Genomic DNA, 144179 nt, shown 5'->3' on the forward strand with positions numbered 1-144179 from the left:
AGTGGCGGAATTGCTTCTGCCCCAGCGGGCGAACTCCGTAGAGATTTGATACAGCATCTCTCTCACTCATATCAGCATTTTGGGATGTAAGAGCGAGATGAATAGTTATAATATAGCTTATAAAGCAGATGAGTATTTAAATGGCAGAGTGCATTGGACTTTACCTGCCTAATTCGCACTTAAACTAGCTTTTGCCTATAGCATCCCCCGCGTGTTTTTAGTCTGGCACCGAATGTCTCACGCATAATTATGCCTTTAAACTATTTTTACTTGGATTGAAAGTGTGGTTTTATTCCCCAGTCGAAGAAGCACATGATGTTGTGCCCTGCGTGCCCAAACAACTGCACGCTGGAAGATTTAATGAAGGTTACTAACAACGCCATTCTTGTGACGGAGTTTTGGGCTGACGCTGTATAAGTTTGTTGTCGACGACAAGAAAAAGAAAAAGATCCCTTCAAAAACCCGGGATAGAAACTATCCTACGTTTTTCCCTGGGTCCCAAACTATCTCTACAAAGTTAAGACTTCATTTGACAGAGCGTAGGATTCTCTTGACGAGGAGATGCTGGGTTCGATTCCTAGGAATAAATGTGTTTGTGTGATTGAGCCCAGTTTTGGTTAGGAAATTACTAGGCCGCGGGCAAAGGCTAGCCTACGTAAACAAATCTATGTATTAGGCCGCAGTGTTTACATAAATTATAGGAGAGATAGTAAGCCTATATTTTTAATTATATTCAATCTATTACCGTAGCTAAAAGCATTTCAAATCTCACAGAGCTTACATTATTCTGAACCGACGTTTCAACTTTAATGCAATTATTTATTGCAAAATTATAGCTTCACCTGCCACACTAAAATCAGGTCTATCATCATTGGAATAGAGTTGATTGGATCGCAATATCAATTTGGTGGAATATTTAAAGATGACCCAGACTATTCGACCCCATTCTCTCAATCGAGAACTGATATAGAAAACTCGATAATACAGAAATATTTGCGGATGCTGTAAATTAATGAATTGGAAAAGGGATGAGATTTCAGCATTCCTCAAAAGTTCGTTTGTTCGTTTCAGCCAAATGACGTCCACTGCTGGACAAAGGCCTCCCCCAAGGATTTCACAACGACAGGTCCTGCGCTGCCCGCATTCAGATGCTTCCCGCGACCTCCACCAGATCATCAGTCCATCGAATGGGAAGCCTAACGTCATTAGGTCCGCGATCGCCAGGCCTCGGCCATCAGTAATAAAACTCAGTAAAAAAGTCAGTCACTGACTGACTCACTTATCACGAAATCTCAGAAATTATAACACCTACAAATTTGACATTTGGCAGGTAGGTTTCTTAGGTGTAGACATCCGCTAAGAACGGATTTTACGAAATCCCCTAAGGGAGTTAAACGGGGTCCACGCGTACGCGTACATTTTAAAAATATTTGAAATACAAAAAGGCACCACAATAATCGATTGATTCTGATTTAGAAATTGATTTTCTGAGAAACATGTTTCGCAAAAATGGTGGCCTTTCTAAAAAATTTAATAAGCTTTATATTTCTTACTGGCCCCTGTATATTGAAATAAGAAACTGATATAGATTTAATACACCAAAATGGTTCCACGAAGTATCGAGTTTCTTCGTTTCTAAGAAGTAAAAGAAATCAAGTAGGTATTTCTTCATCCAAAGCAGCTAATTTGATTTTATGTGTTTTCCTGGAACATTTTCAAATAAAATAAAATAAAATAAATAAAGGTTACGTCCGTTTTCACCATCAATCCCTAATTTTTAACTGTTATGTGATTGTGTTACCATGGCGGTCACTTAAAAATTAGGGATTGCTGGTGAACCCGGGCTATCTACATGTAATAAACGCGAAAGTTGGAACTTCATTCTATATCTTATTAAACTCTACAATTCATGGAAACCCATACGTACGACGCCGTGGGCAGAAACTAGATCGTAATATGACCAACTTAAACCGTATTATGTTAAATCATAACTATAGCTATTTATAGGTAGGTACATAATATTATGTACAACATCAGACTACGTATCGTCACCGTCGTGGCAGAATTAAATAACTGACAAAACCAAAGTTGCGAGATATTCACGTTTTTGTATTTTTTTTCGTTAAAAATGGCGATAACTTTTAAGGGTAAAAATATTTTACTATCGGTCTTTTGATATTTTATACAGCAAATTTACCTTTATTAATTCAATATTCTTAGATGATGTTACTTTGTATTATTTTAAATAAAAAAATAAAAATGTAATTATTTAGTTTTGCCACAACCGTATTTTACAAAAAAGTTGCAGTTATTTAGTTTTTGTATGTCACTTATTTAGTTTTACCACAACCAAGGTATTACAAAAACGAATATTTCCATTGAATAAGTACACTTGTTTAATTTTGCCACACTTTTATTGACCTAAATGTTGATTTATTCATTTTATTTTATTTATTTTGCCAATGCAATTTTAGTCAAAATCTGTAAAATTGTTAAATAATACTAGAATATACCTACTTATTTAATACTTATAAATGTTTAACAAATTGGTATGGTAACCATAAACATCAGATTCTTATAACATTGAAATACAATTGAAAGAACCAACATCAAAATTAATATCAAAATTAAAATAATCCAAAAACAATAAAACTGTAATAGGGATCTCTCCCAAGGGATCCATAGGGATCCCTTACCCTCAACGTCATGGCAGAACGACGTTCAATGTCTCTGCAGATCTCCGTTGACGCTAAGGCACATCGGCAGCTTAATAGACAGATATGGAAGTCTTCCGACATGATGTTCGCAACTTTAATACAAATAGTATTAAAGAGACGATAGAGCGGAACCAAGGCTCCAAAGTGTTTGCAAGAGACTACTCTATTGGGCGAAGCTAGCTGACAAAGCTGAAGACTGCGGAAGGTAGTGTAACGTAAACAAAAGCCGAGGTTCTGGGTGAGATTGAAAAGTTTTATGGACAGCTATATACCTCGACGAAGATATTGTGGATATCAGCATTATCAGCCTATACGAGATTAGGATGGCTCTCAAACACCTAAAGAACAACAAGGCAACGGGGGATGACGGAATAACCTCGGAGCTTCTAAACGCGGGTGGAACATCGATATTAAAGTCAAGTCCTTCAGAGACTATTCAACTTCATCTTACTCCAGGGAACAACGCCAGAGGCATGGAACAGAAGCGTGGTGGTACTCTTTTTCAAGAAAGGGGATAAAACCTTGCTGAAGAATTACTGACCAATCTCGCTTCTGAGTCATGTTTACAAGCTGTTTTCGAAAGTTATCACGAATGATCTCGCGCGTAGGGTCGATGACTTCCAGCCTCCCGAACAAGCCGGTTTCTGAAAAGTATCGGTACATATCGAGGTGCTGAAGTGCTTGTACACGCCACCATATTGGTCCGAGTACAGGAGTGGAGTACGAGGGCGATTCCTCTGCAGCGAGGCATGAGGGAGATGTTATATCTCCGGATCTCCGAAACTATTCACCGCTGCATTGGAAGACGCTTTCCAACTCCTTGAATAGAAAGGATTCGGCATAAACATCAACGACGAGTACATCACTCACCTTCGGTTTGCAGACGATATTGTGTGGTCATGGCAAAGTCATTGGAAGACCTCGGCATAATGCTCGAAGACCTTAATCTCCCAAAAGGTAGGCCTTCGGGTGAACAACATGGAAAAACGAAGCTTTTGTCGAATGTCTGTTGCGTCCTACCCAGTTTCGGTTAGGAGCTCGAATCTCGAGATTGTTGACAAGTATGTCTACCTCGGACAAACGTTTCAGCTAGGTAGAGAAAGAGGTCGAATCCAACTCGGCTGGGCAGCGTTCGGGAAACTACACAACATCCTTTCATCCAAAATATCTCAGTGCCTAAAGACGAAAATCTACAATCTGTATGTGTTACTACTGATGATATACGGCTCGGGAACGCGGCCTCTTACTTAAAGGCCTTATAAATAAGCTCAAAGTTGCACAGCGTGCGCAAGAAGAGGGCTATGCTCGGTTTTTCTGTACAAGAGACAAGGCACATAGTACGCAGAACTGACAGACGATGGGGCAGCAAGGTTCTGTAGTGGAGGGCACGTACCGGAAAGCATAACGTGGACTTCATAAAGGTAGCAAGAAAGCACTGGATGCAGACCGCTACCAGCCGGTCATATTGGAAATCATTGGGGGAGACCTATGTTCGACAGCGGACATCCTATATGGCTCAAATGATGATGATGATGAAGGTAACTATCCAGATTCAACATCTGAGTAATGAACATTGAAATTAAAAGTAACATTTAAAGTAATGTTACAAAAATGACATAAATCAAAAACACAATTGTACGAATATTTTGAAGCAATGTTTCGGATCGAGTTGTGGCAGAATTAAATAAAGTCACTTATTGACTTTCTTAGTACAAGTATTTTGAAGCAATGTTTCGCAGTGAGTTGTGGCAGAAATAAATAAAGTCACTTATTCAGTTTTGCCACGTTAATTCTACAACAAACAGAGTTGTAATTTATGGTCAATAGTTTCACTAAACTGAAGATATCTTTGGAAATATCATAGATATTGCCACGAGAGTGAGACCAAAATATAGGTAACACTTTCTACTATACAAAAAGTGGAAAAAGTGGTTTTTGCCAAAAGTGTCAGTTATTTAATTCTGCCACGACGGTGACGGTATATTTCAATGTAAAATAGTACCTATTATAAACCACATAAGACCCTACCACAATACTTACATAACACTTGACTAAACTAATTACCAAAGTATAAATTATGCGTGTTTATCACGCACTTGACTGAATTCCTTATGTTGCTAAGGTCAAACAGCGTCACTTTAACCTTGAACCTTCGAGGGTAGGCCATAAAGTTAATAATCCAATGGAAATTACTCCGGATTACCCCGGAACTGTTGTTAGGTATCACATGTCATATACTTCGATTGTAATGATACCGTAAATAAAGATCCTATTCTGATGTACAATTTCGATTTTAATCCTCATCTTCTGTCTCGCTTTATTTGGTACAAAAGATAGAGACAGATAGAGTCGATATATCGAAATTGATTATCGTAGTGGACCTTTTGGAGCATCGACGTATTGATCAATTGGTTTTAGTATTTACACATTCAAATTGCTCACATAATTGTTGAGGAAACTCATTTTATGTCCAGCATTTATTTTGAGCTATAATTATATTACTAGCTTTGGCTTTGTCTACATATAGCCATTCTGGGAGTGGGTAGTCAATGCGAAAAAACGCTCAACGGTTGGAATGTGCAGGTGTCAAAATGTCCATACGCACCGGCTGTTAGTGTGGCAAAAAGTATGAACGTCAAAAAGTCCCAGTGTCAAAATGTACATTATTACCATGGTTACAATGGTTTAGTGACAAATGGTACACATCACAAAATACAAGTACAACAAAAGGTGTGATAGATAAAATTATCAACTGATATATTGTGCTCATGATTAAATTAATAAAATTAAATGTCAAATTGTTCAATGTTCTTGTAGTCCAGTCATAAAGAGTTTTTTTTGACATTTTTACCTTGATGCATTTAAGCACGTGTTCACTGCTATTATACAATAAGACGCTTGTTCGAATAAACCCGAAGTCATTTAACTTCAGATCATTTTAACCATTGCTCATTTCGACGTTCATACTTTTTGCCACACTAACAGCCGGTCCGTATGGACATTTTGACACCCGCACATTCCAACCGTTGAGCGATTTTTCGCATTGACTACCCACTCCCAGAATGCTTATAGCTGACATAACAAGTGTACAGTGTGGTTTTGGCAGAGTAAAATAACACCTACTCTTCTTGTGGATGTCGTAAAAGGCGACTTGGGGGCAAAATAATATAATATACGAACATCAGGCCTCCACAACCCATTTGGCCATCGTGAGGAGTGTAGACTAAATACTCCTATACCTCTTATAAATCTAGATAACTTATGAATTATAACTACAGATTATTATATCAAACAGTTTCATAAGTTCTCAAAGACTCTTGGTTTGTTGTTTTTTTTATTAGAGTTATGCTATGAAATAAATATACAATGTACCGTTCAATATAATTATAATAAAACTCTATATTTTTTACGAAAATCACAACTGCAGCGTTTTGCATACCGGCGTTATGCTCTAGGTCCTAACCTAGAGCATAACACATGCTGAGTGGCTGCCATTTTGGTTCAAATCAAACTATGTAAGTAACTATGTTGTAAGTAGTCTAAGGATATTTGGACTAAATAAAAAAAATATTTCTTTCTTTCTGTCTTTTAATTTCAAAAATATTGGCAACCAAATAATAATGTTCGTCTGAACGTCCCAATTAATTTCGCAGAACAATATTAGTGATTACTGAACATCATTAGTGTAAATCATTTCATATTTTGGGCAGGTACAATTATTGAAAATAACCTAGTGGTTTGCGTACCTTACTACTTTACTAGAGGTCATGGGCTCGATGCCCTAACAGTGCAAACATTAAATAACATTGAAATATCAGTTTATTTATTGGTCTAAGGTTTTTAAAAGAAATAATATGTAAGTATTTACGGAATGAAATGAAATGACCTAAGTATGTAGAGGTATTTGGTTAGCCATACCTAGTAGATACAAGCTTTGTTAAGTTAGGATTTTATGGCGCATTTTCATCAAAATCCGTTCAATTGCTTTTGCATAAAAGAGTGACAAACACACATCCATATCCTCACAAGTTTTCGCATTTGTAATATTATTATGATACGTTATTGGAGCAACCAAAAACATGGCATTCATCGCAAATCAAAAGCCGACTAAAATATTATATCTTCGGCTAACCCCACAATCTTCAATGCCACGTCACACCCACAACGAAAAGCTTTAACCAACTTAAATGACCAATAGTCGGTCCGTATTATTACTTTTAACTGACACGCGAGAACCTGCACGCACGAGAGTCGCTAGTTCTACAAAAACTGTTTACTGGGACCGTTTTAGCGAAGTCCATTTTGACTGCGGTTAAATGCACGAGTCAATAGGCTTTTACTAGTATTCTACCACCCTACTGCATCTTATTAACATCAGTGGTAGCAAAAGTGGTACTTTTTTATCAAATCGAAACTCGAATCCGTTGTAACTGCATACAAAATAAGGTTTTTCGACATCTTTCGACATAAAAACTGTCCAATTTTGCAACTTGTCTAAGGTGTGATTGCGGTCAAATATCTGCCTAGTTCTGCATAAAATAATCTATGTAGGTATATTGGTATGTCTAATCATTTACAGAAAATATCCAGTATGTAGTTTAAAAATAACAGGTCACTTTGTGCAGTTAGCCACAGAAGAATCACACATACTCGTATTATAAAACAAAGTCTTCTTTTGACCCATAAACGATGTAATATTATCACCCTTTAACCCCATCACTAAGAAGCTTCGAAGCTTTTTCCTATCTATAAGAATCGTACGCCTTTAGCTGCTTCTATCTTAAAAACTCCAATGTTATAAACACATAACATTAACATGAAAATAAAATAAAAGCACTTATATATTTGTAAAGCGTACATTAACTTCTTTAACGCATAGGAAATAGTCTTCCAACAATAAAAACCCACAATCACAGGTTCAAAACAAAGGAAAATCCCCTCGGGTTGAAACCAAAGCAACAAAGGTGATAGTGTTGTCAATGAACTATCGATATATCGACATATTTTTATTTCATTTATTTGTCCCAATACCATACAAATTTTAACTGTGACTGATTCTTATTTCTAAAAATTGGAACTCCGGTTCCAAAGAATGCTATTCCGAATAACTCAAGGCGAGAGTGAATAGGCACTTACAGGGCAGATATGTACCATCCTAGACCGCATCCCACTTAAAACCAGGTGCCTTGTTATGCATAAAAAAAAACTTACCCGAATGCATGGAATATACGAATAACTCTCACAGCTGGAACTTAATAATTAAAAGTATTCAATTTGAGCCCCAATGACGCTACTCGTAAATGAAATGTTTTTTTATAACTATCACATATTTTATCGATATCAATATAAAAATATCGATAGTTTCACGTCCCTTTAACAACGTGGTTAGCGAGGTGGCGTGTCACAAAAGAAAACGGCCTTATTATAAGCTGTACTTGTTCTCAAAAGTATTATATTTACTAAGAAAGGAAAATTTCACGGTGGATAATGACTGAATTTCAGATTTTACTTTGTTTAGGTTTTAACCATTTAGTGAAATAGCTAGACTGTTTATTATCAGCCTTATAGACTGAGCTAACTAAATTAGCCTTTAGTCCATTGCTGGGTTGCCTCCACCATTGTTCGTTCGTTCGTTTCAGCCAAATGACGTCCACTGCTGGACAAAGGCCTCCTCCAAGGATTTACATAACGACCGATCCTACGCTGCCCGCATCCAGGCTCTTCCCGCGACCTTCACCAGATCGTCGGTCCACCTAGTGGGAGGCCTGCCCATGCTACGACTTCTTGTCCGTGGTCGCCACTCGAGAACTTTTCTGCCCCAACGGCCATCGTCTCTACGAGCTATGTGCCCCGCCCACTGCCACTTGAATCTGCTATTTATTCAGCTAGTTTTCGTCCACAGGTGAAAAGTTCTGTAGGTGAATAGTTCGTAGTGGAAAACGCCTGTCGTCGAAAAACACAAAACTGTCGGAAAACGCTTGCAGAATTTGATTTTAGCACCACTATAGAACGATACAACGATCGGCTGGGTTTAGACTATTTGCATCCAGCACCTTCCTTAACCTTAACCAGATCATCAGTGCACCAATTGGTAAAATCGGAAATTAGGAAAACTGCAAAAAACCAAACTCACCGATATCAGTAGCTTTCACCATCAATCGCAAAATATTCAACGATTGGAGAAGAAAAGTCCTCATGTGTACCGTAAATGACAATGTGGGTAGGTACAACTGGAAACATCGAATTTTTGGATAGATACAGTTTATTCTGTAACCTATTATTGCTATCGTTTGAAAGAGCTTGTGAAGCACTTTCAGGATCAGTAACCAGATTTTCGATATCTTGTGTAATTTAGAAATAATCGAATGAGATCACTTAACGATTCCACCCTGTATGTCTGGGGGCACGGCAGTGCCCCCGCCAAGTCGAGCGCGAAGCAAACACTGCCGTACCATCCTTTACTGGAACCATTTCGCCGCATTTTCAGGCCCCTATTTGAGAACCTCTGGATAATACCAGAACGCAGAAATTTTCGTCATCTATTAAGCTATAATCACATAGTTAAAATCCAAAATTTCAAGTCTGTAGGTCATTTAGTTCCGAAGTTAAGCGAAAGCAAAGTTTCGTATTTATGACACTTGAGTGAGTGACTCACTGATGATCATCAAAATAGAACTAGTACTTCCCATAAACTCAGAGAGTTGAAATTTGGTACAGAGTTAGGGTTTAATGGCCACTTAAAGGGAAAACTATAAAAACTAGGAAAATCGAAGGTCTGGAGTAACACCACATTCATAATCAATACTACTAGCGCCACACCGGCACCGTGGTGTTCGCCTGTACCACTCACCGCTAGATGGCGCTAGCACTTTGAGTGTTGATTTTCTGCACCGCGGTGTCCAGATTTTTTTTCCTTTCTAGACCCCCCCGTCGATTAACCAATCTGTCGCCAGAACCGCTACCCATTGACGATGGAAAATTGCCACTTGGAAAACGTTGATTCAATAACCAGTCAATTGTAGGCTTAATAAAGCTGCGTATTTCAATTTTCAATAATACTTGTGTATGATTATCATAATAAAGATTGTTCAACGGCCAAGTCACACAACATTAACTATAATAATAAAGAAATCGCAGTAAGGAACCATCATAGACTTGGCACGACTTTGTCTAGATTTCATTACTTTTTAGATATAAACAAGCAGCTCTAACGAGACTTGGCTAGTTTTTTACAGAATGTTTTTGGTGGGATACTTACTTACCTCAATAGAGAGATATCCCGTCGGAAAGGCTGTGACAGAACCCCGTTGCTGACTTCCTGATATCACGGGTGTTTCAGATTTATTGCTGATTCATTCAAGAAGGTTTGAAAAAGCAAGACAATCCCAGTTACACTTTCGAATTTCAATTGTTTTTATGTCTTTATCACTTCAGTGTGCTTACCATGAGTTTACGTTAGGTGTGCTCGCTAGCGACTGCGTAAAAAAATGACATTACTTGTATGAAATATTGTTCAGCGCCCCTAGCGGCTACTTTCAAGAAACAAAATCTTCATAGAGATTTTTGACGTACTCGCTAGCGAGTACACTTATCGTAAACTCATGGTAGGTACCCAGAGCATAATTTATTACTTAGGCTGGGTTGCACCATCTTACTTTAACTTTGACAAACGTCAAAAATCTGTCAAACTCCATACAAAAACACCGGTTAACGTTAAAGTTACGGTCAAAGTTAGGTGGTAGAACTCAGCCTTATAAATGTATAGTTACTAAAAGTATGCGCTTCGTTGGACTACCTTTCACATATTTTCATCAACTGACTCATGAAATACCACAGATTTTCTGACTATGACCAGCGTCCAATTGAGACAGTTAACAATGATTGTACCCACAACACTACAACTTATTCGAAGTTATGAAGTTCAGAACAAAGGTCATAACACACTTATAAACCTGGAAAGGGATCAGCACTGTACGCCTTTCACCATGCGCCGGCCGCGCTTCAACCGCAAGGCGAGGCGTTTACGTTATGGTGCGGATAAGTGTGCGTTGCAGTACGAAGTTTCATACAAAGAATTACAATACAAAGAGTTGATACGGACGATCCGTTTCCAGGTGGATAAGTGTGTTTCATCCTTTAAGGCTTTGTAGAACAATATCCTCGATTGAAGCCTGTTGAATCTCCAAGGGCATAGACAACAAACAACTGAATTATAACCGTCAAATTAAGGTACCAATCATGGCCGCCCTCGATTTCTACGGAACCACGTTTTAATAGTTAATTCACCACGAACGGTTCAAATTGAGCATAACTCGCTTTTGGATTGCCTACAGATTGGGGTGCGTTATAACTGCCTAAGTTAATTATCCCATCTACGGAACCCTTCGGTGGACGCTCGTTTTTCGGAATTGCACCAGTAAAATGTACCCTCAAGATTGAAGTTAGGAAATGTCGCTGGATTAAGGCAGAGCGTTTAATTTTATAGTAAGCGAAGGTTTATACTTTATTTAAAATAAATTATATTGCATAACGTTATTTGTTATTAAATAACGATACGTTTTAAAAGCGTAACCAAGTTTTATAAAGTTTGGTAGATGATTAAATTTATTAGATCAGGGATAAGCACGTCTTTGTCCAATTATTTGTATTTTTTTATATTTATTTATTATTGTTAATATCACTTGAAAGGAGATTAGCAAATTTTATTCATTTATTAAATCGCATTTTTATAAGAAGACCGGCACGTCTGTAATGGACTTTTTTTTGTAAAAAAAAATAAGCACTTACTTACATGAAGACATTCTGTGACATATAAAAGGAAAGGTATTGAAAGCGACACATGCAGACACCATTGGGCTAATATAACTAAATACTGCTTTCGAACGCTTTATTTTTCATACATCCAGTCAATAAATGCAGTCTATGAAGTCATAAATCTTTTAACTGTTATGTAAGAAGTATTAAGAACTTCCAAGAACTTCAAGGTAAACGTGCAAATCACTGGCCTATCGCACCCTCGATCACACTGCAGTCTCTTATAAATAGATCGCTGCTCTGTAATCAGCCTAACGCATCCAATCGAAGGCATAAGGCCATGCATACACTATAGGTTACTCAACTCAGTCAATGCCTGAGGTTTACAGCACGGGAGGTGTGATATTGACTTATTATAACGTGAGCATATCAATCTGAAGGAAATCTGAAGTGTCACTGACTTTTGACGTTACAAAAACGAGTCCGTGGCCGAGTCCCCCAGTGTTCGACGCACCCGTGGTCGACGCCCGGTCAGTGAAATTTGATTTGAAGCAATTTTTAATTAAATGTACAGTACGGCACAAAAATGGGCGTGGGCTTAAAATGACCCTATCTATATATCCACGAAGTTTGTCTAACCTTCAGCCAAACACCCTTTATCAGTCTAAAATAACTCTACTCTCTCTACATTTAACTAACTACAAATAAAAGTTTAAATTATATAAGTTTTAAGTATTTATAACAAAAAATTAACTACAACATTTTAATTTTTGTAATAATAACAAAAATAACAATTAATAGGAATTAAATCACATCTTTTACTTTTTAGTATAACAACAGTAAACATGCAAAATCATTGTTTTTTTTATTAGTTTTCGTTGACTGTACTTAGTGCAAAAGCCGAAAAAAATATGATATTAAATTAATTTAAATCGGGGGCGTCGACCACGGGTGCGTCAAACACTGGGGGACTCGACCACGGACCCACAAAAACACCCTCCCGTGTCGCTCCGACTGAGTTAATCGCTAGACTAGACCTATACCATGATAGTAGGATAGGACCCTAAATACACTACTTCATTGAGGGTTTTATTAATTACGCTCACTAGTTGTCACCACTGGCACGTACGGTCCTGTCACTTTACATAATGTCATATGTCCCCTAGATGCTTTTGTTTTTCTTTACAGTCGCAATGATTCCATAAAATGTAGAAACTGGGGTAATTCACCCTGCAATACTAATTTGTTTAAGTGCCTTAAAATCCGAAGCAATATTTTTAATCTGCATCACTTTAAAACTTATCTTTGAAGTAGGTACCTATTTTATTATTTGAGAGTGAAGTAGGTAGTTAAATTACATCTTTCACTATATTTGTAAAACATGACACCGTTTATTTATTTCGTTAGTTTAATCAAAAATTGTTCATAACAATTAAATAAGCTTAAAACTAAATATTATCAATAGTTATTGCACGTATCAATCTATAGTCCACCACTGAGCGTAGGATAAATAGGCCTTCCCCAAAGACCATATCTCATGTTTTTTACCCGACTGAGCCAGAAGGAGGGTTATGTTTTTTCTCTGTCCTTTATCTTCTTGAGGGCTTCAGTCCGCTGGGGTTCGTTCTTCACTACGTTTGGCGTTTGCTAAGAGTTATGATATTATGGTAAATGAGATCATCATTCAAATGACCCCCTAACCTGTTTATAAATCCATTATCTAGTCGTCATAGCACAAGCTCTGCTTGCTATGGGGGTAATAGTTGTACCTAATTAAAATACTAAAATATGATTGTTAGTTATACAATTTAAAGACTGCTGTCAAAATTTGGCATGCTAACATTAGCATCTGTGTCTAAAAGATTACACTCCTCAAATTCATTCCGTTTCTCCTCCTCAACTTTATCAAAACTATTTTTGCACAAAAAATCACTATCACAAACAAATTCGTTCCTCCCATCTTCTATCATGCCTTCATCAAAAGTTTCTCTAAATCTCTTCTCAGTTTCACTATGATAATTCTGATACCTTTCTATCCCAAAGTCTGGTGAAATGGTCTGTCCTTCATTAACTTCTTTGTCCAAAATATCATCAGCTTCTATTGTAGCAGCTTGGACTGTACTTCCAGATATATCGCTGAAGCTGACTCTGCCTTCGTTCTTTACGTCATATTTCAGTTCAGTAAGGTCTATATTCTCTCGGTTTTCTAGTAAGGGTTTAAGGTTCATAAGATTGAAGTTTGGTATCATTCTGGTGTCCCATTGCTGCTGAACATTTTCTGCTGATGGCTCCAAATCCAGCTGCACATCTTCTCCGATCTTCTTGAACGTTCCAAGGTTGTATTGGAGAGGAATGGAGAAGGAAGGCAGATCCATCTGAGGGTTTTGCCTTGTGGGAAGAGCAGATATATGGATGGCTGGACCTGGTTGTTTCTTGGAAGTATAGCTTTGTGTATCTGCTATGTTGACCATTTGTGTTGAGGATACTGTAAAAAAAAATATTTTGATAAATTATCTTCTATGTAATTATGTAGGTTGTAAATACCATGTGACTGTAGCAAACTGTAATTGAAAGAACACAAAACCTTTGGTGCTCTAATACATCAAATTTCTATGGAGCCAACCACAGAAACCAAACAAAATTACTTCCTATACTAATTACCTGGTCAGTGTTTGAATTAGGTACATTTCTTTAGAAAAAAACTATGTAGTATCATCATCTCAGCCATAGGACGTCCACTACTGAATATAGGCCTCCCCCAATGCTTTCCTTGTTGGCCGGTTGGTAGCGGCCTGCGTCCAGCGCCTTCCTGCTACCTTTACGATGTCGTCGGTTCACCTTGTGGACGACCTCCACTCCAGTACCTTGCTGCTTCATTGGCCGTCAGTTCTGCGTATTATGTGCCCTGCCAATTGCCACTTCAGCTGGCTAATCCGTCGGGCAGTAATGTTTGTAGTTTTAGAATATTTGGAACTTACCAGGTATAGTAATAAAGTCTCTCATCTCAAGGGCTAAAGCAGACGGAGACCTTTCTTCAGGTGACCTGGCCCCTCTGCCAGGGTAGGGCTCGCAGCCAGCCTTCTGCTGCTTGCGCCATTTGGCTCGCCTGTTCTGGAACCAGACCTGGAAAATAAAGGATTAAGGTTAAAATTCTTCTTCAGCGGTGTAATTTAAATTTCGATTTTGAGCTCTATGTCAATGCATTATTAGCTAACACTCAAAATTAATTAATCTTGTATTGCTAAACTTAATTAACAGAATTAAGTATAGCAATACAAGATTAATTAATTTTGAGTGTCTTATAAATGCTTCTACTCGTAATTAAAGAACAGCAAGGATTTGATCCTCTCTTATGCATTAGTGTGTGTATTTTTTATATTAATGGAATTTAGATGGTGTGAAGTGGTGAAGAGCTGAATGCCAGAAGGGTCAAACAAGATACTAACGAAGACTTAATTTTAAGTTATCGAAATCCTGTTTCATTTTTCTATAGTTCAACCACTTAGTTTAACCTAAAGATTATTAAGCGAAATTTTGATTACAATTTAAAAAAACCCTACTTTCTTTCTTAAAGAACCGGACAAAACAATTTGCAATATGAAGGAAAGCGTTGTATTCTTCAATCGTTAAATTTTAACCCAGTTCTCGGAATCCATGGGGAATCGATGGAATTTTACCATTTCAAAATGGAAAGAGGGAAAAGATTATACGCCGGTCTCGGTGGGCGTGCGAAGGGACCTCGATTCCCAGCCGTGTAATTTTAAAATGAACTTAAAATTGACTTTATTCTGTAGGTTTATACTTTTTTGATCCATTGCTTCCGGATATTTTTATTTTTGAGCATCAAATTCTTTGACTGGCCCTTTTTACGCGTTTTAGAATAATCCCAAATATAGCTCTCTATCAAACTCGGGCACCTCTTCAGTTTTTTCAGCAAAAATATAGAGTTAGCACACGATTATATCACTACAAAAGTTATGTAATTGTCCGGTTAAAGCTTTTTATATACGTTTAAAGTACCTGGACTCTAGCTTCTGTCAAATCGATCCTCATGGCGAGTTCTTCTCTGAAGAAAACGTCGGGATAGTGTGTTTTGTGGAATGCAGCCTCTAACTGCTCTAGCTGGACGTTTGAGAATGTAGTTCTGAAATTGTAATAGAAAAATTTAAGAGAATATAACAATAACATAGCTAGGTACACACGGCCACACTGTTAACTATCGATTTCCGTTTTTGCTCTCGCTCTAATCAAATGGTGATTCTTTGCGATAGAACGAGACGACATGACAGGCAATGGATAGTTAACACTGTTGCCGATGGTACATGGTAAATCGAAGGTATGTCATAACGCAATTTTGTAATCTTAAAACATAATATTGATGGTCATCTGCAATTCCTCCTCTCTTAGTATAATCTATCTTGGGTAGGATACTCGAATGTTTCATTTTACATTATGTACGTACCGATAGCGTCTTTGTTTCCGCTTTGGTATGTCTCCTTTATTATCTGAAAACGAAATGTATCAATTTGTATAAAGACTGAAATAACCTGAACAGTAATTACTTAGATAGTTCTATAGTTAAAATTAGCATATGAACAGTGAAACTGAAGTTATTTTACTAAGGTTGGACTTTATAAAGCTTTTTACGCTCTTTACGTGATTTTTTTTAACATTAGGCAATAAAAAGAAGTAGCGCAAAAAACTTGGATCTTTTAAAAAACTTAAATCTCATTTATTTATGCAAGTAGGCTTTTAAAAAGCACTTACACGTCCCACTATTAACCCTACCACTGCTTCGGGACAAGGGGCAGTGCTGAGAAGAAGCAGCGCAAGAAACTCAGTCACTATTGTCAACCTTTCTTTTGTTTATCAAATAAGGTAGGTTCTTCTGCCTAAGTGTACAAAGGCTGTAAAAACTTTTTCAATTATTACTTGACTTCGGCGAGTACTCCTCATCATCGTCGTACTGATGCTGCTCCGCTTCCTCGGCAGGCTCACTGGTGGCTGTAAAGGTCTCCGCTGCTTCAGTGTCTGGTCTCTCACACAGAACTGAGCCGGGACCCAAGCTGAAAGAAGAGTAAAAGAAGATAAAAATAGTAAAATCTTAAACACTGAAATAATTCTTCAGCTTGTGTACCTCTCATGCGGTTATCTGTGTTGGTTGGTGTAAAAAGAGAAATACGAATCACGCCCAATGGCCCAATTGGAGGGCTAAACAAGTGTGGTTAAAGACCATACCTAAATTAAACTAAAAACTTTAAAAAATAAAATCAGCTAAGTGTAAGATAGACACAAACTGAAAGTCACATCACAAATAGGTAAGTCGATTATTTGATTCACGAGAAGTCGTTGAAGAAGAATTACTTAATGAATGGCAAAAAAGATGGGATACGTCAGTCAAAGGACGTCACTTATATAAATTCTTCCCGAATGTACGCGAACGTCTAACTAGGCGATGGTTAGAAATCGACCATTGCTCGTCGCAGTTCCTCACGGGACATGGCAACTTTAAACATAAACTTCACGAATTCAAACTAGTTCCGTCTCCTTTTTGCGAGTGTTCCACTGATGATGTCAGTCATGAGCAGTCTGTCCCATCATATCTTGTGGGAGTGTGATCTTTGGAAACATGAACGTGATAATAATGCTTAATTCAATACAACATAGGTACATCTGTTTCCGCAATTTATTACACCGATCTTGTCGCGACAAGGAAAAATTTCCGTACTTTTAAGCGATTTTGTGAAAAATATTATTGGCAGGTAGTTGCTAATTGCTCATAAGATAGGCCCCCTTAATTTAATTTATTGTCCGTGGTGCATAATCTTTTCTTAAAGGTTTTAAACCTTTACCTTTGTCACCTGTCTCCGCTTTGCAATGGAGGGAAGTCGAACCTTAATTTCGAACTCCTCCTGTTCTTCTGATTAATTTCGTTGCGGGTCCAATGACAGTTTAACTTTCCCCCGGGAGAAACTTGACCTTCATTGGTTGGGTTTTTGTGGCGGTCAAGCTGTAGATCCTGGCTACACAGGAGTTGCAATGGTGGGAACGAGAGGTGGGAATAGTCCCATAAACTGAAAGTCAATCCAAAAAAACCCTTTATTAAGGGCACTTCTAAAGATTCCGTAAAATCGTGAAAGATTAGGTAGAAATAATTATAAACAAACACTTTTGTAATTAAGTCAGATGGCATTCTTTGTTTCTGTACATTGCAAAACTTAATCATACAAATTGTTTAGGTATTCACTTTATATAATAGGTTAAGGAAACTGTTAAAACTTTACTAAATATATCTGTTAATGTAGTTTTTTCGAGGAAAGAGTGTACTTTTTGGAGGCAGGTAGGCAGCCGAAATTTATTAACCGCCTGTAGACAAAACGACTTCCGGGACACCTGTTACACTTTAAGCCTGACCAGGGTATTTACGAACAGGGTTATAAATAAATAACGATTTAACAATATAATTAGGATGGTAATTGAGTTCGAAAAAGTTGGTGAAGGTTAGTAAGTTCAAGGGTAATAACGGTAAAATTTTATGAATTAATTTCGGTTATTTTAATGTTTTAGGTGCATTATCTTATTAGGTATTTATTTCTACATACTTGTTTCAAAACCTACCACTTGAGAATTGAAAACAAAGCCTTTGATTCATTTCTTAAACAACTGGATCACGAAGGCATTACTCAAACTCACTGCCAAAAGACATTCTAAGATATTCCAAAGCAATAAAAGCTCGTAGTCTTGTAGCGCCGTAGACCGTAGCTCACTGCGAGGTCGTCTATATTTACCCCAAGTCGCGTTCCGATTTCGTAGTCGTAGCGTTCAAATAATAAACCAACCGAATTGACCTCCTCCTTTTGCTTAATGCCCGGTTTCTCTCCCTAATTTTTAAGTGACCCCTTTGAAAACAAAATGCCTCTTATGTGTTACCATAGGGGTCACTAAAAAATTAGAGATTGATGGTGATAACGGGCATAAGTCGGTTAAAAAAGAAGTGGTAGTGGGGCAGAAAAATCTCTAGCAGAACATATACATCGGTCTTCTATGGCCTAAAATACTCATGGATCACGTAGCATTCTAATAGTGAAAGAATTTTTAAAATCGCTCCAATAATTTTTGAGTTATTCAATGTTTATTATTGTTAATTAGTATGATTAACTCACCCATTGAAGAGATTCGGTATGCTGTAACAAAAGCTGGTGGTGGGTGACACGTCATCATTCAAGATGGCCGCCGAGTCGAAGCCTGCGGCGGTGGCGCCGCCCTCGCGGCCGTCGAGCGACTCTTCCATGCCGAGCTATGAAATTCAATAGAAAATATTAAACTACAAGGTACTAAAAAGTCATACATAGTACATATTTATCATTCTATTCATGCACAGGTAAGCTGTTTTTCAAAATCATAAAAACATATTATAGGAATCGAATCCCACACCCCATAGGCTTGGAGTGACTCACCCACCATCATAGCGCATAATATGTATTCATATTGTCATAGCGCAGCTTAAATTCAAACAACAAAACATTCATTCGATAACACAATATAATCACTAAACTTACCTTTTTATAAAACTATCCATTTTATTTTTAAATTAGATTAAAAAAAACTCCATGGAATTCAAATGTATTGAAAATCGAATTAATCGAATCGAACAAATTAATTTAAATGAACATTTCCATTGAACTCGTCATTATTAACTGTATTGAACTTGTAGCGGTCCCAAAATAAACCCTTAACTTCTGGAACAGCCATTATCCCTTTTCCGTTATTTAAAAACTCAGTTATAAATTCCCTGAAACGCTACACCATTGGGGGTGATTGACCGGCATAACTTACAACAGCGGAGCCTACGGGGGCTTAAATTGAATTAAATGCCTATAATTTAGTTAAGTTTATTAAATTACCACTAAATGAGGATAATTTGTGCCGTTATTTCCATTTACGAGCATGGGACAGTTGGCGTGTCGGTTTTGTTGAGGCGCCATGTTTTGGCGCCAATTTTTGACAGCTCGGGAATTCGGGAAAATGGCGTTCGGAAGTTTGTGATTGGGTTTGAGTTGCGTGAAAAGTTTTAAATGATGAAAATAGTGCGGTGTGGTTGTGAAAAGTGAAATAAACCAATTCAGTTAGATGTTTGGAAATGTTTTGATTTTTGGAACATGATTATTAATTGGTGGAAAAATGATTTTTAAATAACTTTAGAGCGATAAAATATAAAAAGTTATCACTTTGCTTAGATGTCATTGGTTTAAAGTTTTAACGACTGATACGACAAATTAAAATTACATTTTTATGATAAAAATTTCAAAATGTCCATTTTTTATCAATTTTAACAGTCAAATGTGAATAACAAAGTTTACAAGGGTATAAAGACGAAAATGAAAAACTACCTATGTTGGTGGAATTACTTTTCAAAAATTGCAAATATACCTAGGTTTTCTAAAAAGTGTGAGGTTTTGTGGCTAAGGATTTTGGCATTTCGCCTATTCTGTGAGCTTATTGCTACGCAGTTTAATCTTAATAAATTAAATTCGAGGTTCTGAGGTTGGGGAGCTAATTTATTAACTTTAATATTGAAATATAGTTTTACCAAAAAAGTAAGAGGGTATATTTTTGTCCTGAAGTGTGTGAAACGTTATCTTATCGCCAATAACTTATTGATATTTGTCGCTGTATGAAAATATAATTGAGATTTAATTATGTTAAGATTTTTACTACAAGTTTTCTAAGGGTTCGAGTATAAATAGTGCAGGTTATAATAATTATTAATTTAGTTCCACAACAAAAAATCTCAAAAAATAGTTGAGATTTGTAATTAACCATTTTTTTACTAAGTCACTAAACAAATCTGTGAAAGTTTTCCCTAAATAAATAAATAAAACACAACTAAAAATATAAATAAACACCTACCTTCTGTCTCCTCGGACGTGTTCCAGTCCTTGCTAAATTTATTGGAATAAAATAAAAAATATTGTAAGCTGAAGGCTGTAGCTATTGTCACGTGGTCAGTGGTACTGAACCGCGTACCTGACGGTCCGCTGTCGGTCGACGAACAGAGAAAGGAATGGAGTAGAACTGTAACTTTGTTGGTTCTTCCGATTTTTTTTGCCAAAGGAATGTTTATTTTAAAATGAGATATATTATTTCTTTGCTGACAATTTTAAAAGTTATTCTTAAGCCATCATTTCAGCCCTAGGATGTCCACTTGCCCACTGCTGAACGAAGGCAAAGTAAGATAAAAATAAGAGGGTATAAGACTAAAATTAGTCTCTACCAAAGTTTTTGTAAGTACCACTTTCTTCGGCATAGTATCATAGCTCTGCTGAGTTTGTGCCTAGATTGAAATTTCTTGATTGTGTCTCAATTCCTCATATCCATGACTTTAAATAGATAATTATCATGTTAACTAGCATATAACAAATGGTAAGAAACAAAAATAAATTATTTTATTTTTGCACACCGCAAAATAATAAGCGTGCCCAAATAACTGCACGCACTAAGATTTATTGAATGCTATTGACAACGCCACTCTTGTAGCGGAGTTTTGGGCTGACACTGTATTCTTAGGTTTTTTGTCGACACGACAAGATGAGGAAGAAGAATAATAGAGTAGATAAAATTAAAGAAATTATGCGTCGACTCCACCCCACTCCTATTCCGCCCGCCTAGAAAACTCATGACGTTCTATTACGACACACATAGCAGTGTGTAGCGCTTAGCGCGGCTTACGGAGGCCGTACGAGTGCCCAAGTGCTGGCTTAGTTCTGTGGCTTTAGGAACTGAAATCGGACTGTTTTTAGAGGGAGAACTTGTTTATGTTTGTCTCTGTCTGGAATCTGAGACGTGTTTTGAGTTTGATAGTACCTATTGTGTTTTTTATTTTTTGAAGAGGTAAGCCCGCAATAAATACTATTTTAATACGACTTTGTTAGTCACATGGCTATGATTATCTAATTAAAATAAACTGGATGAGATTTAAAACGTAACGTTCTAAATCTAATCCTTAATAATTAACCCTTCGAACATAGATGATCCATCAGCGATTTCAAGAACGCGTATCTCTGTTCGTTCGTTTCAGCCAAATGACGTCCACTGCTGGACAAAGGCCTCCCCCAAGGTTTTCCATAATGAACGGTCCTGCGCTGCCCGCATCCAGGCTCTTCCCGCGACCTTTACCAGATCGTCGGTCCACCTAGTAGGAGGCCTGCCCACGCTACGTCTTCCAGCCTGTGGTCGCCACTCGAGAACTTTCCCCGGCCCCAACGGGCTGTTAGTTCTCCCAGTTTTTTATGTTGATTGTGAAAACTAAGTGAATATTATCATGAAATAAGACTTTTTACAGTATCAATATTTTTAAAATATACTCGCTCGACGGATACTATTGTAAACAAAGACATTTAAGTGGTTGAATTACCCCCATATATGCTAGCTAAGGTAAACTAACATAATTTCGTTCTTGGTATACACCATCAGTTACTAGGTTGCCTAAGTGTGCCTAGGTATAATGGCTAGATCTATTTTTTTTTCGTCTTCCTGTTTCTCTTTTTACTATGATAAAGGACAATGACCAAAAATGTATGGAGTGTGGTCCAAATGTCCACCACTAACGAGACCTATGTAGTAAAATAGTCTACTAAATACTGATTAATTATAACCAAACCGCAATCAAAAATATGCTGTCAGAAAAAAGTTATGACTGAATGAAAAGTCATTAGGTTCTCGCTAAAAGAAAAAAAAAATAGCTCAGAAGAAAGACAATAATATTGGAATACTTGGAATAATGCGAAAGGGCTAAAAATAGTCTTATTTCCAACTGGTGCGGGGTTATAGATGTATTATATTATACTAGCTGTGCCTATGACTTTGTACGCGTGAAAATAGTTTGAATAATATTTTCCATTTTAACAACATTTGTCTTTACTGCTCCGCCCCTATTGGTTGTAGGGTGATGTTATATAACCTAAAACCATCCTTGATAAATGGGCTATCCATAACAAAAAGATTTTTTCAAATCGGACCAGTAGTTCCTGAGATTAGAGCGTAAACTACTACAATTTTACATACAGTCATAACTTTTTACTGACAGCTTATTTTTTTTCGTCCCATACTGAAAGTTAATCTCTATTTAATGGACTATAAGCCAATATAGGTCTCATTAGTGGTGGACATTTGGACCACTTTTGGTCATTGTCCTTTATTTTATTGAAGTAGTTTGAAATGCATTAAAATTAAACGGGGTAAAAACTTAAGACAAATAAAACAACAAAAGTATCATGAATGTTAATTCATATTTAATAAATAAATACATTTTCATTGTTTTTTATTTAAATAAAACTATTGTAAGTGACTTAGGTGTATCAACTCTCAACAATATTATCATAATTTTATACAACATGTAAGGTGACGCGTACGCGTTTATTGCTTAAACACTAATTTATATAACAATTATAACTAAAGGATATATATTAGAAATGTACTCTTTAATATACATACACAAAGTATAATAAGTTAGTAAGGTTTATGTTACAGAAAACTAAATAGTCCCTCAACTTAAAATAACTAAAAATAATTAACATAACTTCTCTGGAGAGAGTTGTGGAAGTCGATTCAAATAGAGGCATGCATTTGACTTTTGAACCGTGCTGTAGAATCAACTTTTGACATCAGGAATCCGACATACCTATTTAAAGATTTTTTACACTCTGCGACTCAATACAGCGCTTCCGTAGCGCTTCTGTCGCGATAGTCTTCAATCCTCACCAGATCATTTAGTCTTCATTGCAGGAACATGACCTTCAATTTACCAGAGGCAAGTGAAGGATTGTTTACACTGCCCGCGTTATCCAGACTGGTTGGAGAGACCTGAAGTGGAATTGTGTAAAGCAATCGTTATCATTTGACAGTTCATAACGTACGATTTTTGTGTCAAATGCTTTGTTTAACTGACTCTATCGTACGTTATAAACAGTCAAATTTTAATGATTACGATTGCTTTACACAATTCCATCTCTGATGTTAGCATATTAAAGTCGTGTATTCAAAATGTACACGAACCTAATTTTCACTTGCTTTGGTTGCAATATAATTTCTGTCGTTTATAGATGGTTTCTGCAGCAGATGTATTTCTCGAGTGTATTAAAAATAAATGTGTCGGATTACTGATCTAGCAAAAAACACAAAATGACAGTTCCATCGTAAGGTGTGAACACAAATTATACATCTTTGGCTTCAAGCGAAATTTACAAAAGCAATTTAATGATTATAATCATCTCACACAAAACTATTGGCGTATTCCAATTTTTATATTTATTTGCAATGCTGTTTATTCGCCGTTCAGCCAATTTTAACTTCTAATGCATTATAATTAAAATATGTTTCCGTACACAAGTTATTGGAATACACCACTATCACAAAATTACATCATATTGAATCATATTCCTAAGAAAAGAAAGACGCATTCCGCTTGAAATACGCACAAGAATTTCACATTTAAAATAAAATTGGATCGGCACTTTTGTACTTGAATTCGAATCAAAAATTTTATAATTTAGCATCGTAATGTTAATAATTATTATGGAAAATTTATTATTTATTATTATATTCAAATTTAATTAAGACTGCAGATATAATTCAATACTTTATCATATTAAAATTGAAAAAATAAAATTCGAAATAAGTACTACCGATCGTCACAAGTTTAGAATTATTACACAATCGACACAACATTATTACAATACGCACAAGGTTCATAATCCAACGAAGAATCAATTCCTTTAGTTTTGTCATGCATTACAATATTTTAGAACTAGCGTTAACTCGAAAGAATGTACAGTCGACTGCATAAACATGTCAATGACATTTTTAATGACAGTTCAATTCAAACTGACAGATATTTATGAATGATTTATACAGTCAACTGCACATTTAATACAAATTATTAAAAACGATGAGACTTATCAAGTATGAAGTATACAAAATGGAGATTCAATGGATTGAATTAATAGAGAATTAACTCATGAGTTAAATTTAATGAGTCAACTCTAATAGGTACAGAAAACTTGTGGAAGCACATGAAATTGACAAATATTTTAGTAAATAAAATTAATAACGGATTAACGGTAAATAATTAAATATAGATATTTTCCTTCAAGCCATGTGCCATTATTTATTTAATTATTCAATTTCATGTACCCACCACAATTTGAAGAAACTAAAGATTTTGCCAAGGCTTAATTAAAATGCTATTAAAATAGCTTTATTTTTTTGTATTTTAATAGTGAATAGCTAGTTTTAGATCTTATTAATATTGTCATAAAAACTCCTATAGGATTGAAATAACAGAGAAAATTATCTTTTGTTTTTGGGAAACGTAAAATATTTTAGAAATTAGTTTCTAATAGAGGGGAATAGAGAAATGAGGGAAAGAATTGTTTTTACGACAATATTAACCTGCAAATGTAAAACTAAGGGAATACAAAAGCACGACGATCGAAACCTCATCGCTGATCATGCCGAAGAGATCTCAACAAGTTTAATTTCTATCTACCCCCGTATCAAACAGTAGAAACAACAAGCTTACGTAATCGGTACAAAGTCAACAGTAGTTAGCTACTGCCATTGATTTATATTATAGATAAATAAATACTTTAATCCCGTCTTGATTTTTGAGAATATTTATAAACGAGTTTTAAAAGTGGATCTTCGTTTGCCTTAATGAATTTTGAATTTTATGTCTTCAATGTCAAATTTAAAATACATTGATTATTATTTATTTGAAGCCGTACATACGACCAAAGTATATCGAAACACCTATAATATACACCAATGGCTATCATTTAAATTAGTCAACATTTTATTACTGGCCGGTCTTATGAAAGTAGAGCATATTATTGTGTTTTATTGAAATTACTATAGTTTGAAAACACAACATAAAATCCATATTCTACATATCATTTTGAATGAAGTAAGTATGTATGTGATGCATGCATGGTTGCGCTCACAACGATGAATGAAGGAAGTGTCAAATGTCAATAACAATTTGACATTTCATATGCATAATTTTATTACAATCTTATTACATTTCAACACTACTTCAGAACACCATGTTAAAGATTATTTATACTTCATAAAAATGCAAATCTATGAGAAGACCGGCCAAAAGTCATTGTTTACTTAACACTAGTTAGGTATACGTTTGGTAAATCCAGGGAGTGTCAAAATCGGTAACATAGTAAAGTAAATACAGTTCAACATTACGTTCAAAGTGAACTAACGCAGTCGAGTTTATGCATACCTTTACAAAAATTCTGACATTGTCATTTTTTTAATGACTTTTAACTGTCAAAATTTTTGTAAACGTATTTCTAAGCACGACTGTACAAGTCAAAAAGCAGCCTTCTGGATACAGTCAAACACGAAATAATAGGATACGTTTTTGGAAGAGTTCCTTACCCTACTTTAAAACATGGACATTCGACAGAAATGCACCAAAATCTGACGACTAGACTAATACGTTATATTTTTTGTATATTTCGAAACGTTAAATGGGTTAGGAATTAGCCTATTTTAAAAATTTCCTCAAATCGCCTATAAAGCTAATAAAATTCATCAACAATAGTGAATAAATTCGTATTTTTTAAATATTATTTAGATAAATGTAATATGTGACGTATTCATTTAAGTATGTTCAAAATGAGCTGGCATGAATTTTATAGTCTATCCAATATAGCTTGATTAGAATGACGGCTGTCAAACGAATGTGACTAGTGCTGGGTATGTTTCGTACGGTTCACATAGATGTATCGATAAGTTTTCGAAAAAATGATATAAAAAATGCACCCAATTTTTCTTCATATCTTTATTCATAAAAATGACAATTATGATTTAAATTTAAAGACAGTAAAATTTAAAATTCATGTCAAGGGTGTACAACCTAAGTCGTAGTCATTATCATCAGTGTTCTTCAGTGGTTTTTTCCTCTCGCTAGAGGGCGGTGGGCATCTCTTCTAGAGCAAAGGTGCTATGAATACCCAAAAAATTACCGGTGATTGATTTCCGATGTTTGATTATTTAAGAATGAAATGTTTTTTGGTTTTTAATAGTGAACATTTAGAAAAACGTATAACTTGACTTAAATATGTTAAAAAATTAGTTAGTAAAAAATTTGTTAAATATGTTAAAAAATTAGTTTTAATTTAATATGACATTTGTCGATATGTCCCAACACTAACATTTTTGTAACTCGAGATAACCTTGTAGAGACGTCGTTAATACTCTAGCTTGATTTTTATAATTTCGAATTACTACTTATTGGTGTAATTTAACGCTGCATTTACACGAAATTAACATTTTTATTGGAAGCACTGTCGTCGAAAATATTGTTTGTAGGTCAGACGTGAATTATTTCTTGTCCGCCAATATTTAGCTCTCATTGATCGCTACTACAAAGTTATGTCGTTACTTTTGATGGCAGCTGTCATTCTAATCAAGCTATATTGGATAGACTATAGTAAGATGTTTCTTTCAATTATCATACGTCATTTGGCATCCGCCTTGAACTGAACAGTGTGCTTACCATGAGTTTACGGTTACGTGTGCTCGTTAGCGACTGCGTAAAAAAATTTCATTAAATGTATGACATATTATGCAGCGCCCCTAGCGGCTACTTTCGAGAAATAAAATCTTCATAGATTTTTTTGACATACTCGCTAGCGAGCACACCTAACGTGAACTCATGGTAAGCACACAATCACTGAACTTTCCCCTAGAACAAACTTTGCCTCACTGCTTGAATTTCAGTGGGTAGTCAAGCTGTAGATCCTGGCTACACAGGAGTTGCAGCGGTGGGAACAAGAGGTGGATATAGTCCCTTTATTAACGTTTACCAGTAATTGATCATAATTATTAATAATTTAGCCAAAACATGCCAACTCTCTTGTAACATTATTGCTTGACTGTGCATGTAGAAAATCGTGATGCTAAATATCCTATTGCAATCTATTCTGAACGTATGTACAATTATTCTAAAAAAATATCATGAAATCTAAGTTAAAAATCTTTAATAACCATTTAAATATAAAGTAATATTAATACTTTGTGGCTTCTGGTAACATGCAATTATTATTTTAAATCCGGCAAGTAGTAGTTTTATTAATTGTGTTCTGTACTTTATGATTCAAAACCCTTATCAATATAACATTCTCTCCCAATAACCAGCATTTCCTACACGGTTTTTAACTTTGATTCTGACAATGTGTAAAATAAAAGCACAATATTTTTAACTCAAATCTCTCTTATTTTTCTGTGATGGACTGTAGTTCATAGCTGTCAACATCAAAATGACAAAATATCAATTCTGTATACGCTCTTAAAAAGACGTGCACATCAAGTCGCTTCCATTCATAAATTAACTGCAATATCAGCAATATAAGACCTATATCCACTAAGATAGAATAAAATTTCTTTTACAAACGATCAGAATCATTGTTAACCCGTTCTTCTCCACCTAATCCTACTTCCAAAATCATGGACCCACTGTTTTCGATACCGCGAACACGACTAGTCATCTAATTTCGTGATACATTAGTATAATCCGAGTAATATATCGTACTAGTCAAAAATAGCTCAAAATTTAAACAACAACTAGTTAATATTCAAAAACAACAGTTGCAGTTTTCGTTCGAAGGTGTTTAGAATTCGAAATTCACTAGATACGTACCTGAATTCTATAATTTATTCATAAAATGTATAATTATGTTTTTCTGATGAATAAATCCTAATCCTGTTAATGAAAGTTTCTTGCCAAGTGAAATTAATAAATACAATAACTTCCTATGTCATTGGAAAATATTCAAAATATGACATAACCTGTCAAATATCATTGTTAAGTACTTCCCCAGTTATCCCAAACTATACAAGCTGTAACACATCAAGTGTAAAATTACCTTTACATTTTCATATTCGTTGATTATTCGACGTACAGAAGTATCAAAAGTGTATCATACCTAACTTTGGTATAAGCCCATAAAACCCGAATCGTTCGATTCCTACATTTCATACCTACGCGATGCCCTAGACCCTGATATTATACGATTTTACGTCAAGAAATATACGAAAATGTTAAAATTAATTCGGTACCAGCAAATATTGGCACTTAATAACAATCGTATTTGATATTAGTTATGACAGCCGAAATAATGACACATACAAGAAACTGAATTCGTTACCATCTGTCAAAAATTTAGTAATGTCAATGCTTGAAAATTGCAATTATACTAAAAATAGTGTCATCATTTTCAGTTGTCCTATAGGATATATTTACAGAGTATGTGTGCTGTAAAATATACCCTAATTTGTATTGTTTTAAAGTGTTAAATTTCCATAAAATGTGATGTTAAACTACTGAATATACTCGTACATACTCAATATTGTCAAACTCCTGTTTCTTCACGCTACCTTACCACAATTCGTAAGTCTGCATGTTCGTTCCATTTTTATTATTAAATAAAGTTTTACGTAAACACATACGTAGTGTTTCATACAATTAAGATCATAATACACAAACAAAGATGGCACTCTAGATAATAATACACTGTAAAAATATATTCAAAAGGATTTAGGCATAAATCCCATTTTTTGAAATGAAGCATGTAGACATTCTGTCACCTTAACCCTTAAGCATATTCCATTTTATTTTTCTTAAAATCAAAACAATTTAAGAACATTGTAAGGTTAAGTTTTGGAAATCAAATTCAATTATGCAAAACCCTTATCATACTATAGCCATCTTATTTTGTTTTGTAACCTTTGGGCTACAGTTTCAGAACAATCATGTTTTTCACGAAGAATAAAACATAAAACTTGACTGACCCAATCTTCCAAAGCGGGTGTGTTCCAAGCCCTGAAATGTGGAGTTCCTGGAATCCTCAAATTGAAACCGTGCTGGTTTATTATCCATTTACACCTCTGTGCTCTTGCCGACCCCTCCGTGCTTCGAATCCGGGACACCAGACGCGCTCAGCTTGCGTTGTCGACTGGGGAATATGCCGCCGAAAAGACGTCCTGCGCGGAAGAAAAATAAAGTTATAGTTTGATAATAAAAACAATGATATTAAAAATGGCTAATTTCTGGCTCCCCAGGATGGAAATCTTTAAGCTAGAGCCACTGTTAAGATTCGATTCTATGGACGAAGCTGACTGCTACTCACCAGGCGACCGCTCCAGGGTGACCCAGCGCTCTCCAGGGAATCCGTAGATACTTGCATCGGTAGTTTTTGTGATGCTAGAGCCACTGCCAAGATCCTATTCTATGGATAAGCCTGACTGAAACTCACCAGAGCATTTCAGCTCCCTCTTTCTTTCTCTCTCCTAATTTACAATGGATGAAGCTGACAGCAACTCACCAGGTGTCTCTTTTGTCCTGGACGGCAATCTTTCAGCCACCAGAGCTACTGTTAAGATTCTATTCTATGTATGGAACTCCAAACTTACCAGGTGATCTCTGCTCCCCAGGATGACGTGGTGACGTGGCGTGCAGCGCGTTGCGGCTGCCTTGCTGGAACGACACCGACATGCCGCTGTCCAGGGATCCCACGGAGCCCCGCCTTTGCAGCCTTTCAGCTGCTAGAGCCACTGTTGAAATGGAAAATAGTTTCAAAAGTTAGTTTCAACTTGCTGTAAAACAATATACATCTATATCTATAAAAGCAAGTGCTAGGAGTCTCAAAGTTTGCATGGGGGTTGCTTTTAGAATGTAGGTGCTCATTAAGACGGGATTTGGCAAAATTCAACCCCTAAGGGGGTAAAACGGGATCCACGCGTACGAAGTCGCGGGCGGCCGCTAGTAATAGTAGTATAATAAGTAGTTAGACAATTAAGTTCGCGTAGTGCTGGCGTCATAGTCCCCTTTGCTAAACAAAATGTACCCTAATGTGTGAGCCATTTTGCAGCGTATCTAGTTACAATAATAAACCTGTTTCAGGGTGGTTGAGGATTATGGGTAATGCTCGTTTCCACCTTTGACCTGATTATCGCCATTTCTCAAGTGAGATGTAGGCCAAGAGCTTCTCATTGTGGGTAAAAAACAATCATTTCCGCCAAGCACACTTACCTGGGTCGTTGATATCCACGAGCGAGTTAGAGAGCACGTTCCGTTTGATGATGGTGGTGGGCGGCGGATTGTGTGGGAGCCGTGACGGCGCCGCCGGAGCCGGCCCGGACGGCGGTGGTGGTACTACCACTCTATGGAAATAAAAGAAGCATGATAAAAATCTTATCTTATCTTATTTAGGGCCACGCATGGGCGCAGTGCACGTCGACCCATTGGGATCTTTTGTGCTTCCCTATACCTTTATCCCCCCTCATCCGCAAAGATCCTATCCATATAGTGAATCAAGTGCTTGGGTAAAAAGGACCTATATTCTTCTGGTGTCGGATAAGCCGACTCCAGGAAATCCATTCTAGTTCTAGCTAGCGCGTCGCATTCGCACAGTATATACTGTGCGAATGCGACGCGCTAGCTAGAACTAGAACAAATTAGTTTTTGTATAGCATGATAAAAATCTAATTTTTGTATAGACTGGAGCATCTTAAGTAGTTGTTTAGGTTACGCAGCGAAAGTTGAAGTCATCAACACAAGCATCGCCGCGCTGACGTCTCGCGTAACTGACAAGTGATTCCTGTCTCGCTTGCACACTTCTAGCAAGAGCGAGGTAGCTAGTCTATTTGATATTTGAACCTGAATGAGTGTGTTTGTCTGTTCTGTATTCAAATATTACATTAGTGATGTGATGTCGAGTCGACAGCATTAAGGTTAGAAATTCTAGTTTCCAATCGTGATATTTATACGTTGATACGAGTTTTACGTTGAGAATGAATTTATAATTTCTTACCCATGAACATGGACGTGGTCCATGCACTGCTGGTGGTCGATCTCAACGTCCGCCACTCCGCTGTCACGATTTTCCATTACTGTTGGCAAGAGAAAATACTTTGAAGTCGAGAAATCGCATCAGAAATTAAACATTTTAACAGACGATGAATGATAATATTATTCAGTTTTCTGGTACCGTACCCGTAGTGAAAGTTTGGATCTAGATGGCACTGTCTACTTCAACAATTCACTGGTCCTTCAAGCCAGATCACTTGTTAAGCAACTCAGTGAACTAGTCCTCCGAGCCGAATCACTAATAAAGTAACTCCGCGAACTGTTATTTTTGAGCCGGATCATGTATGAAAGACTGGAGACCTTAGAAGATCACTTTGAAGTAACTTGGTCCTTCGAGCCGGATAATTTTTGGCAGATAGAGCCAGTCACCGTTCCTGTTGTTGTCCGTGCCTCTTCCCTTCCCTCTGTTGAGTTCGCCCTCAATCCTCATGGCCTCCATCTCGTCCATTTCCGCAATACTCTCACGCAGTTCTTTAAAGACCTGGTCCTTCGAGCCGGATCATTTATGAAGCAACTCCGCGAAATGATCGTTTAAGTCTCGAATCACTAAAGAAACTGGTATTTTGACCCGGATCACTTTGACTCACCATTCCTATTGTTTCCCGTGCCCCTTCCCTTGCCTCTGTTGAGTTCGCCCTCGATCCTCATGGACTCCATTTCGTCCATCTCAGCGATGCTCTCGCGCAGGTCTTTAGCGACCTGGTCCTTCGAGCCGGATCATTTATGAAGAAACTCAGCGAAATAATCGTTCATGTCGAATCTCTAAAGAAACTGGTATTTTGACCCGGATCACTTTGACTCACCGTTCCTATTGTTTCCTGTGCCCCTTCCCTTGCCTCTGTTGAGTTCGCCCTCAATCCTCATGGCTTCCATTTCGTCCATCTCGGCGATACTCTCGCGCAGGTCTTTAGCGACCTGGTCCTTCGAGCCGGATCATTTATGAAGAAACTAAGCGAAATTATCGTTCATGTCGAATCTCTAAAGAAACTGGTATTTTGACCCGGATCACTTTGACTCACCGTTCCTATTGTTTCCTGTGCCTCTTCCCTTCCCTCTGTTGAGTTCGCCCTCGATCCTCATGGCTTCCATTTCGTCCATCTCGGCAATACTCTCGCGCAGGTCCTCGGCGAACTTGCAGCGGTCGTGTTCGTTGCGCGCGTTGAAGGTTGCTAGGCGACGGCCGTCCACGCGGCGGGATAGGCGGATGCCGAATGGATAGTCTGAAATGACGTCATTATTGTATTTGTTAATACTAGGTCAACAAGTAATGGATGTAGACCGAACATGAAGCAAGTCAAAGTGGCAGTGGACCTGCTATAATTTATGTCGCAAAAGTGATTAAATATGGAGTAGACAGGGCTCGGAAAATGTAGTATAGGAGGCTGTTCTACTCAATGAACGGACGACTGACCCGCTCAGTCGAACAAGATAATAAAATAAAGGACAGGTGAGCACACTATACAATAAGTTCCAGCTGACAAAATGCAAATCGTTTATGATTAAGATTCTCTGCAATAGATAAATAAGTTTCAACCGTGATAGGCACATTTACATGTAAGTGAGAAGTATTGAAAGTTGATCAATTGATTAAATCGAGTTTAGATTGACCCCGGCCTCGTTTTAGTATAAAAACTAAATAAATCGTTAGTTATGTCATACTCACGCGGCACTGAGAACAAATTAACAAGCATTCCGCAGAGAGGGAACGACTGGCGGAACGTGTACGTCACAGAAGACTTCTTCTTGCTGAATATCTTCGTTATCACCAGCAGATCGTTGAATAGGAACACCTGAAAATAATTTGCGTACAGTTAATATTTTGAACTGATAGATGACAACACAGTTTATCATTTTTACAAGACACTACAAAGGTTTTTTAAAATTTTATATACGCCTGTGAACCTCACTTGCCAGGGAACTGCACTGAAAACCAGCGTCATGACTCATGCTGAGTTGGGCACTTTTAATTTGGGCAGTATTGTTAACTTTTGAACTGTTGTAGTGGATATACACATTGTGATTATTGTGTTCTATACCTTTGTCACGGTCATGTCCAAAATTAAAAAAAGTTCTCGCTTTCTTTCTTCTGAGTAGGGTCTTGTCACTTTCCAGTGGCGCCAAATGTAGATCACCAACGATAGCCCTAATATTTTTTATGCTTTTACCAATTGGCACCACTATCATTGTCACTAAATGGTGAGTTTACGGGACTATTCCCACCTCTCGTTCCCACCAGGCGTAGCTAGGATATACAGCATGACCGCTATTAAAAAGCAACCAGTGAAGGCCAAGTTTGTCTCGGGGATAAGTTATTTTATATTATAAAGTCATTGGACCCGCAATAAAATTTATCAGAAGAACACAGGAAAAGTTCGAAATTATAACAGTGAGTTTGTACTCACCAGTTTACGATCTTGAGAACCCTTATTAAAATCACATACTCGTAAGTAAATGCCTTTATAAGCCCTGACATGACAATACCTCTCTCTGGTGCACGCCAGGCCGCTCCTTCTTGTGTATATCCGGTATCTCGTATAGACGGCAGTAGCAGACCAGGCGTCGGTGCGGAAGCGCCAGGTGCGGTTTCTTGCCCACAATCGTAGCTTGCACTTTCATCACCTTGAAATAAATGGTAAAGTTCATTAGAACTGTGTAAGAAGTATAAATATTTTTAGCTGGATTAGTCAATTTATATTATGCTAAACTGTTACCCCCCTTATTAATAAAAGTTACACCATAGTTGAACTCTGGCTTAAATTGTCATTTAATATAGGAATGTCATTTTAATCTAGGGTTCATCGTAGCTACATGTAATTTTTTATTAATAAGGGGGTTAGTTTTTAGTTGGATTAGTCAATTTATATTTATGCTACGTCATCTTTAGTTTGCCACTTTAGGAGCATAATCCTCTCTAATTTACCAAAGGCAAATGAAGGATTCAACTTACACTTCCGAAGCTGGCCAGACAGGGAAGCGTTGCCTATGCAAGCTAAAGAATGCCACGCATCCCTATCTACAGTTGCTTGCTTCCTCTCTGATCCATTTGCCATTCAGCATATGTTTGACTCTATAGTATATGCCGGCCAGCATGACTATATCCACAGTTGTCAATGCGAGACTTTGTTAGGAGTCATAAGTCACAGACTTTGTTTGGAGTCATAAGTCACATACTATGTTTGGAGTCTTAAGTCACATAATAGACTGGATTATCAAATAGCCAAGTTAAAATAGCTCTTATTACATGCGTGACATGGTCGCTTCCCAGCCTGAATTCGCTAGACTTGACCCTATCGTATATTCCAGCCAACATGTCTCTGTCAATGTCTCCCGTCGATGCAAGACTTTATATTTGGAGTCAAGTCACATAATTGATTGGTACAAAAATAGGGCACATAGCTCGTAGAGCTGACGGCCGCTGGGGCAGGAAAGTTCTTGAGTGGCGACCACGAGCTGGAAGACGTAGCGTGGGCAGGCCTCCCACTAGGTGGACCGACGATCTGGTGAAGGTCGCGGGAGGCGCCTGGATGCGAGCGGCGCAGGACCGGTCTTTATGGAAAACCTTGAGGGAGGCCTTTGCACAGAGTGGACGTCTTTCGGCTGAAACGAACGAAATAAAAAAAAATACTAATTTAAAATAATTCTTATTACCTGCGTGACATGGTCGCTTCCCGGCCTAAACTCGCTCGACTTGACCCTATCGTATATTCCAGCCAGCATGTCTCTGTCAATGTCCCCACAGTCATCGATCCCTCGGAGGTTCCGTACGAAGTCGTCCAGCGACATTCGTGCTTCGGGCTTCAAGTTGGGTGTGTGGAGGTCTGTGTTCAGCATTATTATCGCGAAGGCTAGCACGAAGATCTGGAAAGAAATAAGTAGAACATAAGTCAAAATGCGTGTTGGTAATTTTAGTTTTAGATTTTGATACTAGGCGGCATAAGAGTGGCTGTTGTATATGATTTGAAGAATCTCGATATTTGACCTCTCTCACACCGCTAAAGTACCGCAAATAGCTACTCAATTATTGGCTATACCTGAAGATACTCTTTAATGAACACCATACAGAACTGACAAATAAAATAGAAACAGCATAACTCAACCAATCTTATGCTAGGAAGCAATATCTTCTGGACAATCCAGGAAGAGTAGAAAAAGGGAAGTTAGACTAATTAATTTTCTTCATAAGCTGATTATCGTCGTGAGAAGAAAATTTGTAAATCATAGTTTTTTTCAAAGATTTATTAGTAATTTGTTATTTCACAATTTACTAACAGTCCCGTTAGCCCCTCGTACTAAGCTAAATATGCATGTATCATGAGTGAGCTCACCACAATAGTCGAGCGGCGGCGGGGACGGAACCCGCGTTTCCCGGATCACGAGTCAGCCAGTCCGACCCCTTCACCGTTCGGCTATCGTGGCTTCATAGTGACTTACTTCAATGTATCCACTCACCGTATCCTGAGTCCTCAGCCGCTGCACAAAGTCAGTATTGCAAATACAGTAGCGGCGGGCAAAGGCTTCCACCAGCCGCTCGATCTTCTGAGCTTCACCAGGCAGTCGGAAGTGGGCCTGGTATCTTCGAAGAGCCACGTCGACCGCCATGCCGGAGAGATCTAGCTCGTTGACGAAGCATCTGTGAGGAAATAATAGTTATTATCATCAGGTCGTTTAGTAAAGGAAGGTTCATATCTCCATATTTTATAAGCCGCGCGTGATTCGCAGGGAGATCGCAACGCGATACGCAATGACCGTGGTCGAGCCGTACTCACTTGAAGGTTGGATACGTTAGATGCTACGTTACGTGCTACATGGCAGGTGAGTACCTTGCTAAGGAGTTTGTAGTGTAAAGATTACTACTACCGTTAACCCCTCCAGTTAAGCTAAATGTGCTTGTGTGACTCCTAGGCTCACCACAATAGTCCAGCGGTCAGCGAGGATCAAACTAGCGTTCCATAGTCCTCTAGGAACCCCCTAGCGATGAGAGGTAATAAGCCACGCTACTGTATTTTACGCATTTACCCACAACAGAGAAGCTTTCAGCCTGCATCTTACTTGATGGTACCTAAGTGATGATCAGGCCGAAGGTCTTCAACTTCACCCAACTACGAAAGAACTGGCTATCTTACCTCCAGCTGCCAAATCACAAAAAATGCTCTAAACATAGTTTTTCTAGCCAGGCTGACTTGGCCCTACCACCAACCTATGCTATACGCTCCAGTTTTCACGGAACAGGTTTGTTATATTCAGTTATTATACCAACTCACTCTAGCACAGCCATATTGAACGGGTTCTGCAGGTTGCCCAAGTATTCCCCGATCATCTGCTTGCTTAACCCCTTGCGCGTGATGAGAAAGCGGGCGACTCCCCGAGGGGAGTTCTCTAGGAACCCCCTAGCTATGAGGTAAGCCACGCCACGCTCAGGCTTCTTGTTGAAGAGATTGAGCCCCACGCGGTATTGACGTTTGCGGACTGTTTCGGAGACCTGTAAGAGATTTGTATACTTTTAACAATTGATTTTATTTATATCCTGACTTAGCTGGTGATTCATAAAGGAAAACAAAAGAGGTGGTTGCTTGAATTAATAAAATATGATCGATGTTACATTTGTACGTTCCAGCCGCTGCAACTCCTGTGTAACCAAGGTACTCTGGACCCTCGTATAATAAATAAGTAACAAATACAAATTCTTAAGGAAGTATCTTATAGGAAGGTCATAAAAGTGAAACGAAAATCATTCACGCGATACAAGAGAACAAATTAAAAGACGATCAGCATGCGAATGCACCCTGTACCAAGAAACCAAAGTTAGTGGTGTGCGGGCGAGTATTTATCATGCGGGCGACAGCATACCGCCGGCGGGAGCGGCTCGTAGTACGAGGGCCCTAGTATCACAACGACACAAGTCGATTGAGTGTCCCCTGTACCACGCAATTATGCATACCTTGGACCGGCGGGAGCGCCTCGTAGTACGGGGGCCTTAGTATCATAACGACACTAGCCGATCGAGTGTCCTCAGTACCACGAAACCATGCATACCTTGGGCTGTTGGTGGTGGGCGGGCGGGTGTCTATCATGCGGGCGACAGCATACCGCCGGCGGAGGCGCATCGTAGTACGAGGGCCCTAGTATCACAGCGACACAAGTCGATTGAGTGTCCCCTGTACCACGCAACCATGCATACCTTGGACCGGCGGGAGCGCCTCGTAGTACGGGGGCTTTAGTATCATAACGACACTAGCCGATCGAGTGTCCCCTGTACCACGAAACCATGCATACCTTGGACCGGCGGGAGCGCCTCGTAGTACGGGGGCCTTATGCACGTTTTCACCATCGATCCCTAATTTTTAAGTGACCCCTATGTAAACAAAATTCCTGTTATTTGTTACCATTAGGGGTCACTTAAAATTAGGGATTGGTGGTGAAAACGGGCATAAGTATCATAACGACACTAGCCGATCGAGTGTCCCCTGTACCACGAAACCATGCATACCTTGGGCTGTTGGTGGTGGGCGGGCGGGTGTCTATCATGCGGGCGACAGCATACCGCCGGCGGAGGCGCATCGTAGTACGAGGGCCCTAGTATCACAGCGACACAAGTCGATTGAGTGTCCCCTGTACCACGCAACCATGCATACCTTGGACCGGCGGGAGCGCCTCGTAGTACGGGGGCTTTAGTATCATAACGACGCTAGCCGATCGAGTGTCCCCTGTACCAAGCGACATGCGTACCTTGGGCTGTTGGTGGTGGGCGGGCGGGTGTCTATCATGCGGGCGACAGCATACCGCTGGCGGTGGCGCCTCGTAGTACGGGGGCGCGTCCTGTCGCTTCCACACGGGGAATCCGGGGGCGGGGACTGGCGCGGCCACGCCTTCGTAGGCGGAGCCTGATGCCGTGCGCTGGTGGCCTTGGTAGTGCTGCTCTTGGATGTGGATGTGAGGCTCCTGGGAGGTAGAGGATAAGGTTAACCCTGTATAAGGCTCTATGACCCTTATTCATTTATCATAAGGTCGAAAATGAATGAAAATGGCAATGCCAGATTTTGTATGGAAGGTGGCGTCTTTTTTTTTCGCGCGGCCATCGACCAAACTTTGTTTTTTGACTACAAAATCCCAACTAATATTATAAATGCGAAAGTAACTCTGTCTGTCTGTCTGTCTGTTACGCTTTCCCGCTTAAACCTCGCAACCGATTTTGATGAAATTTGGCATAGAGATAGTTTGAGTCCCGGGAAAGAACATAGGATAGTTTTTATCCCGGTTTTTGAAACAGGGACGCGCGCGATAAAGTTTTTCTGTGACAGACAAAATTCCACGCGGGCGAAGCCGCGGGCGGAAAGCTAGTAGTGTAATAAACCAAACTTACTATGATATGTATACCTCTGAACTCAGTCTGAACTGAGTTACGAGCATTAGAAGTTTGATGATTTTCATACTAGATTTGCTTTTTGCGCGCAAGTTTTGTATGAAATTGCAACAAAATGTTGCGCTATTTTTTTATTGCGCTGATTCTGCTGCATACTGATTACTGATGTCTGGGGCCTTTAATGGATGGTATTGTTTGTTTACACATACAATGTCACTATTTTGTTTTTTTTTCAATTTCTTACAAAACTTGCGCGCAAAAAGCAAATCTAGTATGAAAATCATCAAACTTATAATGCTCGTAACTCAGTTCAGACTGAGTTTAGAGGTACACATGTCATAGTAAGTTTGGTTTATTAGACTATTTTGTAATCAAAAAACAAGGATTGGTCGATGGCCGCGCGAAAAAGAAGACGCCAATTTCCGTCATTGTCTTTTTCAACATGTCATGCCCTATAGAGGGTTAAAGCCTAGGTAGGATTTAAATGTACACCTGACAAGTTTTTGTCATATCTTAATGTAGTGGGAACACTGTGCTTAACAATCATGACAGACAAAATATAAAGTAAAACGAAACCTCATGCAATCTTCTTTTTTGCCCTCACCCATTCCTGTAACTTAAATCTCTTTTCCGACGTGTGGATAAAACCCCATGCCATGATTTGATATTATTAAGTGCGTTATAAACTTGTAAAAGTTTTATACGCATGTCACTAAGTTTAACTTTAAGGGTTATTTTGGCATGTAACCATTTCCAAACCAGAACGTTCCTGGCGGTCAACTTTTGAGACAAACATTTAATTCTTGAAATAAACAAATGCAATGTCAGAATGACACACATTAATAAGACAGTGCAGGAACGTTGAGGTTTAGCATGACGTCTTGAATTTCTTAAATTAAGGACGTCAGGTCTAAACGGGTAAAACCATACTTAATACAAATGTTACTTAATCGAATACTAAATTGCGCGCCTCTGCTGACAACAGATGGCCCCCGCTGAAAATCAGTTTCGAGACAAGCCCTGACGCCCAGCCTTCTTGTCAGAGGGGCACAAGCAGCTATCTGTCCATTAATTTGTTCAAAAAAAGTCAAAAGTCAAAATTTCTTTATTTGTTTAGGACTAATAAATAGTTCTTACAAATCGTCATTTTGCTCTTAAGGAGCCTCTATATGTCTCATAATCTTTTTACCCTACCAGCGCGCAGCGCTTCGAGACCAACATTTGGCAAGTGCTGAGAAGAAGCGCCGCAACAGACCAGTCACCACTGTCTGCCGGTTATGCATTCTTATATGGTGTATCTTATAAGAATGTGTATACAAAATTGCGTGGTATATTAAACAAGGTAGTGACTTACATTATGTACAGTCACGGAATGAAAAGGTTCGTCAGTTTTCAAATTGATTCCTTCAACGAATCGCGACCACATATTACCTTTTGAAACTATGTTACAGAATAATCTCGAGTTAGAGAAAATAATCTTTAACTGTTCGTCAGTAAAGTTCAAAATTATTCAGCTCAAAGTTGTTTGACGATTTATCTTGTCAAGGAGATTATTATGATTGATAAACTAAAACCTTCTTGTTGGTTCAACTTGTCATTATTATTTTTTATAAAATAAAAAAAACTATTGTCAATTGGTCAATGTCATCATTGCATTGCACTGATGGGATAGAAAAATAAACAAGCAAAACCTTATTCGTTAGCAAACGTCATATTTATTTAAATGTTAGCAGCACTGTTTCTTGCACTGTTATGTTGGCAGGTTTGACTCTTACAGTACCTAGTGCAAGCGAAAACCGACACTAAGGTGACGAACCTTTTCATTCCGCGACTGTACCTATGTCTTGCCTGCTTGTATACCTCTATTTCAAATAAAAACTATTCCATTCTATTCTAATACTAACCGGAGCCCTCTGCTGGTACGGCTGGTGGTAATGATGGCGGTGCTCCTGCGAAGATGACGATGACGAGGACTGGACCGAGGACATCGATCCTCCTCGTACTACTGCTCCTCCACACTCGGCGCGGCGGAGCGATACTGGACTTTCAGCACTGGAGACAAGTATTGGAATTTAGACCTTAATGCTTATGATACAGTGGCTATTTTTAACTATAGTGTCGCCAAAGACATGGAGCCCTACACTGGACTCTGTGTTGAAATGTAGACCATAATGTCTGTGATACAATGACTATTTTTAACTGTGTCTCTGAAGACATCGAACCTCGTCGAAAACTGCTCCTCCTCAATCGGTGCGGCGGAGCGATACTGGACTTTTAGCACTGCGGGATTTTTTTGGGATTTAGACCTTAATGCTTAGGGATTAAGCACATTATAGGGACGGCACGGCAAGGGACTTTTAGGTGACGAATAATAATGTACTTTGTAGTTTAAACGTTATGGTTGAAATTGCAATTACAATGGTTTTAGCATGCCAAGGCATGCTTAGGAATACCGAGCCAACAGCCTTAGGGATGCATTGGCAGCCTTCGGTTTGCTTCGGCAGCCTTCGGGATGCGTCAAAAGCCTTCGGGATGCGTTGGCGCCTTTGAGATGCGTCGGCAGTCAGTTGTCGATACGCACGAGCGAATTCTTGACACATTTCGGCATGCATAAGGATTCCGCGAGATGTCTAGTCATGCTGAGGGATGCCGCGTCATAATTGACGTAGTAATTTCTATCCATCATTTCATTCATTTACAATTATGTGAGCAATAAGATTTACTTACTTGAGGGTAATACTGCTGGTCCTCTTTGGCACTTCTGGCGGCATCCGCCTGGCATTGGCAGCCTGTATCGCCGCCAGCTGTTGTTGCTGACGCGCGGTAGGGGACGACAGGGGCTTGCCCCCTGACGATAGCAGGTTACCGTATATTGGACCTAAAAGAGATACAGATACGGTTGAGTTTACATTGGCAGCCTGTATTGTTGCTGACGTACGGTAGGGTAAAAAAGGAGCTTGCTTGGCCCTTGACGATAGCAGGTTACCGTATATTGGACCTAAAATGGATACAGATAAGGTTGAGTTAACATTGGCAGACTGTTGTTGCTGACAGACGGTAGGGGACGACAGGGGCTTGCCCCCAGATGAGAGCAGGTTACCGTAAATCGGACCTAAAATAGATACAGATAAGGTTGAGTTTACAGTGAAAGCGTACGTAAGCTGCAACATTAAAACTAGAATCGAACAAATTAAAACCTGAATGCGACGGGAATACGGTATGGGTAGGTGTCATCAAAACCGAAGTGTCATTTTTTACAAGCACTTTATTGTAGCGCATTTATGACTATGTACTTAATATTTATGTATGTCCCAATTGTATCTTTGTCTTAATAAGTAAAAAAAGATCTTTAACCCTCAGTTTGCATGGTGACTAAAACTTACGTTAAGTGTAAGGTGGAGACCCAGGGACTCCATATTTCAAATGAAGAAAAAATATACTAATACTTATAAAAGTAATATATTTTTTATTTGGTAACATAATATGGTTAATATACTATTAATTAGAAACAACAGAAATGGAAACATTAATTAAAATTCATTTAAAAAATAAAATTTTCATGAAGTCGTAAAAATCACATAAAAATCGACATAGGCATTTTGTACCTCTTAAACATAGAAAAAAAATTAACCCAATTTTTTTTTCTCTCTAAATTATGTGGACATAACAGTCTTCTTGATAAATAATATGTAAAATGTTAGAAAAAAATTAACACGAAAAAACGTGCAATGGCTTAGTAACTACTACGAGCAGCACATTGCCTGCCAAACTTTTTCGAACAATACAAGCATATTTTTGTGAAATGAATTTCAAAATAAGCAGTCTTTCTTTTAATTCATCAAAACACATCATCAAAATACAAAATCATCAAAACAAATCTTTCGGGATGTAAGATGTAAAATCCTCTTCTTTTTCTTCATCGTCTGCATTTTCTTCTAGACTTTCTTGCCAGTCCCTCATATCTGAGGCCTCATTTTCATCTAACGTATTGATAAATCATGTATTGTGACTGTTTGATGCTTTTTGATCCACTCAAACCGTAAATAAATCATAATTAAAAAAATAATAATAATATCATAATAAAAATTTTTGTTACGCAAAGTGTATGGTGGAGTCCACGGGACTCCGCAAGTGTCAATTACTCAACTTTCTGTGATGCGCACGCAGACGACCTCTCGCCCCCGAGTTGGCCACGACACCAAAGGAAGCTACTCAAGCGCACAGCACTTTATTTGCGTATTGAAAAAAATTATGAACCAAAACAGTTTCACATGGAGTCCCTGGGACCTACCATGCAAATTGAGGGTTAAATCGACCTGAACCATTTTCATCTTTTCTCGCCTCGGGTTTTTTAAAATATACAATACAAAGATATGGGGAAAATATTTATGTAACAATAACAGGAAAATCATATGATCCGGACTATTATTTGATAAAAACTGTTTGATGTTTGCAAAGCAAACTTTATACGATGTTGTGTTGACGTAAGAGTTGGCTATTTGACAGTTGGACAAACAATATTACAAATGAGTAGATATTTTACCTATTTTTCTACTTATTCGCCTAAAGCTTCAGCCAAACCAACGCGTGCAGATCGCGTCGGCGATGGCGATCACTGCGCGTGCAAATACCAATGACAGGACGCGCGTCCAAAACATATGTGCCCATTTGTACACACAGCAATAAAAGGTAGGCTCAAAATTTAGAAATTTAAAAAAAAGATAAAATAAATTGTATCTCTAAAATAGTGATACTTTTACTAAAGGTTTTTTTTGTAGTAGATGGTCATCCATTAATCTAAGTTTGGGGCGCTCTTTTTGGGACATCCTGTATTGGGTTTGTTTATAATTTAGTTTTTTACCTGTATTATTCAACAACTGATGATTATGGAGAGATTCATTGTGCGACGATGACGTCGATATGTTGGTAACTGAGCCGCTCACGGAACAACTGCACACCTGTAATACAAATGACATAAGGTTTAAATTCGATCAGCAAACATCTAGGGGTAAAAGAAGATTCTTCGTGTAAAGTTGAGTAATGTGTTCAATCAATTTTAAGACGTATGATGGAAAACTTAAGGTTTATATTCAATTAATCATAATACATGAACGCTGCAAATGTAACACTCATGGACAATATTTTAAGGTGAGAATAGATAACCTTTCTATGTACGTAATTATTAATGTTCTTTGCGAATGGTACAATACAGTGAAAATTAATGACGTTTAATTCCGAGGGTTAGACACTTCATAGAGCCGCTCGTTGTTCTGTTACAAGTAAATGCACTAGTCTATGCTCACCTTTACACAAATTATGAAACCATCAACGTTTACGATATTCATCTTTATTGTTTGGAGATCTAATTAAGCAAAATTAAAATTCATAGCTTAGACAATAAAAGGTTTAAACCTTGAATTTAGTGAGAGTACATAAGGCATAAATTAACATGTCAAGACATTATCTGAAGAGGTAAATGCCTTTAGATTGCGCCTGAGCTGTTTGCTTAATAAATTCTAGTGTATGATGCGATCTTTTAGTTTTATTTCTAAAAATAATAATGCTGTAATATTTACTTTTCAAATGAATAACATTGCATCATATTATTTGCATTTTTTGAAAACTAAGCTTCTTAAAAATAATGATACATGCGGTAGTGTCTCTGTTAGTTTGCTAAAATTTATGACTGAACCGCTGAATCTTCGGTTACCTTGAACTTTGAGCATTGAATTTCGACGAATTTAGATATTATACTAGTAGTGACATTGAACTAGGAGATAGGTACGTAGGCAAGCATTTGTGGCAAAATATATCTGAAAATTCTGAATAAGGGAAGATATCAATCAAGTACATAAATACAAAACTTTACGATCAATATTAGGAACATCATAACAGAAAAACTGTGACTCACTAAATTATTAAGGCCAATAAATTTTATCAATTAAAAACAAGGTTCACTTGTGATTAAGCCATCGCGCAATTCACCTGTCAATCACCGCTCCAATTGTTACTGGAGATACGTCTCTACCTGAACAGATTTAGGGTCTATTATTGATTGCCAATTTTCTCTACTAGACACTCCTCTGTTCGAGAAAGGTTCGAGAGGTTAACAAACAAAATAAAAACAAACATACTTCGTATTTAACCACTCTTCTCCCTAAATACGGCCACAGACTAATCCTTTTCACTTTCCTAAACGATGCACTTTTCGTCTTCAAAACAGTTTGTATTTTTATCTTACAGGTATCCATTATTAATAATTACTATTACAACAAAATCACCACACGTCGCGCCGCGGCAGCGTATGTGCGAACACTGATGGACTGATAACGCGATTTTGCACAAGATAATTGCTAATTGGTTTGAATTCCTCGCGTGACGTAGAGTTTGATAAGACGCTACTTTCGGTTTCGGTTTGCCGGATTAAAGACAGGTGGGTCTTAATTGTTTACTAGCTTTTGCCTGTGGTTTTGCTCGCGTTAAACTGTGGAAGCCCGTTTCAACCCCTTAGAGGATGAAATTGGAACAACACTTTCTTAGGGGATGGCAAGTGTTAACGTTGACGTCATAAAGTTATTATTAGTGTATTTCAGCACAAACTGTTTAGTGACTTGAGCTGTTGCTAGAAAGGTAACAGACAGACAGAAAAGAGTTACTTTCATATAATGTTCTTCTGGTATTTTATCAGAGCTTGCAATCGTTTGCGCATAAAAGTATTAATGTAATAATTGTGCAAATGATAAATTATTACGTTGTTATTTCATTCATTTCAAAAAACCAAGTAGGTATACTCATTATCATGTCATTTAGTCTCCATTGCAGGTACACAACTCTCTTCAGAGAAAAATTGGCCTACACTTTTAACATCAATTGGTCAGACGGTTTGGGGAGACTACATTCCTCACGCAAGCCAAATGGGTTAAGAACAGCATAGAATAGAATGGAATAGAATAAGCATAGTATACCCAGCAACCTGTGTTCTTCTGATTAATTTCGTTGCGGGTCCAATGACAGTTAAATCTCCCTCGGGACAAACTTGACCTTCACTGGTTAGGTTTTTATTGGCGGTCAAGCTGTAGATCCTGGCTGCACAGGAGTTGCAGCGGTGGTAACGAGAGGTGGGCATAATCCCGTAACCGTATCTTCACAACATATAGCGGGCCTTTAGTATAATAGGCACTTACAAGGCAGATAAAATTATGTACCATCCTAGACTGCATCTCACTTAACATCAGGTGCGACTGCGGTCAAATACCTGCCTTGTTATCCATGAAAAAAAGTTGTCTCTCTATGGCACAGTATGTCCAACACTGGGCCTCGTCAACTCACCCCGCTATCCGTGTCCCCACGGTGTAGATGTGGCATATCGGCCACCATGTGTATTTTCATATGCCCATCATGCCCAACAGTGGGCCTTGTCAACTTACCCCGCTATCTGTGTAGATGCGGCATATCGGCCACCATGTGTATACTCATATGCCCAACATGCCCAGCAGTGGACCTCGTCAACTTACCCCACTATCCGTGTAGATGCGGCATATCGGCCACCATGTGTATAACTATACTCATATGCCCATCATGCCCAACAGTGGGCCTCGTTAACTTACCCCGCTATCCGTGTAGATGCGGCATATCGGCCACCATGTGTATACTCATATGCCCATCATGCCCAACAGTGGGCCTCGTCAACTTACCCCGCTATCCGTGTAGATGCGGCATATCGGCCACCATGTGTATACTCATATGCCCATCATTCCCAACACTGGGCTATGTCAACTTACCCCGCTATCCGTGTAGATGCGGCATATCGGCCACCATGTGTATACTCATATGCCCATCATGCCCAACAGTGGGCCTTGTCAACTTACCCCGCTATCCGTGTAGATGCGGCATATCGGCCACCATGTGTATACTCATATGCCCATCATTCCCAACAGTGGGCCTCGTCAACTTACCCCGCTATCCGTGTCCCCACGGTGTAGATGCGGCATATCGGCCGCGATCATGTGAATCTGGTGGGCCGACTGCTGGACCCTCGCTACCATCGCTTCCACCTCGTTCTGGGTGTCGCATTGCAGGTGGTTGCTGTAATAGAGAATTGACCGATTAAAATATGAACATCTGAAAGGTTAGAACAGCGGTTCCCAAACTTATTTTGTCTACTGCCCACTTTGAGAATAAATTCTTTTTAGCGCCCCCATTTGTAGTCGAGTGTCGAGTGCTCAGTCGGTGTCTAAGAGTCCTCCTAATAAATGACGCCTCCCAAGCCTCTACACAACGTCCCGATTTTTTTTCTGGGTCTCTTACCGCCCCCTTTTAATCCTGCAGCGCCCACAAGGGGGCGTTATCGCCCACTTTGGGAAAGACTGGGTTAGAACATAAAAACAGGGGGCTTAGTCAACATCAAAAGTCGTCACTAGCGAGCGCGATAAAAAATGTATGAAAATTTTAGTTCTTGAAAGTTTCCGCTAGGGGCGCTGTGCAATCCGTCATACATTTAATGTCACTTTTTTACGCAGTCACTAGTGAAGTTTGCCCGCAGTCAATAGTCACTAGTGAAGGGTAGGTATGCAATTTCATGCAACTTTTTCCTCGAAAAAAAAAAGGTTCGCCTGGCGTTCCTATCATGAAGCCATAATTGCCAAATTATGGCGACAATCAAGCGGTCGCTTGGTTTTTAAATTAAGTGACCACTTGGAACGACATACTTCTTAATGCCTAGCCAATCCCTTGGGAATAAGCCTATGAGAACCAACACCAATATTACATTTTATCAAAATGTCTATAGAAATCAGAGAGAATAGAATAGAGCAATAATTGCTCACATCTATGATCAGCCCGACATTATAATAACAAGTAAGGGAAGATCAGTGTTTTTCTTTTTTTAAATCTGAAATTATAATAAAAAATCTTTTCCAAATTAAAATATAGGAAATTGAATCCTATACCAACGTAATAAAGCTCACCTCATATCCATGTCGTGCCGTTCTCTCAGCGACATGGACCTCATCGGCCTGGTGAGAGCCAACATCTTCTCCGCACCCGCTGGACTCTTCTGGAGCAGTGTATTCCCGTAGATATCTGTACCTGGAAGAAGATAGTACAAGGTTCGGTTACTTGGAGGATGCAACAAAACTTCTAGGTTGATAATAATAAGGTCTTGGCTGAAAGAAGTTATGGATATCAGCAAGAGATAAAGTACAAGTGGCCATGGCAGAAATCTATAATAGCTGCATTTCCGACAGCTGCAATATCTGGAGGATACCTCCCTCCGCTATTTACTGCACCCATCTCAACGAGAAGAAGATGCAAAACTCATTGGACCGAGTTCCTCCAGTCTCATTTTTCTGTAGCTATGCTATACACCAGAAGCTGTACCATTGATGATCATGATTAGGCCCATCTTGTAGACGCTTCGTTGTGGAATCTGTTTCCCTCGCCCCACTTTAATGGTGCTGGACTCCATAGCTTATCAGACCCTAAATTCCTTTTGTACTTATGCTAGTTTACCAGAAGCCTTACCATTGACTAGCTGGCCATGATCAGGCCCGTCCTGCATTCTCCTCGCGGTGGAGTCAGCAGCTTTTGCCATCGCCGTGATGGCGCTAAACTTCTTCAGCAGCTGTCGCCGTCTAAACGCCCTTTGGATGGTGACCGCTGCCCTTCGAGCTCTAAGACCTCCGTACCGCCTCTCTAGGATCTCGACCTGCTTGTCCAGGAGATCTTGGGACATCTCATAACGGCTGTGGAAGCGATAAAGAGGGAATTAATACCTGGCATTATTTATAGGGAGTTTGGAATGAAGGTGTGGGGAGGGTAGTCTACTCTGCAGAAGGTTGAGGAGAACAATATTTGTGAATGAGGGTCTACTTTGCAAGAGGATGATGTGGAATCTTTTCTCTCTGTCAGTCATATCAGCATCAGGTTAAGCGAATGAGACGGATTGAATGGCATTTTTATGAAGATCCGGTGGGTATTTTAACTTACTACTCACTTTCACGGGCATTAATGGATTCAAATCTTATCATAGTCAGATTAGTGGCAGATAACTACTGTAGTGAAATTTTTTAAAGGTATACAACGTGTTATTGCTTAAATTAATAAATTGATAAAAAAAGCTTATTAAAAATTAATGTGTTAAGTCGATTCACTAATCGATTACATGTACACGTTTCTAAACAAACAAAAAGGTATTGCGTCAGTTCAATTACACGTTGTACATACTCATTTTGGATAGAGGTGTAGGTAATGCCGATATTGGACAAAAACATATTATGCTATCAAGTTATTAACAAATTATAACAAGTATTTAACTGTTAATTAATCCTATTACAATTAATTGGTTCACATTTTCTGAATCATTAAATTGCATATTAGTTAAAATGTTTGTTTCATTAAATACACTCATTACATTAATTGATTATGTTAGGTATGTAAAGTCATCATTCATTATATTTTATTGATGAATGTCTCGAACTAATATTTAGCATGATTTACGTGAAAGTTTACTAACTACTAGAAATTATTTGACAATACTAACTAATAGTCAGATTTAACAGAATTTGAGATGATCTATATTGTAGAAAGCGAATCAATTTAAACTAACTGATACATTATAAAAACTTTGTAATTTAAATTAGTTGTGTTTTAGTACATGCAGCATGGAGTTCAAAATATTAATGAATTAGAAAATCAAATCGTTCATCAGCTCAAGATTATTTGTTAAGCTTCAACCACACCAACGCGTGCAGATCGCCATTGCCGGCGCGATCATAGGCTAATGACAGGTCGCGCGGACTGTCATGGGTCGCGCGACCTGTCATGGGTCGCGCGACCTGGCATTGGCCTATGATCGCGCCAGCGATGGCGATCTGCACGCATTGGTGTGGTTGAAGCTTTTTAAGTATAACATGCCTTATTTTACTGTCAGTACCTATGAGTCAAACTAATAGAGGAAGTATTAGGTAGGGCAACGTCAGTAGGGATCGATTCTATTGTATGTTATAAACAAATTCTTTTCAATCGTTAGCTTGCCATACAGGATTTCGGTAGAAAGTAATATCCCATCAAAAACAATACTTGTCAAAAAAACCAAGTCTCGCAACTCAGTTGTTCTACGGTAAAAAGTTGTGAGATCCATGTAATACCAAGTCCAGGCCAGGAAATCTTTAACGTTTTACAGAAATTATTGACTTGGCCATCGCACTAAATAATTTAATTTACACGTGTTTTCATGCGATGGCCAAGTCAATATATTTATGTAAAACGTTAAAGATTTCCTGGCCTGGACTTGGTATTACATGGATCTCACAACTTTTTACCGTAGAACAACTGAGTTGCGAGACTTGGTTTTTTTGACAAGTATTGTTTTTGATGGGATCTCATTTCTTTTTGTATTTTGTAGACAGCAGTTATGTATCTAGAAAACTGGACCGAAATTGAAAAATTTTACTCGACTTGGCGGTTGCACTACCGTGCCCCCAAATATTTTAGTTTTTCCTTGATTCATACACCAAACACTACTTGTTGAGAGGGGCTATGTGTGGTCAATTAAAGGCTGACTCCAAATTACAATGAACATTTATTTTGAAAACGGACGGTCTTATATAGGAAAATATTTACAATATTAGACAAGGACAAAACATATACCTATTTCACAGATAACATCTACAAACATTTTAGGGTGAGACAATAAAACGATTACCTACAAACATTATAATAAACGGTCAGAGCGAGACAGAAGGAGAAAAGTATATCTATTTCACACTACACAAATATAAATAAGATGGAGGGTACACAAATTATTGATACTGAATTTAGAATGAGATAGCCTGAACTTACAAATACATCTGTTTCATACGACATGGAAATAACACTTAAAAGACGGTACACGAATATTAATTAATAAGCAAGATAGATAAGGACAGCAAGAAGTTAGTATAGGTTTGTTTCACACAACATAAATATTACACAAAAACAAGGGTACTTCAATAAATAAATAAAAACAGATTACCGACATATTAAAATAAAAAGTCTAGTAGTAGTCTAGGGCAAAGCAGCTCTCATCGTCCAGTGCGGCGGTGCTGCCGGTATGATGCGGACGTATGTCATGTGGTGTCGCCACATAGCTCCCCCTCAAGCGAAGCGTACAACTGGTTTCACTATTCTTCCGGATCGTGTTCTCGTCGCGCTTGCAGTGATCTTCGGCCGGAGTCGATGCGCAGAAATACACTTTCGCAGGATTGGAGATCTTTGTGCACGAAAGTTTTAGTGTTGTGTCTTACTGGTTCAGCGGCTTTGAATTCGTTGATAGTGTGACGTAATCGTTCCACGTAGGTGTAGTCCATATTTTGTAGTGACGTCATCGGGGTGTTATTGAAGAAATCTCCCGGTAATCTTATGATAGTTCCGTAGGTCAGCTGTGCGGCGCTTACTCCGGTGTCTTGTCTTGTTGCAGCTCGTAGTCCCAGTAGAACGGTAGGTAAAGCGTCAAGCCATTTAGTGTTACGGCTGTTTAGGCTCGCAGTAAGGGCGGTCTTGAGAGTTCGGTGCCACCGTTCTACAATTCCATTGGACTGCGGATGATATGCGGTAGTTCTTGTCTTCTCTATGCCAAGTCGTTTAGTGAGTGATGTGAAAAGTTGGCTCTCGAACTGGCGTCCTTGGTCACTCGTCAGTGTAGAGGGACACCCAAATCGTGAGATCCATCCTTCGTAGACGTGTCTGGCTACTGTCTCGGCGGTTATCTCGTGCAGAGGTACGGCTTCTGGCCAACGGGTTGTGCGGTCTATCATTGTGAGTAGATATCTGTGGCCATGCTGTGAAGGCGGTAGTGGCCCGACGATATCGACGTGTAGGTGTTGAAATCTCTCAGTTGGTGGAAATGAGGTATAGTTGCTGCTGGTATGTCGATTTATCTTGGCCTTTTGACATGGTATGCACGCTTTGGTCCAGTTGCTGATGTCGGCGTTCATCGATGGCCAAAAGTATCTTTCAGTGAGCATTTTTCGGGTTGTGCGAATGCCAGGATGACTTAAGTTGTGTATTGCGTTGTATGCTATACGTCGAAAGTCTTGAGGTAGATACGGCCTTACGTTTGCGGTAGATGTCTCACAGTAGATACTTGCACTATTAGACATCGCAATTTTCTTGAAGTGTAGATTGTCTTGCTTCGTAAGTGTTGTTAAATTGCTGTCTTTTTGTTGTGCCAATGCAAGTTGATCGTAGTCAATAGTACTCGGGCATGTTATGTCTTCTATGCGAGAGAGCGAGTCGGCAACAATGTTCTCTTTCCCACTTATGTGACGAATATCACTTGTGAACTCACTGATAAATAGTAGCTGGCGGGTACGACGTGGAGTTTCAGTGTCAGATGTTTTCTTCAGCAGGGCGTAAGTGATTGGCTTGTGGTCGGTGAATATAGTGAGCTGCCTGCCTTCAAACATTTTGCGAAAATGTTTTACTGCCATGTAAATTGACAGTAGTTCTCGGTCGTACGTCGAGTATCGTTGTTGCGTATCGGAGAATTTCTTTGAAAAGTAGCCCAGTGGTTGCCACTTGTCATGCTGGTATTGTTGTAGCACAGCTCCGGCGCAGGTGTTAGATGCGTCACACATAAGTGCTATCGGTGCGTCGTATGCGGGATGCGCGAGTAAAGCTGCGGTTTGAAGGCTTACTTTACACGCTTCGAATGCTTGTGTAGCTTCATCAGTCCATACAATCTTTGTTTTATCGTTTTTCTTGCTATTATGTAGGTACGCGTTCAGTGGAGCTTGTATAGATGCGGCTTGTGGTATGGCGTCTCTGTAGAAGTTGACAGTGCCGAGGAATCTTCTCAGTTCTTCGATAGTATTAGGGCGAGGGAATGCACTGATTGCACTCACTTTCTCATCAGGTGGTTTAATGCCGTGCTGTGACACCATGTAGCCCAGAAACTTGACTTCTTCCTGGCCCAGTGTACATTTCGATGGATTGATAGTGATTCCGTATTCGTTCAGCTTACTCAACACGGTGCGCAGGTGGAGAATGTGGGCTTCTTCAGTTTCAGAACTGATCAAGACGTCATCAATGAATGGGAAAACGTAATCGAGCCCTTGTAGCACTTCATTTATGAACCGTTGAAAGGTTTGTCCGGCGTTCTTCAAACCTGGGCACATTCTCGGGAACTCAAACAGGCCGAAGGGAGTAATTATTGCTGTCTTCTCGATGTGTGCGCTGAATACTGGCAGTTGCTGGTAGGCTCTGTTGAGGTCTATGGTGGAGAATATCTTCTTTCCGTTGAGTTGATAGGTGAAGTCTTTAAGACGTGGCACAGGGTAGCGGTCAGGTTTAGTGGTAGCGTTGAGTCTTCTATAATCGCCGCATACCCTGATGTCACCGTTCTTCTTGGGCACTACGTGCAGTGCACTTGCCCACGGGCTTTTGCTCGGTCGGCATAGGCCCTGTTCCACCATGACCTCAAATTCTTTCTTCACAGCTGCGTAGCGATGAGGCGGAATGGGTCTTGCTTTGCAGTATAATGGTGGTCCGGTTGTTTCTATATAATGCTCGACGCAGTGTTTCGGTGTTTCTTTCATTGTTGATATCCGAGTTATTTCAGGAAATTCAGCGAATATATCGTGATATTTCTGACTGCTGTCGATGCTTCGAATTGTTGGTGTAGGGTAGTTTGAAATCTTTGTCTTCACTGATAAGTTTGTGACTTCATCTCTGAGGCTTCTACCCGCAATATCTACGAGTATCTTGTGATATTCTAAGAAATCAGCTCCAATTATCGGTTTGCTGACGGCGGCTATGATGAATTTCCATCTGAATGGACGACGTAGGCCAAGGTCCAACTCGAGCGTCTTCTCACCGTAGGTAGGTATTATAGTGTTGTTAGCTGCATACAAATTGAACGTTGTAGGCTTCATTTGCTGGCTACTTCTTTTAGGAATGACGGAGATGTTCGCACCGGTGTCGATCAAAAACATCAGTTTTGTTTTCTTGTCGGTAACGAAAAGACGGTGTGATTGAACTCTAGCGCTGGTGCCCGTCTCTGCCAACGCTAATGCTAGTTTTCCGGCACATTTTTCTTCATGAATGTACAATTGTCTGCACATTTTCTTGCGTTGTGGCCAAACTTGCGATGATAGTAGCAGTACGGCGAGTTGCTGGGCGTCTGGCTTCGGTTGCGGCTATTCGATCGAGATGCTTGCCGATTCTGTCTCCAGTTTCGATAGGGCGAACGTCCTCGTTGGTTATTGTGCGTCACTAGTTGCGTAATAGCTTCTGTAAGCTTGTCGATCTTGTCTTCTAACGCGTTGTATCTTGAAGATGATGAGTGTGGACGGTCGATGGCGAAAACTTCTTGTTGTTGCGCATCATGTAGATGTTGACGATGATTATGTGGCAGCCGTCCCTCAGGGTTTGTGTTCATTTTGATGTATGATGTGTTCGGTAGGGGTCACCACTGTTGAGAGGGGCTATGTGTGGTCAATTAAAGGCTGACTCCAAATTACAATGAACATTTATTTTGAAAACGGACGGTCTTATATAGGAAAATATTTACAATATTAGACAAGGACAAAACATATACCTATTTCACAGATAACATCTACAAACATTTTAGGGTGAGACAATAAAACGATTACCTACAAACATTATAATAAACGGTCAGAGCGAGACAGAAGGAGAAAAGTATATCTATTTCACACTACACAAATATAAATAAGATGGAGGGTACACAAATTATTGATACTGAATTTAGAATGAGATAGCCTGAACTTACAAATACATCTGTTTCATACGACATGGAAATAACACTTAAAAGACGGTACACGAATATTAATTAATAAGCAAGATAGATAAGGACAGCAAGAAGTTAGTATAGGTTTGTTTCACACAACATAAATATTACACAAAAACAAGGGTACTTCAATAAATAAATAAAAACAGATTACCGACATATTAAAATAAAAAGTCTAGTAGTAGTCTAGGGCAAAGCAGCTCTCATCGTCCAGTGCGGCGGTGCTGCCGGTATGATGCGGACGTATGTCATGTGGTGTCGCCACACTACTTATATTCCAAATTTGAAGCTTCTAGGTCTGCTAGAAGTGCCTTAGAATTTTGATGATCGGTGAGTCAGTGAGTCAGTCAGTGAGTGACAAAATGAAGTAACTTTGACCCGTTATAATTCTTAAACTACTGGTTCAAATTGAATGAAATTTTAAATATACCATGTCTTTACAATGCCTGCATAGCTAATGAAAATTCAGCCTTCTAGTTTTATCCACAACGAAGTTACAGGCGGTCGAAAATGGCCTGAATTGCTTCGAGAAAAGGATGGTACGGCCGTGCCACTTTTTTGCTCGACTTGGTGGGGGCACTGCCGTGCCCCCAGATTCGATTCAAACCCCGTTGTAGCTGGTCTGTTGTGGTGACGTGTGCCCCTTAACATAAGCATTCAGCTAGAGGAGTTAAAGGGACTTTTTTGAAAAAAAAAAAAGATACGGGAATTGCATGTAGTATCTACTTACCTCTGACTTTGTATTTATAAATAACGGTAAATTAATTTCAATGTACTACAGGCCACACTTCCAGCTACCCATTTCCGGTCATGTCGTCTCGTTATATCGCAAAGCATCGCCATTTGATGAGAGCGAGAGAAAAATCGGAAATGGGTAGCTGGAGTTGTGTCCTATTGTACATGTACATTCCCCAGCCCGTCCTTATTTTAATTTTAAAGGGTATAAAAAATAAAAAAGTCACAACAAGCAAGCTAACTTATGAAAAGAGAATATTAATAACATACATTTCATTCACTTTCATCAGCGAAAGAAGGATTTAGTGATATAGACAGTTACAATATTACTAGGGCCAAGGGTACACGAGACAGGCATTCCTGACATACCCTCTAGTCAATTTGCCCCTTTTTTGGGGCAAACTCGGGTCTTTTTGCGTCATCCCCGTTGTCCCCATGATGGAAACGTCTGTGCCACGCCTATGGAACAATTATTAACATAAACACACGCCGAAAAACATAACTGGACCCAAAATCTACTTAAAATTAATAACTTCATTGATACACCCTACTTTATGTTCAATTGGTAGGATACTCTTCTTACCAATACTGCTCGATTTGACGAAACTATGTAGGTAGGTAGGTACTTTTGTCTTTGTCACTCATACCAAAATTTCGGGTACAGTGAAAGAGACAGGTAGAGTGGGTTGAATACCTATCGAACTCTTTAGCAAAATTGTAGAGTGTATTAGTGTTTTTCAGTGCAGAATTTATGTACAGATAGTGGTAACCATAATAAACAATTAATATTAGAACATACAAAAAATATATTTACAAACATTATAAAATACAACATCCCGTCTACTTTCTGTAAATTAAAAAGAAAATTATGTTCGATAAAAAATAATATTTACAGTTATTGAAGCCGGCTTTCTACTTCATTTTATTATTATATATTTTTATTTCTACTAATTATAATACAATGCCAGTAATTACACAGTTCGATTTTATTTATTAACTAACGATTGTTATTTTAAATAAAAAAAATCATAAAACTGATTTTAATAACTTTTTTATATTGTCAATCAGTTAATGAAAATCCTTCACAACATAAATGAAGGTACTATGTTAAAATGAATAAGGTTTAGTATTGTACGGCAAACTAAATTTAGCAATACTATTTATAGCAATACCATATAATCAAATGTAATTGATGAAAGTGCCGCTTCTTCTTTGGAATAGTGAAAGTATTCGTTTATAGCAAACTTTATGGCATTCACAGTCATAGCAACTCACTTATATGCGTATGAAATGCCATTGACTTATAACGATTGATTGGATGTTGTCTAAAACATCATCATCATATTTATGTAATCAAATTAACCCACAACTATGTGTAGCATAGTGGTTAAAATTTTATCTACGAGTGTAACGGTTTTCCCTATGACTTTATTTTAATTACAGTTGGCGCCACTGTAGAATAAGATCCTGTCACTTGCTAGTGCAGGGGTTCCCTAACTTATTTGAGAAGCGCCCCCTTTCGACCTTACAAAAAAATCCGTGCAAGATTATTTATTGGTCGTATGGAGCAGTCTGGAATGCATTCTCTCAGCGGTCGCAGATTTTTTTATACTTAAGTACACAGATCGCCCGCGCCCCCCATTTAAATGTCTTTGCGCCCCCCACTTTGGGAACCAATGTCGTAGACCAAATCCTGAATGTCGACTTTGGTGGCGATGGAGTGCTATCTGCCCAAGGGCTATCGTTTTAGCGCTCACCAGTTGGCGCCACTGTAGTGTCACTTCTTAGTGGCTAAAGACAGAAGCGGTAGGAGGACTACCGCATTTGCACTTACTTGGATGGCGGACCTAGAGAAAGGACCTGTCATTCCAGTGGTGCCAACAGTTAAGTATAAACGCTAGCCATCATTAGGCGCACAATCTATGCGATTCGGCCAATATGTATAACGCCATCGCTGGTGGTGAAAGACCACACTCACATTTTTGTGTGCATCCTGAAGCCCTAACCCTGACTGACCCTGATAGTGACAAACTTTGTAACATATGAGAAAACAAGTCACCGGTAGGCGACTTTAAGGCACACCACTCTGACCTAGTGATATGCCATCCCTAAATCATGAACGACCTTATCGGTTGAAGAGCACCACACTGACCTGTTGGTATGAACGGCCATCCCGAATCCCTCCGGCGGCGCGGCGATGTACAGCGGCGGCGGCGGCTCCTGTGCGCCGGCGCACAGACCCGCGCCCGTCGACGCGTTCGAGGCGGACGAACATGACGAGTTCGAGTGGTTTAGAGCTGGAATTGAGGAAATGAAATAGGTAATATCTTTACTATGTGACTTAATAATGGATATGAATAGATATTGGGTAAGGCCTCCTTACGGGTTTTAACGAGCCTTTTGCAGAGCTACGAAATCGGAACAGATTCGTGAGCTCAATTTTTGCCTTTCGGGTCGCGAGAGATTCATATGTACGAGTATAAAAATAAGGCACATACTTGAACGATAAAGAATCACAATAAAATTTTCCAAACGACGATAACTGCATCGGTAGTCTGGTCCTCTGTTGACTGCATCCAGGTACATCCTGTGACTGTCGACAGATCGTCGGTCCACCTACGTCTTCCAGCCCGTGGTCGCCACTCGAAAACTTTTCTGCCAACTGCCATCAGCTTTAAGAGGCATGTGCCTTGCCTACTACCAATTACTACTTATGTAGGTTAAATTGAAGGTTTGTGGATTACCCGATAAAGACCGGTGAACCGCTATGACGTATCTGTTCCTCTCCATATACCCTGGCTAGTATAGATGTAATCATGGGACTCTTGTGTAAAGCATGCACGACGAACTACAGCTACTTAAGTAGGTTAAGATTTAAGGTAGTTGTTTGTGGCTTACCCGGTAAAGGCCGGTGGACCGCGGTGACGTATCTATTGCCCTCCATGTACCCGCGGTCCGGCTCGGCGGTGTGGCCATGGTGGCTGTGGATGGAGTGCTGGTGCGTGTAGAACCCGTCGGGAGGGTGGAGCGCCACGCCGCCGCCGGACTCCTCCTCATCCACTTTCTGGGAGAAGCTGTGGACAAGAGAGAAGATGTTTAGATGGTGATGCATAGGGTACACTTAGAGGAGGACAGTTAGCAAGTTTCCAAGGTGCCCAGATTTTCAAGAACAACTTTCTACTCGATCCCATGTTTATTCAAGGGAGTAACTTTCGAGAACGAACATAAATGCGTAAGAAAATTGATTAAAACGTAATATCCGTGGAGTTTCTGGTGATATGGTTAAGTAATATCAACAGCAAAAAACCGTTTATGAATACTATCATATTACCGTTATTAAAATTTCTTAGCGAATAGAGCCCGCCTTAGGCAGTTCGATTTTTTCAAGTTGTTTATTTAAAATTTACTATCATATTATTTTCATGACGTCATAAAATTCGGATTTTACTAAGCCCGTTCAAAGTGACATAGCCGAACCGCATGCAACCAAATCAGTTTTTAAGCAGGTTCTAGTGTGAAAATAAACTACTACCTACACAGGATCTTGCAAAAAACGTAATGCCGTGGGAACTGGCCTTTAGTATGCAAGAATTTTGACTTGATCACGATGAATTTTAAGAATTGTCGCCTCATCAGCAGGATAGCAAAATACCTTGTTTTTTTTTTTTTCAAGTAAAGAGATACCTACTTATTGACTGACATCACGAAACTTCAGAAACTACATGTGCTAGGAGTTTCAAATTTTGCATGGGGGTTCCTTTTAGAACGTAGGTGCTCACTAAGACGGGATTTTGCAAAATTCAACCCCTAAGGAGTAAAACGGGAACAACTAAATGTTGCAGACAAAGAAAGTCAGAACTATGTTGAATAAGATATTTTTAATGTAAATGCACATTTCAATGAAGGTTGCCTAATCGTTAATGGAATTGACGCATGATTAGCTTGTGATGCCCAAACGCAGCAATCTAATAAACATTAATGAATTAAAGATATCTTAGTTTTATCTAACACAGGAAAAGAGCAAATAGAATTCTTATAGCGCAATTACGTGGATACTTAAAATTTATTCGTAATTATGCATCAAATAAAACCAAACGAGGTACATGGATCGTGAGCATCATAAATTAACGTCCCACAGCTGTCTGCAGGGCTGCTAGGCTGAGTTTCAGTCGGATAGATTTGATAGAAAGAAATATTTTATTATGTGGGCCATCACGAACTTTTATGCTAACAGGTAGCCTCAATAACAGTTTAGTTTTCCTCTGGTGCTAATTTAGTCTTCACTGGGTGGGTTTTTATAGGCGGTCATACTGTAGATCCTGGCTATACAGGAGAGCAATTGTAATAGTTCCGTAGCAGGTAACTAAATTATTTAGAAAATCCGTAATTCTTCCGGATACTGTAGACATTGTAATCAGCGCCTAAATGCCAGAAATTCTAGATAGATCTAACGAGGCTACAAACCGTAAACGTATATCGAGACGGTTGAACTTATTACAGGAATACGAGACTATTCCCACTTCTCCTTCTCATTCCCACCACTACAACTCCTGTGTATGATCAGGATCTACAGCTTTAAAAACCCAACCATTGAAGGTCAAGTTTGTCTCGGGGGAAGTTAAACTGTCATTGGACCCGAAACGACATTAATCAGTATAACTTAGGAGGAGTTCGAAGTTAAGGATCGACTTCCCTCCAGTGCAAAGCGGATGACAGGAAGGATGATTATACCTACTTATCTCCCTAGATAGAATAATCCATCATCATCATAGCTATAGGACGTCCACTGCTGATGCGGAACATAGGCCTTCCCCAATGATTTCCATGTTGCCCGGTTGGTAGCGGCCTGCGTCCAGCGCCTTCCTACCTTTCTGTAATAATCCCTGTCAAATGTTCTTCCTTCTGGCAACCCTACTCGAGGCAGTATGCAAACAATATGCATGCCGAAGCAGCTGTAGTAACAAAGGCTTCGACGCGTCATATGGCGAAGTTTCAACCAGTTTGCATGGTCGATCCGCTTGTACCAGAAAATATACATTTTCATCGATAAAATTTCCCATAGATTACGCCCTTTTGATCACTACATGCCCGGACACACTGTACCTACTATATGTAATATAATTTAGATTACAAAACAACGCTTTATTGTCACTGTGATTGGGTCTAAATTTTGATATTCAACGAATCAAAAGCTTCAATCTTTACTTGTTCAAATGAGTTTAGTTTCGGTTTGTAATGTGCACCTACCTCTGTTACACAAAAAGAGTTAACCCTTACAAATGTTGATTAAGTACATTCATTAACAAACTTCATCTTGCCAATGTTTTGTTTACATTTATGAAAGGAGATGTCAGTTGCCTAAAATGTTTTCCCTTATCTGTACTCCCAGTCCCTACACAACCTTTTCTAGTGTTGCCATTTGTTACGGATATAAACTAAGTAGGCACTACATTTTCGGATACGTAATACGAAAATTACATTGCACCGGATAAGTGTTAGTTTTCAGATATTGTTCGTTTTTGTATGTAACGACACTAGGAATACTTGTAATATTGTATAATCCTAATATCTTCGTGCATTATTGTTTTTTAATATTTGCCATTAAGGGCAATCTAAGGTACATAAAGAATTAAACATTCTCTTTTTACATACATACATAACGCTTGAAATGCACGAAAATACCTATCTACAAGGCATCCTCTTCAAATCAAAACTGACTGAATATTTCTGACTTCCATTTTCAACCGACATCAAAAAAGGAGAAGGTTCTCAATTCGACCCGTATGTTTTTTTTTTCTATGTTTGTTACGCGATAACTCCGCCAATTATGAACCGATTTGAACAAATCTTTTTTTGGCGTATAGGTAATACCTCAAGGGTGGTCCCATTTAAATTTAATAATAGAAAATACAACCCTCAAGGGTGGAAAATTGGGGATGAACTTTTTTATACGCAATATCTCCGCCGATTATAAATCAATTTGAACGATTATTTTTTTGTTGAATAGGTATTATCAAAAGGATGGTTTCATGCGAATTTGAAGAAAATATTTCACCCCCAAGGGTGTAAAATTGGGGATGAACTTTTTTATATGCAATATTTTTAATTTTTAGTTTTTTTTTGTGTTCACGCATTTGAAGTCGGTTTTATTTTTTTTAAAAGTTAATTATCGGATAAGTAGTTCTATAAAATATACCGGGACTTCACTATCCGATACCAAACTCTTCTGCTATCTAAATCAAATATTTGTACAGTTTCAAATATGGGACAGTGTGCTCTCATGGTGCAATATGTAAGAAGCTTATGATTTAACCCTTTTCACGATTACTTAATACGTGTGCCAGTTCGAGAATAACTCGCAAACGGCTGAACGATTTCTAATGAGGTTATAATAACTGCGCTTGTAATCGAAACATAGCATTAGGTCAAATGTATGATTTATGATGTCTTGTGTCGCAATGAATAAAATGTATGTATGCCATACAAATAAATATTCAGATTTGAATTTGGCTTCTATGTACTACTCGTATATTAATTTGGCTCCAAAGACTTTTTTTACAAGGTAAAGAATGTAATTTTGAATAAGAAAAATGTATATCAATAAAAAATAATAAAGACGAAGATTACCAATAAACAGAATAAAGAGTAGATAAGCAATATTTGATGTATAACCTTTCGTTTATTACGAAAATAATAATAAAAACTTTCGATGCATTCCAAAACAAACGCTGTGTTACCTAAACGGTGCATTTTTATGAATGGAAACACAATCAAATTACGCTAATTTATTACAAAAATGTTTACTCAACTTTGGACCTTAATTTGACAGACTTAAAGATGATAATCATATTTATGTAAGTATATACAGTCGACAACAAAATGCCAACGACGGGCCATCACAGTAACAGTACCTGTTGCTAATATGATAATACTTGTTTAATTCAAGGAGCTCGGCAGAGCGTTGAAAAATTACTGTAATTTAGTACAGTGGGGTGCAAAAGTGGTTAATAACAATCGTATTTAACACTTTGATATACAGATTCGAGTTTTTTGTTTAAAAAAACTTCCGAAATATCTTCAACACCTTCTGATTGACGATAATTATGTAAAATAATTAGGAAAACAGAAAAAAAACTGAGGAAAATCTATGAAATAATAATAGGTTTTAGAAAAAAATACGGTTTTAGAAAAAAAATTGTAAACAGAATAATAAAATAAAAAAATTGTAAACAGAATAATAAAATAAAAAATTCAAGACCTACATTTCACTTGCCTTATTTGAAAAAAAAGCCCTTCTTTTTTATCAGCTTGTATTATCTACATAGTTCAATGGAAAAAATGTTCGCGAAAATTCTGAACATTCGAGGGAATGCTGTAATCTTGCGTGATACCCCAAATCTCTGTTGAAATATGGGTCAGCCAATATGGATGGTGCAGGAGATAAGATACTGCAATGTTTGCCTATCTACTTAGGAACTCCTGATATACATTATTTAGATCTTTAATTTTGGCTTATAATAATCCGGAGAGGCGTGGTCTGTATGTGTAGGCCATTGATCTTGTCTCGAAGCACTGGTGAAAAAGAATGATAAATGTATAGGCTCCTTAAGAGCATTGTAAGTACTAATTTAATTAGTCTACACAAATAAAGATAATTTTGATTTTGATCCCACAGCGTATTGAAAAAAGTTGTTTTTCGACTTAATGATAGTGGATTAAGTTCAAAATACAATGATGGTAATTAAGTCACCTGAGCCCTTTAATGGGTTAAGGGTAAGCTAGTTGGTAATTAGTATTGAAAGAAAAGATATTTTTTGTGCAGCATGTTATTGCAAGAGGTGTTAATTTGTAACAAAACTGATATCGACTGAACTTTACTACAGTAGTAGATATGTATTTTTACCCATTTGGTTCAAGTGCTCGTTATTACTGATTAACAAAAATAAATATTGTTTTAAATATCTTTATAAAGCAAATCAAACAGGTAAGATTGCCAATTCAAAGTGTACGCGCCAGCATTAAAACCTCATACATTTCGAACTCATGTCACACTATTCTATCACTCATTCTGACAGTCCTTTTTCCTATCCTCTCCCTCCCACCTTCAGTCTCGCTCTCGCATCGCAACGCGCCGCTTCGCCTACCTATCTGGGCGTTAATACTAAATAAGTATCCAAAATAAACCAATTCAAATAAACCCAAATCGCGCGCTAAACTCATCTCAATAAAAATTCAAGTGTTTGTGAAAGTGAAAGAAGAACCAAGCTTGGACCGTCCTGTGGAGTCTGCTCAATCGAAGGTATCCCATCCCGTTCCTATCCCAATCTCCTACAACTCCTTTCTGGTCCTACCGAGCCGCATGGTTCATTTCCTATCCTTTACACTTACATAAAATCACAACTACACATTTTCACGCATCCGTCATTTTGACAACTCTCTAGAAAATTCTAGAAAATTCGCTCGTTTGACACATCCTTTCTGGAAAGTTCGATTCGTTTGATATTTGACACATTCTAGAAATTACTATTCGCTCAAACGTCAACTCGTTGTTTGTAAACACGTATATTTTTTAAATTCAATCTTTAAAATTTTATTTCAATTCAATTTCAAATTCGCTTACATACGCTACGCATTTTATTTTCCTACTGGATTATAAATAAATACGCACAACTCAACTCATTTTTAACGCTAACTCTCGTGCGTGTGTTTGCTCACCTACCAATACAATGGAGGGAGTAAAACGCAAAATTAATTTGCTTGAAGCTAAAAAAGAAGCGCTTTTTCAGAGGGTTCAGGAACTATACGACCTCAGCCTAAAGGTCTCCGACCCTCAGATTGAACAAATTTTCATGTCTCGCATGCATTCGATTGAAAAAACGAGATCGGATTTTCTTGATACCATTGACGAACTTAATTTGTGTTATATGAAAAATGATGAGGAACTCAAACCTACATTTGCCGCACTCAACTCGTTTGACGATTTGTACTGTAACATCCTTTCGGTGCAAAGCTCCATCGCACAACTAAAGGCCAACACAGAGCGTCGCAAACAGGATTTCGTAAAAAAATTACCGCCTTTAGAACTAGTCTCTTTCGACGGAGCCCCTTCCAAGTGGCCCGTTTTCTACCAAAATTTTAAAACGCTTATTCATGAGAACACTGGTTTGTCTCCAGGTGAAAAGGCTCAATACCTTATAGGAAAACTTTCCGGAAAAGCACTTACAATTTGCTCGGGTATTCCACCGACTGGTGAGAACTATTACATAATTTGGAACAACCTATTAGAAAAATACCAAGACATAAGAGTACAAGCCTCTATGTATTTGGAACAATTAATAAACTTCAAATCGCAATCTTTAGATGAATTTTTGGAACAGTATTGCTCAGCTGAAGCTGCCTTACGACGTTTACAGATTGATGACCTTTCCGATTTCATTTTGACTCATATTGCTCTCAGTAAATTAGACAAAGACACTCTAAATTTATTTGAACAATCCATTAAGCACGTAAAAATGCCTACGTTTAATGATCTCAAGACTTTTATAAAAGAACAGAATAAGATCCATTCTTTACGCTCATCTTTTACGCAGAATAAGCTGTACGTTAATAATAAAACGAATTTCGCATCGCAGTCTAAAAACTCGAAACCGACACAGTCGTTTGTTTCTAATACAGCTTCTGGAGTAAAACCCAATCAACATTACTTCCAATCTCAACCGAATTCGCAAGGCTCATACACTCCATCCGCTGTACGCAAGAATTGTCAACTTTGTAAGACGGAACCTGAACATGCCCTGTTCAAATGCAGTTATTTTCTCTCGAAAAATGCGCCAACTCGCCACTCTTTAGTTACTAAATGTAACTTTTGTCTCAATTGTTTAGGCTTTCATAACATCAAAGATTGCAGATCTCAAAATCGTTGCTCAGTTTGCCAACGTAAACATCACACTCTTATTCATATAGATAATTTTAACGTGAATAGACCTATGACGTCACAACAGCTGACTGGCAGCGCGACGCTTTCGCCGACCGACGCGTCCATGTCCGCGCCCGGTCCGGTCACGCCGCCGTTGCAATCGATGCCAACCAACAATGTGTCTCTCTCTGCAGTCACGCTGTCGATCGCTGATGAATCTAGTACCACGGTCTTATTACCCACCGCGTCAGTGTATACTTATGACAATAATAAGACGTGTCAAAAATTACGCGTGTTTCTAGACACAGGTTCGATGAGCAACTTTATCACAAATAAATGTTGTGCGCGACTGAACTTAAAAGTCAATCCGCTACCTACCACTATTAAGGGCATAGGTCAGTCTGAAAGTGTGTCGCTAGGATATGTATCTTTCACAATTGCCTCACGCTTTGATCCCAGGTGTAAATACACTATTAACGCACGCGTCATTGATACAATAACCGATTATTTACCTAATGTAAAGGTTGACATAACCCAGTTATCGCATTTACAAGGTCTTCCTATGGCTGATGACAGCTTCGATATCCCTGCTGAAATCGATTGTTTGTTAGGCAATGAGATATTCCCGCTTCTTTTAGGTAGTAATAAAATAACTTCACCCCAATCCTCTGTCATCGCCATCGAAACCACGCTCGGATATCTCGCTATGGGACGCGCTCAGTGCTACTCAGCTCATTCACGCAATGATAATAAAGCATTCTTTTGCAATGTAGACTCGCACTCATTAGAATCACTCACGCAACGCTTTTGGGAGCTTGAAAGTGTACCTACTAAGAGACACATCAGCCCTGACGACGAAATATGTGAAAACATTTTCCAATCAACTCATTCTCGCGACGACTCTGGGACGTATACCGTTTCTTTGCCATTTAAACTCGACCCATCAGAACTCGGCGATTCTTACTTTACTGCTAGGCGTCGCTTTTATAACTTAGAGAAAAAGTTAGACTCAACTCCGGGCTTACGCACTAACTATAATGAAAATATTCAAGACTGTATCGATCGCGGTTTTCTGTCAAAAGTTGAAAACGCATCGAATTCAGAGGAAAATACTCCAAATTATTATATACCTCATCATGCAGTATACCGACCAGATAAACTCACTTCAAAAACTCGAGTCGTTTTAGATGCAAGTTGTAAAACAACCTCTGGAAAGTCGTTAAATGATGTTCTTTACACTGGCCCAAACTTACAAAGTAATATTTTTGATCTTTTAATTAACTTACGCACTTTCTCAGTCGCTTTATCTGCTGATATTGAAAAGATGTATTTCTGTGTGAAGCTTGATCAAAATCACCACCCGTTTCAACGCATATTATTTCGATTTGATCCTGAATCACCGATTGATACTTATCAATACAATAGGGTTTCTTTTGGCGTTTCTAGCTCGCCTTACCTCGCTATGCGTGTCGTTCGCCAACTCGCTGAGGACGAGCGCGCGAATTATCCTATCGCCGCGTCTGAAGCTCAATCCTGTATGTATATGGACGATTATGTCTCATCGATGGACGGGTTAGAAAAAGCTGAACAATCTTACCATCAAATGGTTAAGATGTTCATGGCCGGGGGGTTTAAAATGGTTAAGTGGATCTCGAACAACCCTGAGCTTATAAATAAGATTCCCGATTCGCATAAAAATCCACAGCTCGTCGATTTTGACACTGACTCAGAAATTACGACAAAAATCATAGGCATGCAGTGGCAACCTAATGATGACGTTTTTCTTTACAAAATTAACTCTACTAACTCTGACCAATGCACAAAACGCACGATTCTTTCCGCAACCGCTAGATTATTCGACCCTTTGGGTTTGCTAGGCCCTGTGACAGCGTTTCTCAAACTTTTAATTCAAGAATGCTGGCAGCGCGAACTTGAATGGGATCAGCCAGTTCCAGACTCAATAAAAAATAAATGGAATCGGTTTGATAGTGAGATTAACTATTTATCGCAATTAAAAATATCTCGTCATATAGGAATCACCGCGGGTTGTCACGTCACTATCATGGGCTTCGCGGACGCCAGCGAAGTATGCTACGGAGCTGTAGTTTATGTGCGCGTGAGCTCTGATGCAGATTCACCCGGTGAAGTCTTTCTTATCGCATCCAAATCGCGCGTCGCGCCTTTAAAGAAAATATCTCTTGCGCGGCTTGAACTGTGCGCAGCGCTGCTCTTAACAAATCTTTTGTTATCGGTTCGCGATAGTATAGAGAATCGTTATCCTGTTAACTCAATTTACGCATTTTCAGACTCGACTGTCACTCTCACGTGGATACATTCTCCCGCGTACAAATTTCACACATTTGTTGCGAATAGAATTACTGAAATTAATTCGAAACTCAACGCCAAAATTTGGTATCATGTTAATGGAAATGAAAATCCTGCAGATGTAATATCGCGACCGGTAACTCCTAAAGCATTATTAAATCAATTAAATTGGTTTCACTCTCCTCAATGGACAGCTCAGCCAATCTCGCAATGGCCTATCGAGCCATTTCAAGTTTCATCTAACAGTGTTCGACTGGAAGAGAAAACTATCGCTCTTGTTTCAGAGACAAGCTCTCAATCGAACTCTCACCCTTTCGATCGATTAATTGATCGCATTTCCACGTACCCAAAATTATTACGCGCTACTGTGTACGTGTTACGCTTCGCTAAAATACTACGTTCAAACAGAGTGGTAACATCCTCTGATTTAGAACTCGCTGAACTCTATTTAGTACGCCATATACAGGCACTATTTTTTACTCAAGATATGCACGCAATTAAAAATAATAAACCCTTTAACAAATCGCTTCTCAAACTTAACCCTTTCATTGACTCTGATAATATACTTCGTGTCGGAGGTCGACTCACTCACTCTCAACTCAACTATGGACAAAAGCATCCAATCATTCTATCGCCTAAACATCGCTTCACTCAACTTTTAGTTGATTACTTTCATGTATGTAATTTACATACTGGTCCTTCACTTCTACTCAGTCTGCTTAGACAGAAATTTTGGATACTTTCCGCACGTAACTTAGTACGTCAAAGAGTGCATCAATGCAATATTTGTTTTCGTTTAAACCCTAAATCTACAAACCCTCTTATGGGCGACTTGCCATCATTTCGCGTTTCAGAAGCTAAAGCCTTTGTTTATACATCGGTCGATTATGCAGGTCCCTTCTTTATTACTCACATTCGCCGCAGAGGTGTTAAAAGCCAGAAGGCTTATATTTGTTTATTTTGCTGTCTTACAACTAAGGCTCTACACATAGAGTTAGTTTCAGACTTAAGCTCTGATCTATTTCTCGCCGCTTTTCGTCGATTCATTTGTAGAAGAGGCCCCGTTTCCATGATATATAGCGACGGAGGTACTAACTTTATTGGCGCTAAACGCAAGCTTGACGAAATTTACGCTCTTTTAGAATCTGACTCTCACAAAAATTATTTAAGTTCACATTTGGCTGAACAACGCATTAAGTTTCTTCATAGTCCACCATATGGCCCGCACTTTAACGGCATCACAGAGATAAATGTTCGTTATGTAAAAACGCATCTTTATAAAGTTATTGGTCTTCAAGTGTTAACATACGAAGAGTTCAACACTGTACTTGTACAAATAGAAGGCTTATTGAATAGTAGACCATTGTGTGTTCTTAGCTCTGACCCATCTGATGTATCCGCTCTCACTCCCAATCACTTTCTCAATATAACTCCACTGAAATTCTTACCAGTAGAGGATGTCTCTGATATTTCTGACAATCGGTTAACGCGTTATCAGTTAGTCAATAAATTAGTGCAAAGCTTTTGGCGTCGCTGGAGTCAGGAGTATTTAACTTCTCTACAACGCCGTGAAAAGTGGAATACGGTGACCAAACCGATAGATGTGGGCTCTGTTGTTGTTATAAAAGATGACAATGCGCATCCTCTTTGTTGGCCATTGGGTGTGGTTGTGGAAGTATATCCCGGAAAGGACAAAATCATTCGCACCTTAAAGATTCGCACTGCAACCGGTACTTATGTTCGGCCTGTAGTTAGAGTTTGTCCTCTTCCTTTACAGTAACTCAAATAATGTTCTTAACTTTATTTTTTCTTAACTTTAATTTAACTCAACTTTAATTTGAATTTAACTCAACTTTAACGCTTATTTAACTCAAATTTAACTCGTTTAGTTCTCTCTAACGCATGCTTTTTTGCGTTTTTAACTTTATTTTTTTTACAAACGCTATTCAATCTAGAGGAAGACCTCTAGGCCGGGGGAGTTGTACGCGCCAGCATTAAAACCTCATACATTTCGAACTCATGTCACACTATTCTATCACTCATTCTGACAGTCCTTTTTCCTATCCTCTCCCTCCCACCTTCAGTCTCGCTCTCGCATCGCAACGCGCCGCTTCGCCTACCTATCTGGGCGTTAATACTAAATAAGTATCCAAAATAAACCAATTCAAATAAACCCAAATCGCGCGCTAAACTCATCTCAATAAAAATTCAAGTGTTTGTGAAAGTGAAAGAAGAACCAAGCTTGGACCGTCCTGTGGAGTCTGCTCAATCGAAGGTATCCCATCCCGTTCCTATCCCAATCTCCTACACAAAGTAAAAATGTGTCGCAGAGGTAACATTTCCGATAAGGTACAAGAAAAATATGTTTTCGCAAGGGATTGTTTATTAAATAATGATATACCTATCCTGTCTGTTTGCCTATCAATATTGATTCTGCTGTCTCTGTTAGCATTCTGTTTGTGTATCTTTCGATAAAAACCCATTTTTTCTTGCAATTACCTGTAACATCTACTCACACATTAGTACACTGTGAAGTACATGTGTGTTGTTTAGATTTTAGTGTGTTAGCCTACTCTGTGACTTCACTAAGGCTGAGTTGCACCACCTTTAACTGTAAGTATAACTGGTGTTTTTGTAAATAACTGTTGACGTTTGTTAGAGTTAAAGTAAAATGGTGCAACCCAGCCTAAATGAGTAATGGCTACAGCACGACAAGCTACACACTGGTATCTTCTGTACAGAGAATAAAAATGATTTCGCAACAAAAATGAATAGTCTGATGTGTTCAGTCCACCGTGGCGCCGTCTGCCGAAAAAATACGAACCTTCCCGAAACTTTCCCGCCAAAAGCAATAGTGTGACGCACGCACTATAATATAATACACTGCACACTAAATCGCCCCTTACTCGTTACAATGTAAAACGGCATTGGCCGCGTTGCGCCAAAGTTCCAAAGCTGGCACAACACCAAAACTGCAGTTGGAAAAATCGTTGCAGCTCCAAAGCTAATGGTGCGGGCCACTTTGGGCACAACCTCATTCTGAACTCTTTGTTGGGTAAGTACGGCAATTTGGAAGAGCAATTGAAAATAGGTCTTGTCGTGAATATAACATATTCATTCATTAATTGTCTCGGAGAAGTAACAAATTACTTGTCTAGTTAGCCCTTCGTTACGTCATGTGAAGGTTACATTATAAAACTAGTGTCAGTCTTAATTATAAGCTTTGATAAACGATGGCTTATGCGATGGTAGTAAATGTACGGAATCATACTTATTTTCGAAGAAACAGTTTTATTCAAGCCTCTGCATAAACCGTAACCAAAGTGGAAAAAACTAGACAGTGACTTTTCATACCAACACCAAGAAGCTCAGGAAGATCTCCGGATACAAAGAGTCCAACTATCTTGCTACTAGACCAGAACGGGACTATTCCCACCGCCTGCAACTCTTGTGTAGTCAGGATCTACAGCTTGACCGCCAATAAAAACCCAACCAGTGAAGGTCAAGTTTGTCCTGAGGAAAGTTAAATTGTCCAAAAAAGGAGTTGTTTCTCTTTACAAGTACCTCCTTGGTATTGTTAATAAGCAACTAAGTACTCTTAGAGTAGGCGCACACCGTTGATTTTTCGTCGGCCGATAGTTTAGTAGGGCAGTTGATCAGTATGGGCATGTATGGGAGTGCGCACACTACGCCGATTCGATTTTGCCGATTCTTCATACAATTTAAAATCGGGCACAACTATCGGCCAACTAAAAATCAACGGTGTGCGCCTACTCTTAGCAAACTCAAAATCTAGCGTCCATAAACAGGCAATAAAATCCGTAAGAAAGAGTAAAGCATTAATTTAATTACAATTAACACACTTGTACGCGACTGTACAAGTAAAGAACACGGCGCGTGCGCGTTCCTTGACAGTGATCACCGGCACTCATGCGCATCCCGCTGACCATTGCATGAACGAGTGGCTAACACGTTTATGAAATTGTATGAACTTGGTATCGATTTAAGTGTTAACTGATCCGGTTTACAAGTCAGGTTAGATTCGATTAGCGGATCATTTGTAATGTAGCAAAAGTATTTGGAACTGGCCGAAATAAGTAACTGCAGGGAAATTTATCTACGTTACTGGACCTTTCCTAACGCTATCAACTCCTGTTTTTACCAGTAAAACTTAATTCTTCGATGTGAAAACTATTCTAAATACTATAAAATGTTACAAAGTGTTTATTATTTTTGTGTAACCTAAACAACAGGAGACCAACCTTATGTTAAATTCTTGTAAAGTACTTGAAGTAAGTACTTCACAGTAAAGGTTCGGTAGGAATCAGTAGGGCCGCTATCTCCACTGCATCTCGCCATCGTGCACGCGGGCCGCACGCGTTGGTTTGGTCGAATCTTCACTTCTTTTATGAACCGTAGTATTAACTCTATAAACATTTTGATCCCATTTCTATTGAAAGAAAGAAAGAAAAATAGTTTATTTGTTTCAAACATTAATACGTTACATATCTAATCTACTAATCCTATGGTCCGAGCAAGCTTCCCACATAACTGGCCAAGATCGGTATTTTGATACACCGCACTATCTCAAACGGCTTTGTTTATGTGAAACTTTTGTCTTAAATAACTTTATTTTGACAAACACGACACTTGGACACGTTATCGGACGTTATGTCGAAACTTCGGCAACTTTTGTAGTAAGAGAGAAATTTTTCAGTTGTATTTTTACTCAAGAGAAAAGATACTGATGAAAAATATTTTTACTCTGCTACGTTGGATTCCAAAAATGAAAAAGTTTGATTGTCTATCATCAGTATTGTTAAAGCATTGAAGCCTGCAATCTGATTTGGTACTTGATATAACAACAAAAACTTATGACGTCACTTGTTTGATAACAGAATTGACTAACTTTTGTTGTTCATTCGGAGAAGATGGGTCTTGAAGTTATTGGTTGTACTTATGTCAAGCACATAATCTAAATATATGACTCAAAGGTGACTGACTGACTGACTGACTGACTGACATAGTGATCTATCAACGCACAGCCCAAACCACTGGACGGATCGGGCTGAAATTTGGCATGCAGTTAGGTGTTATGACGTAGGCATCCGCTAAGAAAGGATTTTACGAAACTTTACCCCTAAGGGGGTAAAACGGGATCCACGCGTACGAAGTCGCGGGCGGCCGCTAGTTGAAGATTTCTTTTTTCTGCTTCGAGGGCACGTTTATATCTGACACCTGTACTTAAACATACATGTCAACCACATAATTGAAGAAATATTTGTTTTCTGTGATTCGAGGCACGTATAATACATTTATTGCTCATGAAAGTCTGACAAAACTACCCTGAGTTGTTACCAGCCACATTATAGCTGAAATCTTTATTTGTATAATCATAGTAGATAAGAAGCTTCTTTCACTTCTGAAGAGAAATGTACTCATTAATATTTCTTAGCAGATCCTACAGAGAGGAATCGTGCCGTATGATTTAGCCTTACGCCATCTACCTTGCGGATAGGGTTGTCACATTAAAAACAACAAACTACTAAGAAGGATTTTTATAATGCTTACATATTTTAAATAAATTTTCTATAAAATAAATCACTGCCTTAGGTAGAATAGTTAGTATTTCCCCAGAAATAATGCTTTTAAATGGACTAGTTAGATAATAGTTCAAAGAAAGTAGTTGTATGTGGAGACTTTAATATTAATATAATAGAAGATTCCTCTCTTTCAATACTGTTTTTAAATTTATTCAAATCTTTTAACTTGTTAAATCTTTTCTCTGAACCAACTAGGGTGACTCCAACATCAGCTACTTGCTTAGATTATATTCTGTAACTGCTTAGTGCTAGAGAAATCAATAATAAATTTTGTTAATTCTGATCATTGCGGTCAAATAGCGTCATTTCAACACCATTTTGTGCCATCGAGCAAGGAAATAGAATATAGACCAGTCACTGCATCCCAGAAAGACAAATTTAAATCTCAAATATCTAATAAGGTCCCACTTTTGCATTATTTTAACTGTAGTATAAATATTTTATATGAGCAATTATTTGAATTAATTAAAAATGAGTTCAATAAAACTTTTCCTAAGAAAACAATTATTATTAAAAACAATAAAACTAAATTCAGTGACTGGGCTACAGTAGGTATTTATATTAGTAGGAAAAAAATATTTGAATTATATGGTAGAAAAGCCTATAGTAGCGACCCGGACTTTATAGAATATGTAAAAAAATACTCAAAAGTTTTTAAACAAGTTTGTACTATGGCAAAATCTATTTACATACGTGACAAAATTAAAAACTCTGGCAACAAAATTAAAGCTACTTGGAATTGTATTAATAAAGAAACTTGTAGAATTATATCTCGGGATGACACATTCGCATTAAAAATTGATAATAAGTATATTTTTTTTTTTTTTTTTTTTTTATCCACAACGAGGAAGCTCTTGACCTGTATCTCACCTGATGGTACATTAAATGCAATGATAAGGTAGCAAACGCATTCGAAGGTTACTTCTCAAATGTACCAATCATAACAACAAGCAATCTTAATTCATGTTCATATCAGGCAATGTCTCTTCTCGAAGGTTGTGTTGATGTTTGCAATAGCCCATTAAAATTTAGACAAATAGACCCCATAGTTATTATAAAAACTTTCAAAGAACTAAATATAAAAAAGACAGAGGATATATGGGGCATATCAACAGACATAATAAAACCCATCATTCCTCTTATAGCTCCCCATTTAGCTCATATCTTTAATGAATGTATTAACGAAGGTCAGTTCCCTACCCTGATGAAACATAGTAAAATCATACCATTATTTAAAGCAGGAGACAAAAGTGACCCATCCAACTTTAGACCTATATCGATACTACCTGCGCTCAGTAAAATATTTGAAAAAATTATTTTCAATCAACTACTTTCTCATTTTAACTTAAATAAACTGTTTCATGAAAAACAATATGGGTTCACAAAAGGGAAAAGTACGACCGATGCAGGGGTTGCTCTTATCAAACACATTTTCGATGCTTGGCAGGAGAAAAAAGATGCTATTGGTGTATTTTGTGACTTATCGAAGGCGTTTGACTGTGTTGATCATCAAACTCTGTTATTTAAGCTAGAACATTATGGCGTATCAGGCAAGGCCTTAAGCCTATTACACTCTTACCTCTCAGACAGATTACAAAAAGTAAATATTCACGGAACTAACTCTTCGGGCGCCCCCCTAAAAATGGGAGTGCCCCAAGGCTCAATACTGGGACCATTGCTCTTTCTGATTTATATAAATGATCTACCTTTTTATTCAAAGGACCTTTGTGAGATAGTATTATTTGCTGATGACACTTCTTTAATTTTTAAAACTGACAGGCGTCAGGAAATATTTGACGACGTGAATAATGCTCTTTCCAAAGTATTAGACTGGTTTACAACTAATAATTTGCTATTAAACGCAAAAAAAACTAAATGTTTAAAATTCACTATGCCTAATGTCAAACAAGTTAATGTTAATATTACAGTAAATAATGAACGCATTGAACTGATAAACTCTACTGTCTTTCTAGGTATTACCCTAGACTGTAAATTACAATGGGGCCCCCATATTGCTGCCTTGGCGGGAAGACTTAGTTCAGCTGCCTTTGCGGTGAGAAAGATCAGAAACTTGACTGATGTTGAAACAGCAAGGCTTGTATATTTTAGTTATTTTCATAGTATTATGTCTTATGGTCTTTTACTGTGGGGCTCAGCAGCAGACATAGAATCAATTTTCATTTTACAGAAAAGAGCTGTTCGGGCAATATACGGTCTTAAACCACGTGACTCGCTTAGAGAAGTTTTTAAAGAAATCAATATATTGACTGTGGCTTCGCAATACATATTTGATAACATTATGTACGAGGGTGGTCTGAAAAGTTTCCGACCTCAACGTGAAGATGGCAGCACACATCAATTAAAGTCAGGGAATGTAATTGTGCATCTTTTGACAGCAACACTTCAAAATTTCAGCCATTTTTGACGCGCGGTTTTTATTTGAAAGTCGTTTGAGTGAGTCGATGTGAGTATTTTTGTGAAAATGGAAAAAATCGAGTATCGAGCTGTCATAAAATATTTGTTTTTGAAAGGGAATACCCCTACGCAAATCAAAGATGAGTTAGATTCTGTGTACGGGGACTCTTCACCGTCATTTACCACAGTAAAATTTTGGGCTGCCGAATTTAAACGTGGCCGTAAGAGCTTGGGAGATGATGAACGTTCGGGACGTCCAAAAACTGTAACTACTGACGATAACATCGCTAAAGTTCACCAAATGGTGTTAGACGACCGCCGAATTAAAGTGAGAGAGATAGCAGAGGCAATGAAAATGTCCAAAGAACGTGTTTGTCACATATTAAATCAAGATTTAGGCATGAGAAAGCTGTCCGCGCGTTGGGTGCCGCGTTTGCTAACGTCAGACCAACGACGTGTTCGAATGAACATTTCCAATGCTCTGTTGGCGCAGTTTAGGCGCAATAAATCCGAGTTTTGGCGCCGACTAATTACTGTAGATGAGACTATGTAGAAAAATAAAAATAAATTTTAAGAAAAAAAATCTTGTATCTATGTTAGGTCGGAAACTTTTCAGACCACCCTCGTATGTCCGTAAACATATACATTTATTTACTAAGAAAAGTGACGTCCACTCATTTAACACGAGACATAAGAATAAACTTGCTGTTCCATCATTTAGGTTGCATAAGATAGGTAATTCATTCTTGGGGAAATGTATTACCATATTTAACAAAATACCACACAACCTTGTCGAATCGCCAATAAACAAATTTAAGATACATATAAAAATACCCTTATGTCCCAAAGGGTACTACAAGGTTCGAGACTATATTGATGACAAGGATGCGTGGTCAGTTCAGTCTGCACATATTTGATGTACTTAAATTTGACTATTCTTACCGTTAGATAATTCCTGGCAATAAGTGGTGACTGAGTTTGTTCCGGCGTTTCTTCTCAGCACTTGCCATATGTTTGTCTCGAAGCGCTGGTAGGGCCCAAAAGATAAGGAGACATGTAAAGTGCCCCATAAGGGCTACCTTTTCTTTTTTTATTATTTTCTATTGACGTTCATAAGTGCCACTTGTGGTCTAAACTGAATAAATATTTTTGATTTTGATTTTGATTTTGATTTTGACTATAGACAGCTGATAACGTTTAACTCCAGTATTGTATTTTGAAATGTTACAGTCATACTAGATTAGGTATAGCAAATCTATTCAGCCTGCTATAATAACACATCACGCACATTGATTGCCGGCGAGTGTCGTCGATGTTTTAAATTAATTTAAAACCTCCTGATAAACCGATAGATAACCCTAGCCGGAATCACGTCGGTCCACAGAGAAAGTTCGAGAAAGACATCAATTTGCGGAGTTAGCGATCCGCAAACTTATACTATTGCAAAATGATAGTTACGAAACGTAAGAAAGCAGACCCCTTGGCTTTAGTACGATGTCTAGATGATTTGCTTTGACCGGTTCCTTATTACAAGAGTCACGTATTGTAGCTTCAATAGCTTTAAAATTGAAAAAAAAAAAGAGAAATATCTTTCATTTGGCTCAGAAGTTTAGTAAACAACAACTGTTCAAATAAAGAAAACAATGCGTACCGGAAAACGCAGCGTGGGACGTCCACTCACAAGGTGGACCGACGACATCGCAACGGTGGCAGGAAGACGCTGGACGCTACGTACCAAACGGGTAACATGGAAAGCATTGGGGGAGGCCTATGTTCAGCAGTGGACGTCCTATGGCTGAGATGATGAAAGAAAACATTGAAAAATGTAAGTGTGGCCAAACAGGACTCTATTAGAAATGAGTCCCTAAAATAACAACAATAATGACTGAGTGCTGCTTCTTCTCAGCACTGGCCTATATTAATGTCTCGAAGCAGTGGTAGGGTTGGGACTTGAGACAAGTAAAAATGCTCAATATTCGTGGCTGACATCCGTATTCACAAACGATACTTGCTTAAGAGACAGCAGTAAGGGCAAATCGAACGCACAGCGTTGAATAGAGCTCTGTGATTGATTCGTGTGCGACCCTGTGCGTCCACGCGCACTGTGAGACCTCATAGTAATGTTTGTGAATACGGGCGTGAGTATGCCACAACGCTGCACGTGCTGCTTCAGAATTTACCTTAGTTAATAAATCATTTATTAGTAACTCGAAACAGCTGGAAAACCAGCAGAAACACAATTTGGAATTCGACTGCATTTGGCTGTGTGGGCGGAAATGGCGCTTCGTTATCGAAACTCCGGAGTTACATCCCAGCTTCGGGAATAACATGGAAAAAGGTACAGTATGACCACGTGAAAAAATTGTGAGGAGGAGGAAAAATGTGGGAAAGCGTGGGCCAAATTCTCCGTTTGTCTCTGGTGCTTAAGTGCTGCTACAGTAGGGACCAAATGACCTGATGAAGACGAGAACAGAAACATAATGATTCCTAGCAATATGATAATAATATGAATAAATAAAAGTCAAGTAGAAATAAAGGTGGTTAAAGAACAAATGATTGTTTCTGGTTAAAATTTCGTGGCCCTGGCATTGCACTATGTAAGTAACCAAAGTAGGAATATTCCAGAATGCATTTTTAGATGACTCTACTTATGGGATTTTTTTAAACCACAACGAGGAAGCTCTGGCCTGTATCTCACCTGATGGTATCACATGTACGGTGATATCACACGTTTGCCTTTTAAATGGGGGTAGATTTGCTTGCCATGAAAAAAATGTGAGTACCTATGCACATGCACAAGCACAAGACACTAGCATTCTTATGCATGTACTCGTCAAACTTATGTGGTGGGAAGTATTTGCCGCTTTGTGGTTCAGGAAGTTAGACTACTGACCAATTTTTATTTTGTAACGATGAGTTAGTTCTGCATATTGTAATGTTCGTGATCGTTAGTGTGCAGTTCCAAGAGCGGTTCTAATGCTCGCTGGGAAGTAAATAATGGATTTATTTAGGTTTGTATCCTTGATTTACTTGTTATATCATTTTGTTACTTCCATTTTGTACTGCTCTGTTGGTTGGAGCACGGAATCTGGGAATGGCTTGATTATTTCCAGATACGCTAACTATAAGTATAGCGCTTATCCAAAGGCTTCTTCTTTTCGTGTCGACAACAAACCTACATAGTGTCAGCCCAAAACTCCGCCACAAGAGTGGCGTTGTCAGCAGCACTCATCAAATCCTCCTGAGTGCAGTTGCTTGGGCACTCAGGGCACGACAGAGGCTTTTAACTGAGTCAGTGCCTGAGGTATGGAAGCGACACGGGAGGGTAACATTGACATAATTATTATGACGTGGCAAAACATACAAATCTGAATGAGATCTGAAGTCTCGCTGACGTTTGGCCGTCACAAAAATACCCTCCCCGTGCCGTTCCCATTCATCAGGCGCTGACTCAGTTAAACGCTAGGCAGCTGTAGTATTTTTACAGTTACGATCAATTTCGGCTTCATTACAAGTATCAAGACTTCTTATTCATAATTTACTAATATCAGAAGTCCATAGTGATGTTTTTATATTAAACCATCAGCATTCATGTTTACAGAACACGGATTTGTTATCTTTAATATTACGCATGCGCACACGTGTTACCGTTTCATCATGTGTTGTAATGTTAACAGAAGGTAAACAATAACTTACGTTTATGCTGACTGAGACGTGGATGGATGAGGAGTTCCGCAAGATTATGCGAAACATTTTCTTACAACATGTCTATTTATGTCAGCGTCATATGGTCTGTTCTCTACATCATCACAATCATTAAGTCATTAAATCTCCACTGCAGGAGCAAGACCCTTTCAAATGGAGGATTTGACCTAAACTCCACATACTGGCCAGCTGGTTTGGTCTGGCTGGCTATCTCGTTTTAAGGTCATAATACATGGATAGGACTTGGGCAGTTAGCAATCACAATAGCCCATTGTAATTAAGCTGCTATAAGTTTTTATGAGACTGCTCTTTTTGTAGGTAATCGGTACAATTGGTGAAAAATCGTTTGGACAGCAAATGTCATCCAAATACACCTATAGAATCGATGCTTGATCAAGTGACATTTTTTTCCATTCATCCAAATGACGTCCACTGTTGGATAAAGGCCTCCTCCAAGGATTTCCACAAAGATCGAAAAATATGTATTAATCAGAGCAGAATCACAAAGCAAAGAAACAAGTTAATAAGTCCCATTGAAGTTACTTTATAATATCTGCTACGAATCAAAAGCGAATTACCCGGGAAATGTTTCTTGGATTTCCAGAAACGATGTTCCAAAGTTTGAACTCAAACAACAAAACAAGCCAACAGCGTAGTTCAAACTGAACGTTTCTCATCTATGCCATTTATTACTGTTGGCGAAGAGGGATATACCTCGCTGAAAGCGTAGCATGAATAGAACAGCCAAGACACTTCGCAAAAGCAATATATTGGATCCATCTAACCATGTTCATCATCGTCATTATTTCAGACACAAGACGTCGACAACTGTACAATACGCCTTCCCTAGTGAAATGATTTCCAGGTTGACCGGTTGGTAGCGTTAAGCCTGAACCATGCTACAGCTTTAGTGGTCATTATCATGATTTTGCTGCTGGCCACACAATGATGGCATTCTACAATGAGTCTTGTTGTTCAAAATCAAAAAAGTGATATAGGTGTAAGTTTTCGAAAAAAAAAAACTCACTTTTATGTACACCTACTCAATAATTTGTAGTGTATGTAGTGAATTGGCTGTTTTTTCTGACTAAGGACAAACGCTCCGGAGACCGAACTACAATTTTAATTACATACCAAATGTTTTCCGCAGCGGTCGTACCTTTTGCGATGTGCAAATAACAATTATTACATAAATAACAAACCACTAATTAGCCTTTGTAAATTAAAACAATACGGGCGAAGTAATTTCGGAAAGTTTTATTATATTGGTAGCAGCAAGCGTGTGGCAGGGCAAGTATCCTTAGTATAGGAGTTAATTAGTTAATCATGCGATTATAATAATTATTTATTGAGTGAACTAAGAAATAATGAAAGTACAAGTTAGCTTACCCTCAAGAGTAAGACAGGACATGGACATTATTTTTTTACAATAACAAATAACGCGATACAATAACAACCAATATCGTCATGTTAACGTAACAGATTTGGCCCATAAACTCCGGTTCATTGAAAGGCTGACGTTCGACCAAATAGTAATTAACGACGGTATAAAATTTAACTGCTCGTTTAATTTCAGAGATAAAGCCCGCCAATTAGTACGTGAGCCCCGTGCACGTTGGAGCGCTGCCAAAAATACAGAATAATAAGGAAAGTAAACGCATTCCGTAAAACAATAATCTAATAGAAAAAGAGTCACTTAAAAATTAGGGATTGATGGTGAAAACGGGCAATAAGCAATTTGTTTGCACTGAATTGCTGTCTAAACTACGCCGAGATAAAACTTTTTCTACTAATAATATGTATGAGATAGCAAGCAGTTAAAATTGACAGACTAATTGTTAAAGGTGCTCTTCACTTAAACACTTACTTACAATAAAAAAAACTCAAGAGCATTTTTGCGTGAGTGCTGTAAGTGTCACGCTAGGTATTTTTTTAAAACAAAATTCAATAAACAGAACATTACTTGCTTTCGTACTTCATATTTCCATGTGTTTGCAGAATCATATATTTTATTGTTAATTTTATGCTTAATAGATGTTATGGATGTTTATCGCAGATTATATACTTTTTTTTTCGTAAATCTCGGAATGAGGTGGCTGTTCTATCTGAGCTGTGCCCATCTGATACCTCGTGTTACCTGTGGGATTAAGTAAGGTTTACACCTCGATGTTTAAGCTTCGTAACTGTAAACAGTCCGGAATAGTTAACACTGTCTTTATGTCTCTTGTGATTGTTTCCTAATGGTTAATTCCAGATTTTTTTTTCAAGATCTTAACCTTATAAAAATTTAATCGTTTACGAAGATACTCAATTTCAATATATCGGTTAAATTCACGCACTTTTACTATCATTTTAAGGTAAAACTAAAAAAATAATGCATATCTTACCAAATGTACTGAAAAGACAGAGCGAAGCGATATTGGAAATAAAACTGCCATGAATCTACGTTGTCTAGGAGGCAGGCAACCGTTTTAAACCCTTTATTAGTCTATGATATAAATGTATAATCAATTATTCAAATAATTTCTCATTAAAACGCTCAATTGTTCGGAAAAATCTTCCAAGAAAGAGCAAAATGATCTTACTCTGAAGGAGTTACGGATCACCGCTTTTCCAAACAGATTTTATTTGTCAAATAGAGTGGGGAGATGAGGCCAGTCCTCCATTGAGCTGCATAGAGTTGATTAATGTGGCTGAATGCACCCGCCCGCTGCAGACGACCCAGTTCAGAGTAGTGTGGCCAGGGTTTAAGATTATGCAGGACATGGTCAAGTCTTTTAGTTGCGTGTGCGACCAATTAGGTGTCCAGCCTGTCCGGGTTTTGTTAGGCGTTTTAAACGTGGACAGATTTTTTAAATTATCCACTAGTTATCCAAAGAACAACAGTATAAAGTATTACTAACAGTATAACGAAAAATTTGTATTTTTGTGTTTGTTACGAATAACTCTAAAACTACTATAGTCTTTTTCACGTAAGATGATCCGTATGACACTTCAAGGTTATCCATATTACGCATAATACATATATGCAGAATATTTTTGAAAAAATATTTGTATTTTATTAGCAATATAATAAAAAAAAATAACTACTTGTTTTGAAATATATAGTAAAATCTGAGTCTATTGATTATATTTTAATTAAATACGATGTAAAAATATTTTTTATTTAATGTACGCAATGTGTGAAACGGAATAGATTTAGTGCTGGGGTATTTCTTGTATAATAAAATCGATTATATCCGCGGTTCATTAATCGATTGCAGTGAATACTTAGTTATTAAAAACATAATTTAAAGAAACAGAACCAGTACTTTTTAGGAATCGTTTTTTTGAACACGAACCATGAAATTTGAATATTATTATTATCAATAAAAAATTGTTACAATAATATTTGTAATTAAAAAAAAACATGTTTTTTGTTAAATAACACCTATACAAAATATTTCTTTAAAAGTAGGTTTTACTAACTCTTCGAAAAAAATCGATAGATAAATCGCTATGGTTTAGTAATGTGACATCTCTAAATCTTTCAAACTCGAAACGTCATACGGATCATCTTAGGTGAAAAAGACTATAGATCGATTTCAAAAATTCTTTCACCGTTAGAATGTTACATTTATCCCTTAGTAACATAGGCTATAGCAGACCGATATTCCCACACGGGCAAAACCGCAGGAAAAAGCATTTTTTTTTCATATTATGATGATTTCAGCTTCACCTGCCTCACATTGTATCACTGGTACTGTTTTCCCTACTTCTCAGGTGCCCACTCTACATCCAAACCCTACTTTACATTTTTGGATTTTCTCTCCACATGTCCGGCTAAACTATCCGATCTGTCCGGAGTGTCCGGCTTTTCAGCAGGACTTGGTAACCCCACATTTGAGCCCAGTGAAAAATTATTAAACTGGGCTAACTTTGCTTGCAAAAACATGCCAACGTTGGATATTCGTTTTCGCTGCGTTTGCGGCTTATTATTAGAGTTGCTGCTACAGCAGAATGATTTGTTTGGGAAATGTACGCGACCCCAATACAATTGCGGTCGCATAGGATATAATGATACTAATAAGGTGGACATCAATTTGAATTAGTACGGTGCTTTTGTGTTAGCAGAGATAATGAAGCCATTGTGATTTGATTTGAAACCTATATCTCTAGAGTCCCCAGGCTCTTTTTAATAATGATCGCACACGTTAAATTGTATGACAAATGCGTTGGAATAAATATGTCAATTACCAATAATATTGTGCGGACTTGCACGGCTTAAGTTCTTCAAAACGTCTTATTTGGAATCTCGTACTGTGCTAGGCAATAAGGAAAACGGTGTTAGAGCTTTGTCACAGAAAACAGTGAAATAATAATTTGGATTTATGCGATTTATTAGAGAACTAGCAGCGGCCGCCCACGACTTCGTACGCATGGATCCCGTTTTACCCCCTTAGGAGTTGAATTTTACAAAATCCCGTCTTAGTGAGCACCTACGTCCTAAAAGGAAACCCCATGCAAAATTTGCGACTCCTAGCACTTGTAGTTTCTGAGATTTCGTGATGAGTGAGTCAGTCAGTCAGTCAGTGACCTTTCGCTTCTATAGATATAGATTTAGTGGATTTTTCATGTTTCAAAATACAGTAGGTAAGCTCTGTAGTACAGAGCCACATCGAAGTAGCCTTCAATATTCGAATACCGCTCCAATAAGTATTGCACGTAAATGTCATTTGCTGGAACAAATTAAACCGACTGTTTATCAGTAATATCAGTATGCTACTTATTCATGTTTTCACTTACTAAGAAGTCGACCTTGGCAGTTAAAACACTGTAGTTACCGATAACACAATTGAAAGGAGTTAAAACTGTTGTCTTTTACTTCGTTTTCAATATGAGTCTTATCATTCGTTCATTCGTTTCAGCCAAACAACTACCACTGCTGGACAAAGGCCTCCCTCATGGATTTCTATAACGACCGATCCTGCGCAGCCCGCATCCAGGTTCTTTTTGCGACCTTGAGTCTAAGATAGATATTATGAGGAACTATAAATCTTAAAGTTAACTTATGTAGGTTAAAGTAAAATATAAATAAATACCTACATGAGAATGGTTGGTAAACAGTTTTAAACATTATTCACACAGGTATTGGGAAATTTGCATTTACAAAAAACATTGCATTTACACTAAACATAATATTATTTTCATATTGTGACGGTATATGTGGGTAGGTAGCATAATAACGTTATGGTTCAAACACCAATATCAAAATGTTTGACTCAACATGTCTCTAAAGTATATGAATGAATATTATTAAGAAATAGAATCAATCCGAGACATCATCATATACCGTAAAGATAGCGTTTAAAAGTCCGTGATACGGACACCCAAAGTAGCCAAAAGTTCGCAATACGTCTTTGTTACAATTGGAATAAGTTGTGTTGTCACCTTTTTGGACATTGGACATGTTGTGCCCGTGGAGAGTACCTGTTATGTCCAAATTACTCAACACCTTCCATATTACTCAATTTTGGCCTTTATTTCGCAAACTTTGCAAGCAAAATGAGCACAGAAAACGAGAAAAATAACGTTAATAGCGGTCTGAATGCTCTGAAACTTTAAGCCTGTATTTGCATGGTGCTTTGGACTTGCAAAGCGTTTGCCGTAGCTGAGATTAACTGGAGGGTGCTAGAGAATCTGCAGAAGTGTCCAGCCTTTTGCGATCCTCAGTAAAAGGACCAAGAAGGCTGGAATTTTGTCCATTTCTGATTTACGACTTTGAAGGTAATGTCATAAAGAGTGACTTGTCTTAAAGTGATGTTGGTGACTTGTGAAATGATGGAGGAATATGACTCATAACAATGTTCACGTACATTGTAATTTTAATCTTATACAGATATTTTAATAATACAAAGTATAATATGACAAAATACATAATGTTCATTTAATTTTTGTAAGCAGTTTCCTATAGACCACTTTTTCTTTAACCCTAGCACTGCTTCAGGTCAATAATATGGTGCTGGGCCTAGAAAAAGAAGCGCAAAAAACTCAAGTCACTATTTTCAGACACTTTTGCAAATGATATCAGTCTAAATCTTATAACTAACATTTTCAATGTATTGCTGTTGGTTTCTATAAAATAAAATAAATAAATACAGACCAAAATGATCCGGGTAAGAGTAAAGATTGATCATAAAGAAGTAGAAAGCCCTTAAAAATACGTAACATTCGTGTGAAACGCCAATAAAACTTAAATGAGCCAAAAGGTTGATGAGCGATACATTGAAAACCACAAGAATTTACCAAGATTTTGTGTAACTTCAATATTTTCAGATACACAAAGGTTCTCGTTTAATGTTATCCTAATTTATTGCCAATACATAAAAGATGAATGCATAAATTACTGGCTGCATATAAATTAGTTGTTAATATACACAGAGAAGGGAACCGATGCTGCCGTGCTAGCGATTTCAGCAGTAACTCCATTTTTTGGCGAAACAATAATCTGCTGGTATCGAAAGCACGGCAGGATGGGGCAGCAAGGTTCTGGAGTGGAGGCCACGTACAAGAAAGCGCAGTAGGACGTCCACTCACAAGGTGGACCGACGACCTCTTAAAAGTTGCAGGAAGGCACTGGATGTAGGCCGCTACCAACCGGTCATTGTGGAAATCATTGAACCCTCCTGTTCAACAGTGGATATCCTATGGCTGAAATGATAATGACTGAACAGAGTAAGTAATATTGTTGATTTATTTAGGGTTTTTTCTTCTTTTATTAGCTGTGGGACTGTTTGCTAGATTTATTTGGATCGAAAAGGGATGGTATTAAAGATTCAGTAGAAAACCGGTCGTCTCGGTGGACCTAATCGGAATCCAGCAATTTGGACGGTGCCATCCTTGAATGTTTAGTTTATGCGGGTAGTTAAGTTTACCTCTACGCGTCGAATGTTAAATACATTAGCTTTTATCTTAGTTACAGGACATTATGAGCATTTATTATTGAGCTGTAAGAAAGCATGTTAGTATTTTGTTGATATTTAAGTATGTAATTATAAATTCTGCGTCATATTTCTATGCTTTTCGGTGGGTACCAACTGACAACAAATACACGGCCATTCAGAGACATACATGAACTTATGGGTTCCGTTTTTATGAATGTTTTACGGAACCCTAAATAAATTCAAATTTTCCGTCACGAAATACATGCACAATTAAAAACACCTGCAATTTTTTGTACGTCTGGTATTTACACATAGGTACCTAATGTAGTTTCAAACTCTTCAAAATACATTTTCTTTTGTATGTAAATTGATGTTCAAACTTCAAAGTATTTACCATACCATTGGATCATCTTCTAACAATAGCCAAGTAGAATAATATCAATTCTCAAATACTTTTGTCAATATTTTATGAAAACAACAAAACTAGGTTCTTAAGGAGACACAGTAGCCTGATAACAAAACTACAACGAAAGCAGTTTGATTGGCACTACTCCAAACTTTTCCCCTTTGAAGCCTAAACAGATCCCCCATCTCTCTCGCACTTAGTGCCTGGCCTAATGAGCAAGTGGGATGGGTATAGCCTAGTTTCCCTAGGTCAATCAAGATTTAGATCAAGCACAGACCTAATAGGAGAAATAGAACGTGTGAGCCTTGGGGAGTCCGCAGTAGCTACTTACCTAGGTCAGTTGTAAATAAGGTAAAATTGAGAAAAGTGACTAGGTAAGAGAAAATGTCTTTGTACAGTCGCGGAATGAAAAGGTTCGTCACCTTAGTGTCGGTTTTCGCTTGCACTAGGTACTGTAAGAGTCAAACCTGCCAACATAACCGTGCAAGAAACAGTGCTGATAACATTTAAATAAATATGACGTAATTGCTAACGAATAAGGTTTTGCTTGTTTATTTTTCTATCCCATCACTGCCATGCAATGATGTCATTGACCAATTGACAACAGTTTTTTTTATTTAATAGAAATAATAATGGCAGGTTGAACCAACAAGAAGGTTTTAGTTTATCAATCATAATAATCTTCTTGACAAGATAAATCGTCAAACAACTTTGATCTGAATAATTTTGAACTTTACTGACGAACAGTTAAAGATTATTTTCTCTAACTCGAGATTATTCTGTAACATAGTTTCAAAAGGTAATTTGTGCTCGCGATTCGTTGAAGGAATCAATTTGAAAACTGACGAACCTTTTCATTCCGTGACTGTACTTAGTAATCCTTACCACCCTAATCCCTATAATTCATACACATAATAATATGAAGCACATTGATATTATCATAAAATCTTGTCAACTTTAACTTTGGAGTTTACCTTTTATCCGTATTCCGAACCAACGCTGGAATATTTGTTAATTTCAACATTTTTTCATCTAAAAAATCTCATACAAAACGTAACGTACAAGGACCGTCGCAAAAGCAAAAAGTAGCACTAGTAGTTTGAAATTTTCCTCTTCTGTGTAATTTCAAAGCGTTTTAAAGCTAAAACAAACAATGTTGCGAAGTTAGGGGAGCCGGTAAACAAACAAATCAACCTAACACCAACTACGAGCCGGAACGTTGAATATTTCAACGAGTTTAAATTTTACTAAACTTGCTTTGCACTCCGAGGAATTGCTTTATTTTCTAATTTATAAGTATTGTTATTTACCTCAGAAACTTGAACACCGACAGGCTTGTTACACCCTGCCACTCTAAGGGAAACGCCTACGAAGTACCAACCTAGATTTTGGCTAAACAAGTAATTGCGTCAATCGGCGACACGAGGAGCTGCGTCGGCAGAACGTGATGCACCGAGCCGCCGCGTCCCATCGCGCCACCGCCACATCGATCACTTTGGTTCCAACATCGAACTTGGTCAATCGCTCTAGTAATAATTAATTTGTAATTGTAATTTCTATATCTTTAATTAAATTAGTTTAAAGTAAATTGGTTTTTTTTGAGACTATCGCTGCCGCCGTACGTATTTGGCGCAGTCGGTAGGATACTCACGGTCGGGCTCGCGCTTCATCGAGAAGACTCTAGAAGAAGACGACCGCGTGGCTATCAAGTCGCATCCTGAGTATCCTGAACCTACGACGTGCAGCAGCGCAGGCATCCAGACATCGATACCAATAGCCAGAGAAAACCAAGATTATGAAACTGTGAGTACATTTGAATCTTTCATGTGTTGCTCTCCTTTTACTGTGTAATCCTTTTTACCTTTCCTAGTGTAATTATCCCTTTCCAAAATTTTTCATCCTAGACGATCGGGGTCCGATTCCCCTAGGATAGATAGGATTAATAGGCTAGACGCACATAGGAGTATAGAGGAAGTAATAGAGGAAGAAGTCGAAATAATGTCTGATCCCGTAGACAACATCTTTAAATCCCTTAGATTACTCCCGGAATTCGACGGGAACCCCAACGTGTTAACTCGATTCATACATTTGTGCGATCAACTCGTTCTCAGGCACGTTAACACAGGGCCGGGACACGAATTGGAAAACCAGGCCTTATTAAACGGCATTTTAAATAAAGTCACAGGGCCCGCCGCCCGTCTTATAAATTCACATGGCATTCCTAGCGATTGGCAAGGCATAAGAAATGCGTTAATTAATAACTTTGCCGATCAACGCGATGAAACCGCGTTGTACAATGATTTAGCATTACAGTCTCAGGGCCATAGCACACCGCAAGAATTTTATGAGCGCTGTCAGACCCTTTTCAGCACTATAATGACATATGTAACTTTGCATGATAGTGTTCCCACTACAGTAGAGGCCAAACGTCAGTTATACAAAAAATTAACCTTGCAATCATATTTACGCGGCCTCAAGGAACCGCTGGGTTCGCGCATTCGATGCATGCGGCCCGCATCTATAGAGCAAGCGCTAGAATTTGTACAGGAGGAAATTAATACCTTATATTTACAGCAGAGAAATGAGCAATTGCCCGATAGAAAATCGCAATCTTTCATTTTACCTCCACCTACTAAACCTATTTATAGCCCTCCTAATTATTTTCCCATGCCACCAATGCCATCTTCAAAGCCTCTAGGTTTTAGCATGCCAGGGCCATCTCGTCCTCAACCTCAACCATTCCGTATTCCCCAGTCGTCCCAGCAATGGCGACCAAACCCAGTTCAACCACAACTGAACCGTGGACCGACACGTACCCAGCAGATGTTCAGTGCTCCACCTCCAAATTATAATCCACAAAGTCATGTGTTCAGAATGCCCAATAGGAATCCACCCGTTGCTAATTATCAGGCACCCAAACCCATGAGCGGCGTAAGCCACTTTGTTAGCAAACCTTTACCACCTAGTGGTCATGATTGGCGTAGGTTTGGTAATCCACCACCAAGTAATTACTTTAAAACGCGAGAAATGAATTTTAATGATTGCTTGGATTATGAATACGGACCTTATTTCGATGGCTACTCAGATTACTATCACGGCGATAACAGCATGCCCTATTGCGAATACATTGACTATTCTAATGATATTTTTTATGCACCCAATTATAATTATCCAGAACTATTTAATACCGAACCCGTTTGTGAAATTACGGAAGAAAGTCCTTCACCTAGCAAGGCCGAGGATTTTCAGGAGCCAGCCCGCTCAGACAAACCAAAATAGAATTAAACTTGCAAACCCAGAGACAACTCCCGTATGTTCAGATATTGAACCCACCTTTAAAATTACTTATAGACACCGGAGCTAATCAGTCGTTTATAAGTCCGGAGGCTGTCGAAAAATATTTCTCGAATTATGAATTAAATTACGATCCGTTTGAAGTCGTCAATGTACACGCAATAAGCCGGTGCGATTATTCTATTACGCTACCGTGTTTCTCGGAATTCAATGACACGACCGATGTAACACTTTTTGTGTATAAATTCCATAATTATTTCGACGGTTTAATTGGGTCAGATTTATTGAACAAATGGGAATTGTCAATTGATTTTAAAAATAAGTTACTTATTACACGGCACGCTTCTAACCCGATTCATGTCTATGATTCCCGGAACGTTAACCTGTATGAAGACATCATTCCAGGGCGTTCCTCTAAATTAATTAAATTACCTATCAATGTCAGAGACGGAGATGCGTTTATCCCAGAGCAGGTAATATCTAATTGCATTGTAGGAGAATGTTTAACCAGCGTTAAAGATAATCGCGGATATTTAGAGATATCAAACCCAAGTCATAATGACGTCATTTTTTCCGTCGACCGCCAGGTTAGCGCAGAGATCTATAATGTAGAGTCCACGCGTACCGAGCGCGAACTAAATGCTACGGAATTTACCTATGCTACGAGGGAATTACGTCAACCTCATAGTACGAGTAGTGAACCGCGTGACCCGCGTCATCAAAGCGTTACGAAGCTATCTAAACGTGCTACGGACGTTCTCTCGCGTCTACGGACTAGCCATTTGAACGCTGAAGAGCGCGCGAACTTACAAAATTTATGCGCTCAATATGCAGACGTATTTTATATCGAAGGCGAGGCTTTAACTTTTACAAATCAGATCAAACACTCGATCAAGACTACTGACGAGCTACCAGTTTATACCAAGAGTTACCGTTACCCGTACATACATAGGGAAGAGGTTAGGAGCCAGATTAGTAAAATGCTAGAACAAGGTATCATCAGGCCATCTAGTTCAGCATGGAGCTCACCTATCTGGGTAGTTCCCAAGAAAGCTGACGCCTCTGGCAAAACTAAGTGGCGTCTTGTCGTTGATTTTAGGAAACTAAATGATAAAACCATCGACGACAAGTATCCTATCCCTAACATCGCGGATATCTTGGACAAACTAGGCAACTGTCAATATTTTACCACCCTGGATCTTGCCAGTGGTTTCCATCAGGTGGAAATGGAACCCTCGGATATACCTAAAACAGCTTTTAACGTAGAACACGGCCATTTCGAATTTCTCAGAATGCCGATGGGTTTAAAGAACGCACCAAGCACCTTCCAACGCGTTATGGACAATGTCCTCCGTGGTCTACAGAACGTTATCTGTCTTGTGTATCTTGATGACGTCATCATTTTCAGTACGTCCTTACAGGAACACATAAATAATCTTGAAAAGGTGTTCCAAAGACTCCGTGAGTCTAATTTCAAGATACAGATGGACAAGTCCGAGTTCCTCAAACTTGAGACAGCATTCCTAGGTCACATCATCAGCAAAGATGGTGTAAAGCCTAACCCGGATAAGATCGAAGCCATCAAGAAATATCCCATACCAAAAACTCCCACTGAAATTAAGAGGTTCCTAGGACTCTTAGGGTACTACAGGAAGTTCATCCCAGATTTCGCACGGATTACTAAGCCGTTAACTCAGTGTTTGAAAAAAGGTTCCAAAATCACTTTAGATCCAAATTATGTCAACTGTTTCGAGAAATGTAAATTACTACTCACAAATGATCCCATATTACAGTATCCGGATTTCTCTAAAGATTTCATTTTAACTACTGACGCCTCCAATCTAGCAATAGGCGCTGTACTATCTCAAGGACCTATCGGTAGCGACAAGCCAATAGCGTATGCATCTAGAACTCTTAACACCAGCGAGATAAATTACAGTACTATTGAAAAAGAGTTGTTAGCGATTGTTTGGGCCACTAAGTACTTCCGTCCATATCTATTTGGACGTAAATTTAAGATCATTACAGATCATAAGCCCCTGCAATGGGTTATGAATCTCAAAGAACCCAACTCTCGTCTCACTCGTTGGAGATTAAAGCTGAGTGAATATGATTTCACCGTTATCTATAAGCAAGGCAAATGTAACACCAACGCCGATGCGCTATCTCGCATTGAAATCCACAATGAGGAGATCAGTTCTATAGTAGCTAACCCAACCGAGAAGGCCCCTTCTTTAGATAATTCAGACACATTGACAGTACATACAGATGCTGAGAATCCCATCTTAGAAGTCCCCATTTCAGATGAGCCTCTTAATAAATTCCATAGACAGATCTGTTTCACAGTAGTCGGTGATATCAAAGGCAAAACCACTGTATCTAAACCTTTCGAAAGCCACACACGCACCGCTATTCAATTATCTAAGTCTAATCTCGAACAAGATGTAGTTAACGCAATAAAAGAATACGTTAACCCGAAAGTGAAGACAGGCATCATCATCCACCCTCCTTTGGAGATGTTTAACATTGTTCCTATTATTCAAACCCACTTTAAAAGTTCCGCTATGAACATTGTACTAACTAAAGCTGAACTTGAAAACATTAAAGAGTATCTAAGACAGCAAGAGTTAATACAGAAATACCACGAAGGAAAAACTAACCATCGCGGTATTACTGAATGTTACTTAGCTTTGTCAAATAAATATTTTTGGCCTAAGATGAAAGATAGCATCTCGAAATATATCAATGAGTGTAATATTTGTGGTCAAGCTAAATACGACCGTAGTCCAATCAAGCAACAGTTTCACATAGTTCCTCCGCCCACCAAGCCTTTTGAAATCTTGCACATTGACTTATTCACAGTTGATACAGAAAAATACCTAACACTAGTTGATGCTTTTTCTAAGTACGCCCAGGCGTACCATCTTCGCGATGGCACTGCTATTAGTGTAGTACAGGCTGTATTAAAGTTTTGTACCCATCATGGAATCCCTTCAATTATAGTATCAGATCGTGGCACTGAATTTACAAACCAGCTTTTCTTAGAGTTCACTCGCGTTCATAAGATCCAGCATCACAAGATCTTAGCTCATGCTCCAAACGAAAACGGAATAGTAGAACGCTTTCACTCGACGTTGTTAGAGCACTTGCGATTATTAAAACTGCAGCATCGCAGCGAATCGGTAGTAAATCTTATATCTTATGCGATCTTAGCGTACAATAGCTCGATACACAGTTTAACTAAATGTAGACCCTTAGAGGTTATTACTGGTCACTTCGATCCCCGTGACCCAATAGATATCGAGTTAACAGAGCATTTATTGCAACAATATATCATAGATCATCGCGCTAAGATGAGCAAGGCTTATGAGATGATACAAGATTCATCTCTACGCCTCCGTACTGAGATCATGGAGAATCGTAATAAAACTAGAGAGGCCGAAGAAACGTATAATCCCGAGCAAAACGTTTTTGTTAAAAACCCTATGGCCAGTCGTCAGAAACTAGCACCGCGATACACTCACGATACTGTTTTAGCCGATCTCCCTATACATATTTACACTAAGAAAAAGCGTGGTCCCGTGGCTAAGTCTAGGTTAAAGAGAGTCCCTAATAGTGCACGCTTGTTGCAGGATAATAATGATGATCCTGCTCCGGGCAGCAGTCGCACAAGAGATCCTACTTGACAGCTTAGAAGACGGTCCAGGCATTCTCCCTTTCAAACTAGGTCCTACCAAAATAATATCCCACTATCATTCCTTTCTCCAATTTATTGATATCGATTACATACAGTCTAAGGTAAATTTAGTTAGATCACAGTTAAATGATGTTCGGCCTCAGTTAAATAATAAGACTTTAAACTTGTACGAACCACATATTGATTATCTGAGTAAGAAGCTAGAAAAGGTTGCTGACCAGTTGCAAACGTTTGAAATGAATCGCGTTAAACGAGGATTGATAGACGGATTAGGATCAGTCATAAAAAGCATCTCAGGAAACCTAGATTATACAGATGCTGTGCGTTACGATAATGCTCTTAAGTCTTTACAAAGTAACGAAGAAAAATTAGTTTCAGAATTTAACAGTCACATAAGTCTAAGTAAAGAATGGATGACTGAACACACTAACATACTAGAGACTATTTCTAAAAATCAAATAAAGATTGAGAACGTACTTAATCTAATTATTAATAGCGAAGCAAGTAGAGATACAGATTTAGTAAAATACGCCCATCTGGCTCAGTTACTTTTAATCTTAGGAGATAATATAGAAGATCTTGCAGAGGAGTTAGTTAAGTTAGAAAACCTCTTAGCATTTATCCGTGCATCGAGCACGCACCATTCTATGTTAAGTTTAGAAGTTTTAAGATCAATGTTAGATAAGTTAAAGACTTTATATAACAAAGACGAAGTTATTGAAGTCAATCTTAGAGAATATTACGATATTATAAAACTAGGTTCTTACTACACTAAAAATAAAATAGTTATAGTGTTCAAGATTCCGATCGCTATCCCACATTCCTATGATCTGTATAAATTAGCCATTGTTCCCAATAAACACCATAATGTTCTCATCCCATCCTCTCCTTATATAGCAATACATAGAAATGATTTCATCTACATAGAGACAGAATGTCCGAAGTCCAATACTTGGTATCTCTGCGAGATAAGAATAAACTACAAGCCACAAGATCAAGTTGACTGCATCCAGACTCTCATCGCTACCCAGAAACTGGACATCACATGCAAGCTCACCACGGTTCTACTCGATCGAGAAGCCCTTGAGCAACTGGACGACAAACACTATGTAGTCAGCTTCCCAAAACCAACGAAGATCCAGACATCCTGTGGAAAGAATACTTACTCTACTCTTCAAGGCAGTTATCTGGCTACCGTCCCTTCGGGATGTTATCTCCAAACGTCCGAGTTCACTATACTCAACAGCAACGACCGCACAAGAGGAACAGCTATCAAAATCATGAACCTGCCACCTCCAGAGCAGTGCCGTAACTAGCCTTTTATGCGCCCGGTGCGAGCTTTCAAAACTGCGCCCTTGAAAAATGCTCTTGTCAGAAATTACCAGAAATATAAAAAAAAGTAACGTTCTACTTGGGGGGGGGGTGCGTGCGGAGCGATTGTGTAAGGTTGTTCATGGATGGAAAATGAATACAATTGATCATCAATCATTTACCTAAATTCGAAATTTTGAAAGAAATAATAAATCAAATTCATGTTTAAATGCAGTTTATGACATAATTTTTAAATTGTCACTATTAATATTTTTAACTGAATAACCTGTAAAAGTTAATTCTACAATTTCTGAAAAATCACCTAAAAGTAACCTTTTCATTAGTGTAACCTATGCAGTTCAAAAGTAACCTAAAAGGTTACAAAAGTAACCTTCTGGCAACACTGCGGCTATCTGAATGCGTGATTCTCGATGTATCGGGGAATCCCCGAACATTGGGTGGGACGGCGCGGCAGAATGGAACGTTTGTGAATCGTTTAGTTTTGTAAGTCATCCTTTTCACTCTTGTCGAACGATAAATTTTCTATCTATCTCTCGCACGCTAGTGCGTCAGTAACGCCGCACGTAGTTAATGAATAAAATCAAAGATAAAGGGAGGACCAATGAATGTGGCTGTCAGCAATGACAGCGTAACGTGAACTATATTACTTACATCTCCTCAGCTAGATTGACAGATTTGCTTAGAACTTCTAAGTTAGAAGTGGCGCCCTCCAAATGAATATAGACAGAAATTGTCTCATAGTTACGGTATAGGTACTTTTGTTTGTGTATGTAATATTGCGAGCAAGACAAGGTGGATTTATATTTGTCTGATGTGTCGTGACGTGACGCGTCAGAACTGTATCGGTTCCATACATAAGCCATCACAACACAACACGTTACGCACTAGTGTGAACTGTGAACGTTACCATCCTACTAATATTATAAACGCGAAAGTTTGTATGGATGATGGATGGATGTTTGTTACTCTTTCACGCAAAAATTACTGAATGGATTTTAATGAAACTTTACAATAATATAGCTTATAAGTACATCAGAATAACACATAGGCTACAATTTATAAACATATTGTTCGAAATACTAATCCTGCGCAGACGAAGTCGCGGGCACCAGCTAGTACTAAATGTATGAAACCGATACCGTTCTGACGCGTCGTCACGACACATCAAACAAATATAAAACCACCTTTACAAGTGTTGTTCTTTCAAGATCGCTTGAAAAATGCCATATAGATATAGATAGTACAGAGGGTACCTACTAACTACCATGCATGAAACAAAACTAGATACTGGTCGGGTCATTTCTGCGCCCCTCCAGGGTCTGCGCCCTGTGCCTGGGCACCGCTGGCACCGCCCTAGTTACGGCACTGCTCCAGAGAACTTCCCATCAACTCCGAGATCACTCATTAAATTGAACTCAATCAACTTAGAAAATCTACACGCAAGTAACACGAAGATATCTCTGCAGCATCCAGTAGAGATAAGCAAATCTGTGGAAGCTAGCCTTTACCATACTACGATACCCTTATACGTAGTACTGTTAAGTGCAGGCGCACTCGTTATTGGCTTATTAATTCGACGTCACTACATCAAACGTCAAGTGAATACGTCAAGCCCTCAAGAAACTTATGCAGAAATCTCAGATAAGCAACGAGATGTATCCAGTCTCACTACAGCAACATTCTCGAAGAAAATTCTCCAATAGTTGCTGATCTTCGGGGGGAGGTGTTACACCCTGCCACTCTAAGGGAAACGCCTACGAAGTACCAACCTAGATTTTGGCTAAACAAGTAATTGCGTCAATCGGCGACACGAGGAGCTGCGTCGGCAGAACGTGATGCACCGAGCCGCCGCGTCCCATCGCGCCACCGCCACATCGATCACTTTGGTTCCAACATCGAACTTGGTCAATCGCTCTAGTAATAATTAATTTGTAATTGTAATTTCTATATCTTTAATTAAATTAGTTTAAAGTAAATTGGTTTTTTTTGAGACTATCGCTGCCGCCGTACGTATTTGGCTATTTATCATTGTTTTGTATTTTGCAAATAATAGTTGTATTACGTAACAAGATTTTTGCTTCGTTTAAGTGCTTCAATACTACGGATTCCGAGTATTTAGTAACTAAATTATGATAGAAGTTTTAAAAATGCATATTTGAACCCGAATAGCAAATTTTAATAATACAACGGACTATCAAACCGTAACACTCTAACAGTAAATGTCAGTTATTTATAACAACAATTGTTATGTATAAGGTAAATGCATGTTAAAATTAACGGCAATAAACATTGCAGGTTGCACAATTGGTTAGTTTCCCTTTTACCCGCATAATATGGTGAAGTTAAAAGGATCGTATAACTTTCTATACGGATGCAGGCGGTATGCTGTCATAATATCCTAAAGTATTAATAACTATAACGCTAAATACAAAGATTGTTTAAAAACTAAGAAATAAATATGACACAGACAATGTCATGTTTAAGCAAAGGAGTATGAGTGTCATAGCATGTGTGACTTGACATTTAACATTTGTCTCTATTATTAGAATGTCTGTGACGATAACGACCGTATTTCACACATGATGTTAAGTGAAATGCAGTCTAGGGTGGTACATAGGAGTATGACCCTCAGTAAATGCGCATATATTTACTCTCGCCTTGACTATTCAAGGCATATACCCAGATTATAGTGATCGAGAAAAATATCAGCAGGCAGCGAATTTTAGTCGTTCCTTAGATGTTTTTTTCGCATTGTAAAAGTGGCCGATTGAGGTGAGCTTACTCGAAAGTCAAGCATATTTAGCTCACCACTACTAGGGGTTCAAAAAAGTATTTAAAAATATGGTGATTTTAATAAGAATTTCCACCAACTCACCCGTAGCCAGGCCGCTGGCAGAACCAGGATCTAGTCAGCTTGGCAGCTTCCAACAGAACCCCGCCAAGGTCGATCCTCATGCCAGTGCAGGAGCAGCACCCATCACCCTCACCCTCGCCCACTAGCACAAGCTTCGACTCGGACTTCGCCACTTTGACACTCGTTTATCTTGACGACTTGATTGTATTCACTAGCTTGCTTCCATTGCATTAAGATTATGTACACTGGGTTTTCACTCACTGTTGTCTTTGTTATTGCACAGATTATGTAATATACACAGAGATTTGTTGGCCACTCACTGATTTCTTTGGAAAATTCCGTGTTAAACCTTTTTGGTTGTCAAACGTTACTTATTGCACTTGTATTTTTAAACACAGACAACTTGGATTTTGAAGTAGTAAATTTCCTAAAAGATAAACGTAAACACGTCAAGGCCTCAGCTTGGAATTGTAGACAATGATAATGGTGATCGTTACGCACGTCGATGCAAATTACAAATAGACAATCTAGTTTGCGCATTAGCGGTTGTGGGGCAATGAAACGACATTTTCTTAATCGAAAACGAATGAAGTTGCTTTGTTGAGAAAAATAATATAAATGGATGAGGAATTTTGTTAAGTGCATAACAAATTTATTGTGGTTCATTTCATATTGTTAAACAGATATTAGTAAATCACATAATTGATTAAAATTAGAGTTATTGCATAATAAAATCATTTATTATGCAATAACTCTAATTTTAATCAATTGTGTGATTATTATTATCATAATAATAATGATTAATTACATTCCTCACATAATTTACGCAGTTATCTCGAATATTTCAAAAACAATCAAACGAATGCATTAGGTCCTAATGCTTAGAGAATAGTAACTATTAAGTTAAAATACCTTACAAAAGCAATCATTACTAGAAAGAAGATGATTGGCACAAAACCACGACTGGCACAAATGAGACGTCACTCAGAGAATAATAAAATGGAGAAATTCAAATAACAAACTACCGAATGATGACGCAGCAGCGACAGCGAACATCAAGATGGCTACATAATGCGATAAAAACTAGAGAAATGGGCAGTCATGGTTATCTGTTTCCATGGAGTGATACACTGACCAACATACCGCTATGTTGTACATCGATGCACAAGTAGACACATTATGGATGAAATCTATGGCGTGATTTATTGCAAGACCTAGATTGTTGACCAGCCTTGCTTTCCCTCGTACCAGAACTACACATAAAACAAAATTTCATAGTGTATGAAATAAAAAGTATAGGTCTGTCTTAAAAAGGAAAAGTTATGGAACTATCTCTATTTTAGGAAAATGTATTTATTTATATTAGGAAGACCAGGGTTCACATAGTTTATTCGAACTTTTTACGACTCTATTAAAAAGGCGACGAAAGAAAAATTTCGTTGAGGTACAAAAACAAAACAAAAGTTCCGATGATAATAGAAACGTTCTCGATCTAAGAACAACTTCGGAATTCAAGGGTCGAACGAAACGAAGAACACCGGAAAGTTACCGGTTGCTATGTACCTTTATAAGATAAACTGGCTGTATTTTATTTAGCGAAAGGTTATCCGGATGACATAATACATAATTGTTTTAAATGGCCTCTAACTTAAACATGTCATCAGTAATGTAATACGGTACTAAGAATCTTATTAGGGCTATTTCTCACGGAGACACATACCGTTTTTGGCAGGATCCCGTTTAGTATCCTATATGTTTTAATATTAACATTCACACGAACATCCCATTTGCAGTGTCCCACAAAAACCGATCCCTTCGAATTTGGAAATTCGAATTTCAAACACATGTGTTCACACGACAGTCAATGCATTACTGGATCCCTCAAAACTGGATCGCCATGGGAATGGGTCCCAAGATTACCTAACCTATTATCTTGATGCAAGCAGGATTGATTAATTACTTCAAGGTACTGTTTACTTGAGTACCAGCAAACCTTAATCTGAAACTAAATCTCCCAAAATGTTCGTGAGAATCGAGTCACAATGTTTGCAGAAACACTTCTCACCTATTAACTCATTTTGTAACTGTAACACTGACGTAACGAGATACCGATCTTCTGTATTGAATCCGAAACATAATCCCGTGGAAGACAATAGAACGTTTGAAACAGATGTAATCCCACTATAAATAACAATTATGATACTGTCAAGAAGATCCGTGATGACGACAGAGATGTGTATTGACACAGATACATCAAAGTTTTATTATTATTAGATACACATTTGCTCAAGACTTATTTGATTCGCTACTTCAACTCTACAGCGGCAAGTTTATAATATTTTTGAGTCAATTATTTACTCCTTTTGTGTGACAAAACACTAATAGGTATTTAGTTTGAATTGATCGAATATACGGGACTATTCCCACCTCTTGTTCCCACCGCTGCAACTCCTGTATAGCCAGGATCTACAGCTTGAGCGCCAATAAAACTCAACCAGTGATCTAATATAGTCCAAACCAAATTTTAGTTCTAGCAAAAGAGACAGGCTATCAAAGGAAGATTAGCAAGTGCCATAAGCCATGACTTTGAGATCACAAGACTTCATCTTTATCTCCTCAATTTCATCGTAATAATAATCATAATCACCAATTTGCTGATTACTGACGCGTACTATACAAACATGTTAGTCAAGCAATCAAAAGCAGATGTACTAACGTGTATACATAATCGTTGAATATCAAATGCCAAATCAACGCATTGGCTCACAGCCAGCGGCATTAGATCAAATATCAATTTAATACAAGCATTGATTTCAAATGCAAGATCCGAGCTACCAGGTTTACAAGCGATTAGCGTCATGACAATCCTTATAAACCGACCTCCATATAAAGTTCACTGACTCACACAAGATTGTGTATGACCAAAAGTTATGGATGTGTGACGAATCATTCGTCTATTGTTTTAAATTGACAATAAAAGTCAGGATTTATATGTTGTGTCTCGATGCTTGAAATTAGTTACTAGAAAAATGTCGTAAGATCTTTGAAACATTGCACTTCTTACTAAAAATGTCGAAATATAACAATGAGTATTCTTTACAAAGAAAATGGCATTAAATTTCAAATAAACTTATAAAGTAGAAAGACAAACATCTCAGTAATTCCATCCGGAATTAAACAGTCAAATTTTATAACCCATTCACAGTAAAACCTCGATCTCAAATGTTCTTGAAGGGAAAGGAATAACAACAACCCTTAAACTTAAACACATAACGAGGAAGACACAGCTGGCGGGGTCGTTGAACCCGCCATATCCGGAATCCGGACAAAATAATCCGCGATATCTCAGCCAGAGATGAGATCTAATTTGGGGAAACCGGGATACCCTATCCGAGATCTTTGCTTTAATGTGGCTAATTTTAAAGGGGAATGAGGAAGAGTAGAGATGATATACGACGATATGGAAGCCAGTTTTAATAAAGACAAGCACGAACGAGGTTAATAAACAATGAAATTTTTCAGTGACGTTGATCGTAACTATAAAGATTTCGAAACCTTTTAAAACAGAATCAAACAGCATTACAATGATAGAATCTCCAAAGTTATAGAAACTAATGGAACACGTAACATAACCATTACTGCAGCATAAAAGGACGAAGAAAATCGTGAGAACTATCCCTTTTCACTTAAAAAGTCAGTGAAAAATCCTCGTGCATTTCGTACGTTTACCGCTGGCATCGAACCGTGAACCGCGACCACAATGGCTTGTACTCGCATCTCGCGACGAGATGGCCCAGATCCGTTGTTTACATTCATCGGTCTATTTACTTTTGTTTCGATGAAACTCAAACCAGTGCTATTTTCAAAGCAAACAAGCATATGCTGTGACAGCGAAAAGCGTGAGCGAACAAACATCGTCTTTAGGGGCTTGCTCCTCATCATATTAAATTTGCATAAGAACACGAAAGCACACTATTTGCTTAAGAAATTCACCCGAGGAAAGTTATTCGTTACGATGATTGCGTTTGAAGTCACTGCAATGTTTTTGTTTGTAAACAAAATTCTACTTCATCCAAAAATTGTGATTATAAGAGAAGCCTTTTAACCATAGCTTTCTCTTGAAGGTTAGATGAAAATGTCTTACCAAAGCAAATTCTATCAATAGCCGCATACCATGGATATTAGATTAAATCCTGGTACAGAGACCAACCAAGCAAAACAGGTTGTTGAAAGCGACAGTACAAAACTAGCATTTGCATGATCGAGCTTTCACATCCCACTTTTGATTATATTTTCATACACAAAGCCGGCCTATAAGCTAGTACTAGTTACTTAATACTTCCGAGATGCAGTTACTTAAAGAAATATGGGGAAGAGCTTATGGCAATGCAATTTATATTGATAGACATAAATACATGATACAATTTGCTGCTTGGGAAGGGACCTCGAAATTGTAGAGAGATAATTCAGATACCTTGAACTAAGAATCTTTAAGAGCGATGATAATAAAGTAAGTCAAGCAGAAAAACGAAAATATTATTTGAAAAGTAACAGCTAAAGATGCACCGTAATAAAATTCTGGCCCAAAGCTAATGTACCGAATTTAAACCTCTTCGTACAAACAAACTACTTGCGACCCATAAAAGGGATCGTAATTTTGAACGTTTGTCTTGTAACATATCCTTAAATTGTTCTATTAATTTGAACTTTTATGTCCTCGAAATAAAATACAAAATTTTATCGAAATTGGCCCCATGGGAACGGCTCGCCATAGAATCAAAGGATCGGACAGAAATGTGATTGGATTGGTTTAGCTTGAATTAAATTACTTTGCTGTTTCAACGTTGTTTTGGCCTTTTTGCTGGTAAAAACTAATATTACATCATAAATATAAACAAGAAATAGCCGGAACTTTGATCAATATACCAAAGCGTATAAATAAGTTAACAACAGGTAGTGGATAAAATAACCGAAAGTAAAATACTGACAATGCAATATTAAAGTATCAATACAGAAAAGCAATTACTTCCATAGCTCAAAATAAATAGAAATCAGCTTAACACATAATTAAATACAAAAGAAAATACGCAACAACAACCGTCCCGAAAAAATACTAATAGAAATATCGGAGAGTATATCACCGAAGGCAAATCGCGTGACGAACGTTCGATTGGGCAACTAAATAATTGTAATAAAGCCTTTCGTGAGCTTACAGCTGTTACAGCAATTGGGTTTGCGGCAAATACGGCAGTGAAAGAGGGAAGTCAAGACAAGGTCGACTGGATTATGTCAATTAATGTCAACCTGACACTGTTTTTTTTTGTTTTTAAGCAGTTGTTTGTAATTAAGGCGATAAACGATCACAACGATGTCATCGATGAAGTTGATGAATAGGCACCATCAATCATTTTGGTCAATTACCATGAAGATGTTATCAAAGAACTGTCACTACACTACTTTATTTTGATTTGGAATTCCAAAAAATAAATAGCATTTTTAACAGTGCAATTACTAACTAATCGGCTAAAAATATTAACCCAAACAAGTAATGAACAAATGATAGATTTGAAAAAGAAAGTTGAAAACACATCGGTGCAATTTCTAGACTTGTCTGACCTCTAGCACTTTCGAATAAATAAAGATATCTTTATAAAAGCTACTATTAAACATCCGAGAGAATATTATTGATTGCAAGTGAATTTCTACCATCCAGTTCAAATTACAACGTCTGTAAAGTAACGAACAGTTACAATTCTATCGTTGTATTCATTCAATACGTAATTAATTGCAGGAAAATAATTTCCAATTGATAACGATGAGGAAAATTCAAGCATTTATTAATCAACCACATAAAATATCCAAAAACTAATAATTTAGTCAAATGATTATGGTAAAAACTTACCATTATGTAAAATTTTGTTATGATCGGCCTTTCCAGTAACAATTTTGAAAATACCGAGTCAAAAACATTCCTTAAGGATAACATTTTGAATTGCGAAATTTCTAGAAAGTTAAACTTTGACGTCAATGAGATCGATAACGATATTGGCACGTAATATAACTGTAATAATGCCGTAATTGCCGGGCACAGTGATTTTCACCAAACACCAATTAACTACTAAGCAAAGGTTAAGGTACACTAAAGGTCCGCGGTTGGCCTTCGCGACCGATCGCTGCCTCATATTACGGTATGGTACAAGGCATAAGACACTGATGGATAGAACAGGTGTTTTCTTAAACACTTGCTGATAAATTTATATTAACAGTACTTATGATTAAGGCCCAGAACAAACGGTGAAACGCAACTGCAACGAAACTGCAACTGCTAGTTACTTTTGAGTTGCATCTAAGTTTCTGCCATAGCGTCCGTTGAGAGACCACACATGACGCGACCAGTTTGAAACTAGCAGTTTCAGTTTCATTCATCAGAATCATCACAAAGTTGCAGTTGCGTTTCACCGTCTGTTCTGGGCTTAGGCCCATTCATGTCACTTATTTAGGTGACATGAATACAAATAGACAAACAAATGGTTAAAATTTAAGTTTTTGCCTATTTAAAAAGAAAAGCCAGGCATAAGACTATTAACAAAGTTAAGTTTAGTTTAAAAGTACAAAAGAGGTTTCATGATCGAGAGACCAAAAATTGTAAAACAGATAAATTACAGACACTGATAATCAACAAACCAAATTAGAACTAAGCTAATACAGTTGCAAAGCATTACGTAGTGCCTAAATGAAGCAACAATGATCTTTATTAGTATTTAATCTAATTTGTGAGCAAATATGCAGTTAATAAATTTGGTCACGCTACATCTCGTAACATGGATCAAAACGAACATGTAATCAAGCAAACCGATACTGCCCGGAGCGGAGATGTCGCCGCCTTACACTAACAGCCCATAAACCAAAACAAACCTAATTGTCCACGCAATAAAACCTAGATTTGCTGAATAGCCGCCGGAGTTAGGTCCCAAATGAAAAGTCCAATAAAATAGATTCTACATTGTAACTGAAATTTATGGTGCGCTATAAATTTGAGTTTTATTGCTCACGCAGTACGTTTGAAGTTTGATTGGGAGCGTTTCCGTTTTCCGAATTTTCTGATTTCGACCATGATGCTTTGACATAAAGACGAATATTATTTTGAGGGGCTTATTCAATATCAGTCCGTAATAAAAATGCACTTCAACGTAGACACGTTTCCAAGGAAAATATTTTAATTAAACGTTATCGGGGGAGAAAATTAAAATTTGTTTGTGTAAGAAAACCTACTCCTCGTTATTATGTTTCGTTTGTTCTTGTGATTATAGAGACGTTTGTGGAGATATGTATGAGATTCAAATTCAATTCAAAGGTCTTGTTTTAAGTAGGTACTTATTTATTAGTTAAGTACACAAATAATAATACAAACATAAATCATTTCTGCGAGCAGTATTATGAAATGTCACTCAAGTTTATTGAGAAGGGATTAAAACATGTGATATTATCTGTCTAAAAAATCAGATCAGATTTATGTTCATTTTTAACCGACTTTAAAAAAGGAGGAGGTTCTCAATTCGTCTCTATATTTTTTTAAACAGAACACTACATAAATGACTAAGGGTATTTTTGCTCTTTCTAGCTCATGGACCCTATGAGACCGCGGTAACAATTGATTTCTATTGTGTCTCGATTCGCTAGTGCTTGGAGGGTTAAAAACCCTGTAAAAACAAATTATTATTAATATTCCTTCCAGTCAATATCCCACACGTGACATGGAATCGCATATCCACGGCAAATCGTCATCCAATATCCGCCATTGGTATCAAATGGCTAATGTCATTCTAGAACGTGTCGCGCAATTTGATACTCAAACTCAAACAGTTTAAGGTGTAATGTCCCGTAAGTGCTGTACATTGTTTGGACAGCATGGTGCCACTGCCAGCGCGGTTGCATATAGGGGGTACGACTTGTAATATACTGCTAAAAGACTGTAACTCAGCCTTTACTTGGTGGGGTACATTGGCAATTTCATTGTTTTCAATATTTGGTTTCATTTATTTGGTTCTTTTTTAGAGTTCCGTAGAAAATTTAAAAAATGAGGACTTAATAAAAATCACATGTCTATCACAGATATTTTTTTTTCAGAATCTACTAGATATAATTAGTATTTATTGGTTAGTATCTATTCGACTTGAAATTGGTGTAGTTTGATGACTCACAGATTTTCTTCTTCTTTCTTTTCAGCCAAATGACGTCCACTGCTGGACAAAGGCCTCCCCCAAGGTTTTCCACAATGTAATTGACTCAAATTCAAAATTCAAATTCAAAACGTTTATTTGCCAAAAACACAGTAATACAGGGTGACAATATTAAATAGGATCATGTGTTTAGTCTGCTCGCAGACGTGCAAAACACAGATTTAATATAATGTTATCCGATGTCTGTTTAGGCAGTTAAATTTTTAACTTGAAAAAGAATATTTAAAAACAAACTGCGTGTAACAAAAGCCTTCATTTGCTTTTCCTAAAAAAAACTGAAAAAACTTTTACAGGTTAATTGCGTCCCGTTAACATCGCGCGCCTATCCATCCTGTATGTTCACCGCACACTCCAAACTCATTCCAAAGTGGACTTTATTCTGTTGACAATAAACCTGAGAATGGCTAGTTGAACGTGTTGTTTAATTTTCAAGGCGAAGGCCAGTGTTTGCGTTTCATCGGTGGAAACAAAACGCCGGCGATGTTTGTCTTTATCAACTACTGCGTTAATGGCGGCGTTGGGAATTGGAAAATTTATAGTTACTAAGTACTTCCATTTGGCAATTGGAGAAATATTACCGCTCTAAGGGAACTTCCAGTCGCATCATCATCATCATCATCATTCATCATCAAGTCATTTATTTAGTATCAAAAAATGCAGGAGCAATTTAACAATGACGAATGGAGAATTTACCTACGCTGCCCACGCTCTGGCTGGTCAAGGAAAGAGAAACAATAGAATATCTATTGTTTAATTTAAGGGTCCAAAGGGACACCACGTAAGTGTAAAATTTCTAAACTCTCACAAAAGCTAGCTAGTTCACAATAAATGCGAAAAATACTGAGCAGATGGTTCCAAGTTTAAGTTAAGAACAAACTCATTTTATTCAATACACGAACACTGAAGGGGCATTAAAATGCCAATAAAATGTCAAACATGGCCGCCAATTCTATCGGAAAAGTTTAGATATCGATAAAGTTTCGATTTCCGTAAAGTAAGCCATCGGTGAAATTAAATTTTATGCTCAAAACTTGGTAGAAATACATGTTATGTAATAACTAACACATTTCTAAAAGCAGCTTATTAACTTATAATTCTTGGACCTTTAATTTAATTTGGAATGCTTGCAATAGAGCAGTAAACTTCATACAATTAATTAATTTTCAGTAATTTGGTAACAGTTCTTTTAAGCGAAATATATAATATGCGAAAACATGTAAATGGTGTATAGTTGCAGGTTGAAGGGCAGGCTGAAGGTCAATCTTCATAGTAATATGGAACTAGCTACATAAATAAATAAAATAAAATGCGACCCAGATTTATAGCTTGGAAAATACTTTCGAACAATTCTGAAAGAAACTTTCAACATTGAGATCTACGAAACCGAATTCTTCGTTCATTCTTTATGTTTGAATCGCACGGCTGATTCTTCGACAATCGATTACTTTCATTCGATAGTCCGAATATATCACCATCGACCTATTAAAATAATTTCGATGTAAGGCTGTAAACACATGAAAGTCGCAAGTAGAGCGAGGCGCGCCTTCACGCGATACACGCGTCTATTAAGCCGGGTTTACACGAGACGATTATTTAAAAGGTGTGTTTAAAAATAAATCTAGAAATATTAATTTTACCGCTTTGAATTCAACTGGAACTGTTAATTTTTTATTGACACTTCGCAAAAGTTAGCAATACCAATTCGGTAAAGTGAAAAAAAAAACATATACAGTAATTAATAATGGTGCTAACAGCAAGAAACTTAGGTAGGTATTTATTAGGATTGCGAGAATTTCAAAGAGAGCCTAGAAAGCATCTTGTGTTATGATCGCTTGATAAGCAGTTCAATAAGCCGATGATGGTGTTTGTCTATGAGACGCTGTGTATGGCAATTTCCCTGAACAAACCTTGGGTTACCCTAAAGGCCCTTTAGGAGCGTATCTATCACACAACCTGTCAACGAAATTTCAGAAGAATTTAATCAAATCTTCCTTAAGAACTGATTTAAATGTAAATATGTGTAGCCACAATCGTGTGACTTATTTAAAGCATTATGATAGGCTTATTATGCACACGATTGTGGCTATATTTACACTCAAGACCCGTAATTTCTACATCGCCCGATTGGTATCGATCGATGCATCCAGCGCCTTCCCGCCACCTATCAACCGGGCGATGTGATAATCATTGGAAGATTATCTTCAGCAGTGGACGTCATGTGTCTGAAATGTCGATGATTTCGCTCTATTCTCCCGCGTTTCCCTATCGATCTAAATACTAAACTACTTGCAGAACAAAACACGATCGCACCGTGTAAACCCCGCTCAAATGCGCACGCGCAGAGAAAACGTGCGCTGTAATTATTGAGCGGCCAACATGGCGGAATATTATAGCAGCGGCAATTACGATTAGCGTTATCACAACAACAGTGCAAGCGAACGTGTAGCTTGCATGGAGTTAGACGCCATAAATCATTGGTTCCCAAACTTATTTGAGATGCGCCCCCTTTCGACCATACAAAAAATTACGCGCCCCCCTCCTCCAGTCAAAATTATTTATTGGTCGTATCGAGCAGTCTAGAATGCATTCTCTCAGTGGTCGCAGGTTTTTTATACTCAAGTACAAAGATGGTCCGCACCCCCCTTGAAAGGTCTTTGCGACTCCCCTAGGCCTCCACTTTGGGAACCAATGCCATAAATGGTAATAAACATAAACTTTAGTGAGCAAAGTGATATGATTAATGTCGCGGTTTATTTTTAGACGAGTGTAGATAACTTTCTATTTATAAACTTTTAGATAATAAGGGTATGTAAAAATGTACTCTTTATCTTCAACAAGCTATTCTTTGGTAGACACTTGGGTAGCATGTGTCCTATAAAGAGCATATCAAGCCACAGGTTTGGATTCGCCAAATTCTAGTCATAGAAAATTGTAAAACTGGGAAGTTTTGTAAGCCGAGTTGATCCGTCAAAATTACGGGTCCAGACTTCCACGTACTTAAAGCCTTAATACGAGTATGTAAGTTGTCTCTACAACAGTCTGTCTTAGTGCATCGTAAAAATATTATCTCAAAATTAAAACAAGATAAAAGATAAACGTCATATTTAAAATGTTGTTAAATGAACAACTATTTAGGTTAGCTACCAATACCTTCTAACGTATATACAGGGTGATAGATAAAACTAAGAAGCGCTTACCTATTCAAACACGAGTCAACTAAGTTTTCAGATAAATGATCTTCCAAACTTCAGCTGATCGGGGCGAGAATTTTCCCTTAAAACGGTTCGAAGTGTAATAAATGTCTTTGGAATGTAAAGATCATTATCGAAAACTCTGAACATCGTGACATGGAAATGCGTTAAAAAAATAGAAGTAGTTGTTATTGCTTCAATATTCATAGACCATATGGATGAAAGTTGGTCTCCAAGCTCTAGGTCCCAAACTACTTATATCAGATACACAGCAAGATAATTGATATCTAAAAGAAAATACAATTTCATTCTTTGGAGAGCACGTTAAGCTATGACGGCAGCTTGAATCATGTACCTTAATTATACGTACAAATAAAGAGTTTCAGTAGCGTTTCATAAAGTCTAAAACAGGTCTGTAACAACAGTTATTTCAACCCGCATAATAGATAATTTTACTTCGATAGGAAGGAATACAGCACTTTGACCTACAAATTCAGGGTACCGGATCCAGATCTCAGAGGTATTTCCTCATAAATCTTTAATCAAAGACCTGATCCGGTCAATTCAAACATGTATCTGGAATCAGCCGTCTTCCCTAGGGCTCCAAACATGTGATTGACCACGAATACTAATCAACCAGGAACAATAGCCAAATGATTACCACCCTGTATGCGACGGATTCGATCAGAGTGGGTAAACAAACATCGGTCCGTTTACTTTGGGTAAGTGCGAATAATACGGAAAACAATTCTCATAACCCACAAGGTGGACCGACGACCTCATAAAGGCGTTGGATGCAGGCCGCTATCAACCGGGTGATGTGGAAATCATTGGGGGATGCCTATGTTCAGCAGTGGTCGTCCTGATGATGATGATGAATGATGAGTGTAAATGACCCTGACATAGAGTAATTTTATTTTTTACACATTTCACTGTAATTTCTTTATTTGCCAAATAAGCGAAATATTTTAGTAGACAGGTGAAATCGATGGCGAATAGTGATAGTGAAATAACTTTTTTAGAAGATAAATCGTACAATTCATCGATTCCATTTAAAATCGACTTTTTGCCAAACATTTACCAGTTTAAGTATTCGATATCTGAAAAAGTTGATTAGTGAAAGGTTCGTGATTATAGAGCGATGTTTTTGTTCGATTATAGAATCGATTTCCTACAGATTAGTGACGGAGACTGACTTATTTGATACCGGCTTAACAGTGTGCGATTTTCCTTAACCCTTTTTTACATAAACGTAGAAAGTTAGAACCAAAAGGTGCTCCATCGAAAGATGATGAAAAGTAAACTATTGACGTACTGACATACATTTACTTTCCACAGAATTCTTTGTCGCCAATTAAAAAAAAGTCAAAATATTTATTAGTATGTTATGACCCTTTTTACACGTTCCAAATAGAGCTTGCCCTACCACCTCTTCAGGACAACATATTGGATGGTACTGAGAAGAAGTGGCGTAAGAAACTCAGTCACCTTTGGTCACCATTATATTATTAAGGATTAACGTGAATTTGCATTGTAAAGAGACAACGAACATTCCATAATTACTTCTTTTACTAGTACAGTCAGTGTAAAATAGTTCTTGACACCCAAAGTAGCCAAAAAGTTCACAAAACGTGTTTGGAATTGGAATAAGGAACAATAGGGATGATGACTGGGTAATGAAATCGAAATTGTATTTAGTCCGTCAGACAGATAATTAGAAAATATTAGACTCATATTTTTTATTTTTTTCCATAATCGAATAATTACAGTGTTGTCATCTTTTTGTCCACTTATAGTGTCATGAACTATTTCACGTTGATTGTACAGTAGGTACGATGGCCGCTGGTTCAGAAAACATAAACATAACGCAGTTAAACCGAAACTGGATTAAAAGCTAAAAGAATACATAAATGACCCTTTCACACGCGTTAACTCCTCATCGTTCCATTGTTTTGCTATTTGTAATTCGACTAAATCTTGTAATAGTCGTGCGAAGACCGCACCAGTATAGTGCAGAAGAAGTAACTCTAGTTACGATTCGAAGTAATTTAAATCACTTCTTACAGTTAATTATTACTATTTTAGACACATCTAAAGTGCAGCTAGACAATCATATTGCGCAATATTTTGTTTGATATACTGGCAAGAGTTAAAACATAGAGCCTAAATAGTGAGGTTGCTAGATAGAGCCACTGAAAAAGAACCATGTATTTAACTCAATTGTAATAAATGTTATAGCAATTTACTTGGGCCTTCAATACGCAAGATTATTTGAACTACATCTAGAACTCGTCATCGCATCGTCACGTATATCTGTCACCATGTGTGTAGTGTGAATTCTACATCGTGATACATATAGTGTGCGTGTCACGAACAACTTGTCAGGTGCCTGATAAAAAAAACTACTGATACGAACCTACTGCCTTCACTTTAACTGTGACTCAACCAAGCGTTGTGCAACTAGGCAGGTGCACTTAAATTTGGCAAGTTTATATCTTAATAAATTGTCTATTGTTGTGTGACGTAAAGTATGGGCTATTGGGAAACAGAGGGAAGTAAATTGGAGTTAATTATAATTAAGTAACTGTTACGCGGAAGGAAAATAGGTGCGAATAAGAGTTTATGACTGTGCTGTTATTAATGCATTTTATATTCAATTGTCCGAGGCGAATTTGAAGCCTCTAGTCATGTAATCTGAGTGATGTTAGGAACTAATGATCCTTTACATCTAATGGAAAAAATAAGCCATTTGATTTTTAACTGCATCAACGCCGTTCGATTATTGTAATATAATATTGGGAGTGTTAGAATTTAGAACCCGTATACACCTATTAAGTAACTAGACTGGCGTTAACTAAATGTAGAACAAACGAACATTGAACCTAAAGCAACAGTAAGTTCAATTTTGACGTGAACACACTCACATAAGGATATTAAAGTATCTCAAACTAAATAAGGAAATAATTAAACGCATTAGCTAGACAGCCAGTTTGTCAACTTTCATAATTTTATGGCGCTCCAACATAAACAGTTACTACATTGATCATTATGAATTTAATAACACAAATAATAAGTTATAATTACATACAGTTAAGTAAATAGCCGGAAAAGCTCGGCGTTTAATGGACGTGGATTCGTAACAGCTGTTTCGTAAGCGTTTGCGATAAAAGTAAAAGAAATAAATTAACACGTCCGCACCTGACTGCTGCTGCGGCAAAAATAACAGTGTATTAACCCGAATCTTGCGCACACGCAGGATAGGGCCGCCAAAATCTAAAAATAATTAAAAAATATTATTCATATTTCTATAAAAATATCGAACGGAGAGAACAAACAGCTCGTTTACTCGCACCTGTATACGTATTTTTTATAGCATAGCATAGTTTGAAACAGGTGAAATTTAATTTTAACTGGTTTGATAGTTGAAGTACTTACTAAATTCATTATTATCATCATCGTAATTTATTATTTTATTTTTATTACAGAGATTACAAACAAATGTGTTACCTACCTAATAAAAAGCTGTATTCTTTTATCTATTAACCGTTTAATTGATATTTATGTTTATCGTTTGGATGAATCTGTAGACTGTTTGAAAAAAATATTATCTCGTTTTGTAATTTCTGTATTACAAGGGCTGGCAACCCTAAAGACAATTACGACCTCAGCACAAGCATTGAAAGGTGCGAGGATGCGGTGCGTGTTTTTTGTACTAATACACCTATTAGCTTTAAACTGGAGCATTAAAAACATGGATTAAAAACAAATAGACTGTACAATGATCCGTAAGAGTAAACGGAAAAGTATTTTCGTACGTGTTAATTTTTGAACTACAACAGAAACATACTTATTAGATGCATAATAATATTAATTAATACACATAAATAAATCTACTTAACTCACTCTTGGACCTGGGTACATATACTCACCATCATTATTACTCAAACATTTGCCTGAAGCGGAATTTGAACCCGCTATCGCAGCTGGCTTTGTGACAGTTTTATAAGTACGTAAAAATATTCTCGATTTAATATTATTTGATACACAATTCGAGAAAGTGATTGCATTCATACTTCCATCCACTTTTAAAGGGGAAAAAATTAGGTCGGTTTTTATTTAGACCGACTTAGAAAGATCTACTGAGGTGTATGACAGAATAAGGTTATTCGGAAGATTAAAATAAAACCGCTCTTGATGTAATGCTAATAAACATTTGAGTTCTGAGTAACTGGCCGAATTGTGGGAAAGAATAACAACGAGTACTGACGATAGAAATACAACGATTTTCAAACGAACTCTCAAAGCTACAGAACTTCAAAAATTCTAGTCAGATCTTTCTCATTAAATCTTGTTTCTAGTCTTGTAAAATTCGTTGTATTATGGGCAGTATATCTTTTTAGGGTTCCGTAGTTTATATCTGACTAGGCAGAAGTAATTCACAGTCGCACCTAATTTTGAGTATCCTCGGATAGGTGACGGAGTATTTTTCGCCACTTTTCTCATCACAAAATACGATTAGGTTCTGACGAATGACGAAACAGTGTGATGTCGTAAACCTCTTTAGTTGTTCTATGTATTGCCTCCATGGCACATTAATAAGTACGGTAATACATAGGTAATCATCAGGCTCATTTAATTACCTACTTAGCTCTTGATTTATTAAGTTCCAAGTGGTAAGCTATATTTGCGACGTGTATAAATGACCTGAAAAAGGAACTAATAAAGAATTTGAATTGAACTTCGTTCAGTATTCGACTTTTGAACCGTGTTTCATAAAATCGACTCAAACTTGAAGATAGAATCGAATTTGAACATAATACAACACCTACATTTAGGTTCCCTCTTGATATAGATATTTCAACACCAAAATAACTATATTTTATGTTTTCAGTTCACAGCATTGAAAGTTACTCAGCAAGATTAAAGTTTCAACACATCGCAATATCAAAGCACATATTCTGTACTTCGATCGCTAAATTGCGTGTGCGATATACAATTTCGAACTATAGTTGGAGTAACATAATTGAAGCTTGCCCAATGCTAGTTAAATTCATAACAATCAAATTTGTTAACTCGTATTTTGAAGTGCATTCTCCAGGATTAACCAATTCCGGATTACGTCATAGTTTAGTTCTGTCAACTTTTTATATCTGACACAATCAGCGATTTGTTAATTCTAAACCAGGTATTAGATTATGGAGTCAACCACCTTGATAACGGGATTATTCCCACTCTCGTTTCCACCGCTGCAACTCCTGTGTAGCCAGGATCTACAACTTGACCGCCAATAAAACCTAAACCGTGAAGGTCAAGTTTGTCCCGGGAAAAGTTAAACTGTCATTGGACTCGCAACGAAATTAATCATAATGAACATCGGAGTACTTCGAAGTTAACTTTAAGGTTCGACTTCCCTCCAGTGCAAAGCGGATGACAGAAGACAAAACAAAGGTTTAAGTTACCTTGTTAAAATAAACTAGCAATTAAATAAGATCCCTACATTATTTGTAATTAGTTGTCCTAATTAGTAAGTGAAAACAGTCTAAAAATGGCGATGCATTTCCATGCAAGTTTTCGCCTTATCTAAAGAAATCGTAATGGGTCCGAGCTTTCTAAAGTTATCAGTAGATGCTGTCGGATAGTTTCCGACGGATTTTCCCTTCCTGCGGTGTTTATATTAAGTTCGGATAATGATATTTGTAATGATCCGAGCATTTATATCGAGTCACATCCCTACTAATAATATAAATATGAAAGTAACTCTGTCTGTCAATTTGTCTGGCTTTCCCAAAAAAAACAATTTTGATGGAATTCGGTATAAAGATATTGAGTCCCGGGAAAGGACATAGGATAGTTTGCATCCCGGCTCTTGAAACAGGGACGCGCGCGATAAAGTTTTTCTTTGACAGACAAAATTTCACGCGGGAGAAGCCGCAGTCAAAAGCTAGTACGTAATAAACAATAAACAAATAAACATGATACAATTCCTCGTTAAGATTACATCGTGACGTATTACACCAGCAAGAGGTTACACCTTGTAAAAATGGATGACTAAATTATTGGAAACACAATCGATAAATCTTGGTTAATTATGATGTCATATCACTTTTATCGACATAATTAATATTTTATCTGTACTCTAGACTTATCAGTCATCTGGGTCAAATTCCAGAAGGTCTAGTAAACTCTTTTCATGATATATCACTTTTTTGTTCACTTTTTTATTTACTAATGGTTTTTGTCATAACACTCTTAGTTTGGTCTGATTTCAGATCTAGTAGCTTTAAAACTATGAGGTATCGTTGTTTTAATATTACTTAAAGTTAAAATAGTTGTGTAATGTGCCTTCTTTCTAAACCAAACCAAATATTTAATAAGCCACGAAACAAAATACCAAAAGTATTAAAGTATGCCCATAAACGTCTCAGATTCTGTTACATAAACAAAAATACTTAGTTGTTTCAAAGAAGGAATTCACTTTGATCTTAGTTTTACGATATATCATATAGTTTAAAACTTGAGCGCGGTATGTTTTCTCTTTGGACGTAAACTCTCATCAACCATTTTTAAATGCCAGCCAGTTTTGAGGCCGATGCGCAGACGCCGACGATCTTTTCTACTGTAGTTTTTATGAATAGAAAATGTCAATTTGTCCAACAAATAAAGCTGAATAACAGTAGACTAAAATGGTAATGTTGCTAACACTTTTATTATATAGGATAAAATTGACATCATAATGAATTTATTATTATTTTATTATTATTTATTATTACATATTATATTTAGCCGTTACATCTTTGATTTAATTAAATAGTACCGGGAGTAAATCATTGGTTGCAAAGTAAATTTTAATGTTAAAGATACTGGTAGTACGGTTCATAAAAGAGCTTGAGGCGATTTTTGTCAAAGCTAGGTATTTACAAAATTAATTTTAAATCACCGTATGTAACACATAAAAGTATCCAAAATATAGAATGAGTTTTAGCTCAACATCCATTTAGGCTGAAAAAATGTCTGCGTTATCTCGTAATCAGAAATGGACTCTCTTACCCAGATGTTAAAGTTAAAATCGCTAGGAATGTCCTGACGGGAAACAAAAGAGTTCACGTTTGCGAACTGCCTAACGAACCAGAGAATGTGAAGCGTTACATCACTAATGTCATTAAGGCTGGGACAATGTTAAATAACTTTTTAATACTTTTGATTGTTTGGGAAAGCCTCACAGAGGAGATATCATCTTTTTGGAGACTTTAATTAAAGATTTGAGAACTGATATTAAACGATTACTGAGAAAATATTCACAAATTAGATAATGAATATGTTTAATTAACCGCATTAAATCTTGGGGGAGGCCTATGTTCAGCAGTGGACGACCTATGGCTGAAATGATGAGGATGATCCGCATCTGTATTGGTTTGACAGTAATAAAATTACGAATGACTAATCAGATATCTCGGCACTATAATGCGAGTTCAGACCAAGAGCTTAAACTAAGCCAGTTTAGCTTAGCTCGCTTAACTGACGCATTTTTCCATAGTTGTGTTCAAACTGCAACTAGACATAATATTATGATAAGTGCCTTTTTCTTCTCCTAACCCGCAAAAGGTACTAACTGTGGGAAATTGCGTAAACTATCCGAGCTAAACTAAAGCTCTTTCGTCTGCAACCCATAGTATCATACTTTAATGAGCAGAATAAATAATCAACTGATAACAACAAAAAGATCCTATCAAATCGAATATGATCACAGCAACCTTGTGTCCAAGTCCGATGATATAAGGGCTTTCCATCTGAAACTGGTAACAATGTAACCGGTCGTGAAGGTCTCTGAGGTCACGACAACGACCTCCCTAGTCGTCGTACATCCGCATACACGGCGGAATGAAGAAGCCATCCCGAAATATGAGGTGCGGAACCAATTGGAAGCCTTTCCGTTCGGTAATGGTGCAACGAAATTGAAAGTGCGCGTGGGTACCGCTTCTCACAGAAATGATATCGGTGAAATATTTCTATAGAATTGGAACTTGTTATCTAACTTATGAAAGGTTTATTTCGAGAATGTGGGACTTGAAAGAAGTATTTTTCTCTGCATCATCTTCTCAATGTTAGTTGAAAGGTTGAAACAGCCTGCTATAATCATCTAATAATCGCGGTTAATAAGGCTATAGAACCATTCCCACGCCTCGTCAGTCAGAAACTACTGCTTGATAGTTTTAATTAGAGTTATCAATAGGTAATTAGGACACAAAACTTGCTCTAACAAGTGTAAACTGTCCAATTAGTCCGTGATAATGGACCAAAAATAATAACTAAAATTGACCCACTGACACGCAAGTCACCTACCTACTTTCAAATAATTTGACTTCATGTTCCACAATAAAAGGTAAATAAAATCAAGAGTCAATAAACACTAGAACCGGACTTTCGACCTTGGAAGCGGTAAGAGCCCGACTTTTACGTCTCCGTAAATCTTTTCGACAAGGCAAATGCACAAACTGGTTTCGAATTCACGACCCCGTAAGGCCATAACACGGCCTTACACTTTGGCAAAAACCACACATCCTTGTCGACGGATTTGATTTCCTTTTACGGGGCAATGAATAAGTTTACCTGGTTCAAGATTGAGGTTATAGGGCAACAAGAATAAGAGATAGCTTAAAAAAGGCATAATAAAAAAGGAAAAAACAACAGCAGAATTTGAATTTAGAACGAATTTAGACGAAAAGTTTCAAAAAGAGCGTTCCGATTTGAAAAAAATCTTTCGAACGCCTTGATCGCGCACCGTATTGACGGGTGAAAGTGAGAACGCCATCTGTGTCCGCGGTATGACGTAACGCGGCAAATCGGGCATTGTCCGTTCGGTTTAGTTTCAACACTATTGGCTAATGGGCGTCTGTGACATAGTCTATTTCGAACAGCCAGCTCCTTATTGAACTTAGACTTTTGGCGATCACGTCGATATTGCACAAAATTCGTGCCCGTCTTGTATAACCTAAAACGTAACTGGTCTATTCAGTATTTTCGAACTTGTAGATCAGTGTACTTTGAACTGCTTTAGCAACAACTAGTGCCAGCTGAAGTGTCTTAAGTACACTTGATCCTATTTTAACAACCTTTACTAATTTAATTATGAAAGTTCTCAGCTGGTTTGGCCTATATTTTTGGACTTTGCTATCCCTTTTGTTCAAAACCGGTTGACTTCAGAAACGACTTAAGACTCGAGAGGACCTGGACTTTACATTGTAAATGAGAAGTACATTTTGCATATTTATGAGTCGAGTTTAGAGTCTTATGGAGATGGACAGTTTGATAGCTGATCTATTAATGTTATCTTTTAGATATCATCTTTTAATCAAGCCTTATAGGCGAAAAGTGATTTATGGGAGATAGCGAGTTACTATGGAGAAAGCTGTACGTGGATGCAAATTGCAAATCATCTTTGTGTAACATCAAGGATTTCAACAGCTCGCATTTTATCTCTAAACGAGTTTTGTTACACAATTCTTCAAGCATGAAGGTTGTCCAGTCCCAAAATAGATCTAACACCTGATTCCTTCAAATCTAGACATCTGACACCGTTACCTAGAGCTGAGAACTCAAAAGCCAAGGTTCTATCGCCGACCAGTAAGTGGGTAAACGTCAAAAAGAAACAAAACACGGCGGCAGGTGGGGGCTGCGCACACGCAAATCATCTGGTCACGCAACAGACGAGCACAATACAGATGGTAAGCACCTGGCAGAAAGGCTAAAATTACTTGACAAAACTGGATCGATTAGCATTTTTTGTCGAAGTAATGTAAGATGAAGTGTTTGCTTTGTGTGATGCTATAAAGTATCTAGATATTGTACAGATGCTGAACGAGAGTTAAGTGAAGATTAAATAACATTTACTTATGCAGACTTTATACCTACTACGCTTATACTAGGGCACTATTTAAGTTGTGAGCCTCGACAACATAACGTGTTGTTAGACGACATCTGATACTTTTAATGAAAAGTTTGACATATTTGACTACAACCTTATTCAAAACTTTTTATCATTTGAGCACGTTTTGTATTATTAACATTGAATTGAAAATTATCTTGACTTCAAAAACATGGAATTGACTTGAGAAATTTTTGCGCGAAGATTTATTATGACTTTCGACGTGGTTAATCAATACAAAACTGAAGCGGTCAGCTAAATTTCACTTTTGGTGATAAAGATCTGTCCTTTACCATTGTAAAACGATAGTTTAAGAAGTATAATATTGCATGTCATTGGCTCACCAGTGAACTTTGCGAAAGTCGTTCAAAATGACTAATAGTGGCGGAAAACATTGATGTTGTCAGAAAAATGGAAGAGAAACCTCGTCATGTGATATATCGTAGGATTGAGATAATCCTAGGCATTAATTCCACTAGCAGTAATAAAATATTGTATGACTATATTATGGTTAATACGTTTTTTTCTCGCTGGATGTCACAAAATTTTTCAAACGCTCAATAGGACGCTTGTGTCGTTTAGTCCTTGGAAATGTTTGATAAATACGTTTAAAAAGCTTTAAAAGCCGTTTTTAAAATTGTGATAGTTGACGAATTAAGGATCTATGCATAATGATCCTGAAAATGAACAGCTATCGACTATAGAGGTGTTTTAAGATGAACCAATTCCAACATAAGTCCCATGCGCTCGGAACACTTTGAAACTTACGGTCGCCTATTTTTCCGAAATATCCGATTATATGACAGAAACGTCACTAGAGAAATTTAGAATGGTTAATTCTTAATAGTAAACAGCCACTTTTTTTCCAAAAGTCTTCAGTTTAATAAGGGAAACTGACCAGCATAGTCGTATCGCCATTCGTGACGAAAATGTGAGCTTTTACACGTCTCGTCAAACAACTGACTATTTGAACACTCAAAATATGAAATAAACAGGTCCAATGCTACAAAATTCTTGCTTGGAATCTAAACACTTCTTTTGGTACCCATATATTAAAATTAAATGCGTGAACAGCGATTTATGTAGCCAGAAGCAACTGTCGGTGCGGTCAAAAACCATGCTTTGGAGGTGCCTCAAGCTGAGTGGAAAAAAGGCTATGAAAAGTGTTTTGAATACATTAAAAAGTACATAAATCATGAAAGACAATACCAATAAACGCAATCAATACCATTTTAATAATAAACTACTTTGTTTTCATAGTTAGGCTCACAACTTAAATAGTGTCCCACGTACATCTGGGTTGGGATTTCCCTTGTGATTAATAACTGCTATCCCACAGTTAGATTAGAACTCATTAATAATATTTTATGGTTTGAAATTACACTTTTTCCGAACTTAATATCCAGTGAGCGTAAATTGTGTAATTTGTCAAATAAAGTACACCGTTTCACTCGCTGCATGGAGTCTTCCATCTTTTACGAAATCACGGTTAAGGTGGTAAGTTGAAGATCGGCAAGATAGCATTACCAACCCCACCGTTTCCAGAGTCATAAATCTGCTAGGTGTCGGAACAAAATTGTCACGTATCGAATTCGGAAGTCTTAAAATAAATGTTTGAGGCCAAAAAGTGTGCCCTAATTTCTTGGCACTGAGCATCTCAAATTTGTATTCCTGTGACGCTTCCCGTACCGCTTTTTATTGTCTTCGTCTGGCAAGGCCTTTGAACCGTCTGAAATCTACGTAGCATGAATAATTTAGATGGTGGATGTGTAACTTGTGAAACGTTGGTCGGCCAGGATCCGATTCAAAGTGCCTCGTCAAATATGGAAATTGTGGGTGTAATGAAACTGGGGGTAGATGAACAAGACGACGCTTTAAAGATACTTTTAGAAGCAGTTTAGATTAAGTGCGCTTTGTGGGAAGAATCTGGATTAGTTAGGATAGTAGGTATAATGCTAGAATATGAACAAAAAATATAATACATAGATTTTTAGATAGAGGATTTTTTACTGTTTCTATGATAATGTTATTAGGAAGGAAATTAAAATTCTTGCATTAATTAATGCTATTTATTAGATAAACAAATGACGCTACAAAATAGATCGCAAGTTTTACTTATCATCGATAAGTATTATAATCATAATATAAACTTTTAGAACATATCTAATCAGTAATGAAGTTGATAACAATGTAGATATAGTCTGTTAATTAATTAACATTGACAAACCAAGAGAAAATCAATCATGAGAATCTCCCATGGCCTTCACATTTGGCAAAGCCGAGTAGATTAAAAAAAAAATGGAAATAAACAAACGAATGTTGCGAAAAAGCTAGTTTCCAGTGAGAATTTTATAAACATTAATACAGACTTATTGATATTTTGAACTATACATTCTATAGAATATAGAAATAATAAACATTCTATAGAAAATACGCCAGAACGTGATAATTTGAAACACTCGCGTATAATGACGTGTGTGAATAGAGGCAAAGTGACTTAGCCGGATCTAGCGAGCCGAGGGGAACGTACTGTGTTAATATTTACTACAAATATTAGTATACCTGAGCTTACACCGGCAGGACTGTATGACATAAGTACTAAGACAATAAACCTTTAGTTAATAACGACATTTGACTGAAAAGTCCATAAAAATTGAATTTTATCTCATACTCACGTAACAACATCACAAGAGGTAGAAAAGCGGGCTTAGTAAACGTACCTTGGATAAGGCTGAAGTCACAATCACATTTGTTATAAGAATGAAGAAATTGTCGCTATGTAGGTAAATACATAAATAATAATGTCTTTGTACAAACCTACACGTGGATAACATTTTCACATTCATTTGCTAATTTTAATAGAAGTTTTACGACTAAACGAATACTTATTATGTTAGTTACTAGAATTATATTATATTTTGTTATCATTGACCCATAAAATGTTTACCAAACAAATACTACTAACTATCCGTAGCATTTTTTTAAATTCTTTATCATCATTAAAAACTTCAGGAAAGTCAAACAACCAAAATTGTCATATGCTTTTTTTTGTTCGGGATGACAAATTGCCCTCTCGAATATACATGAACATATCTTCAAGAACAACAGTTCTAACTAACTACTAGTGATTCACAGAGATATCCATAGTTTAGTCCTTCTTTGTTCTGGGAACTAATTAGCATAGGCCAAAAACACAGACGCGTATTATCTCTTAGTTTACTGGAGATAAGTAAATATTATATTACTTTGCAGACGGTGTACCTAATATCCGTTTCTTTGTGTCTACCTGGTCCATTAACATTATACGTTTCATTTTGTGGCACGACATATTTTTTTTTTGTTTTAGCCACCTTTTGATATGTATTTGCGACTGTTATTTGATTTCTATTAATACTAGACAGTGGTCATTGTCATTTCAATTTACATAATATGAAATATTAAGCATTTGAGTAGTTCTTGAGCGCACCCCTTCTATCATATTATTTACATACGACCCACAATCCTCTTTTAATATCTGTTGGACTTGCCAAAAAAGGTTGAGTGACAAAATACCTGATACACGTATCTGTTCCACTTTATGTACATAATCTAGGGTCTGCTACACCTTCCCTTGCAGATTTACTTGTAAAACCCAGGCTTTACGGGCCAATAAGTTGCCATCGGGGATTCGATCGGACTCGTACTACGTAGCGGTCATAAGCTACGTCCATAACTATTGGGTCAGAATTTTGCGAGATAAAAAGATCTCCGAAGTTTTGGAGCAGATAATTTCTGAGTTTGTTGAGAAAATTCTGTTTCGTCTACTTTTGTGTGCTAAATTGTTTGTTATGTAACGGCGTTGCGGATAGTTTAGTTTTGACTTAGTTTTGCTTTTTATGTTTCACTGAAGCGCTTCTAAGACTTATTCATATCACAGACTTACACACATACTTTATCTGCCATTATCTGTATGAACGATAACCACAAGTCACCGAACTACTGAACTAATTCCAGCGGCTGGTACAGCATTTGTTTTGCCCATTTTCTCTAAACATTTCCCTTTTTCCCTAAATAAAGGGAGTGCCGACAACAACCAATTATTCCCTCACAATACACACAAAACGATCAACAGGTCCCATCTCGTAGACAAAGGGTTCCGCAAATATGGCCGCTCTTGCTTGACCTTTTGGATTTTTACAAAGCTTGTCAACTGCAGCACGCCTAGTGTTTTGCTGTGCAAAGGACGGTTTAGACTGGACTATTTTTTACTTTTATGACTGATATATTCCACGGTTTCTTAACTACTGTAGAATTTAAGCCATTTCTGCGGGTAGCGACGATTAAACTTTGTTGATTATTTTTTCTAATATACTTATCCACAGCTGTGGAACTACTGGAAAATTGAAGCGCTTTCAGCGGATATCGATGATTAGGTAAGTACACCTTGTTGATATGTTGCTAAGACAATTAATTACAATGGGATGTCTGCTTAAATTAGCCAAGTTTAACTCTTTATAAGGGAAATATAGTCCCTACCATATTTTGATTCTAATTCGTTTGTCTTAAGGTCCAAAAACAATGAAAATATTATCATATGCCTGTTCAAGGGTGAAGAGAGTGAATTTGAGCGAAAGGGCACAACAGGTCTCATGATAAGTTAGAAGAATCTATTCCATAATACTGAAAGGCTCGTTTGTTACATTAACTAGTTGAAAGTCGACTAGTAAATGCAAAACTCTTTTAAAGCCAACATTGACTACTAAATCTTTCATTCGCTATCCAAACTCGGTCTGGAGCAAGTTGGAACGTGTAAACAAATCCCATACAATTCATCCCGTCCACGAGCGTGGGAGGAGCGATCCCTCAGGACTCGGCATTTCGATCTTGAGGGAAATTCAACTGACGTTGGAAATGTAAATGTTATTACTAATTGTAATTACATTGGGTCACGTGAAGTTCTCGCTCTGAGTTCTGCTTTTCTTGACGTAATTGATTTTATCTTTCAATAAATTGGGACCTGGAAATGGAGGTATTGTTTTAACGTAAAGGACTTTGGAATATCTTTGAAGTTTTTGAACTCTTACAAATGGAACTAAACATTAAAATTAGAAGTACGTTTGACGTCAAACTTAAAACACTGTTGGTAAATTTATTTGAATACGAATGAGAATCAGATAACTTATAAAAGTGATTCAAAATGTAAAAGCCATTTAAACCAAGGTAGGCCTCGTTACTCGTGAAAAAAATCAAAATAAAAATAAATTTCCTTCTATATCAGACGTTGTCACCTTCATAATGCTCCAGCGGACTTTTAATAATCCGCCTGCGTCACAACAGCTGACGCACGATGGATATAAAAATCTGCAGCAGCTTTAAAATATACTGGAGTTATAAGAAAATTAATACACGATTATTTGTAGCATTCAGAACGTTTTATAAAAAAGTGACAGTAATTCTAGCAAAGAAACAAATCTAATTTGACCAAAAGACGAAAGTAATTGCAAAGAATCAGAAATATGAAAAAATAAGATTCGAACATCAACGGTTTAAGAGAAATCGCTAAGTTTCCAACCAAAAGAAATATTTGAAAACCGACGGAAGAAACTAAATAAGTAACGAAACTATCATAACAACAAATCTAGATAAAGCAAGATAACATAAAACGATGTTTCCACCTGAAATGGTTCCCGCAGACCGAGACGAATCTCCTTTTATAATAGAAAACAACAAAAAATCTATCCGACTTGACATAGTTTTTTACCCGACTACGGCAAAGCAAAAGGAGGGTTATGAGTTTGACAGGCTATGTATGTATGTATGTATGTATGTATGTATGTATGTTCATGTGTTCCCTCGTAACTTTTAAACTACTTATCAGAATTCGACAAATGACATATCATTAGAAGCGTCTTAATTGTCCGCTGGTTATAGGCTATATGGGGTTTCACAAAATCGAATGTGGCGCCCTCTAGCGGACAAAACATACAGAGTAAAAAAATAAAGTTAAGATAAATATGCCGTGTTTGGTATCATTTGAAAGCGCTTTACTTGTACATTTCAAATATATATATATTACTAGCATTTGCTTGTGACTTTACCTGTATTCATGGGCTGATTGCATATAATTCAGATCTTTTCGTTCATAGCTTCTTTACTACTTATTAGTTCATCAATTTAACTTTTGTTAATACATATTATGCGCAACAAATACACTTTAACACCAAAATAGTACAAATAATAAAAAGTAAAAAAACTAAAACCCAACTACGACAAAAAACGACGCTGAAAAAGTATAAAACAAGATTTTCAGAATACTGAACTGAACGAAGTTCAGCGTCGTTTTTTGTCGTAGTTGGGTTTTAGTTTTTTTACTTTTTTTACTTCCGTCATATTATCTGTTTTGAATTCACTGTCGTTTGGTGGATATTTTAGTTCTGTTAAAATTGTTTCGGAAGTAAACAAATCGATTTCCTTCGTTCGTTCGTTTCAGCCGAAAGACGTCCACTGCTGGACGATTTCCTTATTATTTAATAATTTGACGACTTTTTTCAAGAATAATTATGTCTTATGTTTGGACTATACCGCTATTTAAAGTCAAATGTCTGTTCTTCAGATCAGTTTATCTGTGGATTAGTGTTCCTTATCGATCAATAGCTAGTAGATATTTTATATTTAAATACAATTTAATTATTACATAATAGATATCTAAGTTGTTGAGAATGTTAGAGTTGAAATTCAAAACATTAATTCATGTTTTGAATCATTATTATATCTCACACTATAACGACTTTATTATTAATACTATTATTTTCTTATGCTATCAAATAAACATTAGTTTTAAAATAGAACTATGATGGAGTAAATCATCTTCAAAGACTAATTGTCTTCCATCTTAATTGATTCACAGAAAATGATGAAACTAAGACAGACTAAATCCTAGTTAAAAATTCTCATGACTTTCGCAATTTTCGGAACCTAACAATTCATTTTAAGTGTATCAGGGAAACGTCAAACGATGTATAACAATGGCTGCTCGTACAAAGTTAGAAACAAGACGAGTTTTGCTTGGCTTTAGCCACACAGGTGTGTAAGGTAAAGACTAGTTCAAATAAATATTCATGACGAAATAAATTAATCTAAAGGTAAAACAGCTGTTGAACATGCTCAAGGTAATTAATAAGGTCACGATTCAGAAGCAGAAGATAGACATTGCGAAATCATTAATGATAAAGCAATAGGTAACTTTAATTAAGCGAGGACATTAAATGTATTGACAGTAATATGTGAAGGATCATGACGATAATTTTTACGACTCCAAGGTTTTTGTGCAAGAATTTATTTGATGACCCAATTTCTTCCAATATATGTCATAGTGTCTTGTGAGATATCGATGGCTCCTACGTATAAGGGCGAAACTGCCGCTTACGCCTTTTTCCAATTATTTAAGCAATGATTTCACTTTGCTCTAATCTATAACATCAGTAAGAAAAAAAAATTTTTTTTCCATTAGATACAAAATAAAATTTTAGGCAAATAGGCGTATGTGCAAAACTACGCCACGTATAAAGCCCAATCATACGATTCGTCAATCTATACGAGTAGTTGCATACATAAACATATCTTTTTTATAATCCAAATCTTAAATAAAGCCATGAAAATATTTAGCAAATTGTTTTATTTATAAATTATGACACATTATATAGTTATTTAATTTTTAGCGTTAAGAGTCGCATCTCAAACTAATTTGAAAATTATAAATAACTTGAAAAAATCGAACTGCCTAAGGCATCGTGGGTTCAATTCCCGCCTTAGGCAATTCGATTTTTTCAAGTTATTTATATTTTTTTTAAATATGACACATTATGTTAAAAGACCTAACTAAATCTCGAGCACAGTATATGGGCGTATTTGCGTTAAAACGTAAAACGGTACATTAAACGACTTTTTCTAACTGATTTATTATTGATATAGCACATGATAACAATTAAAATAATTACATGCATAAATAAAGAGAGTAATCGCTTAAAATATTATATTTACGTTGTCATTTAAGTCTCTTTACGTTGAACAATATACATGAAATTATAGAAATATGCCGACGTAAAAGGGCAATGCGTAAAATCTCAAAATATATAAGAAAAATATAAAAATTGATAACAGCAGTAGCAAAAGCATTACATGTTAAGGCTAAATGTGAAATTTCATTAAATTCGTTTTAGTAGGTCAGAAGATATGACCCAAAAATATGGTTCTGGCCACTAAAATGGCTCTCCTGTAAAATTTACTTTTTTCACTTACGCCAGTATACGTAGGAGCCATCGATATATGAAAATATTTACTCAAGAGATAAAATAATGCCAATGATAAAACCGTGAGAACAGATAATGAAAATCCGAACTCTACTATCACTTCGGCGCGAATTTACAATATAGTTTACGGGAGTCAGCGTGTTTACAATAACGCCATAATGTTATGGAATTTCAGCAATAATAAGTGTTATACTTGAAAAATTCAAAACATAACATCGCCGTTATTCATAGCAGACAGTTAATGAACCAACGACAATATTTAAAGTTAGGGCACGTACACAATTTCTTTTGTTTTCAAAACAACTGGGAGTTACGTTTCCTTGCTAGCTTCCGTCTGTTTCATCAACCCACAACATGACAACTTGGTATCTGACTTCAAGGTGATTTAGCAACGGGTAGGCACAGACGTCCTACTCGAATCTTGTTAAGTGACTCACAAAATTAAATTTCAATTTAACCAGATACCTATCAGTCTAACTTTAGTGCCGAGATAAACAATCGGTTTGCGGTCGGAGACAAAAGAACAAGGAAGTTGTTATCGATCAAAAGAACCAAACATTTCTAGAACGTCCCTCAACAGGTCGCTAATAAGCAGAATTACAATGCAAACCAATATAAAAACGAAGCGATGCGCGTGACGATCACCGAGATAAAAACACTCGAGGATCCTCCAGTTTTTGCACTAGCACTGTTTGACCTTGGAAAAGTCCAAGTAGGTTTTAATCACACAATATTTGTTTTTGCACAGCGACACTTTAACACTTGGGTTGTGACGTAAACGGTACGGATCGGCGAATTGTTTACCCGCGAAGAGAAGCAACGACACGTGCGGTCCGTCCGGACGGCCGTGAGCGACTGGCCAGCGGCGCATGCGTTCAGAATTCAGCGATGTGTCGCTTTAGAGAGAAAGCACCACTCCTGCGCAGACAACCTTAACAATTTGAACAAACAAAAACAAGCGCTGCATTCGCTGTAACAGCGAAGAAATGCTTTCTACGTGATGGTCAGTTTCTGTCTAACAACTTGAACGAATTTATTATGGGGGGAAACGTTGGTTTTGCTTTGCTAGTTAACTTGTGATAGATTGCAATTACCACAGTTAAAATCAATTTATACTAAGAAGATTTTTTTGGAAAATGAAGTCTGCTGACAATGTCGCTGAAACTTTTAATAATATTTAGAACGAGGCCTATCAAGTTCTGATCTACATCCTCTTTCGAAGACCATCTGTTGTTCCCGTTGTCAAATCTGAAGCCACATCGAAACGAGCCATATGTCGATGGGATATGGATATTTGGGCTTTGGGGTAACTTCACAATATCCTCTCTTCAAAGTAAATGTCAGAAGGATTTCCCTTATTATTTTTAAATAGCACAAGTTAACAACATGTCAGATGTACCATGTTAAAAAGTACTCATAAGTGACTCTTGCAGTGCAAATGTTACGTTTGATATGCCATCGCTAACTAACGAACGCAGAGCTCTGTGTTGAATCAAATTCTGCGAGACTATATTTGACTCTACTAATTTCGTTTCTATTCATAGACAATTTCAAAGTAAGTATAATATGAAAGAAAGAAAGAAGTAGATAATAGCAGAATTAGGAACATAAATAAAATTTGATATACGAAATTGCAAATAAATGCAAATCGGGGTGTAAAAGCGAGCAAAGATGGAAGTGTTATTGTTCCAGCAGCTAAAATGACAAATAATGTGCGTCATGTAGAACAAATAAGCAGGTACACCTGTGACATGGCAACAATAGACCTGATCCAAGGTGATTTACTCGCGAAGGTCAATGCCATGATGATTACTGGTTTTCTTGTAGGCATTGTTTTGGATGGTTGTGATGTAATAGCAGTATTTGATAGATATTTAGCATCAGATAGTTATGATTGGGATGTAGGAGTAAATTAATAAGGTACAGAAGATAATATAAACGTCTTTTGACAATGCAATGTAGTTATGTTGGGTGTAATCTAAGTAGTAAGTTTAAAAGCAGTAATTTAAAAGATAATATTGATGAAATTATGATGCGAAAGATAAAGAAAGATTACAATAATCCTATTGTTTAAAAGTATACGAGATAGAAAATGTTAGTGAGGTTTGATTTCTATAAATTAATGTATTCGTATTACACAACTAAAAATCTAAAAGCAGACAGTTCTTGACAGTAATTTAATATCTACATCTTGATAAAATCGCCAAACTAAAATTAATCCATGACCAAAATCTAAACTTTTAGATCTCATTAAAATAATATTATAGCCATTTCGTAACCGGTCTCAAGGACACTTTGCAAATGAAATATTCTAAAAGACTGAATTATCATTTCATTATAACCTATTGGTTTGTTGAAATAAGGCAGCAATGGCAGTTGATGAATATTGACTTAAATTTACACGCTCCGATTTTCATTATGAGCCACTAACGATGCTAATTTGGGAATAAGTAATCTAAACTCAAATTGATTGATTCTGCTAACGTTTCATCAATTTGACGGAACATTTTTTATAATTACATGACTGCGCAAATTGTGATGCAAAATCGTTTTGTAAATTTTTGCAATCAAACAATATTTTTTTCTTCATCTACAGCCCGTAAAAATTATGGTTGAAGAAATTCCGAGTGTTTCGAATCTTTTTCAAAATATGTTAATGAAAATTATAACATGGTTCCAGTATACAATTTAAAATTTAAGTATGCACACAGGTTGCTGGACTAATTTAAAATATTCATCATCGTACTAGACGTGGTAGTCTTAGACACAACAGGTTTAAGTACATCCATTCTGTATTTTCCGCACGATAACTACCAGTCAATTTATTTGTTGATAATTATAGTTTATACTAATTAAGATTGAGACATGTAAACCACACTTGCGCCTATAGACCGGTGAGTGAACGTGCAGTCGCTTGCGCCTGCGCAAGGTCGAATCGGAACCGGTTCGAATGACCGAATGCGATCAGCCTATATCGCCATTTAATGTCCATTTAGATTGTTTATTGAGCAACTGTAACGATCCATCGATAAAGCTTATCAATCGATGTAAAATAAAAAACCTTGAAGCAATTAGAGGTCACGCTTATTAAATTTAGATTAATTTAGCGGTCGATGATAAAAAGTGAGGTTTTTCTTGGTGGGGTGAGGCAGGTGGTTTTCCAATGAAGAATTTTTAGACACCTGCAACGTGTAGGGAGAATAGTTGCTCTGAAGCACTTCCTGAACTCGTTATAATTTGAAATACAAAAGAACTATCATTAGTGTTTTATGAGCAAAACCATTTGAATGATTAGGTCATCAACGGACGATTGTACACCTTACCTCTTGGTGTTGGTCAGCAAATTATTTCAATTTCATCGTTACTCGTTACTATTTGTAAGAGCTGTACGAAAAGCTACAATGGGAGCTAGAAAAAGGGCGTAAAGTAGCTTAAGCGGTATAGCATAAAAACAGCAGTTTTAATTATACAGTTAGGCTAAAGGATCCTTAATTTCTTAAGCTCCAACAGTAACAGTTACCCATCAGGTCATACATTAAACAAGAGTCCAGACCATTACATTCCATCTCATTATGTCTGCTCTATCAAAAAAACTTGTTCAAAGTTGTGCACGCATCATAAAACACTGCAACGAGATTTCGATAACATGCGCGCGCGCAAGGCCGACTGCCGGAGCGGCGCCAGAGTCGCGGGTGTATGTCCAGTCCAGTTAGGGCCAGATTCCACCAAAGCTGAGAAGAAACTAGATATAAACAATCAGATTTTCGAATCAAAGGTGAGCGGAGAGGCGATATGGAAATAACGAAATCTGATGAAACTAAGCTTTGTTGGAATCTGACCTTACTGCAGCTTGATCATCGGGTCAACTTCTTCTTCTTCTTCTTCTTATCGTGTCTACAACAAACCTACACAGTGTCAGCCCAAAACTCCGCTACAAGAGTGGCGCTGTCAGCAGCATTAATTAAATCGGGTCAACTGGGCTCTAATATTTAGACGACAGCTTATTAAGCTTAAGTTATTTTGCAACAATAATGTGTCTGATATGCTGACCACTATGCAAAGATAATGCCCCACACTTTTTTCCCGAAGTAAATATTTAACGCCATTTGCCACAGGTGGTTTCATGAAATATGAATTTCTTTCATCAATCAGGGAAATATACGCAACAATAATAATACGAGAGCTGTAGCACGATCAAATTTAGATAAAACAAGCCGATTTCTTGATGAGTGGGCTTTGTAATAACTAACTTCTGAAAACAATATTGCGTAAATACGTTAGGGCTGTATCAAGTTTCTCTCCCACATGAATTAGAACTCCCACACTTGTTGACCATTAGTGTTGCCAGTGGGAGTTACCCTTGAATGGTATTTACAACAACATGTCGTTTTTAGAAACTGATAATAAGTAAGTTGTGACCGCGAACTTTTGAACGAAAATGGTTGTGTTGAGATGTCATCATAATGGTCGACTTACTTTAGAAAGAACAAAAGGCGCGTACAAACATTAATTCGAAAACTGTTAGCCTTTTTACTTCCAGTGAAAAAAATTTAGGACAGGTAGATTTCAAGATTCCAGTAGATTTTAGACAGCTCACTTGGCTCTGAAAATCAAAACCCAGCTCTCGCAACTCCTGGAATACACCCGGAAAAAGGGTTAAGGTAAAGCGAGGATCATCATAAGATTTTAGTGGTTCTCATCATAATAAAACCATAATCGATAGAACTAGGAAAGCCTCATTATTCCAAGAACAACCACGTAACGTTGATTGTTCCACAAGAGTTAAGAAAGAAGCCATGAACAACACAACTCTATGTTCCAACGAAATCTATGAAGTTATGTCATTACCCTAACTTCGTAAAAGCAATGCATTCATTTCACCTGAAGTGCAATTCAGAACTGCAACCAACTTTTGCTCTCCCGACATTCATTTTGTTAGTGCAATATTCAGTAACACCAAGTCACCTGAAGTGTGGAAGCACTGTTGAGAATTTATTAAACTTCGAAAGTTGGGAAGCTTGGTGCTGAAGTGAACACACGGCGAGGCAATTTTCCCAACGGATCTTCTTAATAAACTATTCATTCGATTCCAAAAAGGAATGTTCGTGACAAATCAGACTCGTTTAAAGGTCTCTCACCAGGCGGGAGCATTCATCATCATCATCAGCCATAGGACGTCCACTGCTAAACATAGGCCTCCCCCAATGCTTTCCATGCTGCCCGGTTGGTAGCGGCCTGCGTCCAGCGCCTTCCTGCTACCTTTATGATGTCGTCGGTCCACCTTGTAGTGGACGTCTCACGCTGCGTTTTCCGGTACGCGGCCTCCACTCCAGAACCTTGCTGCCCCATCGGGAGCATTCGCGTGTGATGAAACGTTACAGATACGCGCATCACATCAGTGAGGGAAGAAAACCGACCATTACAGGGCGCACTTTGTAATGATACAATGTAATGCTCAATGTCGACTCTACAATGATACATTACACGTTAATGCTGGGAGGTAAGGGAGCGAGTAAACGAATTCTATGCAACAAGTTTTCTGAGTGACAAAGGGCTGTGAGTCAGCGACTTTTATCACTGTAAGTAAAGTACAGCAACGGCACATCAGACAATAGATTTTTGTTGCAAACTCGCTCTTAATACCACAGAATAAAATGCCACAGTGTTTAGCTTATGCTGTCATCTGTACTAGTGTTTACCCTAAGACCCCACAGAAATATCTTTGCAAATGATACATTCCGTTAAGATTCCACCCATAATTAAATACGCCCATCGCGACGGATATAGGTTACCCACAATTTGCGAGGATACCCAATGTAATATGTAAATATACAATAGTTACCGAACCGGGCGCTAATGGAGCCATAAATCACTTGTGGTAGGCGTAAGTCCGCCTGTCCCCCACAAGTTAGGCGGGTAGTCTAGCCGGAAAGCTTATCTGTAAATCAGTCAGCTCTGTAGTCAAGGCCGAATTTTAGATGTTTTAGTAATAAAAAGAAGATGTGGAAATGATTGGGGGAGGCCTATGTTCAGCAGTGGACGTCCTATGGCTGAAAATGATGATGATGATAAAGAGTAAACTAAAATCGAACTTCTTTGAATAATGAAGTAGGTACTTTCTGCATCTAATCATCCAAATCATAGGGAACCGGATGGTTTCAAAAGGACGAATCTCTTCTCTGGAGGACACCAATCGGCCATTGTGGAAATAATTGGGGGAGGCCTATGTTCAGCAGTGGACGTCCTATGGCTGAAAATGATGATGATGATAAAGAGTAAACTAAAATCGAACTTCTTTGAATAATGAAGTAGGTACTTTCTGCATCTAACCATCCAAATCATAGAGAACCGGATGGTTTCAAAAGGACGAATCCCTTCTCTGGAGGACAAGTTAAGTCATCGATGTATTTATATTTGTTTGGTGCACAAAACAGAGATACAACCATAACATAACAGTCATAGAATCTGACAAAGTATGACCAACACGATAGAAGAAAAAATCGGAAATCTTGATCTTATTGACAGAAATTGTAGTGATACGAATACAATACGGATAAAATAGGCAAAGGTCTTTTTTTTTAAACCCTGTTGCCGTATGATTCGAAATTCTAACAGCAGACAGGTGCAAAATGACTTCGTGTGCTCTCAGAGTTCACCATGCCGATAATAATAAACTCACGCTCACAGTTGTTGGTCAACAGGCCGCCAACACTCCCGCTAACTGGGTAAACGTGTCGCGGCTAGTCTTAGGCTCTGCGTAAACGGGCTAGTGACCACAGCCACCGGTGGCTAGACAAGCTGTTTACATGATTTTAACACGTTTTATCTGGAGTTGGTGGTGGTAGGGCAAGTCCAAGGGCAATATAGGATGTATAAATGCTCTGAAAAGAGCGTTCATAGGTACTAATAAAGAAATGGAATTTGAATCGCTGCATACGTGTAGCGAGTGGCGTCCACTTGTGACTCAGCGTTTGCGACATGGCAGTGGTGGTGGCCACTTGATACAAATCTATCGACTATTTACAATATTACAAATGGCTATCGACTACTAGTGGTCACCGACCACTTTTAGCAGCCGCCACCAAACACCTTCGTTTGTGCTGTACCAAAGAACGTCGCGCACCAGAGCCAGTAGCCACCATGGCTGCGGATAGAGCCTCGTTTGCGCGAAGCCTTACCCTGTGGCGTTCGATTTCTCCTTTGTCTTAAGTGATCATTTGCACACGACTTAATGACCAGTTCGCGATTGGCTTCAACTGCTTCAAGCTTGTACGTTTAATGGTCAGATATTCTTGAACAGTTATTGCTGTGGTGCTGTTAGCAAATGGGTTACAATGCGTAACTAGAACTACAAAATAATAATTTGAATAAGTTTCTTAAACTTTACTTTTGTAAAGTGTTGTAAGTTAATATTATATTAACTTAACCTGAATTTAATCAGTACTTGATTAACATGCAGTTTCACTCTTTTTAAATGTCGATTCGATTACTTAATTTATGTAACGCAATCTCTGAGTGAACACATGGCATATAAGGAATGGCATATTACAGGTATTCCGAAAATATCATCCTGTCAAGTTAGCTTTAGAGAATACGAGTAAGTGTAGTCGACATTTATTATCCTTCTTTGACATTAACACTATTTTGTGTAGCCCGACCCAAGCAATCCAGGTAAATCCCTGTACGTAACAGTGCAGACATATTAGATATTCATTGTGCAAAATTGCAACTGCACTTTACGCCAATCTCACTTGGTAAGTAAAACATGTAAACGGGTCTCAAGAGGCCGGCCCACTAAATAAGGAAACGCGTACAACGGTGATCAATGCACACAGGCCACAGCACGTGTTATCAATTCTGTACGCGTTGCGCCTTGCATTGATTCTTGCGACACGTTGCAGTAAGATTGCTTCAAATAAGAACACGGCGACCGTTTGTGCATTATAAAATTGGAAATGTTTGATTTTTAACGCAATCAACCAACGCACTCAACGCAGCTAGAAAGTAAACACAAAATTAATATTATTTATTTTATTAATCGACGAGCGTGTGAACTGGCACGATATTCTTATAATGTTGGATGAGCATACAATGATAAAAACATAACAAGGTCGTTAAGTAATGTCACAAACTACATAGGTAAATCAACATAATTACATTGTGTAAAAACAAACACATTCACACACTCAAACGCAAACTTAGTAAAAATAATGTTTCTCTTCCCACTGAAAAAAGTGTGTTTCAGTTTATTTACTCAGTCTTAACTGGCTGTCGTAATAGGTAATGCTTTTCTAATGTAAATTTTCTTATACGCAATAATTAATGGTAGGTTTTGATTTATAAATCTATACTTATTATCGAAGATTGGTATTAGAAACATAATTAATTTCATAAATGAACAATTTCCGTCGTTCCACTTACGCAAAGTCCTTTGGGTATCCTATTTCACATCACATCCGAGGCCCAGTTCTCGTGTTGATATTGCACTTGCGAGATTCAGAACTGGTTCACTTGATGCAACAGAGTCTCGAATCTCGATACCGTTACATAAGATATCAGACACTTACGTGATTTGTACAAGCGACAGCACATGAGACTATACATGTTTATTGCAAAATCGCCTCTATTACAACGACATAAGATGCCACAGTGTATATCTTGACATGATGTGGTTAGTACTTGGGTATCCGAGATGCCCAAGTTTGAAACTGACAAAATGATTATTGTAGATGCATTATCATCATCATCTAACACTCTGCAACAGAAGGACGGCCCTCTCTAATTCACCAGAGTCAAAAGGAAAGATTTGGCCTACACTCCCCCCCTAGCCAGACGGGTTTGGGAGACCTGATATTATTATACTTATCCCTTAGTCAGTCGTCAGGAAAAGTGAGGGTGTGAGAGAAAAATCATACAATTACAGTGTTTTCTTGCTAGAAAGGGGCCGTCTCCAAGTTTACCTTCGTTAATCTACTTCTGTTACTCGTTTAAACCAAAATAACCCACAGTCAAAACCTAAAGACTCATTTTAAATCCGACCTTAATGAAAGATTATGTAACTAAATTAATATCATTAGCAAACACATTGCATCACTTTAATTCTAATAAAACTCTCGAGTTTTATGTCAACAATAACAAAAACTAGAGCTCGTTTACGCGAAGGAACATCAGAACTAAACGAGTCGAAATAAAATGAGCACAAAAGTGCAAAATACCCACTTTAAAGTAGATCGCAGCTAGGGTTGCCAGGTGTCCGGCTTTAGCCGGACATGTTTGGCTTTTTACGGTCTTGTCCGGCCTGTCCGGCTTTTGTTAGGCTTGGCTTTTCTTCCCCTCTCGTCACATGTCCGGCTTTTAGGGAAAATGTACGGCCAAATGAAGCACAGAGTCCGGCTTTTGTGTTTTTGGGCCTGGCAACCCTAATCGCAGCGTTCCTCGAAGTTTTCAGAGGCAAATAATGGCGTTAACCTAACTAGATCTGAGTCGATGTCTAGATCTGTTTAGTGCTAAGGAAATTGTAGAGGCGAGGTGAATCTTGAGAGACGTTTTAAGGATACGATTTTAGTAGCAATCTTGGTAAAAGTTTTTGTACTAAGTAGTAGTGATAAGACATTGGTTAATAGGTATCTTAGACTGGTATTACAAAACGATAGTAACTACTCAAATAACTATTGAAAGTCAGAAAATTGGGAATTTGACAGGCCCACCTGCTGACAAAACTTTAATGACATTTACTTGCTTATGGCTATTGCGTTTTAACCCTTTAACGCACACCCTAACTTTTTTTTGAATTCGCTATATTTCTAAGTGGATATATATTCTATAGCGTTATTTATAACAACATGTATTAATAAAATTATCAGAAACTAGATATTTTACGAGAAAATACAAAAAAACTAGTGGTCAGTATACTGACTATTGACCGTTCTGCATCACTAAAATCACCAATATTCATGTGAAATCACTGGCCAGTAAACTGGACACTTATAAAAAAAACGGTTATTTTTATGTAAATTACATATTAAACTAAATAAAATAATTGCGTATTTAGTTATCAATCTTTAATTAGGCTAAAAACATAATATTCAACAAAGTATCAAATAAAATGATTGTATTTCTTCTTCTGAGCCAAAAATAACATGAAAAAAAACAAAATTAAAAGTTTTGTCAACTAAAGTAAACATTATATAATAATTTAGAGACAATATCATGTTATAAAATAAAAAAACGTGAATGAAAACTCAATAAACCCAGGATTATTATATACATTATCCACAAATATACATAATTTTGTATGAAAAAATACCTAAACAGTTATAATAATGGGGTATAACTACCGAACCCGTATATTTGGGCTTTTTATGTTATTGTATTATAAAAATTAATAATATATTCAGTATAAAACGATATAATTTGTGTGTAAAAATCAAAACATATAAATATGAGACCACCTCAAATTCACATGTGTAATTTCTACACAAGGCTTTTTCAACACACTAGTCTGTTTTCAATTGCAAAAATAACATGTTTATTTTACGGTTTTCGACTATATTTTCACGTGATGATAAAGTATATACTATAACATTATTATTTTACTCATCTTCTTTACGAAGATATGTTTTTACATTGAACTACACTCGGAAATATGTATCGTCTGCTTGCAATGGCAGCAAATACTAGTACGGGTGTGCACAGTGGCCAGTTGACAGGCCACCTTAAAAAAGAGCGCGAATTTTTGATTGCGTGCGACGTCCTTGAGCGCTGGCTCGTTTCTAGGCCAGCGTGCTTTATTGGCTATCGTTTATGATCATAAGGTTCGACATTGTTACAAAAATCATTGAATTATCGGCCGTAAAGTGACTGTCCAGTTTATTGGCCACTTTGTATGGGCCGTCCTATAAAGGGTTAATTATTATAATATTTTAAGTGTTCTTTATTAATAGAGCATTTATCACTTACAGTGGGTCATAATACATAGCATTTGCTGTTCGAAGCAAATCAATTTAAATTAAGGCCGGGTAGCAGAGAAAATGGCGAAAATGAGGTTTTCATTTTTCATTTTTGAGGTACTAAACAGTAAAATTAAAGGCTAAGATTTTTATTGGGCATAGTTGAGGATATTTTCTAGGGCTATTAACGGATGGAAACACGATTTGATGAAGTTGACTCGATAGAATATATTCCCAAAGTTACCTCTATTCGTTTTCTATTTATGGTTTTATTTTTAAAATAAGCGATTTGAGATTCTAAATCTTTTACTAAACTAAAGTTCAGAAATAACTTGAGGGCTTTTAACGGATGAAATTTTTATATTGCGTCTTATTTAGTTACTATGTTAAAAAATGTGGAAAAAATCGTCCATGACGGCTTGGACAATCTCAATCAGTCGCGCGGTGGCGCTTACGGAGGACGGACGCGTGTCAGTTTTTTGGCCGTGACAGTTCGCGATTTGTCAATATTTTTGACAATGATGACTTTGATGAGTCACAGTATAATAATATCAGTGTTACTGGAGAAAGCTTAAATTTTTGATAATTAAGAATTATCAATTTTGTCTACCTATTGAAATTTAAATCGGTCGCATCCTTTTAAACGAAGACTCTACTCATGATACATAGTACATTCCTCAAATATGAGACAAAACCAATGAGTTAAAATTACATTTTAATAGTACCTACATACAATCGTCTTACACTCTTTAGAAGAGCACACTGACACAAATAAGTAATAAAAAATACTGTCTAAGGTCTGTAGCTAAAGGTCTAAGCTGTAAGATAGAAGAATCTTCTAGCCAAAAAGATGGCAGATGCAGCAGATGTTAACGGATTTAAAACTGGAGTTCATATGACTCCTTGTAGACTTGAGTGTCTAGAGCGTCCCTTCCTCCACCATGCGTAAGAATTTTCAAAAAAATACTGTCTAAGGTCTGTAGCTAAAGGTCTACGCTGCAAGATGGAAGAATCTTCTACCCAAAAAGATGGCAGATGCAGCAGATGTCAACGGATTTAAAACTGGAGTTGATGTGACTCCTTGTAGACTTGAGTGTCCAGAGCGTTCCTTCCTCCACCATGCGTAAGAATTTTCACAAAAATACTGTCTAAGGTCTGTAGCTAAAGGTCTAAGCCGTAAGATAGAAGAATCGTATAGCCAAAAACATGGCAGATGCAGCAGATATCAACGGATTTAAAACTGGAGTTCATGTGTATCCTTGTAGTTTTGAGTCTCTAGAGCAGTGGTTCTTAACCTTTAAGTCATGAGGGACCATTTTACCAAATTTCTGTCTTGTCAGGGACCACCTCATAATCGGTCAAAACCAGTTTGACTGCAAAAATCAGTTAAAAGTGGTTTTGACCAAGGTGTGCAAGTGCACATCGTGGACCACTTGGAATGCCTCCAGGGACTACCAGTGGTACGCGGACCACCGGTTAAGAACCACTGCTCTAGAGCGTCCTTTCCTCCACCATGCGTAAGAATGTTTCAAAAATACTGTCTAATGTCTGTAGCTAAAGGTCTAAGCTGCAAGATAAAAGAATCTTCTAGCCAATAACTTTAAAACTATAATTTGAACGAATTTTGCTATTAGTGGACAAATTTCTGCACACGATGGACTAATTATCTGCTATACTCTCGACTCTCTAAAGCACAACATTTATAAAAATTTTGCTGCGGTAATGCACTCCAGGTAACAGTGTGTGATGCTCATTGCTCATAGTGATTTTCGATACAGAGCCCCGTACATACGTTATACATAAATTATGGAAAGAAAACACCCAGACCAATACAAACAAATATGTATGCAATTTTAGTATGATATTTTTATTTATTAATAAACAAAAAGACTGAACAAAATTGATGCGTGTACTGATTAATGTAATTAACCACATGCAAAGCTTTGTGAATTGCAACAACTATAATTTATTATCCAAGCTCTAAATAATCGCTACTACGAGTAACTGATCATAAAATGTTTTTGGGGCCGTTCAAGTATTACGTAAGCAGATTTCTTACCATTTTTTACCCCCCCGCCCCCGTTGTCATCAAAAATAAGCAAAGCACTTACCCCCTCCCCCTATGCATACGTAAACATTTTTAGTTATAAATGTTTTTTATACAGTGTGAGTCACGTTAAAGTGTACAGATGAAACTAGACCTATTTTTATCATCTTCTATCAAATACATAAAATACACAAAAAAGGCCAACAAATAATAAAAAATGATACTTTTTGATTAAAAAAACTGCTTTTAAATTTAAATTCGTGTTTTTTTGGTTATTTAATAAATTTCTCCAAAAAATGCCCCTATAACCGGTGGTTTTTATTATTTTGTATTATTCTCTATCGTATTACCTTCGTAAAACCAAAAATCGCATGTCTCTATCCCTATCAGTTATCACAACGTTTGCAATGATGAAATAACTAACGATGACGTAATCATCATCTAGACCCCCCTACCCCCCATGTCATCCAAAATAAGCAAAACAGAGACCCCCCCACCCCCCCTTGGTGCTTACGTAATACTTGAACGGCCCCTTTCCAATCGCTCAAGCTCCCGAGGATCTACCGATAGGTCGGGTGACGTAATCTTGAAATTCTTTTAGCCGGCGCGGAACTTCCGGAAGGTCGGGTGACGCCACTCCTCTTTGAACCGTGTTTACTTTGGCAGTTATATTCTATATTTATTCGATTCTAAAATATATTCCCAAAAATTTTGAAAGTTGTTTTAATTTGTATCACTTGGATATGATTTGTATTAGAAAGTGCTGTGAGTGTGACGCTTGAACGGAAGGAAGTCAACCTAACCTAACCAACTGCGTATTTCTAAACTGCGTATTTCTATACTGTGTAGCCGCGAGAGCTCTTTGGCGCGCTGTCTTCGGCGAAGTATTGCGCGCGCAGATTTTGACAGCGCGGAATACCTACTTTAGCAGAAATACCAAGCCTTAATACCATTGCGATTGATTCACAATAATCACAATTAACAAAACAAGTACAGTATTAATACACTTACCTTTTATAATAATAGCATTCATCGCCGATGATTTTCAGCTTCCCCCTGATTTTGTCTCTCAATTTATAACCTTTAAATGTACACTCACATCTTTCCACTTCACAATACACGATATTTGCTTGCATGGTAACATAAAAGTTTTATGAAGATCCTCTATAGAACTTCTAGAGTTATTTCGTATTAAACTGGAGCAAATCCACTTATAGTTCACATTGTTCAGCGACATTGACACTTCTGAATAGTGGGCGTATGTAATAGGTTATTAGTGATACGTGCGTTAATATGACTAATAATTTGTGGTGTATTTTCCTATCAATCGATGAAGGAAACAAACAGCGTAGCTAACTTTAAACGTGTATTATCTAGCTAATAAATTAATAGTTATAAATGCGAAAGTTTGTGAGGACGGATGATGTTTGTTGGTATTTCACGCAGAACAAATTTTAATTAATAGTACTTAAATAAATGCTGCAGGTGTTACGACTAATTTAAACGTATCCACGTGGACTAAGATGCGGGTACGAACAGGCTATTGAAAGGTTTTCTTCGATACTTCCACTCAAAAGCATCTCAGGATAAGTCATACAAAGAGAATAGTATAGTGGCCCGAAGATTTGGTGAAGGTCGCAGAAATCACCTGGATACGGGCAACGCAGGACCTGTCGTTATGAAATCCTTGGGGCCTTTTGTCTAGCAGGGGCCGTCTTATGGTTATAACGACCTAATAATTACCTAATGAAAATAATAAAGAAATTACTGAACAGGGTCACCAATAGTACTTGTACTTATTCTGTGGTAGTGGTGGTATTCAATGAATGAACTAATCTAAGTAATAATTTGTGGGCGTACAAATAAATTGCGGCAAACAGTGACAATAAAAAATGGAAAACTTTATCTCGTGGAATGGAAACGTCCGTGTAATGGGCACTACGTTATTACGAGCGTTCTGGTCTAGAAAAAGTCTAATAACTGGATCATAAAGAAAGATAATAATGCAGTTTTATTTGCAAATGCAAAATTCTTAAAATTATGATATGGGTACACAATTTTTAGTGTCACGCTTTTAATAAACATGTCATCGAAGTATTACGTAATTTACAAAGTGCTTGCATGTTAATAAAATAATGATGAGTGTTCAAAAGTTACGTCGTAGGTACATGATCACTTTGTGTAAAATATCAAACTACCTTTGTCCTCATTATTTATTAGGACCCTATATGGAAAATACTAGGACCAATTTCCTAGTTTCATTACAAATATCAAGTTACTATACCATACTGTGGGTACGTAATAACTAAATCTAAATGTCCTAAAAGGAATTTATATAAATCCGTCCACGTCATGCCCGTGAGAATACCTGAAATGCCTTATTAGGTCAAAAGTGATATAGGGCTTACCCAAAACCGCCGAGATTACAAACACGCCAACTATTTCATATATCCCACTTATTTGGGTATATACCCGGTATGAAGGTTACTAAAACCTCTGTTTTGTCACCTGTCATCCGCTTTGCACTGAAGAGTCGAACCTTAACGAACTCCTCCTATGTTTTTCTGGTTAATTTCGTTGCGGGTCCAATCACAGTTTAGCTTCCTCCGGGACAAACTTGACCTTCACTGGTTGGGTTTTTATTGGAGGTCAAGCTGTAACTGTAGACCACAGTAGAGGTGGGTATCGTCCCGTATCCTACTACTACGGTACTTCTACGGTGATACTTATAAAATGTTTAAGCTCCAAGTTATTATAAAAACCGGCCAAGTGCGAGTCGGACTCGCGCACCGAGGGTTCCGTACAAACCTGCAAGGTTTACAAAGTTCGTTCATTACGACAATCGAGTCATAACTATGGTATTTTTATTGCAAAATGAAATTCATAACATTACAATGGGGAAAGATGGAGGAGCATACATTTAAGACAAAGATCTCTTTATCGTTTAAGTAATCCTTTATTTTATAGTATTTGATATGAATTTCAACTTGATAGCTCTACGCGTTCATGAGGAAAAAAGTAATAAGTTTATATTTATTAAAAAATATATATTTTGTAATGTAACTAAAAATTTAAGGTTTTCGGAATTTTTCCTTTATGTGTGCTATAAAACGTTGCTTCATGCCAAATTTCAAGATTCTAGGTCGACTGGAAGTACCCTTTAGGTTTTGATTCCCTTGCGAGTACTTGCGAGTTTCAAAATATGCAGCTTAAATTGCTGTTTCTTTTGATTGCGTTGACATAGAAGTTTGATTTTGTTACAGCTTAAAGGTATTATAGACCTGAGTATTTGGTATGAATTTCAATTTAATACCTCTACGCGTTTATGAGGAAATGGGTAGTAAGTTTAAAATTATTAAAAAAAAATATATTATGTGACGTAACTAAAAATTTATGGTTTTCGTAATTTTTCCTATATCTATGCTATAAGACGTTGCTTCGTACTAAATTTCAAGATTCTGAGTTCACGGGAAGCACCCTGTAGGTTTTGATTCCCTTGCAAGTGTCGAAAATTTGCGGCATAAACGGCTGTATCTTTTGATTGCGTTGGCTTAGAAGTTTGATTTTTTCACAGCTTCAAGGGACAGTAGACCTGAGTAATTGATATAAATTTCAGCTTCATACCTCCACGCGTTCCTGAGAAAAAGGGTCTTGACAGACGGACGGACAGACGGACAACAAAGTGATCCTATAAGGGTTCCGTTTTTTCCTTTTGAGGTACGGAACCCTAAAAACGAACTACACGACTCTACCACTAGTGCATTTTAATTATGA

The 144179-nt window shown here is 37.6% G+C and overlaps 2 protein-coding genes across 3 annotated transcripts; both read right to left on the bottom strand.

Moving 5' to 3' along the window:
* Positions 1-12861: 12861 nt before the first annotated feature.
* On the bottom strand, positions 12862-20472 carry LOC135084181 (paired box protein Pax-6-like). Of its 2 annotated transcripts, none has more exons than XM_063978921.1 (7): positions 20382-20472; positions 18635-18768; positions 16404-16537; positions 15934-15976; positions 15492-15615; positions 14450-14594; positions 12862-13956 (listed from the first exon to the last, which is right to left on the bottom strand). In XM_063978921.1, the coding sequence occupies exons 2-7, from the start codon at positions 18760-18762 to the stop codon at positions 13280-13282; spliced, it is 1251 nt and encodes a 416-aa protein (XP_063834991.1). In that variant the 5' UTR covers positions 18763-18768; positions 20382-20472; the 3' UTR covers positions 12862-13279. The 2 variants fall into 2 exon arrangements, with proteins under 2 accessions (XP_063834991.1, XP_063834990.1); XM_063978920.1 differs by lacking the exon at positions 20382-20472 and adding an exon at positions 19031-19104.
* A 2268-nt stretch (positions 20473-22740) lies between these two features.
* Positions 22741-98697, bottom strand: LOC135084096 (IQ motif and SEC7 domain-containing protein 3). Its single transcript, XM_063978839.1, has 22 exons — positions 98681-98697; positions 97790-97948; positions 58197-58372; positions 57451-57595; positions 55668-55757; positions 48299-48519; positions 47743-47863; positions 46732-46861; positions 43638-43734; positions 41504-41654; positions 40681-40828; positions 38143-38355; positions 36678-36895; positions 35866-36046; positions 35065-35274; positions 33898-34035; positions 33080-33206; positions 32436-32636; positions 31361-31439; positions 30580-30710; positions 29961-30101; positions 22741-29531 (listed from the first exon to the last, which is right to left on the bottom strand). The coding sequence occupies exons 1-22, from the start codon at positions 98695-98697 to the stop codon at positions 29428-29430; spliced, it is 3198 nt and encodes a 1065-aa protein (XP_063834909.1). The 3' UTR covers positions 22741-29427.
* Positions 98698-144179: the final 45482 nt, after the last annotated feature.

Source organism: Ostrinia nubilalis, chromosome 25, assembly GCF_963855985.1.
Source record: "Ostrinia nubilalis chromosome 25, ilOstNubi1.1, whole genome shotgun sequence".
NCBI classification, from domain to species: domain Eukaryota; kingdom Metazoa; phylum Arthropoda; class Insecta; order Lepidoptera; family Crambidae; genus Ostrinia; species Ostrinia nubilalis.

Coding starts and splice junctions, on each gene's coding strand:
- LOC135084181 (XM_063978921.1), bottom strand. CDS start 18,762: ATGGAAGAGTCGCTCGACGGCCGCGAGGGCGGCGCCACCGCCGCAGGC. Junction 15,616..15,933: donor CGGAAACAAAGACGCTATCG/GTACGTACATAA, acceptor TTACAATTTCAG/AACTACATTCTCAAACGTCC. Junction 13,957..14,449: donor AGACTTTATTACTATACCTG/GTAAGTTCCAAA, acceptor TTTTTTTTACAG/TATCCTCAACACAAATGGTC.
- LOC135084096 (XM_063978839.1), bottom strand. Junction 35,275..35,865: donor GGCTGAGGACTCAGGATACG/GTGAGTGGATAC, acceptor ATTTCTTTCCAG/ATCTTCGTGCTAGCCTTCGC. Junction 29,532..29,960: donor TGGGGAGCAGAGATCACCTG/GTAAGTTTGGAG, acceptor TCTTCCGCGCAG/GACGTCTTTTCGGCGGCATA.